The sequence below is a fragment of the Anastrepha ludens genome, chromosome 3, assembly GCF_028408465.1.
Source record: "Anastrepha ludens isolate Willacy chromosome 3, idAnaLude1.1, whole genome shotgun sequence".
Lineage (NCBI taxonomy): Eukaryota > Metazoa > Arthropoda > Insecta > Diptera > Tephritidae > Anastrepha > Anastrepha ludens.
Window position 1 is genome coordinate 106,601,559 of NC_071499.1, and position 103,898 is coordinate 106,705,456.

General features: G+C 36.9%; 1 protein-coding gene across 1 annotated transcript; it reads left to right on the plus strand.

Annotated features, from left to right (window-relative positions):
* Nucleotides 1-12,438: 12,438 nt before the first annotated feature.
* LOC128858712 (glucose dehydrogenase [FAD, quinone]) lies at nt 12,439-82,547 on the plus strand. The gene is made up of 3 exons (XM_054095191.1): nt 12,439-13,587; nt 80,572-80,822; nt 80,888-82,547. The coding sequence occupies exons 1-3, from the start codon at nt 13,148-13,150 to the stop codon at nt 82,261-82,263; spliced, it is 2,067 nt and encodes a 688-aa protein (XP_053951166.1). The 5' UTR covers nt 12,439-13,147; the 3' UTR covers nt 82,264-82,547.
* The last annotated feature ends 21,351 nt before the right edge of the window (nt 82,548-103,898 follow it).

Genomic DNA, 103,898 nt, shown 5'->3' on the forward strand with positions numbered 1-103,898 from the left:
TGTATCCACAATTTCAAACAGACTTGTGAAAGTTCAGCCAGTTATAAATTATTTAAAGAAAATGTTTGTATATGTATATAAACCTTGTCAACAATTATCATTAGATGAATGTATTATTCCGTGGCGAGGAAGACTATCATTCCGAACCTACAAGCCTGCGAAAATTGTAAAGTACAGCATACTTGTGAGAGCACTCTGTGAAGCACACACAGGATATATTTGTAATTTTCAAGTGTATGCTGGCCAAGGAATGAAACTGGAAAACACTATTCTCGAAGTTATTGATCCGTATAAAAATCTTTGGCCTCACGTTTATCAGGACAATTATTATAACAGTGTCCATATAGCTGAAGTACTCCTGCAAAACAAAGTACGGGTATGTGGGACCATTCGGAAAAATAGAAGTCTTCCACAATGTCTTCAAAACATAACCCTTTCAAATGGTCAAGCTACATTTCGTAGAAAAAACGATATTCTATTACAAATATGGAATAACGGTAAACGAAATGTAAACATGATATCGACGATACATTCGGCGCGAATAATGGAATCTGGAAGTGTAAATAGAAAATCACATATATCAATTCAAAAGCCTGAGTCGATAATTAGTTACAACAAGTACTCGTATATAAAGGGCGTAGATCGCGCAGATCAATATCTGTCGTATTACTCCATTTTTAGAAAAACTATGAAGTGGGCCAAACGAGTTGTAATGTTTTTAATCAATTGTGCGCTTTTTAATTCATTTAAAACGTACACAACATTGAACGGAAAGAAAATGACATACAAGAAATTCTTACATCAAGTGGCATTTACGTGGATATCTGATGTATCATCAACTGTATCATCAAGTGACGAAACAGACTCAAATAACCACCAAAATACTTCAGAGCCTACAAGAAGAGCACCAAAATCAGATCATCCACAAAGAATAGAGACAAGTGGTAAATGCCAAAACCCCCAAAAACAATGTAGAATATGTGCATCAAAAAAGATAAGAAGTCGAACATGTTTCGTATGTAAATTTTGTGATATTCCCTTGCATAAGGGAGACTGTTACGAGAGATACCACACTCTAAATAGATATTAAAAAATTTTAATTACTGTTACCTTAAATTTATTTCATGAATGTAAGTTAAACAGGCAATAAATTGTATAAAACAAATACAAAATAAAGTATAAATATCAATAAAATTGCATTACTTCAAAACAAAAGGAATAAGCACAACACAATGCATAGTGAAAATTTAGCCGGTACTTTGAATAAATTCGGGCGCGACTTAGCCGGTACTTACTGAGTGGCAGGCTCAACCACAACCGGTCGATAAAGTGTTAAGTACCAGTACTTCATTCCGAATTTAAAGAAAAATTAAACTAACCCCTAAATATTTTAGGAATAGGTGGAAAACTCATTTTAAGTAAAAAAATTCATGCATACCGATGCATATCGAAGCGGTTAGAAACGCACAGTTTAAATTAGTATGAAAGCATAGGCATACATATTATACATACATATCATTTTGTAAAAAAGTTACCGGAAAAAACAAAATATTTATTATTCATTGAAGTGTTAAAAAATCATTCTGAAGAGATCCTATCGTTTAGTTTAGAGAGGAGAGCGGGTACGGTGCCTGAGCATGGTGAAAATAATTGAGAAGGTGTAGCCAATAACAGGCCGTTATCCGGATCTCACCGTTATCTTACCCTATGTGGCTTTCTATGAGATTTTAGTTGCATCCTATCCTATCCTATCCTTTGTATTTGAAGCTGAAGTCGTCTAAAGTAGACCGAACACTCTCGACTAAATGCGTTATATTGAGTCAGAGCAACTCTCTGACTTGTGTCCGCCTATACATTTGCTAGATTTTAACTTTTTGTTGCAGTTGTTAGAGCCATAGTTATAACTAGAGCTGTGATAGACATGCAAATGCATGTTTCGTCCATAAAAGCATATTTCGATTTAAAATGCATGTTTGCATATTTTTTGAGTACTTTTAAGAAATGTAAATCATTCTTCTAACCAAAACATAAAGCAAAACAATTCGCAGCTAAACTTTCGTTTCAAGAACAGATCTAGATATGACATTTTATGCGCCCATCTGTTTCAAAATTTTTTTATTGGCTTTCTCCAATGAGGCGACAAAATTGTTTATAAAAATGGGACTCGAAAATTTCCACGAAATGAGTTTGGCGCAATTATTGGTTACTCTGATTTGTGAAGAGAGCACAACGACAAGTGCTATGCGTCACTTGTTAGTATGAAATGCATAGTAAAAGCAGTAAGTTACATCATATTCTTCTCAGTTATTGCATGGTATTTGAGGTAATCGGTTGATTGAAAATTGGGTTGAGATGCCAATAGATCGAAAAAAAACGCCGGGTGAATTTATTGTGCGTATGAAAAACCAATTTCCCAATGTTTTTCGGTCGGACAAATCAGTTTTATTTTGTTCACATTGCAATTGTTTGGTTTCTGCGACAAAAATATTTCAATTCAAACAGCACATTGATTCAGTGAAACACAAGGATGCTCAAAAAAGAAAAAAAAAACAGAATTCTGAACATGAAATGAGCCAATTGTTACAATAATATCAAATTATCAAGAGAAACATGGGCGAAATCTTTCGGAATTCAATATGGATTTATGTAAAACTTTAATCAAAGCCAACATTCCATTAAATAAAGTGAATCATCCGAGTGTAGTACAATTCATAGAAAAATACACTTCACAATCAGTTCCAGATCAAAGTACACTTCGTCGTAAGTATGTGCCACATTTGTATGAAAAATCGATTGAAAAATTGCGTTTAAAAGCTGATAGAAAACATATTTGCGTTACTCTGGATGAAACAACGGATATTGAAAAAAGATCAGTTGCGAATTTTGTTTTTGGCATATTGGATGATGAAAAGGAGCGCGGAAAATCTTATTTGTTGAACGTTAAAGAATTAGACAAATGCAACGCTAACACGATCGCAACATTTTTTACTGAATCATTGTTACTTTTATGGCCTAAAGGTATGTACATAAGTCTTTACCTAAACACCGATTTTTTGCGTTTCTTTTGTATTGGAGGAATTCAATATGAAAATGTTATGCTCGTTACTACCGATGCTGCTGCATACATATATGATTTCGGCAATGAAGTCTCTTCAAGTTTTATTCCCAAAAATACTACACGTTACATGCTTTGCCCATGGATTGCATCGATTGGTAGAATTTATTCGTTCAGAGTTCCATGAAGTAAATTTGTTGATATCAAAAGTAAAGGCTACCTTCGTCAAAGTACGTATTGCTATTTTTATCTATAGTTCAAATTCTTATATTGAAAAACCCATTAAATTCCTTCACAGTCAGCAGCTCGACGACAGCTGTTTCGGCAAGCAAATCCGAACATTCCACTGCCACCCGAACCAATTGTCAATAGATGAGGAACTTGGCTACAAGCATGTGATTTTACTGTGCTGACAAATTTGACGCTTTTAAATCGGTTGTTGATTATTTAAATGCTGAAGATTCGGAATGTATTCGAGAAGCAAAAAAAAGCGTTTAGAGCGTCCAACATTCGACAAGATTTGGCATTCATAAAAGCTAACTTCATGTTCATCGCAGACAAGATCAAAATATTACAATCGAAAGGACTTGAAATGATAAAGTGTATAGAGCTGTATGAAGAAGTTCATTCTATCTTAGGCACAATGACCGACGACCATTTTTTGAAGAAGTTCGAAGAAGTGTTATCTCGGAATGTTGGATATAGTTCTTTGCTCAAATAAATATATAACAGCATTGACACCATGTGAAATAACATTTTTTAAATTTGCTGTTGTTACATCGGTGGATGTAGAACGTTCCTTCTCAACATAGAAGTCAATTTTAACTGAAAAACGGCGGTGTTTCTCGTTCGATAGTCTGAAACAACATCTTGTTTTGACTTGCAACAATGTTTACTAGCCCAGGAGAAAAAACTACCTATTTTGCATTTTCGATATTTTTTGAGAGATTTTCCAATATTATTTTGGGCTTTTTTTGCATGTTTTGATACATATTTTCGTGCATATTTTGTCTTTTTTTGAATTTTTTCGTGCATATTCTAGAGTTTTTCATGCATATTTTGGCCTTTTATTTTGCATGACTATCACAGCTCTACTCATAACCCAAATACTTGTAGCATCTCTTTCCTGTTTGCCCCTTATAGAAGGGCATCCTAACCAATATTTTGTTTCTTTGAATCTATGACCTGTAGGAAAAATTTTTCTCGATTTCAATTGTCGCATTGAATGCCTCCTTATGGTCAGAGTTTATATACATTAAGGTTGTAAATATGTAAGAATGTATACCAAAAATATACCAGATATACGAAAATTTTAAATTCCTGAATGTATTGACTGACCTATACTCGTAAGACTGTAAATAAGTAAAAAATGATGAAAATTTTTTCTATCGGCATCAGTTCTCCCATCAAATTCTCTTTATGTCTTCTATCGAGTGAAAACGGGTAACTCGCAATGGTAATTTGAATTTTTGAAAGAGACAAGCCAACTGACGCCATATCAGGTGAAAACGAAGGTTGTTCGAAGATACTCATTGAGTTCTTAGCCAGAAATTCATTCAAAACGATAGCCTCTAGGAGCTATTTTGCCACAAACCTCGGCTTTTTATGAAGAATTTCACATCTCAAACGCCAGATAAAGCCGGGATAAAATTTTTTATTCACCTCTTTAACTTTTTCCGGAATTTCGTCAACGGTTTTTAATGATCGATTACCGGTACTCTTTTCACAGAATGCCATATTTTAAATCATCCATCCATCAATGCAAGGTGATCAATCAGGTGAATTTCGACAAATATCAACCGTTGCAAGAGCTCAAAGCAAAGCGTGAAAAATGCTGATTAAATTGTGGCCTTCGAAACTTGGTCAACTTTAAATTACTGCTCTACGCACTTAACTATTGTAATTGCCAAAAGTAATAAAGATGTACAAGTACCAACCAATGAACGACCTGAAATGTAAACATATGTTTGTATGTATGCAAGTGCGCATGTAAGTACTTATGAGTACTTACACAATTCAGTTGACCTAATGGGCTATTTCAGGGCAAATGTTATGAGTTATTTTTGTTGATTTTTTTGTTTATGATCGTTTACGTAACTTTAGGTACGGGATGTAATGTGAAGTTTTGCGACACATGTGATTTGGCAAAAAAGATGTTGTTGTTGGTGTTGTGGAGCGTTTGAGGCTTTAATTGTAATAGAAATACAGTGGGAAAATGGAATGTGAGAAAATGATTTTATAAGCGCATTGGAAGTTGGAAATTAAAATATTTTCCCTCACTCTACTAGAAGCAGCGAGATTTAACACATGCCCTTTAAGGCATGTAATACCAGGATCGGTTGAGTAACATTCACTGCGAGCCTGCTTCTATACACATCAACTGATGCTCGTCGCGGTGATTGACCATCCTTCGATACCACTCGTTCACTCTAAGAGGATATGGTAAGCCTAACGCAAGGGTCAAGTCTAACGCTCATTCGACTTGGATCAGGATGCCGCTGCAGGCTCAAAAAATGTAGAGCAAGGACAGATTTTAACATCGAGCCTAAATTTGCCCTTGTCCTGATTTGAGACCGTCCATTTGAGACCGCAAACACTTTTTCTCACGCCCATTTATGAACAAATCGCAGGGCAAAAAGTAAGGTGAATTTATTTGTCAAACTTCGCGGGATTAAAATTTCGCTTTAGTTATTTTTTTCATGAGTTGGCAGCACTGTTAATAACATCTGGGCCAACTTTCATGTGAATGTCATTATCATATTTACGCTTGTGTTTACCAAACGACCAAGAGTGTATTTTTCGATTTTTACAATGTCTGATTTGATTGAGCAGAGAAGTGCCATCAAATTTTGTTTGCGGAATGAAATTTCGGCTGCGGAAACGTTTAGCATGTTGCAGAAGACATTTGGTGATTCGACCATGTCGCAGAAAATTGTTTATAAGTGGTACAAAGACTTCAAAGAGGGTCGAGAACGTGTTGATGACTTGGAGCGCTCCGGACGACCATCGACGTCAACAGATGACCAACACGTCAATAAAGTGAAGGAGTTAGTGCTCAAAAATCATTGGTTGACTGTTAAAGACCTTAATGATATGATCGGAATATCAGAAGGATCTGTGAAAACTATTTTGAAAGACCATTTGGGCCTACGAAAAGTCAAATCTCGTTTGGTACCGAAAACTCTCAATTTCTTCGAAAAAAGTCGTCGCGTTGATGTGTGTGAAACAATGCTTGCAGACTATCAGGACAAGCTCAAATACATCATTACGGGAGATGAGACTTGGATTTATGCTTACGACCCTGAAACAACCGACCAATCAAGCGAATATCGTGCTAAAGGCGAGGCCAGACCGAAAAGATCACGTCAAAGTCGTTCAAAAATAAAGGTCATGATGACAGTTTTCTTCGATTTTCGTGGTGTGGTGCACTATGAATTCCTTCCACCTGGCCAAACTGTTATAAGGAATATTATTTGAGCGTTATGCGTCGTTTACGTGAAGCAATTCGTCTAAAAAGACCAGAATTATGGGCCAACAACTCTTGGTTTTTTGCATCACGATAATGCACCGTCTCACACTGCACTCCTTCTTCATGACCATTTCGCCAAAAATTCCACGCATATCGTTCCGCAACTACCGTATTCGCCTGATTTGGCTCCGTGTGACTTCTGGCTATTCCCAAAACTCAAGAGACCACTCAGGGGAACGCGTTTCGAGTCGATTGAGGAGATAAAAGCTGAATCGAAGAAGGTGCTGATGGCTATACCGGAAATGGACTATTTGGCATGTTTTGGGGATTGGAAAAATCGTTGGCATAAGTGTATTTAATCGAGAGGTGATGAGAATAAATAAAGATTTTTCATTTTACAACCAAATTCACCTTACTTTTTGCCCACAGTATTGGCGGGAGTTAGAGAGCTCAGATGTATCCCTTCTCTTGCTTTTTTGAAAGTAAGCCGTACCAACGTAGCGATGAAGTCCAAGAAAAAGCATACAAATGCGTGGGATTGAAGTCCCCAAGGAAGTCGCAGATGCGGCAAGCGACAGGTGGATGCAGAAGATCAGAGCAGAAAGCAGGCTATTCGTGGAGACAAATAAAATTTCTAGCTTCAAAAAAATCAAATTAAAATCTGTGTGTTGAAGCCCTATGTTTCCTAGAAAAATATATATTTTCAAACTTACTATAATCAGGTATTTAATCTGAAAAACTACCTGATCATCTGAACTATTGTCGAAGTTTTTTTGGTGTTCTTTGGCTCACTTTTCACCTTTGGCTTTCTTGTCGCGTCCGTAAATTCATGCCTCAGCATGTCAGCAATTATTTATTTATTTATTTATTTATTTATTTATTTATTTATTTAATACACAAACGCCAATCGGCAATATACAACTTGGTAACAATTAATGAAAAGAGAAGAAATGTATTTTGAGGGGAAAGGTTTAAACAAATTATTTGGGTATTTGTAACAATTAATTGATTCAAAAAAAAAAAAAAAAATTCGAAATGTTGTTTGACCTAGGAGTATGGTAATATACGTGATTTAGTAACTGGTACGAAGGTATTGAGTGATCCGCTGTAAAAGTCCCCCTCGTTGTGCAGAGAGTTGACGATCCTAGCTATTCGGTTATGTGGACCGTCAAAAACATAGTTTTTAGTTGTCGTTGTGGTTTTTAGCAGGCGATTGCGTCTCAGTGGAAGTCCAACCGGTGCGAATTCAAAGCAACTATTGATATCTGGGGCATCGATCAGGCCATTCACAACTTTGAAAAATAATATTAGGTCCGCTACCTGCCGACGTGCTTGCAAATTATTGATGTGGAACTGGTCATAGATCTCAAGTGTCGATCTGTATCCTCCTTGGCGACTGTATCGGTAATCCAAGCTTCTGCAGAGTTTCACTTGTACTCGTTCAACGCGTTTGATTGCAGAGTCAGTAAAAAGAGACCAGATTACTGTATTACATTCCATGAAGTTGGAAGGACTAAGGAGGAGAAAAGGCTCAGTAAGGTGTTGGGATTTGTGAAGTCCTTGCTGGTTCTAGTAATAAAACCAAGAGTTTTAAACGCTTGGAGAGTAACCTTGTTAATATGTTTGTTAAATGTCAATCTGTTGTCTATGATGATACCTAGATCCTTTATGCTGTCGATTTCACTTATTGTCTCGTTGTTTAAATTGTAGTTGGTTGGAGTACAGACGTGCGATCTTGAGAAAGATACTGCTGCACACTTTTTGATATTCAGGCCTAGTTTGTTTCGGCTGCACCAGGCCGACAATAAGTCAATATCACTCTGGAGAATTTTGTTGTCTTGTACACTAGTAATCGATCTGAAGATTTTTAAATCGTCCGCATATAGCAGGTATTCAGACAGTAAATGATCGCCAATGTCGTTAACGAATATGTTGAACAGAGTTGGACCCAGGTGTGATCCTTGGGGCACACCCGACCTTACATCATGCTTGGTGGATAGATGACTATCCACCCTCACTTGAATCGACCCTATCGAATGCTTTGCTAAAGTCCATGTAGATGATGTGCCCTACATGTCCTTCGTCTAGCGCTTCTTGGACGTAGTTGACATAGATAAACAAATTCGAAGTAGTAGACCTCCCGCCAACAAAACCGTGCTGCTTGTTGGTGATAACGTTTGAGAAAAATGCTGTGAGTTGGGGGAGAACTATTTTTTCAAAGAGCTAGCGAGAGAGGATTGTATGCAGATTAGTCTATAGTTGGAAACCTCAGACCTAGGACCGTCCTTGTAAATGGGACAGACGAAGGAGGATTTCCAAACTATTGGGAAGGTACCGGTTTGTAGAGAGAAATCAAATATATCTGTGAGATGTCCGCTGAGGCTGGTAACACAGTTTTTGAAGAAGGTGTTTGGTAGTCCATCCGGGCCAGCACCTTTCTTTGTATTCAATGTCAGCAGCGCTTTGTAAACATCATTTATATTAACCTCGAACTCGGTGATAGTATTAGTCGGCCTGTGTCCTAGATCAGCTAACGTTAAGCCTCGTTATGTTGCGTGTCATGAAATTGGGATCGCAGGAGGTCTCCAAATTATATCTCCCATGACGTTTGATGCTATTTTTGAGAAAAAATTATAGAGTTCCCAAAAGTATAGCTAACGTAAAAAGCATCTTTTCAGTAAATGCGAGGGTTGCCTTTTTTATTTAGGGCCCTTGCAACACTGCGTGTGATGAGCTGTAATTCGGTAAATTTTTTTCGAAAACTCAAACTTACAATGTGCGTTAATCAATAACGCAAGTTCATCATGTGACAAGTCGGGAGATAGAGGCATCCTTGAACATTAGTGCGACGAGCATACATTCAACATTACATTTGGTCGTTAAGAAGTTTTGTGCTCGTTGGATAATTTGACAATTGCCACAAAAACCCACACAAACATTTTTTTGGGAAAGGATTTCGGAGAATTAAGGAAAACCAACCGCCAAAGATGAATCATTCTTCACGAAGACAATGCGAGTGCTCAGGTATCGGCTCACACAAGAGACTTTTTGAGCACTCAAAAGATCGATTTGACACTCAATAAATGCTTTTTGTTTCCCGCACATCAATAATAAAATGCGAGATTAACGTTTTTCAAGGCCTAAAGAAGTTCTTGAAGTTTTTAAACATCTCGTTTTGGAGGTATCCCCTTCTGAGTGGCAAAACCGCTTTAAAAATGGGTTCAAGCGAATGCAGAAGTGTATTAACTTTCTAGTAGAATGTTATGAAAAATAATAAAGCCATTCTATAACTGTGTTTATTATCTTACTGTGTTCTCCTTATTGGGAGCAAAATAAAAAACGCAACCCTCGTAACTTGACAAATATTGCGAATATTGTAAAAAGTAACTTGATTATGTGAGCACAAATGTACATTTTATGGCAAAAAGTAAATAAATAAGAAATTTACAAAAAAAATTATGTTTAGTTTTAGAAAAAAAAATTATTATATAATAGCTTTTATTGCGCAAAATTTTCACTTATACTTAAAACTGTATCTTAAATAATTATAAAAAAGCAGCCAATGATTTTCTACGGTCTTCAACATTTTTTGTTCCATATTTGCTCTGGAAACATTGTTTCAAAGAAATTTGGACACTAATTTTTTGATTGAAATTTATCAGGTAAAATTAGTGAATATTTTTCTATTAAAAAGTAAATATAATATTAGAAAAATTTGCATAGAAAGTATCGCCAATCTTTTTGTTACCTAGATGCGCTTTAGAATAATAAAAAAAAAATTAATAAAAAATAAAAAAAATAAAATGATTTATATTTAACTCTCGTCACCTAAAAAAAATTAATAAAAAATAAAAAAAAATAAAATGGTTTATATTTAACTCTCGTCACCTAAAAAAATTAATAAAGAATAAAAAAAAAAACTGATTTATATTTAACTCTCGTCACCTAAAAAAATTAATAAAAAATAAAAAAAAATAAAATGATTTATATTTAACTCTCGTCACCTAAAAAAATTAATAAAAAATAAAAAAAATAAAATGATTTATATTTAACTCTCGTCACCTAAAAAAATTATTAAAAAATAAAAAAAAAATAAAATGATTTATATTTAACTCTCGTCACCTAAAAAAATTAATAAAAAATAAAAAAAAAATAAAATGATTTATATTTAACTCTCGTCACCTAAAAAAATTAATAAAAAATAAAAAAAAAAATACAATGATTTATATTTAACTCTCGTCACCTAAAAAAATTAATAAAAAATAAAAAAAAATATATTACAATGATTTATATTTAACTCTCGTCACCTAAAAAAATTAATAAAAAATAAAAAAAAATATATTACAATGATTTATATTTAACTCTCGTCACCTAAAAAAATTAATAAAAAATAAGAAAAATACAATGATTTATATTTAACTCTCGTCACCTAAAAAAATTAATACAAAATAAAACAAAATAAAATGATTTATATTTAACTCTCGTCACCTAAAAAAATTAATAAAAAATAAAAAAAATAAAATGATTTATATTTAACTCTCGTCACCTAAAAAAATTAATACAAAATAAAAAAAAATAAAATGATTTATATTTAACTCTCGTCACCTAAAAAAATTAATAAAAAATAAAAAAAATAAAATGATTTATATTTAACTCTCGTCACCTAAAAAAATTTATAAAAAAATAAAAAAAAATAAAATGATTTATATTTAACTCTCGTCACCTAAAAAAATTAATAAAAAATAAAAAAAAATAAAATGATTTATATTTAACTCTCGTCACCTAAAAAAATTAATAAAAAATAAAAAAAATAAAATGATTTATATTTAACTCTCGTCACCTAAAAAAATTAATAAAAAAATAAAAAAAAAAATAAAATGATTTATATTTAACTCTCGTCACCTAAAAAAATTAATAAAAAATAAAAAAAAAAATAAAATGATTTATGTTTAACTCTCGTCACCTAAAAAAATTAATAAAAAATAAAAAAAAATAAAATGATTTATATTTAACTCTCGTCACCTAAAAAAATTAATAAAAAATAAAAAAAAAATAAAATGATTTATATTTAACTCTCGTCACCTAAAAAAATTAATAAAAAATAAAAAAAAACTAAAATGATTTATATTTAACTCTCGTCACCTAAAAACATTAATAAAAAATAAAAAAAAAATAAAATGATTTATATTTAACTCTCGTCACCTAAAAAAATTAATAAAAAAAAAAAAAAAAAAAAAATGATTTATATTTAACTCTCGTCACCTATGAGTGCCAGTGGGAACTGAAGCGCGAGGAGTTAGTTGGTACACCTTTAATGACATAAAAGTTTGCGAAAATCATGGCTTTGTTCATTTTATTTAAACGAAGAGTCATTTTTTGTGGAACGGAGGTTGCGCAGTTTTACGTTAGTCAGTGAATTGAATTTGCTTCTCGACTTCCTGTTTGTCTCCGCGGCCCTTAAATCCTACTTTTTTGCAGGCAAGTTTTGTGAAAACTAAAATTGTTCATGGAATGTTGAGAGAGAAGAGGACAAAAGTATACTGAGCCATAAAAATAATTGCACATTTGTTGTTAAACAATTTATATCTACAACGAAAAAAAATATTTAAAAGAAAAATTCAATACACGAAAAAGCCCAAAAGTAAGTACAAGCAATAACACACCAACACAACACAGCCTTGAGAAACATCCCTTATAACAGCAAGAAAAAACACCCAGCGAAATTGAGTGCCAATCGGTTCAGTCCACAATAACCGTTTCGCTACATTACCAAACCGGCTGTGAGCGACTTGCGGCGAGAGCGTACGATTTGCTGTTGTCAGCACGCGCATGCGCGCATTTATTGCATGCCAGAGTGTTGAGCACAAAAAACAAGTCTCTAAGCCAGCCAATGTTAGCCAATATACCACAGACCTCTCCATAGGCTGCCATGCATGACCAACAACATTTGCTCCAGCCACAAAAAATTTTTTCGCGCAGATGTAAAACGGCGGTGTAACACTGCAGACGCGTTTAACGGTATAACGGGCGATTTGTCGAAACTTTCCTATGCGAAGAAAAAAAAGAAGAAAAAAGTGTTGTGAATATAATCACATGGAAAAAGTGGAAGTGGTCGGGCGACAACACACGATTTGTGGCTGTGCATTTAACGATTGAGTAGAAAATTTATGCAGCAAAACATTTCGATTGTTGTAAACAAATTAACTGCTTGGCTTTAGTGGGCGCATGCGCCACCGCAAACGCCATCGGTTGATCAGGAGAAATGCCTTAAATGCGCATACGTGAAAGAAATCTCTCAAGTGTGCATACAAAAAAATTCCAACATTCTCCATCGTCGAACGTCACACGTCTCCTGCGCGCCGTCGTAACGACAACAATAAAAATAACAGTTGTTTGGTTGTGCAAGTAAAGAAAATAACAAATCAAAGAAAGTGTAAAATTAGTTTTTGATAAAACGAGTCTAGATGAGTGAAAAGTGACCGAATTGTAAGGTGCAGAATACGTACGTGTGCGTATGCGCAGTGTAAAAATTACCGCAATCACCGTTTTGTGCTACTCAAAAAAAAAACATAAATTCCCTTGTCAATTATCAATTGTCAATAATTTCTATTTAAAAATCCACAATGGTCCTCGGTCTTGGCGCTGCTGCCGGTGTCATCTTCAAGGCAAGCGCCGGCTCGAAAGCGGCCGTCACAGCGGGTGCGGCTGCGGTGGGTGCCACCAAGTTGGGTGTTGCCATTGCTGGCGCTATCAAAATCGCCACCACCGTGATTGGCGTGGGCAAATTGGCTATCCTGCCTTTTCTGGTAGCTGCCATAGCCTACTACAATTATGATCTCTTCGATCCGGAGAATAGGCCATTCAATGTGCCAGAGGTATCGTTGGCCTACGATTTCATCATTGTGGGTGGCGGCTCGGCGGGATGTGTGTTAGCTTCGCGTTTGTCAGAAGTGACACATTGGCGAATTTTGCTGCTGGAAGCAGGCGGCCAAGAGACGGAGATCTCGGATGTGCCGCTGTTGTCGTTGTACTTGCACAAGAGCAAATTAGATTGGAAATATCGGTAAGTGTGAAGAAAGAGGTGCAAATCTGAGATATTTTTCAAAAGAAGGTACGAGGGCGGCTCAATAAGTCCGTGACTTTTTGTATTTCTGACCTCTTTACTGAAAAAGAAATACTGCTCCTGTCAACAGGCATCTCTCAGTTGACTCCTGTCAAAATGTGAACGTGCTGCGTCAGTTAGTTTGTGTTTTTCAGCTACCTTTATCAGACTACCCAGTAATTCACAGTCGACCACAAACGAAATCGTGTAACAACAAAAATATTTTTTTTGTGCTTAATGTTATATTATTTTAATACAATAATATTTTTATTTTTTTCTTCCTCCGCAAATGCTCAACATCGTGGGAATTTTTTTTTTTAGTCTTTGGGGCATTTAAGCGTCTTCAAACTTTTCTATAACCTGACTAGGGTTTCTAATTTCAAACGGAAATGCCGTTGATTTTACTTCACGTCACTAATCACCTGCTCAAGTGCCTCCTCCAACGCACTCGCCTAACATCTCTGTTCCTTTGGACTCACCTCGTAGAAATAGATGATGAGAGAGACGATGATAGACGGTAACTACACTGTAAAGGCAGGGCTTGATACACTACTAAAACAACAACAACAAAAACGCAGAAGCTCCTCAAAAATGGCGAAAATAACAAACCATTTGATTGATTTTAATGAAACTTTCCATAGAAGGGTTTTGAGGTCGTTGATTAGGAATCTGAAGTTTATTTTTCAAAATTCAAAATTGCAGACTTAATTTAACGGTTGACTTAAAAATTATCCTCAGATTTTGATTCAACTTCGTATATGGAACATATTTGGCATTGTTGACTACGAATCTGAAGTTGGGTTATGAAAAAATGAATGAATGAACCCACAAGAATAATAAAAAATAAATAAAAAAATGGATTTCTAAGATTAAACACAATTAAACCATAAGTTAACAAATATTTATAATAATATATAAAAATTAGAAAACATAAAAATATAAAACTAAAAAGTATAAAAGTATAAAAGAAAAAATATATACCAAAAAATTTTTTATAAATAAGGGTTTTTCAATAAGGGCGGGTAGATGTTGAAATGGAATAAAATGGCGTTTGCTGTGTGGCACGTAGCGTCGTCCTGTCGTCTAGGTCCATATGGTTCAATATGGGCCATAAGAAATTGGGTGCCAAAATCGACCCGCGCCAATTAAAAACCGTTTGCGTTAATGAACACTCATTTTGATAATAAAGTTTTATCATTTCAACGTGCTGTTCAATCGTGTAACTTGCCATGATGATTTGGCATAAACAACTGAATAATAAACAAAAGATTTGACAGATGTCACCAAAACAAAATGGCTGCCACAGGGCGCCAAAATCGACCCGAGGCAACTGAAAAACCCTTTATTAGAAAAATCTTCTATACTATAAAGGTGAATGTCTGTACGTTGTGCGCGCATCATTACGAAACGATAACACCAAATGACGTAAAAAATTGTATACATTCATATTTTCACCCAATGAAGGTTATAGGCATGTTTTTATGATGGAACTGCCTTCCCACAGCCCCCAGGCCGCGCCACCACTCTCGTTCGTCACTAATAATCGAATATTTGCTTAAATTTAATCTAAAAAATCTTAGTTTTTCCCATTTCCCACTATTTATAGCACACCCTAAACTTCATAATCCGCATAAGCTGTTCAACTATGACCCAAATGCAAAGTTCAAAAACGGTTTGAGACAGAAAATTAATAAAATCAATTTTGCTTGATATTTTTCTGATTGGTTGTTTTGATTTCATTCAACGAGGCATAGCAACGGATGCTGGGTATTGTAATATTATGGTTATTAATAAAAAACTATCTTCTGAAGTAGATTTTCAAAAAATTAATAAAGGAATGATTTTGAGCTTATCGGCACAGGGGACGATACATAAAACACCTATAAGAATATCATTAAAAAAAGAAAATAAAAAAAGTTTTTCTAAAATTAAAACAAAAACAAAAAATTATAAAATATAAAAATTAAAAAAAAAATTATTAAATATAAAACTTAAACAAAAAAAATTATTACATATAAAAATATAAAAATTAAAAAATGTTACAGTAAAAAGTATAAAAAAATGTATTTATAACAATTAAAAAATCTTTAAAATATTTAAAAAATACTATAAAAAATAAAAAACATTAAAATAAAAAATAATTTTTAAATAAAGAGGTCCAAACTACACTTGTTGTAGGCGAATGGTTCGCAGACCTACAACTACGAATCTACAGTGAAGTTTCCAAAAAATGTATGAATAAATGATATTGAGCTTATCGACATAGATGGCGATACGTAAAATACCTACAAACAAAAAAATAAAAAATAGATTAAAAAAAAAACACAAGATTTGTAAAAATTAGAAAATATACAAATTTAAAAATTGCATCATCACGATTGTTGACGTAACGATCCGGGTTGAACCTTGGCCTCCCTCAATAACTTCGACCAAAAATCTTGATCGTTTGCAAAAATCTTTCAGTTTTTCAACCCAAAGATCTTGGCGTCGTCATTAATTGTCGGTCCAGGTTTTCCTTAGGCGACCCCTTTTATAAGGCTTAGTATTGTTAAAAAAATTGCACACAAATTAAACAATCAAAACAAGTATCTCTATAAAGACTATAAAAATTAAAAAAACCTTTAAAACTTACAAAGAAAAAAATGTATACAAATTAAAAAGCCTCTTCAAAATTAAAAATATGAAACAGTATAAAAATTAAGCAAAAAAACACAATATATTGAAATAAAAAAATTTAAAACAATATCTATATAACTAAAAAAAAGACAGTCTATAAAAATTAAAAAAAATATATGTATGTATAAAACTAAAAAAAGGAAATCTGAAAAAACTAACACAAATTTATAAAAATAAAAAAAATCCATAAACATTAATCAATCACAATTTATTAAAATTTAATAAAAAATCAATCTAATATATAAAAATGTAAAACATCAACTATAAAAACAAACAAAAATGTTTATAAAACATACAGTAAAACAAACTATATTCAGGGGATGTCTGAGGTTCAGCTACGTTCCTGTATTGTGGAGAGAAGCGAGAGTTGTGTTTATTCCAAAAGCAGGAAAAAGCAACCTTCTATACTCAAAGGAATACAGGCCCATTAGTCTGACCTCATTTCTCCTAAAAACGTTAGAGAAGATTCTAGACACATACATTAGAGACACAATTGCGCCGGACGAATTATCCAAGGCGCACTACAATTTAAGAGGAGGGATGGCACAAAGGCATGATGGCCATAACACTTTTCACATCTATACAGACGGCTCTAAAACTCTAGACGGAGTGGGAGCGGGTATTTACTGCTTAAAACTAGGAATAAGGCAGCCTATCAAGCTGCCAGACCACAGCAGTATTTTCCAAGCGGAAGTTTTTGCTTTGGGGAAAGCCGCGGAGCTAGCCTACACTAGAACAAGAGAGAACTCAACAATGAATACATACGTGGATAGTCAAACAGCAATAAGAGCAATAAGCTCATATTGTATTAAGTCCAAAAATGTTCGACCGAGCAGGGAGGCCATAAAAGGCTAGCCGGAAACAGTAGGCTGCATATCTACTGGGTACCTGGTCACAAAGGCATTATGGGGAACGAAATAGTAATAGGTCTATTTATAAGTTCGTGCGGTTTTACAACAGATGGCGTAACTTGATTATTATTCCATCGATCCACATTTCCAAACATTCATTGGAGAGCTACTGTCGTAAGGCACAAACGTCAGTATAAGTTTTTTATTTGAAGCGTAAACAACAATATTTTTACCACACTTGAAAATGTCGAATTTCGTGCCAAATAATGTGTTTTTGCGGGGAATTCTTCTTCATTATTTTAATATGAAGAAAAAAGCAGCCGAAAGTCATCGTATCTTGGTGGAAGTTTATGGTGAGCATGCTCTATCTGAGCGAACGTGCCAGAAGTGGTTTGCACGCTTTAAAAGTGGTGATTTTGGCTTGGAAGACGAAGAACGCGAGGGTGCGCCGCCAAAGTTCATGGATACCGAATTGGAGGAATTGCTCGATCAAGATCCGGCTCAAACGCAAGAAGAGGTTGCAAAAACTTTGGGAGTTGATCAATCAACCATTTCCAAACGTTTAAAAGCCATGGGAATGATCCGAAAGGTAGGCCATTGGGTGCCGTATGAATTGAAGCCAAGAGACGTTGAACGCCGTTTTATGGCATGCGAACAACTGCTTCAACGGCACAAAAGAAAGGGTTTTTTGCATCGAATTGTGACTGGCGATGAAAAGTGGGTCCATTACGACAATCCAAAACGTCGGGCAACGTATGGATACCCTGGCCATGCTTCAACATCGACGTCGGCGCAGAATATTCATGGCCTGAAGGTTATGCTGTGTATCTGGTGGGACCAGCTGGGTGTTGTGTATTAGGAGCTACTGAAACCGAATGAAACGATTACGGGGGATGTCTACCGACGACAATTGATGCGTTTGAGCCGAGCACTGCGAGAAAAACGGCCGCAATACGCCGATAGACACGACAAAGTTATTTTGCAACATGACAATGCTCGGCCACATGTTGCACAAGTGGTCAAAACATACTTAGAAACGCTCAAATGGGATGTCCTACCCCACCCGCCGTATAGTCCAGACCTTGCGCCATCCGATTACTATCTCTTCCGATCGATGCAACATGGCCTGGCTGACCAGCACTTCCGTAATTACGATGAAGTCAAAAAATGGATCGATTCGTGGATTGCGGCAAAACCGACCGAATTTTTCACAAAGGGAATCCGTGAATTGCCAGAAAGATGGGAAAAAGTAGTAGTAAGCGATGGACAATATTTTGAATATTAAATTTGTAACCATTTTACGTCAATAAAGTTTCAAATTTCGAAAAAAAAACCGCACGAACTTATTCATAGTCCATATTAGATGAGATAGCAAAAAGTGCTTTTAGACTACCTTTTGAGCAAGAGTACGACATACCAAAACCGCTATACAACGAAATGGATGACCACATGAAAAGGCAAGTGGAAGATAGGTGGACTAACCTGACCACATGCAAAACAGCAAAAGTCATGTGTAGAACTAACGACAAAAAACTGACTCAATTCGTACTTACACTCTCGCGAAAGGACTGCAGAACTATCATAGGTATGCTAACAGGTCATAATCTATTGGCTGCACATGCGTACAAGATAGGGATTGCTAACACGCACAGATGCAGAAAATGCAGAGAGGATGTTGAGGAAACTTTAGAACACCTTCTGTGCGTTTGTCCGGCATTATTAAAAACGCGACTAAGATGCCCCACTGTTTGAAGGTCTGGAAGACGTCTCAAAAGCGGAGCTCTCAGCCCCACTTAGGTTCGCCAAAAGCGCTGTCATCCTACATGACGTCTACTTTAGGTATTCATAGAGGTCGGTCTCCATCTGGTATCGCTAGGGACCAAAAGGTCTATGCGTGGCTTATTGCCAACCAGGCTAACCTAACCTAACCTAAAGTAAAACAAAAACAATATACGAAATCAAAAAAACAATCTTCAAAAAAATTGATAACATTTAAAAAAAAAACATCAATTCAATCATCCAAACATTAATTAATCAGAATCTATTAAAACTAAAAAAGAAATTAACAAAAATTACAAAGAAACAATCTATAAAAATTAAAAATAAAAAAAAATAATTATTTGTAAAAAAACGGCTCCAAAAATCGCACAGTAAATGATAAAACAATATGCAATAATTAAAAAAAATAACAATTTATACATATTAGAAACATGTACAGGGTCCGCCATCTTTTATGTCGGTATGAAAACATTGAATAACTTTGAAAAAAACAAAAACTACTGCTTTGTGTAAGTGAGGTATTTTTATTTGATTTTGTTATTTACAATTTATTAAAACTATTTTTTTAATACAATAGCAATCAAGTGGCCACCTTTATTAGCAATCACAAACTGCGATCTTTTTTCTGCGTTTGCCATCATCTTGTCAAGCATTTCGGGTTTTATAGCGTCGATTTCGGTTGTTTCGGTGTATGCGGTCCATGGTTGAAATTGTACTGAATTTACGTATCGAAAACATGTATGTTGAAGTTGATCGGTAGGTAAATGACAAAGTTATCCAGCGTGTACATACCGACATAAAAGATGGCGCACCCTGTATGTATATAACAAGTAAAAAAAATCTATAAAAATTAACAAAAATAAAACATTTAAAAAAATTTACAAATAAAAAAAAATCTATAAAAATTAACAAAAAAAAACATTTAAGAAAACTTAAAAATATCTATACAAATTATAAAAAGTTTATAAAAAAATTAAAACAAAATCTATAAAAGCTAAAAAAAAACAATTCACAAATATTAAAGAAAAATCTATGACAAGTAAAAAAAACCATCTATAAAAATTAATAAAAAATATTATTTTTAACTAAAAACGGCTTCAAAAATGGCACAGTGATCTCTCCGTAGTGAACCCTGTAAGCTACATTTATTGTAGGTGAGCTGCAGGCGTTACAAGACAAACAAAATTGACTACAGATTTTTAGTTACCGCAGGCAAAGTAAGCACTTTATGGACAAAATTTTAGATTTGAATCTAAAAAGTTGCAAGGGATGACACAAATTCCTTACAGTCTAAACTCTAAAGAACAAAATTACCTCAATATTGTGATAAAAAGAGGTTAATGGCTTTTTAGTAGTTTTTATAGAACTAAAAATTGTAAGAATTATAAGTTTAGCATAACCTCATGTAAACATATGAACTAGTTCAAGGTTAAAATCTCTTGAATTTTGAAAACTGGCAACCTCTTTTAGCAAAAGATACTTACACCTTCTGCTCAAATATGAACGAGACGTTATCAATAAAACGGGCCGCGGATGACATTTGACAAAAATAAATTTTTTTTTTTTTGGTAGGACTGTTATAAGCTTACACGGCAAATTTCAGCGTGATATGTCACATAGTTTGTTTTCTGTACTACTGTAAACAATTCAAGCTCGAATGTGTTCTTCGAATTCTCTTTTATGACTTCAATTGTCTCAAAATGTTTTCCACGGAGCGGCAACTTGAGCTTGGGAAACAAGAAAAAGTCACATGGAGCCATATCAGGCGAATACGGTGCTTGCGGAACGATATTAACATTATTTTTGTTCAAATAATCGCGAACAAGACGTGATGTGTGAGCTGGTGCATTATCGTGATGCAAGAACCATGACTTGTTGTCCCACAATTCCTTCCTTTTAAGACGAATGTTCTCGCGCAAACGCTTTAAAACGTCTAAATAATATTCAGCGTTAACCGATTTTGCGATTTGTGCGATTTTCAAGCACAATTTCCTTTACTTTTCCGATGTTTTCGTCGTTTACTGATGTTGCTGGACGACGTTCAAGAAGCAAGTTTTCAACCGATGTACGGCCCTCTTTGAACGATTTGTACCACTGGAAAACACGTGCACGCGATAGAGCAGATTCCCCATAGGTTGTCTGCAACATTTTTAAGGCGTCTGAAGCTGAAATTTTGTTGGAATAACAAAATTTCAAACAAATTCTTTGTTCAACTTGAATTTCCATCGTTAAATTCGAAGAACACACTCGAGTTTGACTTATTTACAGTAGCACAGAAAACAAACTATGTGACATATCACGCTGAAATTTGCCATGTAAGCTTATAACAGTCCTACCAAAAAACAAAAAATGTATTTTTGCCATATGTCATCCGCGGACCGTTTTATTGATAACGTCTCGTTCATATTTGAGCAGAAGGTAAATTCAATTATATGCGTGTTAACATAAGCATAATAATATTTACTCATTATGTGTTCGGGATCAGTGCAAGCGACCATGTTTCCCATCTTTCTGACACAATCTTCTGCATGTCCTTGGAAAAGCTTATTCAGTTCAAATCCCTTTCAGTTCTTGGAGCATGTGACTCGACTTCGGAATTCTCTTCCCCAAAATTTAGTATCTCTAAGTAACATTAACACACTTAGGCGCGAACTTCAGAAATATATTAGCACTAAGAGAGATAATTTTAATTCACAAGTAATTCATTAGTAATGTTAACATTATTTGGTTTTCTTTGTAACTTAAAACGTCTTTGTAAATTTTATCATGAAAATTGTAAACTATTGTGACTTACACTAATAATTATAAGGTTTACCCTTGCTGTGTTAGGATCGAATCATTAATAGATCGAATTATTTAATAAATATGATAACTTGTAAAACAAAAAAACCGATCATTGCTTCCAACAAATTTCAAAGTTTAAATTTCTACCAGCAATGAAATATTTAATAAATTTACTTGAAATGTGGGCCTAATGTGCCTTTATTTATATATAATAAAAGAGTCTAATCAATCTCAGATCTTGATTTCGGTAAATGTTCGCCACTTTTGTGGGGTTTCTGGCACATAGTGGAGTGGTGATATATATTTCAGTGGTGGTTAATTCACTCGAAAAAATAGTCAAGCAAAAGTAAAATAGTACAACCGACAGACAACTCTCCCGTTTTGCAAATATGAGAATACATAACAGTGAAGACTGTGATGATGGTCACGTTGATAGCTACCAACTTCGTGATAAAATTTGTGTGAAATTGTATCTCGCGCATGGCGAGCGAATTTGTGTACGAATATAATGAAAAAATCCAACAAAGCAAGCAAGCAGCGAATATGCGAAAAAAAGAAAACGAAAGTTGGAGAGTAAAAAGCGCTAGTTCACTGCTATTGAAAGATGTGCCTGTGTAAAAATGAAAAAAAAAATGTTTATTATATTATATTTGAATGTAAGTGCTTATAAAGATGTAACTAAATATTTAACGGCCTGTTAGGACAATTAACAAGTAGAAAACAACGGTTGCAATAGAGATATAAAATAAATATCCAGGCGTAGTTCGTCCGTGGTTTCCAATGTCAATTTAATTGAAAATCACACAAAAGACTTCTGTAAACATCCGTTAATGGTTTTATAGGCAAAAATTACATATTGAAATTATTTAGGTTAATTTGTGACTTCAACTTTTCAATAAAGCCATAGCAAGAGTATAACTTTTGCATAATTTCATTATCCCTGGCACTCTTTTCTGTAGATATTTTTCTTTAATACATGAATGTTAATTCACAAATACGAGTAATGTGCGCTCGATGAGTGCCAGTAAGATTCACGTATTTTTATTATTTCACTTCCAATTTCATTTTTTTCGGCATTTCTTATCTCACGTAATTTATGTAATTTATTAAAATTTTTTAAATTTACATTTTTTTTATTTATATTTTTTTCATTTATATGTTTTTTTCTTTCTTCTTCTTAATTGGCGCTATAACCGCTTACGCGATTTTGGCCGAGTTTAACAAAGCGCGCCAGTCGTTTCTTTCTCGTGCTAACCGGCGCCAGTTGGACACACCAAGTGAAGCCAAGTCCTTCTCCACCTGATCTTTCCAACGCAGAGGAGGCCGCCCTCTTCCTCTGCTACCACCAGCTGGTACCGCATCGAATACTTTCAAAGCCGGAGCGTTTGTATCCATTCGGACGACATGACCCAGCCAACGTAGCCGCTGGATCTTTATTCGCTGCGCTATGTCTATGTCGTCGTAAAGCTCATACAGCTCATCGTTCCATCGTCTGCGATATTCGCTGTTGCCAACGTGCAAAGGTCCAAAAATCTTACGCAGAATCTTTCTCTCGAACACTCCAAGCGTCGCTTCATCGGATGTTGTCATCGTCCAAGCTTCTGCGCCATACGTTAGGACGGGCATGATGAGAGTCTTGTAGAGTGTTAGTTTTGTTCGTCGAGAGAGGACTTTACTACTCAATTGCCTACTTAGTCCAAAGTAGCACTTGTTGGCAAGAGAGATTCTACGTTGGATTTCAAGGCTGACATTGTTATCGGTGTTAATGCTGGTTCCTAAATAGACGAAGTCTTTTACAACCTCAAAATTATAACTGTCAACAGTGACGTGGGTGCCGATACGCGAGTGCGCCGACTGTTTGTTTGAAGACAGGAGGTACTTCGTTTTGTCTTCGTTCACCACCAGACCCATTCGCTTTGCCTCTTTATCCAGTTTGGAGAAGGCAGAACTAACAGCGCGGTTGTTAAGGCCGATGATGTCAATATCATCGGCATACGCCAGCAATTGTACGCTCTTATAAAAAATTGTGCCTGAGCGATTAAGTTCTGCGGCTCGCACGATGCTCTCCAACATCAGGTTAAAGAAGTCACACGACAGGGAGTCACCCTGTCTGAAACCTCGTTTGGTATCAAACGGCTCGGAGAGGTCCTTTCCAATTCTGACGGCGCTGTTGGTGTTGAGCAACGTCATCTTACATAGCCGTATTAGTTTTGCGGGGATACCAAATTCAGACATCGCGGCATACAGGTAACTCCTTTCCGTACTGTCGAATGCAGCTTTGAAGTCGACGAAAAGATGGTGTGTGTCGATTCTCCTTTCATGGGTCTTTTCCAAGATTTGGCGTATTGAGAATATTTGGTCGATGGTAGACTTTCCAGGTCTGAAGCCACACTGATAAGGCCCAATCAGTTGGTTGACGGTGGGCTTCAGCCTTTCACACAATACGCTCGCTAGAACCTTATAGGCGATATTTAGAAGACTAATCCCGCGGTAATTGGCACAAATTGCAGGATCGCCCTTCTTATGGATTGGGCAGAGCACACTTAAATTCCAATCGGCAGGCATGCTTTCCTCCGACCATATTTTGCATAGGAGCTGATGCATGCACCTTACCAGCTCCTCGCCGCCATGTTTGAATAGCTCAGCCGGCAGTCCGTCGGCGCCCGCGGCTTTGTTGTTCTTTAGCCGCGTTATCGCTATTCTCACCTCGTCATGATCGGGTAGCGGAACGACAATTCCGTCGTCAACGATTGGGGTATCGGGATCTTCACTTTCTCGGTGACATGCGCAGCTTTTTTTTTTAATTTAAATTTTTTTTATTTATATGTTTATTTTTATTTTATTATATTTTTTAATTAATTTTGTTTTTCTTTTTTATATTGCATTTGAGCCAAGTCTTTCGCATGTAATCGATTGAAAAAACGCTCCTGACTTCCCTCGAATCTCTTGAATTGTGTCAGTGATAGTAGCTATGATCCGACAGCTGAACGATGGTATTTTGCTAGTCATGGGCAGACACTCATTGTGCATCTGTATGTAGGTATGCACTTATGCATACACACACTAATGAACAATAATAAAATGGGTGTGCCATACTTTGACCACTTTTGGCTATTTTGTTTTTGTTTATTTAAAAATAAATAAATAGTTGGCGCGTACACTTCAGTTAGGTGTTTGGCCGAGCTCCTCTTCCTATTTGTGGCGTGCGTCTTGATGTTGGTACACAAATGGAAGGACCTACAGTTTAAACCGACTTCGAATAGCAAATTGGTTTTCATGAGGAGCTTCTTTTATAGCAGAAATACACCCGCAGATTTTCCATTACCTGCCGAGGGGTGAACAGTATTAGAAATAACTTTTTCTATCGAATTATTTAGTGTCTAATATTTTTTTATAAAATCTCAACTCATTTTACAAAAACATCGCTTTTGAATCGTTTTTCACACTTTATGAAAAACTTTTGAAAATTCTACAAATTTTCACAAAAATTTCGCAATTTTAATCAGATTCTGTAGAATAATTTCTGGTACGTAGTTTTATAGCCCATTCAATTTTAGTATACCAAAGTGCAAATTGCAAGTGGCTATAAAATAGCGTTAATTTGGGAAGAAAATTGTCCTAATGATGCTAGCGAGCACCTTTTATATGGAAAAATAGGCGAACGTACTTTGTATGGCACATAGAAGCACGATGGATTTTTTACATTGATTTTTTGCCAAAAATGGATTAATAAAAAAAAAGTTAATAAAAATAAATATCGTCACAAAATTGTTGACTAAAGAAATTAATTCATTTAAAAATTCATTTGCACTGATTGTAATTGTAATAAAACTACATACATTTGAAATTTCAAGTTAACCAGCCCATATTCGTTCTGATTACTTTCACTACCGATATCTCCAGAGAACCAATGAAGCAATGAATTCTGTTTAGCAACTTATTCTGCCAAAATTTTTACAAACAAACAAAAAAATGTTTACCCGATAAATTGCTAGCGAAAAAATTAAATTTAAATTAAAAAACAATAGAATTTAAATGAAATAAAAAAATTAAATAAAAGTAAACATAAAAAAAAAATAAGATAAAAAAATAACACAAAAAAATGATTTTTTTTTAAATATATACGATGAAAAAAAAAAAATTATAAATAGTTTAAAAGAACCGCAGGTATTTCCTTTATAATAATTCTATAGGGTGGGCCATGTAAAATTTGCTTTTGGAATCGGCTTAAAAAAAAACTAATCAATATTTTTTCAAACTTTTTTTTTTTTTTGTTCAATTGTTTTATTTATGTTCAATTGTCATTTATGAATGAAAAATAATATCGTTCAAATGACTGCCACGACTGGCTTTACAGTAGGCCATTCGATCAACCCAATTTTTAAGCACAAATGTCAAGCCTTTAAGTAAATTATGAACACATTTGACATGTCATTTGTGTTACCATTCTCAAAAAAATAGGTGGTTCAAAAAGCAAACACTATATGGCCCACCCTGTATACCAAAATGCTTAATAGTGGATAAATCTCAAATTCCGTGGTTTTTTCAACATTTTTTCAGTTGACCTCTGTTCAAGTACAATCTTTCAATCATTACATTGATTGATTTGTTACATACATATGAACGTATTGGAAGAGTTTGCAAATTTTTTTAAATGATTTCAGTTAAAATGAGACCTACATTTGCTTACCTGCCACTTAACGAAGTTATAAATAATTAATCTCTCAAACAGAGCGGGAAACAGATTGGAGTCTTCAGTGACAGTCAGGCTGCATTGAAGGCGCTGGAGAACGCGAAGCAAACCTCAAAGATTGTTCAAGAATGTAAGAAGAAGCTTAATTCTGTCGCTAGACAAAACAGGCTTGTACTTATATGGGTTCCGTGACACTCCGGTGTTCAAGGAAACGAAATTGCCGACGAATCGGCCAATCGTGGATCAGCGGTGCCCCCACAGGGGCCAGAGCCAATAATCGGAATCAGTCCCGCAGGAATCAAGAATTGGATCAACGATTATGTAGGCAATCTACATAAAGAACGATGGTCCGGTCTAGAACGCCGCAGAACTGCAAAGTACTTTGTGACAAGTCCGAACAGAAAACTGTCAAACTTTCTACTAAAACTTGGAAGGAAAGACGTTCGGTTGATGGTCGGCATCATTACAGGACACACCCCATGGGGTCAGCATGTGACCACCATTGGAATCATCGAGGACCCGGTATGCCTGTCATGCTTGGAGGAGGCGGATAGCACTGAGCACTTTCTCTGTGAGTGTCCTGCCTTTGCTAGAGCGCGACTACGAGTATTGGGTTCCGATGTCATGAGAATGAGTAATATTCGTTCTCTAAAACTGGAGGATATTTACAGATTTGCCAAAGAATCTGGAAAATTCTCACAGGACTAACTATCTCTATCTCTGTCTCTATTCTTTCCCATCTCTTTCTCTGATACTTTTCTCCCTCCCTCCTTGACTATCTACACCCTTTCCAGAGCTTTAAAAACAATGGGCTTTTTAGCCTGAGTGTTTTAGGAGCCACCAAATCTCCTGGTGCTCCTTGGCTCGACCTTTTCAAATTCAATCTCTCAAACAATCAGCATATTATATGTGAGGTATGTGCCCTCGGCAGGCAATGGCAAACCTCCGAGTGTATCGCTACCATGAAAAAGCTCCTCATAAAAAAATATCTGCCGTTCGGAGTCGGCTTGAAACTGTAGGTCCCTCCATTTGTGGAACAACATCAAGACGCACACCACAAATAAGAGGAGGAGCTCGGCCAAACACTCGAAAAGGGTGTACGCGCCAATTAAAAAAAAAACAAAAAAAAAAAAAAAGGAGCGAGCTGCATTTGGGCTGGAAATACAACTGATGTAAACACCGCGTTTCTTATAAAGCTATTGGATTCAAAATTATAACACTGACAAAATATTTATTTTCCCTGACGATATTTTGCATTTTCTTCATATGACAAAAAATTTCGTGTAATTTTATTTCGCCTCATTTTGTTTCATTAAACTTGATAGCATTGAATATATTGGGTAGTCGAAAAAGTCTTTTCGTATTTCTAATCAAACTTCAACTCATTTTTTTATATTGTATTTATAATGAACTTTATTAAACCAAATATGTACCATTTTTGTCGACCACCTCTTGCAATTTTTCTTCTACAGACATTATTCCATCAGTGTAAAACTTTTGTGGTTTCTCGGCGAAAAACTCAGATAAGTAATTTTCACAGGCTTCTCTTGAAGCCAACTTTACTCCATTAAGCGAGTTCTGCATTGCCCGAAACAAATGGTAGTCTGATGGTGCAAGGTCAGGGCTATATGGTGGATGCATCAAAACTTCCCAGCCATGCTCTCCCAGTTTTTGCCCAGTCATCAAAGATGTGTGTGGCCTAGCGTTGTCCTGATGGAAGACGACACCCTCTCTGCTGATCAGTTCTGGCCGTTTTTTTTTTGTTTGTTTGCTTCAATCTCATCAGTTGTTGACAGTAAAGTGTAGAATCAATCGTTCGAGCAGGCTGGATCAGCTCATAGTGGATGATTCCTTTCCAATCCCACCAAACACACAGCATAACCTTTCGAGGCGTCAATCCTGGCTTTGTGACCATTTGTTGAGCTTCACCACCCTTGCACCATGATCTTTTTCGCACATTATTGCCGTATTTGATCCACTTTTCGTCTCCTGTTACCATTCGCTTCAGAAATGGTTCGATTTCATTTCGTTTCAGCAAAGAATCGCAGATGTTAATTCGGTCCATTAAATTTTTCACAGACAATTCATGTGGCCTTTTTTAAATGGTTCAAAACCGTTTGATGATGAATGTTTAGTGCCTTGGCGATGCCATGGCAGCTTTTCCATAATTTCATCGACTTTTTCAACGATATGTCGACCGGAGCGAGGTGCATCTTTCACATCGAAAGTTCCAGAACGGAAGTGAGCGAATCATTGTTGTGCTACACGAACTGATACAGCATCGTCTCCGTAAACTTCACAAATTTCATTGGTGGCTTGCGTGGCATTCTTCCCTTTTTTACACAAAAATTTCAAAATATAGCGAACTTCTCCATTATTTTCACTCATTTTTGAGGAGCTATAACTTTTTTTCAACTTTTCCGAATTTAATTTTTTTTTGGTTAAATGAAGCTTAAAATGTCACCATTCTAACACCATATGATATGACACAATGTGATTTGTAGCACTGGAGATAGATGACTCCAACAACATCTATTGACAAAAGAAAATACTTTTTCGACTACCCACTATATTATTTATTGTTATTTCGTTTAATAGAATTTTACTTTACTTTAATTTGGCTTCTTATATTAGTTTTTTAAATTTATTTAGAATTTTAATTTAAAGTCATTTAAGTCAATTTAAGTTAATGAAATTCAACACAATTAAATTTAATTCTTTTTTCTACCTTCATTTTATTATATAATGTATTTTATTTTTTTTCATTTAATTCATTCATTTTATTTATTTATTTTATTTTTTTCATTTAATTCATTAATTTTATTTTTTCATTTTGTTTTATTTTTTTTCTATTACTTTACTTCATTTAGCAATTTTAAATATATTTTTATTTTTATTTAACATCGATGTTTTATTTTATTTACCTTTAATTAATTTAAGTTTAGTTAATTTGCATTCACCTCAGATTATTTTAATTTATTTTGTTTAATTGTCGTTTTTTATTTATTTTTTATTTTTTTTTTGTTCTACATCATTTATTTTTTTTATTTAACTTTAATTTATTTGCACTTTATTGTGTTCTTGTTTATTTTGACTCGTTTTATTTTAATTTTAATTTTTGATTGCATTATTTTTTTATTTAATTTTTTTTTCCTTTATTTTTCATATAATGCTTTTCTCTTATTTTTTATATATTTGTTTTTATGTATTTCGTTTCAATTTATTTTATTTTATTTCACTTTAGAAAATTTTATTTGATTTAATTTAAAAAATTTAATTTTATTCATTTATTTATTTTATATAATTTATTATTTTTAATATATTTTATTTTATTTTGTTATTTTTTATTTAATTTAATTTATTGTAATTTAATTTAGTTTAATTATTTTTATTTCCATTATTTAATTAATTAATTTATTTTACTATATTATATTTTAATTAATTTTGTTTTATTTTATTTTACTTCATTTCATTTGAAATTTCCTTTTTTTATTCCATTTTTTAATTATTTATATTTAACCTTATTTTTCAGTGTATTTTATTGTTGTTTTTTTATTTCGTTTCAATGTCTTTTATTTCGTTTTATAATATTTGAAGATTTGATGTAATTTAGTTAAATGAATTTTATTTATTCATTTTTTCGTGCATTATATTTAAGTTTATAATAAACAAATTTAATTTCCTTACGTTTTATTTTGTTCGTTTTATTTCATTTTATTTGTAAAATTGTCTTATTAATATATAATTTAATTTTATATTTATTTTTTATTTATTTATCATTTTTCTTAAGCAAATTCGATATAATTTCATTTCCCTAGTTGCCAATTTACTGTTTGCACTTGTTTTTATTAATTCCTTTTCTCTATTTGCGTCAGTGTCATGACTGTACCTAAACACTTATTGACATTGGCTTTATTCAGTCGCCACGATCAACCAAGCACCATGCGCTGGGTAATTATGCGCAATGATGTGACAATTTACATATTTATAATACTCACAGCGCTACCTTTACCTTCATTCGCCGTCAATTCGCAGTCCCTGTTGTTTGGCAAAGTAATGAAAGAAGTATGACGAATAATTACAGATTGGCCGCATCAATCATTCGTTGACACGAAGTCAATATAAATAAAATTGTCGTACTTCACTGCACGCAAGTTGTTTGAAAACCGTGGAAAACTGAAGACTAAAGTAGCGAACTCGATAAGCAAAATAGAGGAATGGTGAACGAAATCATGCCATACCTATTACAAAAATTGCTCACAAAGATGTTATTTCAATCAGATATTAGTTCAAATTCAAGCCCATTTAAGCACTAATAATCTTGGATCAAAACTAGTAAGATTTGAACTTATAAACGAGCTCAGGGCTTACTCACATACACACACAAACGAAAACAGATTTAATGGGTTTCATATAAAAACGGTAATCGCAAAAGTTAAATTGCTGCAAATTTTACGAAATTTCAATGTTTACAGCAAAACACAACTAGCAACAAAGCACAATGTCGAAATAAGCAGTAAGTGGTTTGAACGATAACAAATGCGACAAGACAACAGCAAAAATGCTGCAACCAAAAAGTAGCAATTGCCCGGTATGAGAACAACAAAAGCGGCAGCATAATTTCTACATACAAAAAAAAAACGCTAAGTAATAAGCATTCGAAAGCCGGTACGACTAGTTCTGCCGCATTCATATGAAGGCTTAAGAAAATTCGTCTCACTTCCACAGCAAAAGAGAGAAGAGCGAGAGAATGCTTTGAGATGCAAAGCAATAATGCGCTCTCATTCAAAAACCACATATGAAAATGCAGCAATAATAAATATTATAGTAAGGAATGCGTGCAGTTTGTTTGTTGTCTTACGGAAACACGCGCATTCGCCGTTTGGCGGGCTTTTGGTTGCGAACGGAAACCACCTATTTTCAAATATTTAATTGCAAACCGCAGCAATGCATATTTGCGCAAAAATCATGTAAAAACACTAATCGGATAAAAATGGGGGAAAAGTTAATTGGGGTAATAAAGAATAAAAAAATAAAAATAATATATATAAAAATCACTACATATTATAAAACAAAGCCGCTTTTTCTGTCCCTATGTCCACGTAATCGCTTAAATCTTTAAAACTACGCAACGGATTTTGATGCGGTTTTTTTAAAGATAGATTGATTGAAGAGGAAGGTTTATATCTATATAATGTGAAGAAATATATAAAGGGGACGTGGCAATCGGTCAAAATGTGGCAAAAAAACATAATTTTTTTGTTTTCACGGCCATAAATCATAAACGAATCAACCAATTAAAATGAAACTTTCTTAGAGTTTAACTTTGAAATATTTACTTTCGTTCTGCATCAAAAAAAAAATTGATATATTTGTTATTTAACCAAAATTGTTTAAACAAAAGCAGCTCTTTTTCCAAAAAAAGCTGTTTGTGTGTTTGTTCGCTGTCAACCAAATGAAGCAACAGGCGTTAAGCGATAATCTCACCACACCTCATCAATGTTGAATTACATCGTATGGTGACGTATGTATGTATGTATTTACGAATCGCTCGCATTATTTCATTTCGGACGTATGTACATATGTATTTATGTATGTACGGAATTCCATGTAATTATATGCACATACAATTTTACAGCGAAATAAAACGCTATTTTCACGTTCTATATTAGTAATTCCCACATAATTAACACGTTCCCTGTCTGCTGAGCCACATATGGTTCAGGAAACGTGCGCCTGATAAGCACTGATACGTTCCTGAGCCATATGTGCGTCAGGGGGTATATAAACCACATGTGTTTCATGAACGTGCAGAAGCAAAAATGTCCCTCTACGCTCATGGACCATATGTGTTTCAGGTAGAAATACCCTACATCCGTTTTTTTTAATTATTAGTATTATATAAAGCTATGACTACAAAAAAACTAATTATTCAAAAAACGCTGTTGGACGTGTCGGTCAATTTTGCATTTTTGTATTGGGACAGGGAACGTGTTAAAATATAGTTTTTGAATAGTTTTTATTGATTCGGAGCGCGTTTAGTTTGCTATCGATTCCATACAATAACATTTTTTGTCATTTACTTTTTACGACAACTAATAGCTTATTTTCGAAGTGATTTCAGCAAATAGGTACATCATTAATCCTTAACCAATTAAATACCTTAAATACATTGTTGTTTTAATATAGATCTATGTATATGACTCTTTACAGCATATAATTGAAAAAAATATTTTTCAAGATATTACATCAGTAATTATCTTTTGTTTCTAAATGGTAAGTATTTACATATTTTTAACTGCGGCGCATACTAATAATATGACAATTTGTGGATAGGTAATCATACATATAGAACTGAGTAAATTTTCACAAAAATTATAAAGTCATGGCTGAAAGACGTCGTCGTTCGAACATAGGTCGTAGTACAGTGGTCGCCAGAAGACTACGTTCAGCAAGAGATGAAAAATCGTCAACGGAACGTGAGGCTCGCCGCAGTCAGATGCGGGATAGATATAGAGCTGAGAGAGAGAGGGAATCTTCAGTAGAGCGTCAGGTTCGTTGCAGCCGGGATCGAGATAGGCATACGGTTCAGAGGGACAGAGAATCGTCAGCAGAGCGTGAGGCTCGACTCAGTCAGCTTCGGGATAGATATAGAGCTCAGAGAGAGGGAGAATCTTCAAGAGAGCGTGAGCTTCGCCGCACCCGAGATAAGGACAGACATCGAATAAAGAGAGCCAGAGAATCATCAGCACGAGTTACTAATTCATGGGTGAGTAAAGAAAATTCGGCCATGAATTATGATCCTTCGATTTCTTACAAGGACGACCGAATAGTATCAATAGGTACTATGTCAGTAGTGTGTGAACATTGCTTCGCATTGAAATTCAAGGACGAATCGAAAGGTATGTGTTGTTTACAAGGAAAAGTCAAATTAGAAGAAATTCTCCCTCCACCTGAACCACTTCACTCTCTTCTACGGGTGATCATCAGAAATCTAATCATTTCATGCGCTATATACGCCATTACAATAACGCATTTCAAATGACCTCTTTTAAGAGTAAGCAAGTCGTTGAGCGTGGCTTCATGCCAACATTTAAAATTCAAGGGCAAGTATACCACTTAGCTGGGAGCTTGCTACCACTTCGACCCGATGATCACAAATTCCTGCAAATATATTTTATTGCAGATCCAGATACACAAGCATCTACGAGGTGTTCAAGTGTTGCACGGCCAATTGATAGAGATTTGATTAGATCTCTCCAAGATATGTTACATTATCATAATTGCTACATACAGTCTTTCAAAACTGCGATTGAGAGTGTTCCAGCAGATACTCCTGACTTTAATGTCGTAATCCATGCAAATAAAGTTCCTGTTGGAGAACACAGAGGACGATACAATGCGCCTTCCACGAGTGAAGTAGCAGTGGTGATAGCCGGACAGCAATTTGACAAAAGAGATATTGTATTGCATAGTCGTGATGATAATTTGCAAAAAATTTCAGAGTTACACAGATCTTATAACAGCTTACAATATCCTTTGATGCTATGTCGTGGAGAAAATGGTTATGCTATTAATATTTCTCAAGTTGACCCAATCGGTGGTACACCTCTGCGTAAAACAGTGGCATGTATGAACTACTATTGCTACCGTATAATGACAAGACGTAATGATTTCAACACTTTGCTTAGATATGGAATGTTAACAAACCAATACTTGGTAGATCAATATGCTAAAATTGAATCTGAGAGATTGGCCTACATCCGTAATAATCAAACTAAATTGAGAGCCGAAAATTACGTTCATCTTCAGGATGCTTTACAGGCGAATGAACACCACAACGGCATTGGGCAGTTGGTTATACTACCTTCATCATTCACAGGTGGACCTCGATATTTACACGAAAAATCGCAAGACGCCATGGCTTACGTCAGAAAGTACGGCAAACCTGATTTATTTATAACTGCAACATGTAACCCAAATTGGTCGGAAATCAGAGAAAATATTAACACCAATTCACCACAAGACAGATACGATATAGTTAACAGAGTCTTCCATTTAAAAGTACAGAAAATTCTGCACCTCATTAACAAGTCTCATATATTCGGTCCGCCGCACTGTCATATGTACACAATAGAATGGCAGAAGCGTGGCTTGCCACATGTACACCTGCTGGTGTGGTTAGTGAACAAAATTAGACCAAACCAAATTGACAGGGTTATTTCAGCTGAATTACCGGATAAAGATGAAGATCCTATCCTATACGAAATCGTAAAGAAACATATGGTACACGGCCCTTGCGGGACTTTAAACCCGAATTCTCCATGTATGCGAGATTCTAAATGCACCAAAAAATTTCCGAAGTTGTTCCAAACTCAAACAATTACTAGCGATGATGGATACCCCAAATATCGTCGACGATCGCCAGAAGGGGGTGGGCAAATTGCTACCGTCCGAAACATTGATATTGACAACCGATGGATCGTTCCCTATAATCCGCTCCTTTTGAAAATTTTTGATGCCCACATCAACGTGGAGTTGTGCAATTCAATAAAGTCAATCCAATATGTTACTAAGTACATTAATAAAGGCAGTGATCAAGCCACTTTCAGCATACAATCACCAAATGAAGTGGAAATATATCAGTCTGGACGTTACATCTGCAGCTCTGAAGCTGTATGGAGGATTTTATCATTCGAAGTGCACGACCGGTCTCCCACAATTGTCCACCTTGCAGTGCATTTAGAAAATGGACAAAGGGTATATTTTACTGAGAACAATATACAAGAAGTTATTAATAACCCGCCGGATACAACATTGACAGCATTCTTCAAGTTATGTGCTCAAGATGATTTCGCGAAAACACTGACATATGACAGAGTTCCAAGTTACTATACATGGAACCAGAGTTCTAAAGCTTTTCAACGGCGAAAAAAAGGTACTGCGGTTGATGGTTTCCCCGGAGTAAAAAAAACGGATGCTCTTGGCAGAGTCTATGTGATTCATCCCAACAACAGCGAATGCTTTTATCTGAGAATGTTACTTCATATTGTAAAAGGCCCGACATCCTTTGCTCACCTAAGAACTTTACAAGGTGTTGTTTACAATACTTATCAAGCAGCATGCAAAGCTATGGGGCTCTTGGAAGACGATTCTCACTGGGAAAATACATTATCAGAAGCAGCTGTTTGTAGTTCAGCTACATCATTAAGATATTTATTTGCCGTCATAGTAGTGTTTTGTCAAGTAACTGATTCTGTTAGTCTATGGAATAAATTTCAAGAAAATATGGCCAGTGATATTCTGATTCGGCGACGGCAAGAGTCAAACTCTGTTGATGTACAATATGACCAAAACATATTTGACGAAGCATTATTTGAATTAAACAAAATAGTGCAATTACTTTCGGGTAAAACGATCAAGGATTTTGGGCTGCCGATGCCAGCTAATACTACTAACTCTGATTTAACTAATAGTGCCGAGTACACAAGAGAAACATCATACGATCAAACGAGACTTTTACAAAATATAGCTCAAGATGAGCCACGATTAAACATCGATCAGAAAAAAGTATTCACTGCATTGCTATCAACAATTGATAACAATGAAGGGAAATTGTTTTTCCTTGATGCCCCAGGAGGCACAGGAAAAACATTTTTAATCAATCTGCTTTTAAAAAAAGTGAGATCTACCGGAAAAATTGCGTTAGCTGTTGCGTCATCCGGCATTGCCGCTACTCTTTTGGAAGGAGGCCGAACCGCACAGTCTACATTCAAGCTCCCGCTGAAAATCGCAACCGATGATGATAACAGCATCTGTAGTGTTTCTAGACAGAGCAATACAGGAAAATTGATGCGTGACTGCTCATTAATAGTCTGGGACGAAGCTACCATGTCAAACAAGACGTCTGTGGAAGCACTGGATAGGACAATGCGCGATTTGCGCAACAAAAATTCACCTATGGGTGGATGTACAATTCTGTTCTCAGGAGATTTCCGTCAAATCCTACCAGTTGTGACTCGAGGAACACGTGCTGACGAAATAAATGCTTCGCTAAAAAGATCCCACCTTTGGTCGCATGTCAATAAATTAGATCTTAAAACTAATATGAGGGTTTCGTCATCTTCACGTGAGAACAGGCTATTTCCAGAGATGCTACTAAAAGTTGGCAATGGAGAATTAATACAAAGTGAGGGAAGGATTAACCTAGAAAACCTTTGTGTTTTGATAGACAACATCCAAGAGTTAGTCAACAATGTCTATCCTGACATTGATAACATAAGTTATAAGACAATATCTTGGTTTAAAGAAAGAGCTATTCTGTCACCAACTAACGAACAAGTAGATAAAGTAAATAACTTGATTATTTCAAAGATTGATGCGCCGACGAAAATATACTACTCGGTCGATACTGTTCTCGATTTGGAAGAAGCTGTTCAATTTCCTACAGAATTTCTAAATTCTTTGAACCCGTCTGGACTCCCTCCTCACAAAATGGAGCTGAAAATAGGTTGTCCTGTTATTTTATTAAGAAACCTAAGTCCACCTAAACTTTGCAATGGCACGCGTTTGCTGGTAAAATCACTGAAAACTTTCATAATAGAGTGCACAATACTCACAGGATGTGGTACCGGAGAAGATGTATTGATTCCCCGAATCCCTCTGATACCATCGGATCTACCATTCCAATTTAAACGCTTACAATTTCCGGTAAAGACATCTTTTGCAATGACCATTAATAAATCTCAGGGTCAAACCTTCAACGTTGCAGGCTTAGATTTGAGTGTTGACTGTTTTTCACATGGCCAACTGTATGTCGCTCTTTCAAGAGTAACCTCTAGAGAAAACATGTTTGTATTGTCTAATGACAAGAAGGCTATGAACGTTGTATATAAAGACATTCTGTAATGCAGTAATTGTTGTAAAAATAAAATAAATAGATATGTAAAAATGCAAAAAGTTAATATGCAAAAATGTAGGGTATGAATTTAGATATCCCAAAGATAGCAGGAAATCTTCATGCTATAAAGAAAGGAGAATTGTTTTACTCCAAATTTAACGCGTGCGGGCCACGGGCAATAATGAATAAGCCACAACTACTGGATCGATTTTAATAATTTTTTCAGTGAGTGACATAGGGTATATATTTTATACCCGTGCGAAGCTGGGCGGGTTGCTAGTATATAATAAAAAACTTCAACAAAAAAACCAAAAAATACAACAAAATAAAATGCAATGGAAAAAAACTAAAATAAAATTTCGTAAAACAAAGTGAAATATTATAATAAAAATTAAATCAAATAAAATTCAATGAAACTAATGAATTTGAATAATTAAATAAATGATTTAAAATAAAAAATGCAACTGAAATGCATTGATTTTAAATGCAAATAAATTAATAAAGGTTAGATAAAATAAAAATATTGAAGTAAAATAAAATAAAAGTAAATAAAATAAACAAGGCAAAATGAAATAAAATAAAATAATTTAAGAAAAGATAAAAAAATTAAATAAAATCAAATTAAAAAAAGAAGTAATGAAAAAAAAGATTACATAAAGCAAAATTAAAGAAAACGTAATTAAATTAAATTAAAATATATTAATTAAAGCTAAATACAATAAAATTATTGATGCAAAATTTAAAAAAATTAAACCAATTAGACAAAGTAAAAAATAAAAATAACACAAAATTAAAAAAATGTGCAATAAAATCAAATAAAAGCAAGTGAAATAAAAAAAAAACAAAATAAATGATAAGCAGTAAATTAAATTAATGAAAGCTAAATAAAATAAAATTAATGATGCAAAATTAAAAAAAAATACAACTAAAAAAGTAAAAAACAGAAATACTACCTACAATAAAAAAAAATGAATGATGTAAAATGAAATTTCGTAAAACAAAATGAAATAATAATAATTAAATCAAATTTAAATAAAATGTAATGAATGAAATGAATTTAAGCAAATATATAAATAGGGTAAAAAAACTAAATATTATAACGCAAGATAACTCAGATATAATGATTTTTAATGAAATTAAATTAATTGGAGTTAAATAGAATGAAATATTGAGGTAAAATAAAATGAAATAAAAATAAAGCACAAACCAAAATCATTAAATTAGAAGTAAACAATGATTTAAAATAAAAAAATAAAAAATTGCAATAAATAAAACAAAAATTAATAAAAAAATAAAAATTAAAAAATTCAATGAAATGAAGTTTAATTAAATAAAATAAAATAGAAAAATCAAATAAAACCTAGCAAAACAAAATAAATGAAATATTAGTGACATGAAATTAATTTAAGTTAAAAAAAATTAACTTAATGATTTAAAATAGAATAAAAAAAGAAATTTAAAAAGAAATTATCTAAAGAAATATAACTGAAGATATAAGATTAAAGAAAATCGGCAAACATTCAAAAAAAATTATAAAATAAAGCTTAATAAAATAAAACAAAAAGAAATTAAGAAAATCTTAGTAAAACAAAATAAAAGAAATCCCAATGAAATGAAAGTAATTGAAGTTAATTAAAATTGACTTCTTGATGTAAAATAGAGTACAAAAAAATGAATTATAAAAATACAACCAAATAAATAAAATTCAAAGATATTAGCCAAAAACAAAAAATTAATACAAAATTTAAAATAAAAATAAAAAAATTTTTGAAACAAAAAGAAAAAAAGTGAAACCAAACAAATGAAAAATAAATAAAGAAGTAAAATGAAACAATTAAAATTAAGCAAAAAACATTCATTAAAACAGTAAATTTAAATAAAAGTAAAAAAAAATAATAAAATAAAAATCAGCAAAAATTACTCGTAATAAAATAACAAATTTTAGTAATAAAATAAAATAAACTAAAATAAATGAAATACAATTAAAGAAAATTAGTTAAAGTTAAATTAAATTAATTGTAAAACAAACTAGCATAAAAATAAAGTAAAAAAAAAACAAAATAAGAAAAATTAAATTAAAAAAGTAACAAAATGGAATAAAACATTATATTTAATTAAAATAAAAGTAAAAAAATTAATAAAATAAAAATCAGAAAAAATTACTCGTAATAAAAAATAAAAAAATTATATAAAATAAAAAATTAAATTCCTAAAACTAAATCATATACAATAAAATAAGAAACCAAAACTACATAATTACCAATTACTACTTGACGACTAAAACCAGATGGCAGACAATGCAGCCTAACTAATTGAAAGAGAAAACTGGGTCTTCTGTTTTACTGGCGATGCAATGCACGACCGTAGGAGCCGCATTTTAAGATATGTAGTACATGTGAATGTGTGTTGAACACATATGCACACACATACATATGCACATATATCTGTGCAACTATTCGCATACCTTACTATGCCACTGTGTAACTGTGACAACAATAATAATTGTAGGCCTGCACTTTAGCGGTTAAGTTGACTTTTCCAGTTACGCTTATGGGGGAAAAGAGTAACTTTTTGAAAAAAATCAAGTTTTTTGCAATTTGTGTTTACTGTTACTTTCGGGTAGTTTGTTGTTGTGTTTTATTTGGTAATGACGTTTTTACGTTTTTTAACAACTGGCGCAAAAGGTGGAATTGATGATAAATTTAGGTCCTAAAATAGATTCTGATAATGAGCTGTTCGACCTCATCGAAATAGGAAACATAAAGAAAAAAGTATCTATTTACCTACTGCCAAACCAGCTACGCTCTTATGAAGCGTAGGATAGGTTTTATCCCAACACCGGATAGTTCCATAAGAGAATGAAAATAATGTTTTTCTAACAACCTTACTCTACTCCCCATCTAAGGCTGGACAATTACAGAGGAAGTGTTCTAATGTTTCTTCCCCTTCCTCGTCCCTACAACTTCTACAGTATTTATGCGAAAATATTCCTAGCCTACAAGAGTGCCTACCGCCGAATAGCTAATGACCGGTGACACATGCCACGACCTTCGAGATGTTCTCTCTTGAGAAGTTGAGCAATGCTCGCTTAAAGGCTCAGAGCAAGTTCACAATGGAAGACTATCAGACATGGACATTCAACCATTTTAGACTCCTATACGGATATATCCAGTGAATGGGATTATTACCCTCCTCTCTGCATTCTCTGCTTCGAAAGGAATTTCTGAGTGAAAATCCCTTATAGACTGGATATAAAATGGATACCGATGTAGGATTAGGATTATATTGCGAAAAGCTTTTTATCAGTGAATCCTTTAAACTACCGGATAACTGTAGTGTTTTTGAAGCGGAAATAAGCTGGTTAGAGATATAGCAGAATATCATCAACAGATATCTGCATTCTATCAGACAGCCAGCCAAGTCGCCCTACGGGCTCTGGATGCATTCCAAATAACATCAATGAGTGTTTCACATTGGCGCCAATCTCTTATTGAGATGTCTAAACAGTATCGCACTTTCTTAGGCTGGGTTCCAGGCCACAGAGATATACCAGGGAACTGTAGGGCTGACCAACTTACAAGAGAAGGTACCTGTATGCCAAACATAAATAATTTTATGGCGGGTACCTCTCGCAACTTGTAAGCTTCTTGTTCTGGATGCACTAATCAATTCTGTAAATCAAAGATGGATTAGTGCCAATACCTGTAAAATTGCTAGGCAAACATGGCCAAGGCTAAATCTACGTATATCCAAGAATATTATAGAATTGAATAGACTTCAAATTAGAATCTTAGTGCGGACCCTCACAGGACATTGTCTCATAGGAAATCACACAAGGAGATAAGGGTTTTATATGCATGATTTCTGTCGTAGCTGTAGGAATGAGGAGGAGTTGGAAGCAATTCAACAACTTTTGTTGCACATGCCCGCCTCTAGTCAGAAGCAGGAATCGATATTTAAGATCCTACTTCTTAATGAATATACATACACATAAAGCTCAGGATGGTTCAATCTAGAAGGAGAAATATAGCCCAGCCTCTGAGGCTTCAAATAAAGTGTAGCCCCATACTTGAGCGGCATAACTTTGAATGGCACCGCATTTGGCTTGAGTTTTTGAAAGCTAGATATTAGGGCCAGCACTACTCCCAAATTGCAATACTCATTTTTAGTTGTTACATTTACTCCTTTAAATTGCCAATTTTTCTGACGCAATAATTTTCCACCCTGTCTAAACACGATTACTGCTGATTTCTCCAAATTCACCTCCATGTTCCAATTGTTGCAGTAAATCTCTGACTTGTTTATCATATTTCGTATATAACAGCACTCTTATATTCATATAATCGTTACATAGACCACCTTCTAACTTTTCATTTAAATATAATGCAAATAAAAGCGGCGACATCAAACACCTTTGTCAAACTCCTGATAGGGTATAAAACTCTTCCGATACTACCATACATCATTCTCTTTCGCCACACGTTTTGTTTCCATGTACACTTTTCCCAAAAAATTTACAAATTTTCTTTTAAGATTTTATATATATTTGTTCGCGAAATAACAAAAATATTTTATGCTCTCAACTTCCTTTATTTACCTTCATAGTCTTAAAAGACTATCAATTTGGGTTTCGGCCTCTCATTCAACATGCCACGCATTAACTTTACTCTCTGATTTTATTTGTAGTAATTTAAATCGACGACAGACGATATTATTCATTCTAGAATTGGAAAAAGCATTAAATACTGCTTGTGTGGAAGGAATCATGTTTAAAATGTATAGGAAGTTCAACTTCGAAAAAAATCTTTGTATAATGTTGTATAGTTATTTAAAAGAGCGATCATTTTATGGTAATGAAGCTATATTTAATTCTTTGACAAGAGACGTTAGCTCAGGTATGCCACAAGGTTCTTTGCTGGGACCAATTCTCTATAACATCTTCTTAGCCGATTTCCCTGACCCACCATTAAGTTCCGAAATTAATAACTGCGATATACTGACCACTTTCATATACGCAGATGATATAATTATATTGGCATCTCACCAACGCATAACCAAAGCCAATGAAGCCATTAACTCAAACCTAAATGAATTAAATACATACTTTCACAAATGGAAGCTAAAAATAAACTTCAATAAAAGCGAAACAACTATTGTTAAAGGAATACGTAAAAACTTATTTCCAAACGCTCGTAAATATGAGCCTCAAATTAGAATAAATGGACTCAACATAAAATACAAAGAACAAACTAAATACTTGGGCATAATTTTGGAAACCAAATTCACCTTTGTAAGACATGTAGATTTCATTTTGACAAAAACAAAAAAATGTTCTTTAGCTATTGTAATTTAGTAAGAAGGCAGGGTGGACTATCGAACTGCATTAAAATAAATATTTACAAACAAATAACACAGACCGACAAAATTTAACCAACATTCAGACCCAGAAACCAGACTATATATTTCCGAAGGTTTATGATGCGCTGAATCCAAATCTGGCCTCAGAATTGCTCTATCAGCTCTGGTTTTCGAGATATCCTAACCTAAAAGTGCAAAAAACCCCATTTTTGCCCATATTTGAGGTTATGTAGCCTTGCAGATGTTTTCTTTCACCAAAATTAAAGGATGGCATCTTTAAACACAATCCTTCTTTTTGCAAATGGCGTTTTGTTTGCTCAAATATCATTTTTTTTCGCAGAGATATCGCATTTTGAAATTTTCATGTTTCGAAATTTTCCTACACCTGAAAATCGATTAAGATAACATAGACATGATATATTCCATTACTAATTTTCTTGAAGTGAGTCTTATTTTTCTTAAAATTTTGTCTCACACCATAAGTGTGCTGACTCACCACATCCCTACACTATCTAACCTTTGGGTACCGAGTCACACACAGCCCTAACCCCTAGAAACCACCCCTATCATACCGCGAGCAGGCTAACCCACATAACCGCAAGCAGGCTTTCCCACAAACTCCAAATTTACATACTATTAATCCATATATTTCAGGCCCTCAAACCCTCATGGGACGCCTGGCAGATGTGAAACATCGTGTGTGGACAAGTAATATGCATAAAAGATAATATTATTACAGGAATTAAATATAGCCTAATGAAAAAATGAAGTATTACGAATTTCTTACAGAAAATGGTAACTTTATTTAATAAACATTTATTTACATGTGATATCAAAATTCGATATTAATATCAAGCCACAATTTAAATATTTTCATCTGTGACTTCAGTAATAGTTATATTCGATGTTTCCTCTGCCGGTATTACAAAAGTATTGGATGAAATATTATTAAGATATCTCACAAATACAGCATCTATTGTTGTTCCATATTTGGTAGTAGATTCTCTTGGATTGTTGTTGATTTGCAATTGAAATTCTTTTTGAAGTGTGCTTTGGGTGCTGAAATTTTTTGAATTTTCAGGTGGCGCAAAATTAATTATCCAGTTTTGTATTTGAAAATTATTAAATAAAATTAAAAAATAATTAAATAAAAAAATTACTGAGTGATGAAATTTTTTGTGAATTTTCAGGTGGCGCAAAATTAATCATCCACATTTGTATTTGAAAATTATTAAATAAAATTAAATAAAAAAAATGACTTTGAGTAATGAAATTTTTTGACGTTTCTGGTGGCGCAAAATTAATTATCCAGTTTTGTATTTGAAAATCATTAAATAAAATGAAAAAAATATTAAATAAAAAAATGATTTTGAGTGATGGAATTTTTGCATTTTCAGGTGGCACAAAATTAATCATCCGCATTTGTATTTGAAAATTATTAAATAAAATTAAATAAAAAAATGACTTTGAGTAATGAAATTTTTTGACGTTTCTGGTGGCGCAAAATTAATTATCCAGTTTTGTATTTGAAAATCATTAAATAAAATGAAAAAAATATTAAATAAAAAAATGATTTTGAGTGATGGAATTTTTGCATTTTCAGGTGGCACAAAATTAATCATCCGCATTTGTATTTGAAAATTATTAAATAAAATTAAATAAAAAAATGACTTTGAGTAATGAAATTTGTTGACGTTTCTGGTGGCGCAAAATGAATTATCCAGTTTTGTATTTGAAAATTATTAAATAAAATTAAAAAAATATTAAATAAAATTAAAAAAATATTAAATAAAAAAATGATTTTGAGTGATGGAACTTTTGAATTTTCAGGTGGCGCAAAATTAATCATCCATATTTGTAGTTGAAAATTATTAAATAAAATTAAAAAAATAATAAGTAAAGAAATGACTTTGAGTGATGGAATGTTTGAATTTTCAGGTGGCGCAAAATTAGTCATCCAGATTTGTATTTGAAAATTATTAAATAAAATTAAAAAAATAATAAATAAAGAAATTATATTGAGTGATGACTTTTGACCTTTACGCCCGCCATTGCTTGTCTGTTTTTATACAGCAACTCTACACTTCACAAATTTCAATTATGATTGACGAACTGCACTATTTGTAAAAAATATAAATAATCCGATAGAATGATTAATTTTGTGTCACTTTGTATGATAATCAAAATGTGTCTTTAAAATATGCCTTCCTCCATAGGATTAAACTTTTTATTCAATTTCAACTTTTGCTCATTACGAGGTGGCATATCTCGAATTTGCTATTAAATAAGTTTGCACTTTTCATTTCGCATTAATAAAGCAATAAATTTGGCATTGTAAAATAGTTCCACTTGGTTTAAATAATTGAGTACTGAAACTTCTTTCTGCTGTGGCTCTGCTTTCTGTGACCTTTAGATATTTTTCAACTCAAACACTGACCTTCGTCATGTCTTCGCAGAGAGAGCGCGCCTCAAAGGTGCCCACTCTAGCCAGCCTTCCAGTTTCCCATGAATTCTCTGTAATCGAATTCCTATTATCTACATAGCAAATTACCGAACACATTCAAAAACACATAACGCACCAACATTTACTAAGCACTCACGAGCACAATCTGAGAGTTCATGGGTTAACAGAAATCACAAGTCATTTCGACAAAATTAAAAACAGGAAACAAAGAAAGTGAAAATGTAAACAATAAACTCAGTTTAGCGTAGTTCAAATTCGGGTCAGTGAAGTCGTAAAAATGTTATGAAAAAAAGAGGCGAACGAGCTGCAATAAATGCACTGCTATGCCGTACTATCAGCAACTAATAATGCAATGGTCTAAGTATGGGAAGATAATAAAAAGACAATGCACTAAGTAAACAGGCAGCCTATTCACACTTGTTTTCCCGCATTCAATTATAGAAATGCAGCAAACGAAATGATGCACCTGTCTATCATTGAACGCGTGGGGCACAATATTTGCACAGCAACGCATAGCAGTAGGGAGGGAGGTCATTCGGTTGCCCGCCGCGGTGTACAAAGCGAAAGTTCCTGTGCTTACTTTTTGGCTGGTTAGCGTTGAATTCCAACCACCTGGTTCAAGTGAATAAATTTAAGTACTAAATATTATCTTCATGTAGCGTGCATCAATTATTTGTTGTTTTTGTGCAGCTGTATTTGTAGTAGGGAGAAAAATGTTGGGCCTTATGTGCGCTTCCATATGTTTGCGCAGTGAAATGACAAGTGACAATTGACAAGTGATGCTAAATATTTAGTCAATTAACAATGACGGCAGAGGCGAAAAGAAACTCTAAACAAATCGCGCAAGACTTCCAAAATCGTACTCAAATAATCATATACAAACACGCAACATATTTACACATAGCACTTGCTTAATTATGTACTATAGGTGTGGACAAGTGGATGAAAACCCCGAACGTGTTTAAGCCTAAAAATATATTGAATAAAAAATGCTGAGTAATAAGCATGAATTTTAATTAACTTACAGCGAAGACTTGCGGCAAAAATATGATTTTTTTGTAGTACCTAAGTCTATTAGGTAATATCGCAAGTGCAGAGGATTCTTGAGAAAATCGATGACTGGTGCATGAGACAAGGTCTTTCCGTTAATCCGAACAGAACAACCATAGTCTTGTTTACGAGAAAACGGAAATTGGATGGACTTAGTCTTTCAACACTGAAAGGTGTGACACTTGGTCTTTCCGATGAAGTTAAATACATATCTAGGAGTAATCTTGGATAAGAAGCTGACTTGGGACACACACGTTTCACTGAAGGTGAATCACGCATTGAGGATTTTTCAGCAATACCGTAGAGCCTTTGGTAAAACCTGGGGTCTGAAACCTGCTGTGGTCCTATAGATATAGACATCACTTATCAGACCAATCATCACTTACGCTTCTGTGGTCTGGTGGCGACGGAGCATGGTTAGGTCCACAATCCGGGAACTATAAAGGCTACAAAGAAGTGTATGTTTATGCATCATGGCACCCGAGTACAACCTGTGGTGATGCCCTAAATTCTATGCTAGATTTGCTCCCCCTGGATCTTAAGATACAACAGGAAGCAATAAAAGCAATGTGTAGACTCCATAAATATGGTTTCTGGCACGAAGATGGAACTTCGGGACACAGAGAAATCTTTAAGTTGCTGTTGGAGCAGTATCCACTGTTTTTGGCACCTTAAGACGACCTGATACCCATCGTTTCATTTGGAAGGAAATTTGATGTCAGATTTCCATTGCGTGATGAATGGTGCAATCCAGAATGCATGCAGGGAGGTTTGATGGATATTTTCGTTACCGAATGAAATAGGGTCAGGAGCCGAATGGTACTTAAACGATAGTAATAAGTATCACTTTGCTATGGGGGAAATGGAAACTGTTTTCCAAACAGAAGATTTTGCCAACCTGAAAGTAGCCGAATAGATAATCGAGAGGAGATGGAGCGAGAAACAGATTGGAGTTGTCAGTGACAGTTAGACTGCACTGAAGGCCCTGGAGAACGCGAAACAAACCTCAAAGATTGTTCAAGAATGTAAGAAGAAGCTCAATTCTGTTACAAGACAAATCAGGCTTGTACTTATATGGGTTCCGCGACACTCCGGTGTTCAAGGAAACGTAATCGCCGACGAATTGGCCAACCGTGGATCAGCGGTGCCTCCACAGGGGCCAGAGCTAATAATCGGAATCAGTTCCGCAGGAGTCAAGAATTGGATCAGCGATTATGTAGGCAATCTACATAAAGAACGATGGTCCGGTCTAGAACGCTGCAAAAGTGCCAAGTGTTTTGTGACAAGTCCGAACAGAAAACTGTCAAACTAAAACTTAGAAGGAAAAACATTCGGTTGATGGTCGGTATCATTACAGGATAAAACCCATGGGGTCAGCATATGCCCACCATTGGAATCATTGAGGACCCAGTGTGCCTGTCATGATTGGAGGAAGCGGATAGCACTGAGAACTTTCTCTGCGAGTGTCCTGCCTTTGCTAGAGCACGGCTATGAGTTTTGGATTCCGATGTCATGAGAATGAGTAATATTCGTTCTCTAAAACTGGAGGATATTTACAGATTTGCCAAAGAATCTGGAAAATTCTCACAGCTCTAACTATCTCTGTTCCTATCTCTTTCTTTGATAATTTTCTCCTTCCCCCTTTCCAGAGCTTTAAATACAATGGGATTTTTAGCCTGAGTGTTTTAGGAGCCATTAAATCTCCTGGTGCGTCTTGGCTCGACCTTTTCAAATTTCAATTTCAATATCGCAAGGAAGATTTGGAAGCTTCTTTCATTGTATTTATTTGAAAATTAAAATTGTTTATTACAAAACACGCCGCACCCCTGTGTGGGTAACGGTTTATTTCCTCTAAATCGCAAGCTATTTTAGACTGACAGCGCATTAAAAAGAGGCAAAAGCTCAATATCATATGACTCCTCGCAAGAAACGGCCAAAACCCAAATGCTATTGAAAAACGAGAACGTAAATGGAGCAGGATTGGGCACACCATCGGCAAAGCAGCTAACGAAATAAGCAGAATGGCGTTAGATTGGGAACTTCTAGAATATCGCCGCAGAGGACGTCCTAAAGTACCATGGCGACATAGCCTTTTTGACGAGCTTTTAGGAGTCGACGAAAACCTAACGTGGTACCAGATCAAAGCAAACGCGAATAATCGACAATATTGGCCATCTTTGGTTTCGGCACTATGCGCTTCTAATCGGCGTGACAGCAACAAATAATAATAATAATATCTGCGCTCTATCATAGGGATCCATTTACGTTTGAAAAATACTACAAAAATATTGATTTTTGAATGTCTAAATGCCCTGACGGCTTGCTCTCTTTAACACTTTAGCGCCATGCCGCACACGTTAACTAATATTTCTTGGTGCGCACAGTCACATGAAAGCTTATGACAGCGGCTATTTCGCATCATGAGACGCTACATTTAATTTTTATACATTTCAGAGCTGACTCACATTTGCAAAATTCTGGAGCAATTTTCAAAGCGCTTTGATACTTTTGATGATTCCAGTATTATCCAACGTCTTAAATCCGACATATAAATACCGGGATCGCCCTGAAATTCATATATACCAGCAAAAGGCAATGTAGGCAGCTGGTTGCACTGATGACGGGCCTCTTTCTATGGACGAAGCACATGAAAAAGGTAGGCATCTCAGACCCAGCATGTGGAGAGGAGGATGAGACAGCGGACCACTTTCTGTGCGTCTGTCTGGCCTTCGCTCGTATCAGGCTTGAGGTCTTTGGCACTGATGTGTGGTGTGCGTCTTGATGTTGTTCCACAAATGGAGGGCCTACAGTTTCCAGCCGAATCCGAACGGCAGATTTTGTTATGAGGAGCTTTTTCATGGCAGAAATACAGTCGGAGGTTGGCAATTGCCTGCCGAGGGGCGACCGCTATTAGAAAAATGTTTTTCTTAATTTTGGTGTTTTCACCGAGATTCAAACCGACGTTCTCTCTGTGAATTCCGAATGGTAGTCACGCACCCACCCATTCGGTTACGGCGGCCGATCACAGTCCTTAGTCGGATTTAATTCCGGGTCCGTCCGATAACGTAGAACAGTCTGTGGGGGGAAAGATCCTAATAATGTCAATTGGCCACCTCAGAGATGCGATGTATTCCTGGCAACTGTGAGACAGATGAACGAGCAAGAAAGGCATCAAGCTTACTACACTATTTCCTTTTTGCAGTCTTCAACTACGAAGCTCCATTTTATGGTATGTCCGCATGAACATCGAAATCGACCAAATCCACCTACTTTATATTTTTCAGTCTCTATGTGATCCTGATAACTGAACTTCGGGTTCGACAGTATTTGAGAAAAGTGAAGAAAACCTGGTTTGTTAGCTAATAAGGGAGCTGCCTACTTATTGAATTATAGGCATTACAAGTAAATAATCTCAATTAGGCTCCATTGTAATGGGAATATCTATGCCCTATGCAGAGCTGCACTTACCGAATTATGTCCAAATCTCTAGCACCTCGTTAAACCGACAGAACAACATTAATAGTGCATGGAATACTTGACACCACTTTTAAGCTACTCACGCCACACATTTCTCATGCGGAATAACAAGTGTTCCAAGCTGAGTTATACAAAAATCGCAAGAGCATAGCTTACGTTGCAAAGATAGAAAATTAGTAGATAAATGCAAGTCGTTAACCAAATTGGTATGGGGATCTCTCTTTGATTATTCGAACCCCAAATGTGATAATTTTGCTTGTTGACAAAAGCCAAGGTTTCGAAATACGCCGCATAAGAGAAGATAATTTTCTTCGAAGCCGTCTATGCAAAAGTTGCGCCACCTGCGGTAGTGGTTTTCCACAGTTTCTAGGCATTGCATTGTACATCAGTGTAATTCTTCATGACTTCAATGTTCATAGATGACAGTGTCCAAGCTTTGGTCGACATAGATCCGTTCAGATACACATGAGAGACTTCGCTATAACCATCTCTATATGTTCTTAAATCTCCCTGAATTTTTAGCGAATTCTATCAGCCCCTCCAACGAGTCTGGAGCTAGGATGGCTTCCCAAAAATTGGAGGCACATTCTCCCTTGTGCGAGGCATTCACACAGATATTCGTGAATGGACTTCACCTTTTCCTAGTCCTTACAGCTCTTTTAGAAATCGTAATACGGGGCTCTTAATCCAGCGGCCATAACACCAATAGTATTGTGCCCAGTTAGTATTCACTTGAGAAGCTATATACGTGTTTTTAGAGCCTCATTAAGTTGCGGGCTTCTCGTTCATCGAGTATTGGCTAAAGTGAATCTACTACTCTGTAGTTGTCCAAATTTGACCAGAGGAGGAAACCCGGCAAGGCTTATTGATTGGACTGCTCAAGACCTTTATCATATTCTTTTCTCGTGCACTCATCTGTATGCAGAATTCCCCGAAATTCCACCACATTCCGGATCCTGGAGCCGCCGTCATATTGTCGAAGAAACTGTAAGGATTTTGGCCATTCTCGAATATATTCCGTTATAGTTGTTATCAATCCAAAGGCCTTTATGTCTGCTTTACTGTCTAGAGAGGAAGAAAATTTTATAGGAGCGACATTCAATATGACATGACAGTTAAGCAAAACTACTAACGCTATAAAAACGGCGCCAAATTCAAAGAAAGCGGCTTTTAGTGGCACAACCTATAGGCTAAAAATGTTGGCATTCAAATGCATTTTCTCACATCGTAGCACATCACACTTGCTAAAAATGATGAAATTTTCATATTCACCCAACCAGAAGAAATTTTTCAGTTAACTGTGTATTTGCGAAATTTCCTAATCTTTGGCCTCTTGAATTTGAAAAAAAGTTTATGGCTTTATTTCATAAATAAAACAAGAAATATGAGCGTCGTGTGACATTTCACACTTTTCACCTTCTTTGCCCTTGCAGATGTACATATGTATGTATACGCATTTAAATGTATGTGCGAACACATAACACACAAGCATATTCACGCCGCAATATTCGGCCATTTAAATATTTAAGTTTATGTGTTATGTCTAACGCTGATAGTTTTGTTACAATCGTAATTTCTTAAATAGTTGGGCGCAGACTAAAGCAACACCAAGAGCGCCTTTTATGATCCTTATTTAATATGTATGTGTGTATGTATGGACAATAGGGTGATAGGGTCATCAAAAAAAGGTGGATGTTTTTTTACTTGAATAATCAAATTTTATATTTTAAGACTTCCGCCAAAATTCTCCGAAAAATAATTACTTGAGCTGAACTGATTTGAAAATATCTACCTCCAAATACCAAGTATTTTATAAATAATATTTAATTTTAAAAGTTGTGCTTCCCAAACACCTACCTCACGTAATAGAAGTGTTTAAGCTGATGATTCATGTAAATTTATTTATCCAATTAGTATACTGTAAACTCATATTTCAAAAATATTTTCAAAAAGTTTCACAAGAAAATATACAAAATTGCGCCGTTGACAGCAGATCTACGCAGACGTCTCGAAAAAAAGGCAATTTGCCGTGGACAGTTTTTCTCAGCATTGGATCATCTGAAATCAAAAAAGTCAAAGAGTTTTCATTAGGTAATCAATTGTCCGAGGTAACCTTGTCGAGTTTTTATTAAAAAAAAATTTTTTTTCAATTTTTTTTAACATTTGAAGTAGAAGTTCGATTTTTAGACGATAAATCGCATAATATTGTTTATTGTAAAATAAATAAAAATTGAAAAAACAAAAAAACCTCCCAGGGTTACCTCGGTAATTATGTAGAGAAAGTGTGTACAAAATTTCAGGAAGATCGGCCGAGTAGATTCAGAGAAAAAGTGTCCACCGACTTGAAAAACGTCGTTTTCCAGAAAATCGATTTAAAGTTCGACCATAGCAGGTAGCCGAGTCGGAGCGGCCAACGGTTATAGTGTATATAACTTTGTGAGTTTTGCACCGATTGACTTAAAATTTGGACACAACATTCTTAAGATTATGTACATTCATTTTCTCAATTAAACCAAAATCGATTTTTTTTTTACCCTAAAAACCCTACCTCCCCCTTAAGCAAAATATTTAAGTTTCAACTCTTCTAAAAACTGCGGTGACTCAAAAAAAAATTAAAAAATAAATAAAAGTTTTTATAAAAAAATATCAGTTTAACTACTTGTTTTTTTTTTTATTTTGTTTTTTAATAGTTTAAAAAAATATATCAGTTTAAAAACACTTTTTTAATTTTTTTTTAAATTTTTTTTTAACTAATATTTTTTTAAACTAATTTTTTTATAAAAACTTTAATATTTTTAATTAATTATTTTTTAACTATTTATTTTTATAAAAACTTATTTTTAATATTTTTTTTTAATTTTTTTAATTAGAATTTTGTAAATCACTTTTTTTATAAACAAATTGAATTTTGGAGCTTCTTTGAAATATACAAAAATATCAGTTTAAATACTTGTTTTTTTTATTTTTTTTTTCAATAGTTTAATTTTAACTTTTTTAATTTAAATTTTTTTTTTAACTAATTTTTTTATAAAAACTTTAATATTTTTTAATTAAATTTTTTTTAACCATTTATTTTTATAAAAACTTATTTTTAATATTTTTTTTTAAATTTTTTTAATTAGAATTTTGTAAATCACTTTTTTTATAAACAAATTGAATTTTGAAGCTTCTTTGAAATATACAAAAATATCAGTTTAAATACTTGTTTTTTTTTTTTTTTTTTTAATAGTTTAATTTTAAATTTTTTTTTAACTAATATTTTTTTAAACTAATTTTTTTATAAAAACTTTAATATTTTTTAATTAAATTTTTTTTAACTATTTATTTTTATAAAAACTTATTTTTAATATTTTTTTTAATTAATATAGAATTTTGTAAATCACTTTTTTTATAAAAAAATTGAGTTTTGGAGCGACTTTGAAATCTAAGGGATTCAGCTGTTTCAGCTTTTTAAGCTCACGTAAATCTGAATACTTTTCGAAATATATTGACGAAAATCTTAGAATATATTATAATAAATTTTATAATTTCGTTGGAAGTTGGAAACAGTTCCGTTTTTATTTTATATGGAGAGTAGTGTGCTTTCGCATTAATTCTTTCATACTTTCGTAAAGTTTGGCTCGGCAAACAGCTTTCTTGTTCCCTCTTGACAAATTGTCTCCCTTAATAACATAAAAAATGTGTTGATAACTCTTGAAATTTTGAGTAAAGGTGGAGGAAAAAAACATTTCATTTCAAGAACTCAGGGTACGTCCAAAGGCAAACCTTTAATAACTGAATCATCGGGCTGCAGCTGAAGTTCACGAGGCAATGAAGGAGCTTTTGAAATTTTCTTGATTGGAGTGCAAGTGATTTATATTCTATATCTTATTAAAAAAGCAAAGGAAATTTGGAAAAAGTATATTGCAAAATTTCACGAAATTCTTTTGGGTATTTGAAAATTAGGAAAAAAAACAACGAAAAAATAATAACAGGTGGCTACTAAACCATTCTTGAGTTTTAATATTACGTTATTTGAATGCGCCCACTTCATAATCCTGCTCTACCAGCTGCCTGTCGTGCATATGCACACAGTCCATATACTTGTAATCACGCGTGTTTTATTTTCACCCCACCTTCCCCCTATGCTATTCACACAATTTAGTTATTTCTACGAAACCTGAAAACACAAGTCAATTAAGCAGTTATTACCCAATTTGTAAGACTTTGTTGACAACTTCGCAATTACAGTTAGGAAGCAAATATCGGAAATGGAGACAGGCGAAAGAGTGCGTGACTTTCGGTTGTATCCATCACATGGAAACTTTAAAAATATAAGAAAATCAAGTTTCTAAAACAAATATTATAAAAAAATAAAAATATGGAGAGCAGGAATACAATTTTTTAAACACGAAACGCCAAGCTAACTATGGTGGAAAGCTTGGTGGTATCGTGCCACTCGAAACACTGGTATATGGCACATAGATAATGAAGAGCGGCGGGCCTTGAGTGTAAGTAAGTGTCATGTGCCTTGATGTGATGCAGGCAGCAGCTCCACAAAGCGAACAAGAACGACGAAGGCGCGAAAAAATTATTTTAATAATTTAATAGAAAAAAAAAAACAGGCCACCGACGTAGCGGAATGCGTTGGTGCGTGACTACCATTCGGAAGCGCGTAGGTTCGGATCTCCGTGCATAAAACAACAAGTGATAGAAATAGTTGTTTTCTAATAGCGGTCGCCCCTCGCCGGGCAAAGGCAAACCTCTGAGTGCATTTCTGCCAAAAGCGCCTCATAAAAACCATTTGCCGTTTGCCTGAAATATAATAAATAAATAAAAAATATGGTAAAATACCACTTAAGGCCACCGGGTTCAGAAATTTCACAAAAATCGATTTTTTGTCTTTTCGATGTTTCGTAAGTATACGAGGTGTGTTCAAAAAGTATCGCGAATTTTGAATTTTCCCAGGTTTCGATTTTTTTATGGCGATATGATGATATTCATGTCTCTCACTCATGCCGACGAGTTCGGCCATTTTGAATGTTCAGTTAATTGTTGACAGCTGTTTTGCTTGCACGTGTTTCGGCTCATCTTCGATTTTTAACTATTCAAAAAGATGGATCAAAGAACCTGTATCAAATTTTGAGTGAAAAACGAAACGCGAATGCATTCCGAATGTTGACTGTGTCATACGCAGAAGCTACTTTGGACCAAAGCAACGTTTATCGGTGATAGAAAATGGTCTCAGAAGGTCGAGAAGATGTGAACGACGAAAAGCGTGCTGGACGCCCGAGCACTTCAACAACAGACGAAAAAATTGATGAAGTGAAGAAAATGGTATTGGCCAATCGTCGAATCACCGTTAGAGAAGTTGCTGAGGACCTACACATATCGATTGGCTCGTGCTATTCGATTTCGACTGCGATTTTGTTCAATGATTTGGGCATGAGATGGATCGCCGCAAAATCCGTCTCAAGACCGACAAAAGCGCGCCAAGTTCGGTTGAATGTAAAAGTTTTGCTTACCGTTTTCTTCGATTGCAGGGGCGTTGTGCATCATGAGTTCTTGCCACAAGGTAAAACGGTCAATAAGGAATATTACCTGCAAGTTACTCGTATGCGCAATTTGCGCGAAGCAATCCGCCAGAAACGCCCGGATTTGTGGAAGTACCAAAATTGGCTCTTGCATTACGATAACGCCACTGTTCACACATCGTTGCTTGTGCGTGACTTTTTGTCCGAAAACAACGTACTAATGATGCCACAGCCACCGTATTCCCCAGATCTGGCGCCCTGTGACTTTTTCTTGTTCCCGAAACTGAAGAGGCCCATGAAAGGACGACGCTACGCTACGATTGACGAGATAAAGACGGGCTAGATATTAACCAATAAATAAATAATTTTTGGAAAAACACAAAATTCGCGATACTTTTTGAATACACCTCGTAGTTTTTTCAGAATATACTGGGAAATTTTCATGCGGAAATTCCCATTATAGCTTCTACAGCCCGTTAACTAAGTAGAGACTAGACTAGACTAGCATGCGAATCGCCTGAAATGGCAATCCCCCGTAATAGAATCGTGTATTTCGTTTTTTTTTATATAAAAAAACTGAAAAAAATGATTTTTAGTGTCTCAAATGCAAGACCGCGCCATTTCGACAAATTTTGATTTTTTATATTCTGGTACGGAACATAGCTACAGTTATACTAATTAATAATTTTTTTTGTTTTTGTGTTTCAAATAAATGGAAGAGCCAAAATAGACAACACCGTCCAGGTCAAATTTTTCGGGAGTTGATCCTCTAGCGCCATTTTTAAAATTTTTAAAACAAAAAAATTTATTTTTGTATGTAAAAGAAGTTAAAAAAAGCCTAAATAATTTAAATATCGTTTATCGTTTATTGTAAAAAAAAATCCTGAAAATACCCAAAATTTTTGAGCTCTACATCGCCGGGACCCATTAAGCAGCTCTCCGACTGTGTATGATTCCTTTCCTTTAACAGAAGGGTGAAACTCTACCCATGACAGCAATAGCGAGAAAATAGCAAAAGAGTCATGGTTTTCAATCGCTTCTTTCATTATCCTTTTAGAGCGCACTAACAAAACTCTTCTTCCTTCTTGAAAGGGAAGCATCTGGGATTTTCTCTGTAGTCTTTAGGCGATGTAAGTTTGCAGTCTCTTAAAGTTAAAGCATCTCGAATGATGTGGAACTTTTTCAATAAACTTACATACATATAAAACCAATACTCGCACTCATTTCACTAGTCGCAGTAATCGCAGTCGCGCACTGAACTGTGCGGAAAAATATTTTTCCTTGGCTTCAACTCATTTTCGCAGTTGACCAGTTTATTACAGGTTAGCCGGCCAACTGGCTACTTATCGACCTTGACTTAGTCTCGAATAAAAGTATAAAATATGAGAGAGATTATATAATTCAAAAATGTTGAAACTTTCTATGTGTCACTAAACTTGAATAACATACACACACATGCATATCCATAAGCCTGTATGTGTGAGAAAAAATGCAAAATATTTTCTATGACTGTAAGAAATAGGTAAATCTTAATTAGTGGCTGAAAACATAAAAACAAAAATATGAACTGAAACTGAAACTGAAGAAAAACTCAAATCATTCATCACTTGCTTGTTTAGCATTTAAAAAATGCCCAAAGAAACCATGATAAACAAAGCAAAAAGGAGGGCAATTGAAACCCAGCTGATGACGCGCCAATTTTTCTCCTTTTTTGTTTATTTGTGGGCTGAAATTGACAAGTGACTGAGTGAAATGCTGCTACTCTGTGCCACTAACTTTTCCCTTCGACCGAGACGCTTTTGTTATCGAACGCGAAGTTGTGTAAACAAAAGACCGGAGAAAAAACGCATACTTGTATCCATACGAGTACTCACATGCACACATACATGCATACATGCGTGCGCTACCTGCTCTTAAATGTGCCGCTGAGTAGTTTTCAATGTTAATTGCAACAATAACAAAAGCTTCATAGCGGTGAATGCCGATGGGCTTACCAGTTCAGTAAATAGAGGCAGTTCGTTGTTGCTCAGTAGCCGTCACACTCAGCTGCAGATCAGTTATGTAATTTCTCGGCTTCAGTTTCGGTTTCATACAGGAATGCTGGATGTGTGGTTTTTCCCCTCAGCAAGTTTTCGGCATTTTCTTCGACATGTCGTTATTGAATATTTCATATTATGCATGCATTACATATTTTTTTAATTCTAATAATTTTTTTATAACAAACTTGAAATTTGCGGATGACACAGTCCTAATGGTAGCTCATAAAGATACAAAACTCGCAAGCAAAATTTACAAAACGAGTTAAATGTTACATTAAACTGCTTCGAAAATTGGAACATCAAATTTAAAGCAGATACAAAAAAACAGGTAAACTACAGAAACAGAAGCACAACCACCACCGAACCAATTAGGCAAAATATCTGGGCATTACGATTGACTCCAAATTAAACTCGCAGGAGCAAATAAAGAAAAAATGAACGGAAATGAATAATTGTTTTAAGAAATCTTACTGGCAGCTTGGATCCCAGTCCAAATTATCATCGCAAAATAAAATACTTATTTATCGAACGACATTTGCACTGATTTGGAAATGTGGAATTGAGGTTAGGAGCCCTGCTACAAAAAGTAATCTAAGTTTACTAAAACGTGCCACTAGTTACTCAAAGGGATCAACATGTTCTTTTTGGTTCATGCCGTCATTGGGTTCTGGTGGAAGTCAGATCTATAAACTCCATGTGGAAATAATTGTGTATTGGACATAGGCGCGGCTTGTTTTTCAAGTAGATCATAGGGCCTGCTTGATGTATTGTACAAATGGCTAAGACAGATCGGGCGGAGGGAGTTAACCCTGCTAAAAAATCCCCCTAACCCAAGGTGTCATGCGATCCGTACTTATTGGATGGTTTGCAGTTAGTGGGGTTTTTCGACTGTATTTCTACGGAGCTACCCCGATATGCATGACCATGACCTTGCCGTAGTATGGGGCACTGCCATGGTCGACCATTATGTTTCCTCTTCCCTTTATGAGATCACCATGTCTGCTATGGTGGACGGTGATCGTACGAAACAGATGGAGTCTCTAAAAGAAAAAGAAAATATCTTTGGACAAGCAGTCCTTAAATGCAAAGGAAGCTATAGATTCGGTGAAAGTGTCAGTACAACTAAGCCATTCACGAGTAGCCCATTTCGTACCACGGACGCTGACGCTGAGAACGAACCTGGCAACAGTAGAAGTGATGGTACAAACAAAATATCTTTGGATAAGAAGTAAAATTTTCGTACCACCAATACCGTAACTAGCCCTGGTAAAGGTGGTAAACCCGACTCGAAAGCGACTGATATCTTCGCAGTAGCAGATCCTGCGCGGCATGGGTTCCAGGAGAAGCGTGCAGCCTTCAGGCTACTGGATCGCTAAAAACCTGCACGAGGTGGGGGGAGTGATCTGATCAACAGAAGGACTCTTTCAGCTGAGCGACAAGGGTAACGGAGGAGTCTCCTCGGGCCTCTGAACCGAACGCAAAAAGTCAGTTGTCCAGGCAGATATCTACAGCCAGCCAGAGCCGTTGATGTAATGGCGAAGATCGATGGGATTTAGTTTAGAGCAATGGCCTTGGCTGCCGAAGAAAGGAACACAGGAGCAGTGACCTTAATCGTCTAGCTGCTAAAGTCGGACATTAACAGAGAAAGAGCTCAACAGTCTCTTTATTCTTCTGCAATGGGGGTTAAATGGTAAACTTAGATTTTCCGCGCGTGTGCCGATCGTCCAATGGCCGTTAATCACAGTTACGAGTTTGAAGACTTTTTGAGTCTTTCGTGTATTGTACTAAAGCCACGGGGTTCTCGAAATAGCACACGAATAGATGGAGCTGCATCTTCCTGAGAAATAAGTTGTGCAATTCCCGTTTAAAAACAGTCAGGGGGATGCGGATGACAGGCTAAGAGGTCTGTGACACCAATTCACTCCCTTTCCTGTCAAGCACGTCAGCAATTTCATTTCCTTCTAGGTTCCTCCGTCCTTTCAGTTACTTTATGGTTATTGTTTAATTGTTAATTTTAATACACCACTTTTGACTTAAATGTTAGGTGACAACACAGATAATTTTAATTAAAGCTTTGTTAATTCTTTTGAACATATTTTTTAGATTAATTGAATAATTAAATATTCTTATTAATTAAATTTTTTTAATTAAATAGCAACGCCTTTTAATAATACTTATTATTGATTAAAGTCACCTTCGTATTTACATTAAGATAACTCTGTGGGCAAAAGGTAAGGTGAATTTAGTTGTAAAATAAAAAATCTTTATTTATTCTTGTAAATAAATTTCATCCCCTTCAAAATAATCCCCTCTCAAATAGTCCATTTCCGGTATAGCCATCAGCATTTTCTTCGATTCAGCTTTTATCTCCTCAATCGACTCGAAACGCGTTCCCCGGAGTGGTCTCTTGAGTTTTGGGAATAACCAGAAGTCACACGGAGCCAAATCAGGCGAATACGGTGATTGCGGAACGATATGCGTGGATTTTTTGGCGAAATGGTCACGAAGAACGAGTGCAGTGTGAGACGGTACATTATCGTGATGCAAAAACCAAGAGTTGTTGGCCCATAATTCTGGTCTGTTTAGACGAATTGCTTCACGTAAACGACGCATAACGCTCAAATAATATTCCTTATTAACAGTTTGGCCACGTGGAAGGAATTCATAGTGCACCACACCACGAAAATCGAAAAAAACTGTCATCATGACTTTTATTTTTGAACGACTTTGACGTGCTCCTTTCGGTCTGGCCTCGCCTTTAGCACGATATTCGCTTGATTGGTCGGTTGTTTCAGGGTCGTAAGCATAAATCCAAGTCTCATCTACCGTAATGATGCATTTGAGTTTGTCCTGATAGTCTGAAAGCATTGTTTCACACACATCAACGCGACGACTTTTTTCCAAGAAATTGAGAGTTTTCGGTACCAAACGAGATTTGACTTTTCGTAGGCCCAAATGGTCTTCCAAATGGTTTTCACAGATCCTTCTGATATTCTGATCATATCAGTAAGGTCTTTAACAGTCAACCGACGATTTTTGAGCACTAACTCCTTCACTTTATTGACGTGTTGGTCATCTGTTGAAGTCGATGGTCGTCCGGAGCGCTCCAAGTCATCAACACGTTCTCGACCCTTTTTGAAGTATTTGTACCACTTATACAAATTTTTCTGCGACATGGTCGAATCACCAAATGCCTTCTGCAACATGCTAAACGTTTCCGCAGTCGGAATTTCATTCCTCTGCTCAATCAAATCAGACATTGTAAAAATCGAAAAATGCACTCAGGGTCGTTTGGTAAACACAAGCGTAAATATATTACTGATAATGACATTCACATGAAAGTTGGCCCAGATGTTATTAACAGTGCTGCCAACTCATGGAAAAAATAACTAGAGCGAAATTTTAATCCCGTGAAGTTTGACAAATAAATTCACCTTACTTTTTGCCCACAGAGTTATATTTTTTTTACAATCAGTTTCTTAATTTCAAACAAAAAAAAAAAACTAGCAAAAACTATTTGCTTATTAAAGCTCGTTAAGGTACCTTTCATTTGATAGCTCTGCCTTCATATTCAACTAAAATGTGTAATAAATAGCTATTTTTGTAGTAAAATTCAAGTAACAACGCTTGCAAAAAATTATTCTTGGAAAAGATTTTTCTTAAAAATATTTGCCTGAATTCTAATGCTGCAATATAATTATCTATTTTTATGTCATAAACTTTTTTCAAATACATACAACCTGGCTAAAAGTAGTACGAGTATTACGCACAAGCCATCGCCGATTCAAGCCTGCATAAAAGTTGAACCCATTTTGTTGGCTCATTAAATTACACTTATTACACTTACAACAACAAAAACTTGACTTTAGTGTCATATTTAATTTAATTGATTTTAAACTAATGAAAAAAATGCATAACGCAGCGATTGGAAATAACAGTTTTTATGTTTCTATTGAATAGAATGCAAGTTTTCTGCCACTGAACTGACTTGCACAACTTCCAAATGTTAGCTGCACGCCGTGGCTTATCTCTTATATATTTGTGCATGACATACAAGCTGTGGGTTCTGTGTTCGCTCACTAATGTCCACAATAAACAGCATTGCCTGTCGACAGGCAATGACTAAACTCCGCGTGCATTTCTATAATGAAAAGTTCCTCATGAAAAACCATCTGCCGTTCGGAGGCGGTATTTCACTGTGTAGGTAAGTGTGTAAAACAATTAAACCACACAACACAGATAGAAGAAGTGGAAAACTTGGCTTAAACACCACTCGCAGGTATTTGTGCCAGTCTCTTATAATAATTTGTTTGCTTTCGGTTACTGAAATTATCCAAGTGCTTGTCTTACTTTCAGCTTCAAATTCATTTCTTCCATACTTTTGCACAGTTTTCTGTGTGTGACAGTTTCGTCATCCTAATAATAAATAGCTAATAATAAATTTTATATGAGGCACGAATGCATTATTGTTGACTCTAATTGCAGCTCAGTCTATTGCTGCTTCAGCCTTTCATTATGCGAGACAATTTTTTAGGAGGTCATATGCGCATTTGTTTAAAATGTACAAGTCAGTAAGATTTACAATTCAACAGCTTAATTACACAAACAGACATATCTCGAATTCCGGTTACATAATAATTTATCTGCTGCATTTTACTCAATGTAGTGATATAGAGCCACATACCTAGTATTTGAAGTAAGTGTACCTAGCACGAGAAGATGGATGGTGAAGATTATAGGCTTGTTGGTTAACTTTTCGGTTATGAATCGTCAAAAATTATATCATAGAAAGTTTTTTCTAATCACGTTTATATCTAGAAGTTAAATCTTTGGGTGCATTTTTTGCGTTAAAAAAATATATCTACTAAAAATTTTTTGTCGTTTGGAAGCGAAATATCACTTTATCTCTTTAAAATTATTAGGTCTATTTATTCCCAACAAATTAAAAAAAAAAATCAAGAAAAAAAAATGTTGAACACCTAAGCAAAAAATTTTTGAAGCAGAAGAATAGAATTTCGAGGAAATTATTTTTTCCTGGTGATGAAATTTAGTCGTCTATTTTTGCGTATTTCGAAGGTCTGCCAATAACGACTTTTTTATGATGTTTATGCTCTTTACTTTATGAAATTCAATTGGGAGAAGATATGATAATGAGGAAAAATAAAATCATATTTAATTTCCTCCTCATTCCACAAAGTTACACTTAATACCTTCATGCACTGCTCTGGTTGCATACAAAAACGTAATCTCGTTTAAATTTTTGCTATTCAGATAATAAATATTAAATCGTGGCTGAACTGCTTATGAAATTGCACGCATAATTACATTACACAATGTAATTAAGAGTGATCACAGGTGGAAGTTGAGCGAACTTTCAGTTTGATTTTAGGAATAGACGAATAGAAATGCATCAAATGCTGCGCTAAAGCGATTAATGCCAATGGCAAGATGGAAAGAACGATTTACTATCAGTGATACCGTGTTTGAATTAATTAAATCGCAGATGGATTATTTGGAGCCTTCAGAGACGATACAAATTTTTAAATTTTGGAATCAATTTAATGCATTTCATACATATTTTCTATAATTTGATTTCGCTTCAATTGCTATTTTCTAGAGACTATGTAGCCTTGTTTGTAGTATATGGATGGATCGAAACTCCAGTGGACTATATCTGATAATTAAAAAAATGTATAATGCATTCTAGTACTGCTTTAAAATGATCGAAGGCACATAAAATAGGAGCAAAATGTTGGCCAAACGAAAACTGTGATAAAAATAACTTATAAGCAAAATACTAAAACACAAAAAAAAACATAAACAAAAAAAAAAGTAAAAATAAAAAATTAAAAAAATAAGTAAAATAAAAGAGAAATAAATTAAGTTTAAATTTAAATTAAATAAAATTCAAAATAATTAAATGAAGCAACACAATAAAATAAAATATATTAATATAATAAAATAAAAATTAGGTAGAAATATATAAATAATAAAATAAAACAAAAAAAAAAACTAAATAAAATAATATAAAAAATTAAATTAAATAAAAACAGGGAAGCAGAGATCAGATCGACACCAAAGCAAGCAAATAGAACAAATTTAGCAGCAACTGACATTTCTATGAAGAAACAAATTATTGAAAAACGAAAGTTAAAAAAAAGATGGCAAAAAACTAGATCACCTGACGGCAAGAGAAAACTAAACTTAGCCACAAAAATTCTTAAGGATACTTTAAACAAAAGAAATAACAAAGAAATCGAAAACTATTTGAAGAACCTGACTCCCAACAAAGATACAAACTACAATACAATTCCTCTTAACCGGTCACCTCGGGACTGCATACCTGGCCGGTTGCCGTTTTGGCCGCTTAAGGGGGTAGTATGGTTAATTCGGTGTAAAACAAGCATATTTTTCGAAATTTTTTTTGTCGACACAGTTGATTTATTCAAAATTTTAAAATTACTTCATTATAAAGTCATATTTAAAGAATATTGTGTGAAATTTTCATTGATTTTTATGAAGAAATGAGTTGGTGGCAGCGAATCTTCGCGGACGTCTCATAAAAAAGTTTTATTGCGGTGTCCCTCAGAACTCATTACTGGATCAACTAAAATCAAAAAACCAAATTGATTTCATCAGCTAATAAAGTTTCGCAGGTAACAACGTCGAATTTTTTTTTTTTTTTTTTTTTTTTTTTTTTTTGTTTTTTTTAAAGCGCTTTGAAGTCAAAACACCGATTTTGCATAAAAAAAAACTTGAAAACTTTGTTGTTTTAAAATATGACAAAATTTAAAAAAAAAAAAAAACTCGACGTCATTACCATGAATAAAGTAAAGAAACAAAAAAACCAAATTTGAAAAGAATCGGTGCAGTAGATATGAATCTACAGTGGACACCGACCGTAAAAAAGGCAAGTGTGAGAGAAACGCGTTTAAAGATTTTCGGCAGCGTGAAATCCGGTTGGAGAGGTAGATACTTAATCCTTTGTGTCTTTGTCAATTTTACTCTAATGCACTTCAAACTTTCACACAATAATCTTAAGATGTTATAGAATAATTTAAAAAAAAAAAAAAAAAAAAAAAAAAAATACCATACTACCCCCTTAATCCGACGTGTACTTGTATAATATATTGTATACATACATATAAAAAAATGGAGAAGCACTTTTTACATATTAATGTATTTCATATTTACATATGTTAATGTGTCACATCAATAAAATATAAGTGTAATAATTATTTTTTGAAAAAGTCTGTGATTTTCTTCTGCTTTTTAACCTTCAGTGAATTTCTGAATGCGACATCCCTCCATTTTCTAATCACCAAAACGTCTAATGCTGTTGACTTATGTTGCTGCTCAATGTATTTCAATGCAATTTCCATCTCATTTTTGGCTTCTTCATGAGAAACTGTTTTCTCCTCTTCAACATCACTACTCTCATCATCTTCCTCTTGTTCTTTGTTTGCTAAATCTATGATTTCGTCATCATTCAAAAATTCATTTTCAGGGTGTTCGTCACAATTTATCATCCAATTTTCCACATCTTCTGCCTGTAATGATTCGTTACCCGATAACTTTTGAAGGTCTTGTAAAGTAGATTTGTTTTCTCCTTCTTCAGTCCCTGCAATATTCGAGATCACAATTAGATTCTCAACATCTGGTCAAAGTTTTCTCCAAGACTTAACAAACGTTGAAGAGGGCATTTCTTAAAATGTTGTAGCTAACATATAGATAACGTCCTTGATATTGATATTTTTGATGACTTCTAAAAGACCTTTGTCTCTCCGAATGTTGCAGAATTTCAGAAACAAGTTTACGCCTGTATCGTCTTTTTAAGCTTTCGATCACTTCTTGGTCCATTGGTTGCACTAAGCTTGTCACATTAGAAGGAAGATAAACTAATTTTATGTCATCTACAGCGCAGTCATAAGGATGGGTTAGAGCATTATCTAACACAAGAATTGCTTTAATAGGCAAGTTTACACTTTTTAAATGTTTTTTAACTTTTGGAACAAACTCCAAATTAAAGCACTCTTTAAACAAGTCTGAATTCATCCACGCTGATTTTTGTGACTTATAATAAACCGGAAGGGAGGATGGATTCAAGTTTTTGAATGCCCGTAGCTTAGCAGACTTGCCAATAACGAAAAGAGGAATTTTATGAGTCCCTGCTGCATTCGAACAAACGGCCACTGTAATACGTTCTTTGTTCTTTTTGAAGCCAGAGGCAGACTGTTCATGACTGCCTAGAAAAGTTGTTTCTGGTAACATTTTAATGTTTAGCCCGGTCTCGTCCATATTATAGACTTGTTCTGGAGATAATACCTCTGTTTTAACCATTTCACCAAACTTAGTCTTGAATTCTGTCGCACCAGAAGTATCAGCAGACATTTTTTCTCCACTTACATGTGCGAAATGAATTCCGTGTCGCTTCTTCCATCGATTAAGCCAACCATCACTTGCCACAAAGTCACCTCCAATATTAAACTTCTGGTGGATAGCCAAAGCTTTTTCTTTCAAAATTGGGCTGCCAATCGGTGTACCTCTTCGACGTTCCTGAAGAAACCAGATCCACAAAGCTTCATCGACGACCTCGCAAATCGGGTTTTTTCTCGTACAACGGCTACCCAGAACTCCTATCTCTTCGCCAGTCATTTACAGTGCTTTTTCCAACATTAAATTCTGTACATAGTTTCGCTACGGATTCACCATTATCAATCTGCCTTAGCACTTTTAAACGTGTATCCATCGAAACCACAAATCGTTTGCGCTTTGCACTCATTGCTAAGGAAAGAACTATGTTATGTCCGTACCTACAGCAAAAACAAACCTAATTGATCAAAACGACAAACGACAAAATCCTATCTAACATCGTTTATAGTTTACATCGCCGGGATCTCCCCGCAATATCGGGGGAATCCCAGCCGCATCGCCTCGCCGGTGAATTTCTTGGAAAATATTGCATTGCGCTCGGCTGTTGTAAACAGGCCGGTTAATCCGTCGACCGGTTAATGCGAAGCCGGTTAAGAGGAATTATACTGTACTCTCTTTGGAAATGTACTAAAACATTAAAAACCCAAATAAAACATCAACCACCAATAAAGAAAGATCACAATTCATGGGCCGTTACAAAAGAGGAATAGCGAAAACTTTAGCAAAATACTTTGAAGAGGTTCTATCAAATGACGAAGAAAAGAAAATTGACAACCAAAACAACTACCATTATGACTTTACAAAAATAAAAAGGCCGAATACACACGAAATAATAGCTTGCATCAAAAAAGGACTAAAACATAAAAAAGCACCCGGATATGACTTGATAACAGGAAAAGCATTAGTGGAGCTACCAACCAAGGCATATATATTTTTGCGAAACGTTTTCAATGCCATGTTTCGCTTGCAATATTTTCCGAAACTCTGGAAAGTGGCAGAGATTATTGCATTGCCAAAACCGGGTAAAGATCCAACTACCGTATCATCTTATAGACCAATAAGCTTACTACCGACAATATCTAAAATTGCTGAAAAATTACTGCATGGTCGACTAAGCCAATTTCTGGGGGAAAAAAACGTATAATACCGGATCATCAATTTGGATTTAGAAACAAACATTCGACTATCCAACAGATCCATAGAATTACAAATAAAATCCAATCAGACCTTGAAAACAATCGTTATTCTGCGGCAGTATTCTTAGTCGTAGTTAAAGCGTTTGACAAAGTGTGGCACAAAAGCTTACTCCACAAAATAAAAATAATGATTCCTTTTGACTACTATCTTACCAAAAAAAGCTACCTAACTAACCGAAGTTTCTATATTAAATATGACAATCAATGTTCAGATATTCATCAAATAACTGGTGGAGTTCCGCAAGGAAGCGTTCTTGGCCCTCTACTATATGTTTTATTCACCGCAGATATACCACCTCCTGACGAAACTATTTCATCAATTGCTACGTTCGCAGACGATACAATACTACTGGCATCGGACAAAAGCTTAACTATCGCTACTGAAAAACTGCAGCGATACACAAATGCAGTTAAGGAATGGTTTGATAATTGGTGGCCTAAAAATAAATGAAGACAAAACCGTACAGGTTATATTTACTAACAAAACAAAATTTACCGCAGTTCCAATTAAAATAAATGGTAAAGCAATTACAATTAAATCAACTACTAAATACCTTGGACTACATTTGGATTCGAAACTGAATTGGAATCACTACATAAAGCAAAAGATCAAACAAATAAAAGAAAAACTTCGACAGCTTCATTGGTTAGTCTGCTCTAAATCCAGACTTACTATACAGAACAAGCTATTATTGTACAAAGCCATGATTAAACCAATTTGGCTATATGGACTACAGGTGTGGGGAACGGCTAAAAAGTCTCATATACCTACTGCTCAAATATGAACGAGACGTTATCAATAAAACGGTCCGCGGAAGACATATGGCAAAAATAAATTTTTTGTTTTTTGGTAGGACTGTTATAAGCTTACATGGCAAATTTCAGCGTGATATGTCACATAGTTTGTTTTCTGTGCTACTGTAAACAAGTCAAGCTATATGCCATATGTCATCCGCGGACCGTTTTACTGATAACGTCTCGTTCATATTTGAGCAGAAGGTAGTAAAAATTCAACGACAACAATCGAAGATTCTTCGAATTTTGACCATGTCTGACAGGTACACGAAAAATGATGACATGCACAGGACTTTTAATATAGCAACAGTAGACGAGGAGACCAAAAAATAGAAAGAAGCCACTTTGAAAAAATACAGGAACACAATAATGCAGAAATCAACAAACTTCTGCAAAGGGGAAAAAACACTGAAAGACGCTTAAAGATAACTCGACCAAGCGACTTAATGAATGCTAGAAAATAATAAATATGCAAAGGGATTGCTGTTATATTGTTGTACAATTGTAATTATGTAGAGCAAAACTTGTATTGAATATTATTTAATTGTATATTATTTCGTTTATTTTAATTTTTATCGCTTTGGCACTCGTCATTAAGCGATGTATGTAAATCCTGGCCAAATTGTTAAACAACGTACTTAATGTCAATGGACAGATGTATAAAATAAAGGGGAACAAAAAAACAAAAAAAATAAAATAAAAAAATTAAAATAAATCGAAAAACTAAAAATGTAATGAAATTGATTCAAATAAAATAAAATAGTAAAAAATAAAATGAAATCAAATCAAAATAAATTAGAAACCAAAAATTGTATAAAAATAATTCAACATAAAATAAAATATATAACAAAATATTAGTTACAAATAAAAGGAATTTAAAATTAAATAACAAATAAAATAAATAAAAAAATAAAACAATTAATAAAGAATAAAAAACTAATTATTTAATTTTTAAAGCTGATGGCCTAGTCGCTAATGCTTTTTCATTCTTTGTGATTGTAATTCATTACTTTTCCAATTTTCAAATACAAACAAAAAAAAAAAAACAAAAAAAAAAAAACAAAAAAAAAAAATTTATTTAATATAAAAAAAAATTTAACAAATATCAAAATTAAATGAAATAAAAAATAAGAACTAATATATAAAAATAAAATACAACAAAATCAAATGAAAAATAAAATGTGAAATGAAATAAAAGAATAATTGTAAACTTTTAATTAAATATGACAATAAAAAAACGAAAACCAAATATTTGATAGCCACTGAAAAACTTAAATCGTGTAAAATAAAACAAATACATAATACAATAAATTTAAAAAATACAAAAATATTGTACAATATGTGAAAATACAATATAATAAAAAATACAAAATATTGTATCACCAAATGAAATAAAAAATTAAACAAAATCAAGTAAAACAAGAGAAAAATAGGTAGGTAGGTCTGTCGGGGAGTGAGCAGCCAAAATAGGCATCCCTCACAGTATACACAGCCACAGTTGTAAACAACCAGAGAAAAAGGAAACGATTATCCATTTTCTCTGTGAATGATCTGCCCTGCGGAAGGAGAGAATGTCAACCCTGAGCACACCACTGTTCGAGAGTCTCGAGCAACTGTCTGGCTTAGACGTCAACAACCTAATAAGATTCTTAAACTCCACAGACTGGATATAGTCAGGCTGTAAATAACCATAAAACAAGTTGGAAGGGAGGATGTGGCAACAAAATGTTGCGGAAGCGCTAGTTGGATTCTGGATGAGTCACCAACTTCAACCAACCTGATAGGTAGGCAGAAAATAAATCACAGTAGCAGTTTATCTTCTACTCCTGGCTATTTCATTTTGTTTTAAGTGCGCGACTACACACGTTGACGTCATGGAAGAGTCTAGTAAAGGCAAAGATTGTCGGTTTCCACACACATGAGTCCTGAAGCTAAGAGATGGTAGTCATTCCATTCCCATTTTTCTTTCCCTATCCTTAGTATACTTTTTTCCTCTCTTTCTCCCCTGGGCTGGAGTAAGGTGTCATACGACCCGTGTCGAGGCTGGGGGCCCACAGTCCATCAAATAGCCCATTCGCAAACTGATTATACAGAATACCTGGCGAGCTTCTGTACTACCTGAGCGGTCGGCACTCGTCAGTGATTTTTCGAGATCAAACATCAAACTAGAGTAAGATTAAGCAAGGTGTACCGCAGGGTGGTGTCTTTTCTCCCTTGCTGTTCAACTTCTATATCTCGAAGCTGCCCCAACCACCAGTGGGAGTTTCCCTAATCTCATACGCTGACGACTGTACGATAATGGCGTCGGGCAATGACATCGATGGCCTGTGTTCCACAGTGAACAACTACCTCACCAACCTTTCTCGCTTTTTCATTGCGCGGGCATCTCCAACTTTCCCCCACCAAGTCCACGGCGACCCTCTTTACCACCTGGACAAAGGAGGTCAAGCTGTTCCTTAAGTTAGTTATTGCAGTCGACGACACACCAATTCCGACGGTAAGCAACCCCAAAATTTTGGGTGTAACCTTTGACAGCTTGCTCTCCTTCTATGCGCACACAACCGCAATTGCCACTACAGTCCAAAATCGCAACAAGGTCCTCAAAGCGCTTGCCAGCAGCACTTGGGGCAAAGACAAAAAACTGTTGCTTTCGACATTTAAGACAATTGGTCGGCCGGTTCTGAACAATGCTGCGCCTGACTGGTCGCTTGGAACTAGTAATACGCAGTGGATAAAGCTACAGACATGCCAAACTACTGCCATTCGGACAGCGACCCGTTCAACACCTTCACAACGAGGCACAAATGCTCCCTGTAGTGGAGCATAACGAACTGCTCAGCAAGCAGTTCCTGCTAGGATGATACCGTATGTTTCACCCCTACAGACACCTGCTTGAGCCTGAGCCGCCTCCCAGGCAGGTCAGGAGACACCTTTTAGACTACGCTAACGAAATCCGGGACACAACTGACCGCAATCTACTGGACCGGACAGTATTTCGACAATCAATAAACGACATCCACCGGGAGACCGTCACCACCTTCATGAACTCCCGTCCTGTGAATGCCGTAATCGGAGTCCAACCACCACCTATTGCAGACGAAGAGCTCCAGCTTCACCGTGAGACACGTGTAACACTGGCACAATTACGTTCTGGATACTGTAGCAGGTTAAACTCTTACATATCCAGAATTAACCCCGACATTCCAAACACATGTCCGGCATGTGAAGCTAGCCCGCACGACACTAACCACCTCTTCACATGCCCCCTAAAACCAACTCATCTAACACTCCTCTCCCTCTGGACCCAACCTGTCGAAACAGCATGTTTCCTAGGCCTACCCTAGATGAGCTAGACGAAGACGACCGGTGATATGCCCTACACTGACGGGGCTACCATTACTGTTAAAACAACAACAATAACAACAACCTTCTGTATTATCCAGCCTTACTTACACCACACAGATGCCTCTGTGCGAGTGGGCCTTCCCTTGCTCAACACTCGTGAGACCAAAATGGAATCTTCTAAAATAAAACTGAATAAAATCATTTTAAATTAAAGTATAAAATAAAATATAAATAAAATATATTAAAATGGAAGAATAAATTAATATAATATAAAATAATAATAATAAAATAAAATAAAATAAAATAAAACCACACGCTAGTAAAGAAAAACCTCATTAACAAATTTGAGGCACGACTGAAAGCTGTATTAAAAACTAGTCTGAACAGTGGAAATAAATGCAAAGCAATTAATACCTGGGCCATACCTCTCTTGACATACTCGTTTGGAGTAATAAAATGGTCTCAGACAGATATCCTTCGGGTTGAAACGCTGATATTCACCACTTTTACAAAGTTCCAAAGCCATTACCCTCAAAGCGCTGTGGAAAGAATATCGCTTCCTCGAAACGTTGGTGGGAGAGGAATCATTAATATAGCGCGTCTACACTTCTCGCAAACTTTAAAGCTACGTACATATTTTCTAAGCAGCGAGTCTGACCTATTTAAAGCTATAGCTATGGCAGATAACGGCTTTACCCCGCTAAGTCTGATGGAGCAGGATTTCCCAGTACCTGAGGGGGTTAAATCCCCAGCAGAAATGATCGCAGCATGGAAGGCAAAAACAATACACGGTGCCCATCCCCATGATCTCGAAATGGAATGGATAGACGCACAATCATCAAATTTATGGTTGAAAAAAGGAAAACTATTTTCTGAAACAGAAGGTTTCGCAATCGCTATCCAAGACCGAGTTATCCCAACAAGGAATTTCCGAAGGTCGATACATGGCGAGGCAATAGAAGATAGATGCCGACGGTGCGGCATTTACGGCGAAACAATCGACCATATAATTGCTGGATGTAGCGTACTTGCCCCCCGTGAATATGTCATGAGACATAACAATATAGCAAAGATCCTCCACCAACAACTTGCGATAAAACACGGTCTCTTACAAGCAGAAGTCTTGTATTTTAAATATGAACCAAAGGCAATATTGGAAAATGCAAATTTTAAACTGTACTGGGACAGATTTATTTCTACAGATCAAACCGCAGCTGCCAACAAACCCGACATCATCTTGTTCGACAAGATAAATAAAATAATCGAAGTAATCGATATAGCGGTGCCCCTTTAATCGCACCATCCAAAGCACATACTCCACCAAAGTATCGAAGTATGCAGCTTTGGCCATAGAACTGAAACGAATGTACAAAGCGAGGGAAGTGAACATAATTCCAATAATTATATCGTCCACTGGATTAGTGCCTAAGCATTTAATAAAAAACTTTTAGAAGTATGACTGCCAACACCTCTTAGAAGACATGCAGAAGTCGACCATACTGGGCACATGTGCAATAGTTCGTAGATTTTTAAATATCGCATGGGCGTAGAACTTGGACTACGCTCCACCAGAGCACAATCCCTTGAAAATTTTATCCGGGATGTGTAATCTCAAATAAAATAAAATAAAATAAAATAAAATAAAATAAAATAAAATAAAATAAAATAAAATAACACCAGAGATAACCGAGGCACGCAACCCACAGCCTGAAGATTTAGCGGAATTTACCAACGTACAACCTGAACTTAACTTGATCTATGAAAGTATTGAAAGCGATGGTCCAGAAACTAATGAAGAACGGGAGGTGAAAGATATTTTCCTTAATTATCTGGCGAATTATGAAGGTATGGATCCTTTGCTAAGACCAAGGATACCCCGATTAGGCGAATCGGAAAAATTAAACGAAGTGGTTAAAACACTTAACTCGAAAATTCTGCCAGCATATGTCGCCAATAGCACCAACTTGGAATATGTTAACACTCTCTTTTATGTTTCTGCTCTTACTACTGTACGATTACTGGGGAAGCACCCAAAGGTACAGACATTTAAAAATAAAACAACGCAAAAAACGCCAGTAGTCCCCAGGTGGCAAAGAAGACTCGAAACACGAATTGCCGGTCTAAGAGAATCTATAGGGAGGCTTACTTCATTTAAAAATGGGGCTAAATCTAAAAGGTTGTTAAGGCATGTATCTAGTATCATCGCGCCGCTTAAGCCTCAGACTGTGGGTCTTGACCAATTATCAGAGATAATTGATAGGAAAGTACAGCAACTCGCCGCTTACTCAAAGCGATTAAGAAGATACCTCAAAAGTAATCAGAGGCGGAAGGAAAGCCAGCTTTTCCACAAAAATCAAAAAAGCTTTTATAGAAATCTGCAACAAAACAGCAATGCAGAATCTCAGACATTATATCCACAACAACAAGAGTTAGAGCAGTTTTGGGAGAAAATATGGGCACAAGCAAAACTCTTCAATGCTGATGCGAATTGGTTAGCCAAAGAAAAAGAAAAAGCGGATAACGTTGCACCAATGCACTTCTACGACATAAAAGCAGAAGAAATAAAGAATAATATATGTACTTCAGCTAACTGGAAATCCCCTGGCCTAGACCAGCTACACAACATATGGCTTAAAAAGCTCTCAGTAATGCACGAAGCACTCGCAAGATGCTACAACGAGCTACTGAAAAATATAGCTGCTATCCCAGAATTTCTCACTGCCGGAGTAACTTATCTTCTTCCAAAGGACGCACCATCTGCTGATCCAGCAAAATACCGCCCAATTACTTGCTTGAGCACGACATACAAACTCTTGACGAAAATTATCGCTAACCGAATATATGAACACTGTGAAAGTAACAGCATTTTATGTGAAGAACAGAAAGGTGCAGGAAGCGCACAATGGGCTGTAAAGATCAGCTTATTATAGACACTGTTATCACAGGAGTAGCTCTGAGAAGAAGGCGGAATTTAAGCGTCGCATTTATTGACTACAAAAAAGCTTTTGATTCAATGCCGCATGATTACCTATTAGAGATATTAAGAATATACAAAATCGATGCTGCCACTGTTGCCCTCTTGGGCCGCTTAATGAGCAAGTGGAATACAAAACTGGTTCTAAATGGAACTGTTTCGAAACAGATTTCAATCAAACGTGGTATATTCCAAGGGGATGCCTTAAGCCCGTTATGGTTCTGCATTAGTCTCAATCCACTTAGCAGGCTTCTCACACTTAAACAAAATGGCTTTATACTCAAAACTGAAGTAAGAGAGCACACGTTCAACCATCTTCTGTTTGTTGACGACTTGAAACTGTACGCAAACAAAAAGCATAAGCTATATGAGCTGATAGATGCCACTAAAGCTTTTAGCGATGACGTGGGAATGGAATTTGGACCAGATAAGTGCAAAATAATACATTTGATTAGAGGTCAGCTTGATGAATCCGAAGAAAACTACGCAGTAGACCAAAATACGATTATAGACAACTTGCATAGCAGCGAATCTTATAAATATTTAGGATTTCTGCAACTTAAAGGAATCAACCACACGCTAGTAAAGCAAAACCTCATTAAAAAATTTGAGGCACGACTGAAAGCTATATTAAAAACTAGTCTGAACAGTGGAAATAAATGCAAGGCAATCAATACCTGGGCCATACCTCTTTTGACATACTCGTTTGGAGTAATAAAATGGTCTCAGACAGACATCCTTCGGATTGAAACGCTGATACGCACCACTTTCACAAAGTTCCAAAGCCATTACCCTCAAAGCGCTGTGGAAAGAATATCGCTTCCTCGAAACGTTGGTGGGAGAGGAATCATTAATATAGCGCGCCTACACTTTTCGCAAACTTTGAAGTTACGTACATATTTTCTAAGCAGCGAGTCCCATCTATTTAAAGCTATCGCTATGGCAGATAATGGCTTTACCCCGCTAAGTCTGATGGAGCAGAATATCCCAGTACCTGAGGGGGTTAAATCCCCAGCAGAAATGATCGCAGCATGGAAGGCAAAAACAATACACGGTGCCCATCCGCATGATCTCGAAATGGAATGGATAGACGCACAGTCATCCAATTTATGGTTGAAAAGAGGAAAACTATTTTCTGAAACAGAAGGTTTCGCAATCGCTATCCAAGACCGAGTTATTCCAACAAGGAATTTCCGAAGGTCGATACATGGCGAGGCAATAGAAGATAGATGCCGAAGGTGCGGCATTTACGGTGAAACAATCGACCATATAATTGCTGGATGTAGCGTACTTGCCCCCCGTGAATATGTCATGAGACATAACAATATAGCAAAGATCCTCCACCAACAACTCGCGATCAAACACGGTCTCTTACAAGCAGAAGTCTTGTATTTTAAATATGAACCAAAGGCAATAATCGAAAATGCAAATTTTAAACTGTACTGGGACAGATTTATATCCACAGATCAAACAGCAGCTGCCAACAAACCTGACATTATCTTGTTCGACAAGACAAATAAAACGATCGAAGTAATCGATATAGCGGTGCCCCTTAATCGCAACATCCAAAGCACATACTCCACCAAAGTATCGAAGTATGCAGCTCTGGCCATAGAACTTAAACGGATGTACAAAGCGAGGGAAGTGAATATAATACCAATAATTATATCTTCCACTGGATTAGTGCCTAAGCATTTAATAAAAAACTTGAAGAAGTATGACTGCCAACACCTCTTAGAAGACATGCAGAAGTCGACCATACTGGACACATGTGCAATAGTTCGTAGATTTTTAAATATTTAAGCAATAGCAATCGCATGGGCGTAGAACTTGGACTACGCTCCACCAGAGCACAATCCCTTGAAAATTTTATCCGGGATGTGTAATCTCCGGCAATAGCCGAGATGGATTAAGCTCAAATAAAATAAAATAAAACAAAATTAAATTAAATAATTTAAAATAAAAATAGTGCTATATAAAATGAAATAAAAATTTAAAACAAATCTAATAAAACAAAAGAAAACTTTATAAAATTAAATTAAACAAAATTAAAAGATAAAATAAAACGGTTTCAAATAAAAAAAGGGGAAAAAGACAACAAAAAGAATACAATAAAATACAAGCAAAGTAAAATCATTAAGAAAAAATAAATAAAGTAAAAAATCAGCCAATCAAGCTTATTTTAAACGAATACGAAAAACAAAAACATTTCATGTAAAAGCGAAACGGAAGAAAATTTTCAAAAGCTGTAAGTGATAACAAAAATTACGTTTAAACATGTGAGGAAACATGCAAACATTCACAATTAACTGCACGCAGCTGGCGAAACATTTCGAAATACTCAAATGACGTTGCGCTAATGAGTTCAAACTTGAGAAGAAATCATTTGAAAAATGAGAAAAAAACTACCTGTGCTGGCAATCACTCGCTTGTACTCACTTAAGCACAATTAATTTTGCTGCTTTTTCCTAAAGTATTATACGATTTAACCTTTTTGCTGCACGCAGCCATAATCAAATTGTCAGTGAATGCTTTGAGGCACCTTTTAATTTTCATTCGGTGGTAGCTTAAAATTTTTTCATTGAAATAATTTTTTGTTCACACTTTTCGGTGATTACAGTATCATTATTAGGTGTTAAACCAGTCGCTGGTTAAGTCAGTTAAGCAGACACGCTGGCACTTTAACTGTTGGGTATTTGACGATTAGTGTCTGACAGAAAATTGGCCTTGGCCTTAACTATCCAATGCCTTTATAGTCAAATACAGTTAACTGGCAAGGTCGTGTGGAAATTGAGCTATTACATCTGCATTAAATACATTTTAAATACGTAATTATTAGAATCATTAAGATGGGCAAGATGAAATTTTTGGGATAGAAAAAAAATCATTGAAAATTTTGTTCATAATTTTATTTGTGTACACTTCAAGGCAGCGTAATTTTAGGTAGTTTGTGGCTAATAACAATCAACTCCCAACCATAGTAGAAATCATCAAGTAAAAGGATGTAAAAATTATGGGCCAGTAAAAGCTCTGTTTATTGGTGGACGTGGGAAATAGTCGAATTGAGACGTGACTGTCTTCGCCTCAAACGGTATTACAGCAAATCCAGGCGAACCGCACAAGACATTGTGAACGCAGAGCAAAGAGCCGCTTGCGCAAGAAGCAAGAAAGAAAAATGGCAAGAACTCTGGGAAAATCTAAAAAGGGACTCCTAGGGACTTGGGTACAAGATTGTGATGAATAAATTGGGAGCCAGAATACCTACACCGGAATTAAGCTCGAGGGCGATGAATTATATCGTAAAAGAACTCCTGCCAAGTGGCGGCATCATTGATGGGCATTGATAAATAAATTGGGAGCCAGAATACCTACACCGGAATCAAGCTCGAGCGCGATGAATTATATCGTAAAAGAACTCCTGCCAAGTGGCGGCATCAGGGATAGGCATTGAGTGTCAAATAAATGTGACAAAAGAGCCTCCCCTAAGCGACCAGCGAGGTACTCCAGTCAGCTGCGAGTAAACTCCAAAACAGCAAGGCACCAGGACCGCATATGGCGTACTTGCAGAAGTCCTCAAGGAGATCCTAAAAGTGCAATCACAAGTCTTACAACGCTTGAGCGTGATTTTTCCCAGAAGCCTGGAAAAAGCAGCAGCTCGTGCTAATAAGCAAGATGAAAGGCAACCTGCGCAGGCAAGCTCCTCGAAATACTGCTCAAGTCTCGACTGGTCGCTGCCATAGATAATGCAGAAGCACTATCAACAAGATCGCGCGGCTTTAGACACGGAAAGTCTACAATAGGCGCAATCGAAACTGTCAGAAAGCAAACGTAGAAGCAGCGCAACAGGGCAGTATTCAATCCAGACGTTTAGTGCTCCTTGCCAACTTAGACGTAAGGAACGCTTTCAATAGCGTAAAATGAATGGGTGGACATATTAGCCGCCTTGGAGCTAAGGTTCAAAATGCCGGCATACCTACAGCGCATAACGAGGGGTTACTTTCGATACCGCCAACTAGTCTATCAAATCCTAGAGGGTTCTCGTTGTATATGTATACGTCACATCCGGAGCGGCACAAGGATCAATACTTGGGGTACGACGAAACATTCAATATAGAAATGCTCAATAGTCCCTGTCTTTCAGACGATATCGCCACAGTCATCATAACGCACGAAACCTTGAAGAAGCTCGTAGAAAACTTAACGAAGTCGTCATACGGACACAAACGTGGCTAGATTCACGTGGCCTCAAATTAGCCACAGAGAAAATGGAGCTAATACTTCTAACCAAGAAGCTCAAATACACCAACCACAAAAAAAGTCTAAAGTACCTAGGCTTAAGACTGGACTTAAGACTAACCTTCGGGGCCAAATAAAACACGCAGCAAAGAAAGCCGCTAAGATAGCATCCCTACTCAGTAGACTAATGTCAAATATAGGGGGTCCCACGCAAAGGGAAACGGGAAATAATGATGGCTACCATGCTCTCCATTCTCTTATACGGAGCTGAACTGTTAGCATTCGGTATAACGAACGGCAGCTCTGAGAATTGTGTGCGCCTACCGCTCAGTATCAGGGCCAGCTGTTCAAGTAATAAGCGGTTCCACACTGGTACACTTACTACAATAACTTTTAGAGAAAGAAGTTATGGGAGTTAAGGGGTTAGGGGTAGTCAGAATTTTCAAAAAATCGATTTTGTTTTTTTGCATTTTCTTATAGTATAATGTTTTAAAAATATTGTGTAAAAATTTGAAGTGAATCCGACAAATACTTTTCAAGTTATTCAACAATTAACAAAGGGCGCTCGGCCGCTCCGGAGCCGATAGCAAAACTTTAAATGCGTTTTTCTCAAAACTATGTTTTTCAAACTGGTGAACACTGTAACTTAAAAACCGCTACGTAGATTTCAATAAAATTTATACAGCTTTTGAAAAACATAAAAAACTTGTGCCTGATCGAAGGATTTTTTTTTTTTTCAAAAATTTCGATTTTTTTTAACAATTAACTGTTGGTTTTTTCCCGAAAATCTGAAAAATATTTCCTGAGGCCGCCATTTTGTTCATTTTGAAAAAAAAAAGCTTCGATCCGGCTCGAGATTATCTATCAATAAAAATAATTTTTCTCATCCGATTGGTTTTAGATGAATCTGCAAGGACTTGTGATGTTCACCGCAAGGGACTTCTGGAGAAACGGGCTTCACACAAACAGCGATAACTTTTGCAATTATTAATTTTTTTTTTTTGAAATTTTGGTGAAGTCAAGTTAAAACATGATGTTTTTATGCTATGTTTTTATTTTTGTTAAATAAATTAATTAAGTAGCAAAAAAAAATTCGTGAAAATCATCATTTTTTCGGGCCTCTGACTACCCCTAACCCCTTAGGGAAAGGGGGAATGGAAGAAAGTGTTAGAAAACCTGCAGCGCTCGAAATAAAGGTTGAATCGTTAAGGCTCTGGCAAGACCGCTGAATGCAACCCGCGGCAGATGGACGACTATGCATGCGTTGGGGACAAGCACGTCGAACGCTGGAGAATGCAGACGGTCACATAACCTATGAAAATGTACTCGACAAGATGCTAAGCATCGAGTAAACGTGGAAAATCATAAGCGGTTTCGCGGAAAGAACTCTCCGGATGAAAAGGAGGAGTCTGCACACAGGCATAGACCTTGTAATGAATCAGACGACGCCATTTGAGTAGACGTTTGAACGAAGTCTGTCCACAACTTTTGTTCATCACAGATCTATTGCATTAAAAGAAATATTTGCTTATTGTTTTCCCTGAAGTTTTTCGACGCTATCTTTTATCATAAGCTAACCTGGGGAAAACTTAACCGAAAGTTACAATAAATACTATTTAGAGAATTTAATTTAATTAAAACTTCTAATGCCAAAAATATTCGGCAAGTGTGTAAATGCTTGCTCCAAAAACCTTTAATTCATATACGCAATGGAAAGATTATTTTTATTTTCTTCTTATACAAAACAACACTGAACATAAGGATGAAGAATCGGCCGGGTCGATTTGTGGGGAGGCAAAAAAATCGCCCATTGTTCTGTGAAAATCATATTCTAGGGATCAAAATAAGAAACTTTGACGAAGGAACCATACCTCTAAAACGAATTCTGATGTCCCCCAATTTGGGTCGAACTTTTTAGTTTCTTTTCTCATGTAAAGGCAAAAAATGGTGATATTTTGAAATGATTGTATGGGGAACCCCCCAGGGAAGCTCCAGGGGGTGTGCCACTGGCATGGGTGGATCGGCCGTCCAAAGTTAGTGGGGGTCGGTCATACATTTGGACTCGATTGGATCACTCTAAATGGGTCAAAGTGGGATTTTTCGTTCGACCCAAATTGGGGGACATCAGAACTCGTTTTAGAGGTATGGTTCCTTCGGCAAAGTTTCTTATTTTTATCCCTAGAATACGATTTTTACAGAGCAATGAGCGATTTTTAAATTTACCCGCCCTAATGGAGAAGCTTATCAGTATTAGCCGGCAGGGAAAATAAAGGCAGAGAGCCTAATGTCTTTTTAATAATTAAAATTTCTAGCAATATTCTCAGTTCCTCAACTTTCTATTACACCAGCTTATAATCCTTCATTTAACTTTTTGACTTTCAGCACCCAACCCCAGGACACTGCCTGTCAGGCGATGAAAGATCGGCGATGTTGTTGGACTCGCGGCAAAGTGATTGGCGGCAGTTCAGTGCTTAATACTATGCTCTATATACGCGGAAACCGTCGCGACTTCGACCAGTGGGCATCTTTCGGCAATCCTGGTTGGGGTTATGAAGACATATTGCCCTACTTTCGCAAATCGGAAGACCAACGCAATCCATATTTGGCACGTAATAAACGCTACCACGGCACAGGTAAGTTTGGCAACTTGAAATTACAGCTAAAAACATACAAATTTACTACTATTCTTTCCCTCCAGGGGGGCTCTGGACGGTGCAGGACTCACCCTATAATACGCCGCTTGGTCCGGCCTTTCTGCAAGCTGGCGAGGAGATGGGCTATGACATTGTTGATGTAAATGGTGAACAGCAGACCGGCTTCGCTTTCTATCAGTTCAATATGCGTCGCGGTTCGCGCGCCTCCACCTCAAAGAGTTTCTTGCGGCCAGCGCGTCTGCGTAAAAACTTAGATGTGGCGCTTTTCGCACATGTTACCAAGGTACTGACGCATCCGGAAACGAAACGCGCCATCGGTGTGCAGTTCATACGCGACGGTCGTCTGCAGACTGTTTATGCTACACGCGAAATCATACTCTCCGCCGGCGCGCTCAGCTCACCGCATTTGATGATGCTCTCGGGCATCGGATCGGTCGACGAGCTCCAACGTGTAGGCATACCGTTAGTGCAGCATCTGCCTGGTGTGGGACAAAATCTACAGGATCACATTGCAGTGGGTGGCATTGCATTTCTCATCGATTACCCGATTTCGATTGTGATGAAGCGTATGGTAAATATTAATACGGCTTTGCGTTACGCCATCACCGAAGATGGACCGCTCACGTCCAGTGTCGGCTTGGAGGCGGTTGCTTTCATCAATACAAAATATGCCAATGCCAGCGACGATTGGCCCGATATGAGCTTTATGATGACCTCGGCGTCGGTCATGTCTGACGGTGGTTCTCAGGTGAAAAGTGCGCACGGTTTAGCCGACGAATTCTACAATGAAGTCTTTAGTGAAGTGAATGATCGTGATGTCTTCGGCATCTTTCCCATGATGCTACGTCCCAAGAGTCGCGGCTTTATTAAACTAGCCTCCAAAAACCCGCTACGCTATCCACTGCTCTATCACAACTACCTCACACATCCGGACGATGTCAATGTACTGCGCGAAGGTGTTAAAACCGCCGTCGCCATGGGCGAGACTCAGGCGTTAAAGCGCTTCGGCGCGCGATTTTGGAGCAAACCATTACCGAACTGCAAACACTTGCCACACTTTACCGACGAGTATTGGAATTGCGCAATACGTCAGTACACCATGACCATCTATCACATGTCAGGCACTGCGAAAATGGGTCCACCCAGCGATCCTTGGGCAGTGGTCGATCCACAATTGCGAGTTTACGGCGTGCCTGGACTGCGTGTAATTGATGCGAGTATTATGCCCACCATTACTAATGGCAACATCCATGCGCCAGTGGTAATGATAGCCGAGAAGGGCGCCGACATGATAAAGGAGCTATGGCTCAGTAGCACGCAGTGGCGTAGCAAGCGACAGGCGCCTGATTTGCAGCCCATTTGCAACATAACCGAAGCAATGGGGAGCACAAGAAAAAGGACGAGCGTGGCGGGTGCCTAGCGAAAATCAACGAACGGAAGTGAAGACACATCCATCCTTGGGCAGAGTAATAGAATAGAAAAATAGTTCGAGATTCATTTGAAGAAAATAAACTTTTGAACAGGCACTAAGGCAATTGAGCAGTACTTGGTGTAGGGGTAGGAAAAGTGTGTTCTTTCGAATAAGTTTGATAGCAATTTCTTCAATGGTCGAACTATAAATTCTGCTTAAATCTAGCACTTGACCGCTGATGCTTAGAAGCAGCATTAAGTCATTAGTCAGTTCATTACTTAGTAGTTAAAGAAACTTGATTAAAAAAATTCTAAAAAATTGTTTTAGACAAAATATATATTTATTATATTTAAATAGTAAGAAATTTTTATTTTAAAAATATATTTTAATTATTTTAAGTACCGAACTTTCGAAGTATGATTTTTATTTCAAATAATTTATCTTAATTTTTGTTAAATAATTTAAGTAGCTTCGACTAAACAAAGATTAATTCGTAAGTCATTTTAGCATTGTACATATCGAGTCACATTTTTCGAGTTCTTTAAGTGAAAACTGTTTTATTTAATGCCTAATAAGTAGATAAATACATCGCAGGTAAACATTTCGTATTTCGTTTTACTTGAAAGAATCCTTCGGAGGGTGTTTTTTCAAACAAAAAATATTTTTTTTTTGCCATTCAAGTCAAGCTGAATTTTTCACGATTGCAGGCGAAGGTACCATTAGGGCTTTTTAAAAAAATAAAAAATAATTAATTGGCGCATACTCGTACACTTCTGTGTGCTCTCTTCCTCCTCTATCCGACGCGTGTCTTGATGTTGCTCCACAAATGGCGGGACCTACAGTTTTAAGTCGCATCCGAAAGGCAGATATTTTTTATGAGGAGCTTTTCTATAGCAGAAATACATTGGAACCCGACTAGAATTACAGTGAGGCATGCCGAAGAATCAGCTAGGCCTGAATTAGGCAGGCCTTACTGAGGCACGCCTCACTATTACCTTACCAGGCCCACGTTAGGCAAGGCAAAGATTGGCATGCCAGAAGAATACCAAATTTGGTTGTGGTCACGAAAATCTTTGGCAGAGTCTCACTTAGGCATAAATTGGAATCCCTAACTGATTTGTAGAAGGGCATCCGGAGTATTACCGAAGTGCGGTTTTTGGAACCTGTGCCTAATGAGGCAGATGTGTGGCGATATGCGGTCTGCCTTATATCCGCCTAATCACCGCCTTACCAAAATTTCTAGTCGGGAAGGTTTGCCATTGTCTACCGAGGGCCGAGCGGTATTAGAAAAAAAAAGTTTTCTATTGTTTTGCGGGAGTTTTACACGGAGTTCGAACCTACGCACTCCCGAATGGTGGTCACGCACCAACGCAATCGACTACGGCGACCGCCAAGGCCTTTTTGAGTACGTAATTTAGATGAGCTTCTAACGAATTCTATCCTTTTCCTCGCCTTAAAGAACAGCTAAGAGTCCGGAAATTGGACTACGATTGTCGGTTCTGCGTTATCGGAACGACCGACCCAGTTTTTTATACGGCCATTGACTGTCACTTCAGCAGCATACCCCAAAAATTGTGAGGAATGGTTTTTGCTGTCACAAAAACAACAACGTCGATAGAGAGGTGATAGCTGCCTTGACAGTAAGCTAACGTGGAAGCCCAACATTGAGGAAAGAGTGAGGAAGGCAACAATCGCCTTGTACGGATGCAAGGGCGCAATTGGCAAAAGATGGGGGCTCTCGCCTAGAGTTGTATTTTGGCTCTATAATACCATAATAAAGCCAATCTTGTTATATGGAGTCATAGTCTGGTGGAACTCACTGGAGAGGACGCCATCAGTTAAAAAGCTAGAGAGAGTCCAGAGGTCTGCACTCATTGGAATCAGTGCGGCGCTTCGAACTACTCCTACTCTGGGGCTTAATGTAATGTTAAATGTGGTACCTATAGACATCGCAGGCAGAATTGCCGCTGCTCGTACCGCAATCAGACTGAGGGGCTTGGGCTATAAGCTCAACCTCACACATGGGCACTCAACCATCCTCAGAAACTTTGAGTTCATCCCCTCGTCGACGGATCAGTGTGTGCCCTCGATAAGTCCAAGCGGATCTTTCCCCACCCATATTCCACCAAGGGAGGAGTGGACCGGGGGCAACACTTGGGGACAGGGCCTCGTCAAACTGTTCACGGATGGCTCGAAGCTGGACGATAGGGTTGGAGGAGGAGTATTCTGCAAAGAGCTCCCCATCAAACTCAAATTCAGGCTACCGGATCACTGCAGTGTGTTCCAAGCAGAGGTGGCCGCAATTAAAGAAGCAGCTGACTGGCTACTCACTTGCGTAATAACTGTTAAGAAGGTAAATATTTACTCCGACAGCCAAGCGGCTATTAGGGCCATAGGCTCTATTATGGTGCATTCGAAGCTGGTCAGGGAATGCCTGGCCTCCCTCTCGATTGCATCAGAATTCTTCGACATAAAGATAATTTGGGTACCTGGTCACAGTGACATTGCAGGAAATTCTGAAGCCGACGAGCTGGCCAGACAAGGGACCTGTGAGGTAATGTGCCCGCGAAAGGAGAGGATCGGGATCCCCTTGACAACCTGCGCTCTACTGGAAGGATAGGCTCTGCACCAACTCAGCAAGTACACGAACGTGTAAGGTCGCGAAGTCCTTCTGGCCACGTTTGGATAGGAGGCGTTCGAGGGATATCCTGGGGATGACAAAATGTCATCTCTCAAATTTCGTGGGCATCCTCACGGGGCCCTGTCCGCGGGATATACATGCCGTGAGACTCGGAATTACTTCGAGTCCTTCTTGCGTCAGCTGTATGGAGGATGAGGTGGAACCATCTCAGCACCTGCTCCATAGCTGCCCAGCTTTCGCGGGACTAAGATTGAAACATCTTGGTTCTCACTTCTTTTCTGCGCCTGCTGATATAGCAGGTGTTGATAACAAAAATCTGATGAACTTCATCAGCAGCATAAAGAGGTTAACACAACCGCAGACTAGTCACCGTTCGTAGTCTACAAGCACTCATATTCCCCATCCCTTCCCTTTCTCCCCTTATTTTTCCTTCACCCTCTTACAATGGTATCACAAAGGATCAACCAAACTTTTTTCGTCCAAGTGGGCTCTACTCTCTGGGCAATCATCACTACTTAACCTAGAAGCGTTTTTGAAGCAAAATTTTTATTTTATTGAAGGTAAAAAATGTGGTCGTCTAAATGTATTGATTTTTAAGGAAATTTTACAGAAAAATATACGTAATTTGACGAAATAATAGTTACTTCTTTATTGCCACGGTACTTTTACGTTGCCAAGTTGGAGCTTCTGTTTAAAAAGTCTTTTGTTTTGCCAGCTAAGCGATTCCGTGTCATGAGGTTCAAGACACAGTTCGATGGCGTCTCATTGACAATTGAGCGCATCCGTGTCCAGTATTTTTAACATTGGTTCGCTGCTAAACGTATTTGAAAATATGTAACTATGGAATATATGGGAATCCTACTATGAAACTTGCATATTAATGAAAAATAAGAAAAAAAAATCTGTGCGCGGCTGTTTTTCAAAAATAACAAAAGGGATTTTTTCAAGCCTATTTAATCCTAAATAATTTCAATAAAACTATTTATAAAAATTTAAAAAATAATCGCAGATATTTCATGTTAAAAAACTCCATACCAAAATTTTCAACATTGAATAAATTGCAAAGTTATATTTTCTTTTCAATTTACTTCTTATTATACTCGCGTGTTTGTGAAAAGATTCGTAGTCTTCCGAATGCTATTCGTATCCAAAAAGCCTTACTAAAAGATCACTCAAACGGCATTAGTACCCTGAAAAAGCCAGATGGAAGCTACACAAGGAATCCAGAAGAAACCAGCCAACTTCTGCTGGACACTCACTTCCCTGGATCACTTGTGCTAGACGAGCTCTCTGTGCCGGCAGGAACTACTACATCTGCGAGTGCTGAGAACTTTAAACTAGCAAACAAGCTATTCCATGAAAAGCGGGTACAATGGGCGATATCAACATTCAGCCCATACAAATCTCCTGGCCCTGATGGGATATTCCCCTGACTTTTACAGCAGGGTGCACACCATATTTTATCCCTAATTTGACCAGACTATACAAAGCATGCTTACTGTTAGGATATTTACCTACAAAATGGGCTGCGGTTAAGGTTGTATTTATGCCAAAGGTAGGGGGGAAACCCCGAACAATTGCCTAAATCCCACAGACCAATTAGTCTCAGCTCATTTTTCCTTAAAACAATGGAAAAGCTAGTTGATCAGTATATTAGGGGAAAACAATCTAGCTAACTTCCCACTGCATCGACTTCAATTTGCCTATCCACAGCGAAAATCCACTGAGACTGCAATACACAGCCTGGTAACACTTATTGAAAAGGCTATTGAGTCCAAACAGATAGCTCTATGTGCATTTATTGACATATCAGGAGCTTTTGATAACACTTCCTATGAGGTAATCTATAATGCCCTATATATCTAAAGGAGGTACCTGAACCCATCACTAGATGGATAATATTCATGCTGAAATCTAGAACGATCAGCACCGAACTAGGAGGAACAATCAAATCTATTAAAGCCACAAGAGGTTGCCCTCAATGAGGCGTACTCTCTCCTCTTTTGTGGACTCCAGTCATAGATGAACTTCTCCACAAACTGAATAACCTAGGATTTCACACTCAGGGCTAGGCTACGCTGATGACCTAGTAGTTTATGTATTAGGCTGGCATGAGGAAACCATTCCGGACCGCATGCAGCATGCCCTTACACTAATAAACAAATGGTGCACGGAAAAAGGGCTCTCCATTAACCCATCCAAAACAGCACTTGAACCGAAGACTAGGAGAAGGAACATAAATCCCAACTAGGAGAAGGAACATAAATCTCAAATGTCCGACCCTTAATGGAACAACACTTCAACTCTCGACAGAAGCGAACTATCTTGGCGTCAGTCTTAACAAAACGCTTACGTGGAATTCCCATATTGAGAGAGTTACTTCAAAAGCCACAAGGGCATTCTTTGCCTGCACAAGGCTTTTTGGTAAGACATGGGGACTAAACCCTAGAATGACCTTCTGGACATTCACCACAGTTGTGAAACCCATAGGCACTTATGCATCCTTAGCATGGTGGCCCATTGTCAAGCAAAGAAAGGCAGCAAATGAATTAAGCAAACTGCATCGCCTGATATGTGTTGGTATTACAGGGGCTATGAAAACATGTCCCACGGATGCATTGGATGTGCTCCTGAGCATACCACCGCTTCCAATTCTAATTAAAAGGGAAGCTCGCTCGAGTGCCTTACGATTAAAAGGTATATCTGAACTTAAAAGTGGGGATATGAGAGGACATTTAAAGATCTTAGAAGGCTTCCTACATAGTCCCATTCTTCATAGGGATGATATACGATCACCCAAACCAATACTCCTCAGGAACTTCCAAGTTATAATTAATTATAACTCTATCACTTTCAAACCTGGCTCCCAGCTATGGTTTACTGATGGGTCCAAATTGGAATATGGTAGAACAGGGGCAGGAACCAATGGGCCCAAATTCAAAAAATCGATTCCGATGGGATCCTACCCAACAATATTCCAGGCAGAAATACATGCCATCGAAATATGTGTGAGAGAATACCTTAGCAGGAAAATGAGAGGTACTCACATTTACATACTTTCAGATAGCCAAGCGACGCTAAAAGTCCTTCTATCAACAACTATCACCTCTAAATTGGTAAATGATTGCCTAAACCTTCTCAACACGTTAGGAAACCTCAACATAGTAACACTAGGCTGGATTCCGGGACATGAAATAGCTGATGACCTTGCAAAACAAGGAGCAAAAATGCAACTTACTGGTCCTGAGCCTTTCTGTGGACTCACAAAAGGCCACATTAATGAATTCCTTAGGAAATGGGAAGAAAGAAAATTTGCTGCACACTGGCTAAACTGTGCCGGTCAGCGTCAAGCCAAACTATTCCTAAGTCCCAACAAAGGAATATCTGACAAGCTTCTCTCACTAAGCAGAGTAGATCTGCGTCTTTTAACAGGATATCTTACAGGTCACGGCAGCCTGAGGTATCATTTAATTAATATTCGCTTTTGCGAAATGGACATAGAAAGCTCAGAATGTCCTGCGTTGGGCAGACAGAGACTTCATCACCTTGGTGGTATCGTAACATCTCCATTTAATCTTTGGAACAACAAACCCAAAATTGTGCTAAAATTTTTAAAAAGCCTAAAACTCTAGGGTTACAAAAATAGGCCTTTCACAATAGATCAGCTCTGGTCGCAGTGCGTAATGACCTTCTGATAATAATAATAATAATAATAATAATAATACTCGCTATACTACTACAAATAAAGTTCATACTAAAGCAAAAACAACATATTTTAAAGTTTGAAGCTTTATTCAACATTAAAAAAAAAACTCATAAAATTTTCAACAAAACAAATTAAAATTAATTAAAATATGAAAAATTCAAAAATTTGATTTGCACAATTATTAGCTTAGACTAGGCTTACTATTAATATTGCATTAAATTTGATTCCTTACTTATCACTGCTAAGTCGCGTTTATTGAAATTTTGTCTGCACAACGCAAGGCACCTTTGACTACAAAATTTTGTTTTTAATGTTTTAAAACCATTTAATATTTAATAACAATCTTCAATATTCAGTTCACCCTGTAGCTGGTATGAATTTACATGCTCCTCCAACACTCTGTCTTCTTGTAGTCAAGGCAAACCCCATAATGGTGAATGACAAATGTGGCGCGCTATGGTGAAATAGTAATTCAACACACTTTTATGAGAGATAAAAAAGTAACCAAAAAAAGGTGGATTTTGAGGAGTGCGTCTTTGCTAAAAATGTTGGAGCAAATGAGGTATTAAAGAAATGGATGCAAATATGAAAATGATTGAAGGTAGGTGGGCTCGTCAAGAGAGTGAAGTAGATTAAGATTTAATGGAAATAAGTTGCATAAGTTGTGACAAAGAACGAACTCTGCCTTATGAACTTTCGAAAACGATGTACAACGGCATTTTTGCAACATAATGTTTACCTGGGTGTTTATGACGGTGAGTGCCGTGGTGGAGCTGTGCACTCTTCGGAAACCATGCTGGTGTGAGGCTGGAATCAGGTGTTCTGTAAGGAGTGGGAGTAGATGGGCTTCAAGAGTCTTCACTACTGGGGAAAGGAGAGTTATCGGACGATAGGACTCCCCTTGGTTGGCGGGTTTCCCTGGCTGCAGTAGTGGGAGCACTCTCCCTAATTTCCACATATCAGGAATGATGAGAGTGGCCATATAGGTACAGGTTGAAGCCCTTGGTGAGAAATTCTACTCCCAGTGGACCCAGCTTTTTCAGCATCAGCATGTCAGGGCCAATGGCTTCAGATGGTTTCATATGTTTGATGGCCCCCTGAACCTCGTCGCTGGAGAAAGCAAGCGGTGCACTGTTGTATGTCAGTTTGTGCAACCGTCTGGTGGCACAATGTTTGGATCTGTCGACCGGAGGATGCAGTATAAATTGTCGGCTAAAGTAGCTCGCGCATCTCTTCGAATCCGACGAAGTACGACCGTTAAAGGTGATATCCACCTTGTCGTTGTGCTTCGTCGAGTTCGACAGGGACCTTACGGTGGACCAGAGCTTGCTCACACCAGAGGTGAAGTTGCAGGACTTCAGATGCTCTACCCATGTCGGGTTACCAGTTGCCGGATCTCCGAATTGAGATCCTTTATTCGAGGATTCCCGGGATCAGCCTGGCGTAGGCGATCACGCTCGTTCGCCAGAACAGTTGCTTCGGCTGGGAAATTGGGACGTATATTATGTCCCGGATCCGTCCAGCGGGTATGAAGCGAGCCACGGCGGATGTGATCACCTTGCGGAATGCGCGTTCGCCTGCGCGCACATCGGTGGGAATGGGTAGGGCTGCGAAGATGCCCTCAGTAAATTCCGTGAATCTGGTCCAATCAACTTTGTTAAAGTTGATGTATGACCGGTGATCCGCGGAAACAAAGTCGGCAAGTTTCTCGATCGAGATGATAATGGGCAAGTGATCTAATGCAAGCGATAGCATAGGTCGCCAGGTTATGCTATTTATCAGACTTGCGTTGGCAATTGTGATGTCAGGCGAGCTGCTGCAATTGCCCACTACCCTAGTGGGGGCGTCGTCGTTCACTGTGCTGAATGTCGAATCGTCTATCTGCTCTGGCAATAGCTGTCCCCTACGATCATTTGACAGGCTTGAATGCCAAAGATCGTGATGCGCGTTAAAGTCACCTACTACCAATCGGTTTTCTCCCCGAATGAGCGCACCAATATCAGGGAGATATCCTGCCGGGCAGCAGGTGACAGGGGGTATACAGATATTATAAATTTCGAGCTCGGCATCGCCTCACCGGACAGCTATACCTTGACATTCTAAGGTGCTGTCCCTGCGGTCGATGCCTTGGTCCTGCTGTGCGTTCCGCCAAATTTGTAGTGGCCTGACGTTGACTGGCGGCCGCGCCACTGGGGGCGGTTGCGGGTGCAGAGCACTGCAGCAGGGGGCAACGAAGTCGCGTGTCCACTCACGGGTGGTGTGCAGGCCGGACCACCTCCGAAAATGGCACCAGCCACTGCAAGAATTGCATTGGACAGTTGCCAAGTTCCGAGGAACTACGGTCTGACACACGGAGTAGACTGTGCGGGGGACCAAGAGCTGCTGGTTTGTCCCCGCACTGGGGTAGGAGCAGGAGGGTTGTGGGTCAGTGAGGGAGTTGTGTTGCACGTGAATTTGCATGTGAATTTTTGTTATATTCAAAATATTGGATCACAAAGAATTTCGTGTTTTAATTTTGCACTGCCTCCTGATGGCGAAAAATACCGTTGAAGCGAAGCAATGGCTGTAAAAGTGTTATGGGGACTCCACTCCATCTGAAACAACAATAAAACGAAGTTTTGCTAACTTCCAACGTGGTCATAGAGACACCGATGCTGCACAACGCTGTGCACTTTCAAATGACGCGGCAACACCAGGTAACATCAAAGTTCAGTTTTTTAGTGCACTTTAAACGCGGTTTTTCAAATAAACGCCCAATTTCGCAGATTTGAACTCAGTTTATGAAATTCACCACACCTAAATTAACACTAAAAAAAAACTGGCAGCGACTCCAAAAATCTGCGAATGTTCAATCTGAACTTTTTGATTCTGCGTCCGCCACCTTGGGGATCTCAAGCTGAGCGAATGGAAATACCATAAATGATTTGCATACCTCCAAAAGCAGTCAATGAAATGCGAATGAAAATTACCTGCAAAGAAATAAAAAAAGTTTGAGTTAAGATTCATATAAATATTTTCAATACCATGTGTATGTATGTATAAACATAGAACATTTTTTAATTAGAACTTTTAAGCATAAAAATATACGATCTTGTAAATTCTACATTCGGCTTGCTTAATCTGACTTAACAGACGTGATCGAATTTACAGAGGCGGCATAGGTGAAATAAACTTTTAATTTACACCTACAGTAGTACCTCGATTCTTGCACATACTCGGTACTTGCACACCTCGATTCTTGCAACATAAAAAATTTTTCCATTACGTACTCAGTACTTGCGACATCCAAAAAATTTGAACTCGATACTTGCGACATTGCCTTGTTGCTTTTGGTAACGGTTCCTTAGATTCAAAAAAATTCGGGGAAGTCCCGATTTATTTCGGAAATGAATTGCTGTGATTGGCTAATTCTCTTACGCACGGGTATTTCGGGACATTTGAATCAGTTTTAACGGACGTTTCATTGAGTGCGATCTCACAATGGCAGGGAAAAAATTTACGTTGCTTACAATAAAGCAAAAAGCTGAAATTTTAAGGAAGCTAACTGAAGGATTTTCTATCGATGCGTTAGCCAAAAGTTTTCACGTGCACAGGTCAACAATAAACCGCATTAAGAATAAGAAGAACACCATAAGGAAGTTCCTGGCGCATGCTGAATATGGTCCTCGGAAGAGAAAAACGTTTAAACCTGCAGAGCTTCCTAAAATGGAAAGAGCATTGATGAAATGGTTTGCAAATCAACGAGCCAAGAATTTACCAATCACTACTGATATGCTTAAACAAAAGGCCAAGTTTCTCCATGCCAAAATTCAGGAAAAATCGGGGGGCTTCCATGCTAGCAATGGTTGGATTACAAACTTTAAAAAAAGATATGGAATACGAAGACTCAAAATATGTGGAGAAAAACTTTCGAATAAGACTCATTCAGTTAATCGATTTTTACAAAAACTGAACAAAAAAATCGCTAATTTAGGTTTGACCAAGGACCAGATATACAATGCCGATGCATCTGGTCTCTTTTGGAAGCTTTTGCCTGATAGAACTCTTGTGCGGTCAAAAGAAACTTCCGCTCCAGGACATAAAATCAGTAAGGAAAGAATAACTTTTCTGGCTTGCACGAATGCATCTGGAAATGACAGAGTAAAACTAATGGTTATTGGGAAATCATTAAACCCACGATCACTTAACAATTTTACGGATTTTCCAGTTGTCTACAAAGGAAATAAAAGTGCTTGGATGACCTTGGCTTTGTTTGAGGAATGGTTTCACAAAACATTTGTTCCAGAGGTACATCTGGTCATCTTTGTTTGTAAAAAATTTCGTTTATTAATTTAAATTTCTTAAAATTGCAGGTAAAAGGGTTCCTTCGTGCCGAAAATCTTCCCGAAAAGGCTCTATTGCTTATTGATAATGCTCCATGCCATCCCAAAGACGGCGAGTTAATGAGTAGTGATGGTCAAATATCTGTAATGTGTCTTCCTCCAAACTGTACTGCACTTATACAGCCCATGGACCAGAATGTTATAAGACTTACGAAATTGAACTACAAAACAAGCCTTTTAAGTAACACCGTTCGCCGTGGAAAAACAATAGACGAATCTCTGCGAAACATCAACTTAAAACGCGCAATATGCTTTTTAGCTAATGCCTGGAATGCTGTTAATGCGACCTCCATTCAGTCATCATTTCAAAAACTGTTTGAGGTAACATCCGAATGGGATAGTGAAGATGTCATCCCTCTTTCAGAGATACGCTTACAGCTTGTTGAAGATACGTCCAATATTCAAGCAATTTCAAATTTGCTTCAAGAAATAGAACCATTGCAGCAAATATCCGATTCTGAAATTGAGCAATGGATTGCTGAACCTGTTTTGGAGTCTTTTGAACAAAACTTTTGTTCCCAATAAAATAACTCCCAAACCAATTTTCCCAAAACCATTTTCCCAATTCAATTAAAATCCTATTTTTCCCAAACCTGTTTTATGGAACACGTACGAAGCTACGCTTAACAATCAACACCGTACTAACAATATAAGCGAGGGGTGGCATAACAGATTTCAACTTATGGTTGGAAAAAACCATCCATCATTGTACTATCTTCTTCAAGAGTTTCTGAAAGAGCAGTGTGACACAGAAACAATTTTAAGACAATTAGACCTGGGACAAAAAGTAAAAGCAGCTCCAAAAAAGAAATGGTTACAATCAAAGATGAGAATGAGAAGTATAGTGGCTCAATATGAAGATTACAAAAGGAGCGAAATTTCTGAGTATCTTCGACTCCTTGGACACAATATCAGCCTCTAAAAAATTTTTAAACATTTTATAATTTTTATATCATTAATAAATAATTTTTTGCTCTTTGGAAAAAAATGTATTTGGGAAAAAAGTCTTGGGAAAAACAGTTTGGATGAAAAAATTTGGGAACATTTGCCTTTGGGAAAAGTAAGCATTGGGAAAAAAGTTTTGGAAAGAATGGATTGGGAAAACTGGTCGGCAACATATTAAAAATAATAAACTTATTTTCCAACCAAATGCTTTTATAAAATTGTCTTTTTTTTCATACAAAAAAAAAATACTCGCTACTTGCGACAACCTCAATTCTTGCATCGAGCCCTGTTTTCATTATGTGCAAGGATCGAGGTTCTACTGTATTTTTCGATATTCAGTTAATAGTTAATACTGATAAGCTGCCGCATCCATCGTTGAAAAGTACGTTGCAGGTAGGATACACAGACTACTCTTAGATAAACATTTTACTTGAGGGCCATACAGGCGCATTGCCGGGTTCGAGAGAGATTTCCCCAGACCTGTACGTACATGTTGTTAACCCGTTCACGACGGATGCCGTGAACATATAGGGTTTTCCAAACAGAGGTGTTAATTTCGATATTCAAAGAAAAATGCTATTTTTTAATATAAATGATCGGGTGCTTATTTCATTATAAAGAGGAAGGTATGCCGTTAATAGTGGAAAATAACATCAGGCAAATGACCACCACGACCACGCTTACAGGGCAACATCCTTTTCATGAAATTTTCCATAACCGAATTGCAAAGTGGCTGCCCTATGCCCTCAGGCTATCCCTGACGAATTCCATATTTGAGGTCTTGAATCGACCCTGGGCTGTTGGCGTAGACCTGCTCTTCCACGTGGCCCCAAAGAAAAAAGTCACAAGGTGTTAAATCACAAGATGTCGGTGGCCAATTGTGATTACATCTTCGAGAGATAACACGGTCCGAAAACTTTTCCCGTAAGAGAGCAATGGTTTCGTTGCTTGTGTGTAGCGCCGTCTTGTTGCACGTAACGTTGTCTTGTTGAAAATAAACGTTGTCCAGATCAACACCATCAAATTCCGACCATAAAAACCGTTAATCATCTCTTGATAGCGCAATCCGTTCCAAAATAACACTTGTTATTGGAAAACCCTTTGCATATACATATGTGGGCAATCACTTGGTGCACCACAGCGGCTGACGCCGTCTATATGCGGCAGTTACTTTTCGGTCCGTAGAGGCTGACGTTACCCATTCAGCAATACTACGCCTAAATTATCTGAGCCTTCTAAAAAAAAACTCTTTGGAACTCTAAAGCACACTCTATGAAATGCGGGCATTCCTTAGAAGAAGTGTTCAATAGGCTACAAATTTTCCTCATCTCTACAGTCCTTACAGAAAATCGTATGTGTAGGCTCGAATCTGGTGGTCATATGGTCAATACTCTAGTCCCAAGTTAGTATTCGCGTGAGAAACGATATGCTCTTTTTTCGAAGCCTCAGTAGTTTAGGTTAGATTAGACACTTTATGAGGTTTGCACTTCGACCTCATGGTCTTTTGTGCCCTCTACTCATCACAGCAGCTCATCCAAACCCAGTTCCCTGATTAAACTCAGGATAGAGCGAGCTGTGTTGGATTGAGCGAATGTGGCTTTCTTCTGGCTGCAGTTGTATAAGATGTCTCAACCTTCTCCGCGCCATTTTTTTTTTTCAAATATATATATTTTTTATATTTTTCAACAAAGTTCCCTTTTAGAAAAATATATTTCCCCCACCTTCCGGACATTTTTTAACCCCTTCAAGAACTAGGATTTGTCGAACTCTCCAAAATACGCCTCTGGCTGTGCTCGTTTGAACTAAATTTTTTTTCCCGCGCGCAATTTCTTCATGTTAGGGAACAAGAAAAAGTCGCAGGCAGCAAGATCGAGTAAGCGCGGGGGGTGCGGCAACAATTCGTAACGAAATTCAAGCAGTTTGGCGGCGACAACTCCGGTTAAACGTCGAGTTGGTGCGTTACCGTGGTGAAACAGCACCTTCTTTTTCGCCAAATGCAGTCGTGTCTCTTTCAATTTTTTGCGGTCAAAGCGGTCAAATAACTCACTGTAGTATTGTGAAGTGATGTTGTTGTTGTAGTAGCATAAGTATTCCCCATACTTCCATACGGGGCTTGGCCGGATATAAATCCGGGTCGTTTCGGAACCGGCTGTCGTGGAAATTGTGAAGTGATCGTTCTTCCTGTTTCTAAAAAATCTATGATGATGACATCGTTCGCATCTCAAAAAAATCGCCGCCATGACCTTTGCGGCCGATGGGACTGTCGTCGCCTGCTTTGGAGCAGATTCACCGGGAGAAATCCATTGCTTTGATTGTTGCTTAGTTTCTGGTGTGTAATGATGAATCCAGGTTTCATCAACTGTGACAACTCGACCCAAAAATTCCGCCGGATCTCGCTTAAATTGCTCCAAACACTGCTTCGAAGTTAGCAGCCGCATCCGCTTGTTGTCCACCATGAGCAATCGCGGCACCCATCGGACCGACAATTTTTTCATAGCCAACTTATCACTAGTAAAACATTAAATGCCATTCCGGTCGAAACATCTATGGCCTCTGTAACTTCGCGCACTTTCGTTCGTCGATCAGCAAGTCGTGGACTTTTTAAATGTTTTCCTCGGTAACCACGCTGCCGCGCGTCCTGGTCGCTGCTCATCAAAAACCGATGTTAGTCCACGTTTAAATTCGTTGAACCTATACTATATGGCCCAATAAGTTCATAAGGTGAGAGGGTAAAAACAATTTTTTCAACCAAAATTCATTTTATTCTTCAACATAGATCCCTTTTAGGGCGATACACTTTTCCCAACGGTCTATTAACATTTTGATGCCTTTCGAAAAATGATCGATACAAAGTCCTTCAAAATACGCGTCTGTTTCCCATTCAACTTCTTCATTTGATCGAAATCTCTTTCCCTGAAGCCATCTCTTCAAGTTTGGAAACAGACAATAGTCCCTGGGGGCCAAATCTGGAGAATACGGTGGATGGGGAAGCAATTCGTAGTGCAATTCGTGCAATTTTGCCATGAGAGTCGTTGATTTGTGAGCCGGTACATTGTCTTGGTGGAACAACTCTTGTTTCTTTGCTAAATGAGGCCGCCTTTTCTTGATTTCGTCGTTCAAACGGTCCAAAAAGCTGGCAAAATACTCGCCGGTGACCGTTTTACCCTTTTCAAGATAGTCGATGAAGATTACACCGCAAGCATCCCAAAAAATGCTGGCGAAGACGTTTCCAGCCGATTGTTGCGTGTTTGGACGTTTTGGTCGGCTTTGGCCGGCTTCTAACCACTCTGCCGACTGTTTAATCGACTGTGGCGTGTAGTGGTGTATCCATGTTTCGTCCATTGTTATGAATGGACGCAAAAACTCGCTTGGATTGCGGCGAAACAGATCCAAACAATGCTCAGAATCCATTATTCGTTGTTGTTTTTGGTTGATTGTAAGAAAACGCGGCACCCATCTTCGGACTAGCTTTTTCACACCCAAATGTTCATGAAAAATCGTTTCTACTGACCCTTTCGATAAGCTTACGGCCTCTGCTAACTCGCGCACTTTCACTTTACGATCATTCAGAATGATACGACGGATTCTTTTGATGTTTTCTGGAACAACTGCTTCATTTGGACGTTCTGAACGCGCTGCGTCCTCAGTGCCCGTACGACTGCATCTAAATTCACGAAACCATCGTTCAACGGTTCCGATCGACGGAGCGGAGTCCGAATAATACTTCCGTAGCCGTTGGTGTGTTTCCACAGTGTTTTTTTTTAATTAAAAAACGTTGTTTTATCAATACACGAAATTGTTTTGGATCCATTTTTTTCACAAAACCAAAAGTAGCTTCACTTAAACGAGCGTAACTCACAAACTAATCGGCAAAATGTCATGGAAATTTGACAAGTAGCTTCTACAGGGCGGTTCTCAATAAATACCATATGCTTTTGATACTGACGCCGCCATCCATGCCTCTCCTTATGAACTTATTGGACCATGTAGTATCTTACTGTGGCCATATATAACTAAGCGACCCGGTAGATATCATCCAACTTCGCTTCTATCTCCTCGCATTTTTCCCATCCAAAAATAAAAAGCCAATAACCGAACGATACTCTGCTCTTTTTCCATCTTAGTGAAAATCACGAAATACGTCTTACTCGAATAGTTGCCAAATCCAAGCTAACCTATCCGTTTGAAATTTGTTTTGCCGCCGTTTGATAGATGCTAACACCAACTTCCCTCAGGAACACTCTCTATCATCAAACACGGGCACTTATGCAACCGACCTTGTATATATTTTCGTCATTAGTAATGGTGAGCAATGCCATGCCTATTAATATGTTCGTAGGTGTAGCCAAAGAAACGTCACTACATTACAAATGATTCTACACACAAGTAGTCATGTCTTAGGTGCGAAGAAAAATGTGCGCTTTCGTGTTTGTTCAAATAAAATAAAACCTGCGCTGACAGAGTTGATCAAAACGCTGACTTGACTACCCGAGCTTGCATGCTTCTGCATGCGTGCTGCTATTTAATTTGCTCTAATGCATTTCGTAAATCCTCAAGTATTCGCATTGCAACACACAGTTAATTGTGCACTTATAACCACTTGTAATCTGCACATAATTACAAAATATCGTATCAAAATAACGCCGCTCTCAAACAGCACAAATTGAAATTGCGCCCACTGCTGTACTCGTACTCTCAAAGTTGCTTGGTCAATCGCGTGCTTGCCATTTTGTTAACAAGATTTGCAATTCATTACTTTTTAATTTTCTACCTTTGAGGCGCATACATTTTGAAATAATTTGGATTTAATGCATTGTTACTTTACATGTGTAATAAATAAGTAGAAACGCATGCATTTTTGGCTGAAAAATGTGCGGAGTGCAGTCACACACACACACGCGTGTGAGTAATTATGGCATTCACATCCGATCAAGTGAATGAGCGCGTTTATCATTTCAAGAGTCGGCGGCGGCGATCACCAACGAAGACGCATTGCTATGCAACGTACCGTTAAATTCCGTAATTACCAATTAATTTATACTCGTACGTAGTTGTGTATGTAAATAGAGTAATTTAATTGCAAGGAAGAATCTGAATGACCAAAGCTGAAGGAGGTAAATGCCTTTGGGCTTCGGAAACCTAATGTAAATAAGTGTTGTAAAATTTGCTTTTTTTCATTTCTATTTGTTTGTTAAGTGGCTGGGTTAATGAGATGTATACATTGTATGTTGGCAAACTCATGCGTGTGTACAGGGTAGTCCAAATACAAGTTTCTTCTTGAATTATGCATTGCTTAGTCACTGATAAATGTTCCTGAATGTGGCTACTGGAGCCCAGAGTGTGCCACTCAATCTATGAATTAGTCACACTTAACTCTGTGGGCAAAAAGTAAGGTGAATTTATTTGTCAAACTTCGCGGGATTAAAATTTCGCTCTAGTTATTTTTTTCATGAGTTGGCAGCACTGTTAATAACATCTGGGCCAACTTTCATGTGAATGTCATTGTCAGTAATATATTTACGCTTGTGTTTACCAAACTACCAAGAGTGCATTTTTCGATTTTTACAATGTCTGATTTGATTGAGCAGAGAAGTGCCATCAAATTTTGTTTGCGGAATGAAATTTCGGCTGCGGAGACGCTTAGAATGTTGCAGAAGGCATTTGGTGATTCGACCATGTCGCAGAAAAATGTTTATAAGTGGTACAAAGACTTCAAAGAGGGTCGAGAACGTGTTGATGACTTGGAGCGCTCCGGACGACCATCGACGTCAACAGATGACCAACACGCCAATAAAGTGAAGGAGTCAGTGCTCAAAATATGTCGGTTGACTATTAAAGACCTTACTGATATGATCGGAATATCAGAATGATCTGTGAAAACCATTTTGAAAGACCATTTGGGCCTACGAAAAGTCAAATCTCGTTTGGTACCGAAAACTCTCAATTTCTTGGAAAAAAGTCGTCGCGTTGATGCGTGTGAAACAAGGCTTTCAGACTATCAGGACAAGCTCAAATACATCATTACGGGAGATGAGATTTGGATTTATGCTTACGACCCTGAAACAACCGACCAATCAAGCGAATATCGTGCTAAAGGCGAGGCCAGACCGAAAAGAGCACGTCAAAGTCGTTCAAAAATAAAGGTTATGATGACAGTTTTTTTCGATTTTCGTGGTGTGGTGCACTATGAATTCCTTCCACCTGGCTAAACTGTTAATAAGGAATATTATTTGAGCGTTATGCGTCCTTTACGTGAAGCAATTCGTCTAAAAAGACCAGAATTATGGGCCAACAACTCTTGGTTTTTGCACCACGATAATGCACCGTCTCACACTGCACTCGTCCGTGTGACTTCTGGCTATTCCCAAAACTCAAGAGACCACTCAGGGGAACGCGTTTCGAGTCGATTGAGGAGATAAAAGCTGAATCGAAGAAGGTGCTAATGGCTATACCGGAAATGGACTATTTGGCATGTTTCGGGGATTGGAAAAATCGTTGGCATAAGTGTATTTCATCGAGAGAGGGGATTATTTTGAAGGGGATGAAATTGATTTACAAGAATAAATAAAGATTTCTCATTTTACAACCAAATTCATCTTACTTTTTGCCCACATAGTTATAATTTGAATGAATGGCTGATTCAAATAGGAGCTGACCGAGCTTTTCCTCCAATTTGCAATCTGCGTCTTGATGTTATTCCTTAAATGGCTTTCATGGCTTGCATTCACTCGTAGCCTTGCGATTGCTTGCCCAGTGAGCACCACTATAACAAAAAGATTATTGCTTTAATGCTAATCAGCCAATATTTCAGTCTCCTTTAAACTGCCGAAAAATAGTAGTGTTTTTCAAGCAGAGGTCTTCAGGCTTAGGGATCGATGTTAAGAGGGAGACATAAATATCTTTCCCGATAGTCAGGATAGCTAGCCCTTGATCGCAGCCCTGTCGTTCTCGTAGCTATGTTGCAGCTCTTTTCTGACGTACATAGCGGGAAATTGCCGATGAGCTTGCCCGGTAGGGGTCGGCAGAACCGGTTTCAGTTGTCCCCATATCAGACATCAGTGTCCCCCCAGTGACCCTAGTTAAAAGGAAACTGCGCAGTTTCTTTCGGGAATAGCCTGAGGCAGTTCTCCAGCTTAGATCCCTTTGCCCCTTTGGGAACGCAAAGCGTTTCAGCAACAGAGAAGGCGGACAGTCTCTGACGAACCGACAACAAGCACAGACGTTTGAGTGAAACACTCAATACAGTATCATACAGAAGACAAGACGGTAGTGAATTAAGATAACACTACTGCAAGCTTTCCGATGTCTCCTTTACTTTGGACCACCTATAAACATAGTGGGAGTAATTGAGACTATCGGCGGTGTATAGCCTTACGCCTACAGGAGAGGAACCTGGACGCGGGTACCTGTTGTGTCTTCTGTGTCTTCGGACATAAACGCGGCTCTACCCAGAAGTTATACTTTTGTGGTCTCAGGGTAGAACTAGCCGAGGTGGAGGATTGTTATAGTATTAGTGGGAGCGTGCCTCACATACCATCGGTGTGATGGCACCTTTGAGATGTTTCTGACATTTTGATTTCAACCTCCTTAAAAAAAAATATCCCTTTGGCCTCCTCCACCACAGCACTGGATGGCTGTACATGGTTTTTCCTCCTTTAATTTTTGTAATTTTTCGCAGGTAACGGTCTACTTTATGGTATGAAAACGGCATTTTCGTGCTACTTTTAGTGTACCCATGGCACTCTTGCCATCTAGCCTACCTATCTGATGTTTCATTTTCACAGTGAACTGCGAATCTGGAGCAACCAAATGGTAGTCAATCACAAACTTAATCGACTACGAAGGCCACTACAACTTTACAAGTCAAAAGCCGGAGGCCTCCTGAGCAAGATATTTTAAACCTAAGAAACGCGATTATGGGAGGCTGGTCTCATCGTGAACATATAACTAAAAATTGCTCGAAAACAACACTAGGCGCCGCAGCTGCCGATCACAGTAGGAAACGAATTTTTGATATCAAGCCTTGGCTCGCAATAGACACCAAATACAAGGTGGCTTCTCAAAGCACATTCCAAAGGAGATCTCCAAGTATTCTTTGATTAATATAAGTAAGGGTATACCATCTATATTCGGCACTTGAGAACTACAAACTATTTAGCGAAAATTTCATACTTTTCATATTCCTCTAACCAACATTTTATTCAATTCAATGCATTGGCCATCGTATGCGGTGACGCGTATTTTGAATCTTTTTTCTTTATTTTTCATAACATTTTGAAGCATTTCTGGAGTTATGACCCCGATTTTTCAGCGTTCTTTTGGAGTCGTTTTCAGGTAGTCGCGGGCTTTAGATTTATTGGTTTTCGAGATGTTCAACTTCAATGATCGGTGACGAAAGAAGGTCCTAGGATGCTGACAGACATTTTCACGAACAGTCGCGTTGTTTTCCAAACTTCGAAATAATTTATGGGATAGTTTCTTGCGTTCACTTGAGGCATTTGAGGCCATTGCTACGAAATGGCGCTACAAATTAACTCACTAAGTTGGGATTGGCGGAAGCTTGTTTTCAGCCGGATGCAGACAGCTAATCAAAAAATCAGCATTTTGCGCGCTAAATTCATTTATCTTAGTGATTCAGTTGGGATCTTCGGAGCTGCGATACAAAACTGTTAGATTCTGGGAGGCACTTGAAACAAATATCGTGACGTAGAGCATAAAACCAACTTAACTTAACCATAAAGAATGTATTTTTTTTGTTCACTCCCTAGAAACCAAAAGATAGTAGAATCAATTTATTTAAGTACTTTTTATTTTTAGTAATAATCTTGTATTTGGACCCCCCTTTATATTTATAGGCATTCCTGCATACTAAGTACTATGAACCACAGGAATACTGAACGCATTTCCTATGCGTGGTCACTCATGCAGGCCTACATGGAAATGAGCAACCAACTTTTAATACTCCATTCCCGCAATTGTTATTATTCACGCAACTTCACACTGACATTTGTTTGGGGGAAAAATTCAATTGGCTTTTGAAGTTGCGTTGTTGCGGTTATTGCTCAGGAAGTAATTGCAAGTCTTCGGAAGTATTTCCGTCATGAAAACGATTATCACAAAATCCAGTTTCCGCTCCGAAACGGCATAAAGTTTATTACTGTAGGGCTCTGCTTTTGTGGGGCAGCATGAAGATGTGAATAACGGATACTGCAAAAGTTTTGCCTAAACCCGACAAACTCGAAAACATCTAGTAGCACAAATTGTGGGTTTCGTGTGATTGTGATATTTCGCAAAATGCGGAGCCGAACGAGTACTCTAGAAAATCGTCTGAGGTCGTATTTTGTGAAGAGCATTCAAGCATGTGTTATCCTTCGGGCTTGCTGTTTTTTCGTCACTCTCACAACCGATTGTATGGGGTTGGGAAATAAGTTCATAGCGTTTTTATATTTTCTTTTATTTTACATCGATTTGTTTGCTGTTTGGAAGCATTCGATAGAACTCTTTCTGCTCTACAAAACTATGTTAATTTTATTTTTGAGTTATTTAATTTTTTATTAGTTTTGAGGCTTAGAAATGGAATAACCCAAGAGGCAAAACTCAACATATCCGACACCTAATCTTCTTTGCTTTTCAACGAGGTCGAAAAGCTCTCGAAGCAACCCGGAACATTTGCGATGTGTATGGAGAAGGTGTCATAGACTAGTCTACAGCACGGAAATGGTTTCTTCTTCTTAATTGGCGCGATAACCGCTTACGCGCCAGTCGTTTCTTTCTCGTGCTAACCGGCGCCAATTGGACACACCAAGTGAAGCCACGTCCTTCTCCACCTGATCTTTCCAACGCAGAGGAGGCCTTCCTCTTCCTCTGCTACCACCAGCTGGTACCGCATCGCATACTTTCAAAGCCGGAGCGTTTGGATCCATTCGGACGACATGACCCAGCCAACGAAGCCGCTGGATCTTTATTCGCT

Coding starts and splice junctions, on each gene's coding strand:
- LOC128858712 (XM_054095191.1), top strand. CDS start 13,148: ATGGTCCTCGGTCTTGGCGCTGCTGCCGGTGTCATCTTCAAGGCAAGC. Junction 13,588..80,571: donor AAATTAGATTGGAAATATCG/GTAAGTGTGAAG, acceptor TTTGACTTTCAG/CACCCAACCCCAGGACACTG. Junction 80,823..80,887: donor TAAACGCTACCACGGCACAG/GTAAGTTTGGCA, acceptor CTTTCCCTCCAG/GGGGGCTCTGGACGGTGCAG.